The sequence below is a fragment of the Pleurodeles waltl genome, chromosome 4_2 (genome assembly GCF_031143425.1).
Source record: "Pleurodeles waltl isolate 20211129_DDA chromosome 4_2, aPleWal1.hap1.20221129, whole genome shotgun sequence".
Taxonomy (NCBI): domain Eukaryota; kingdom Metazoa; phylum Chordata; class Amphibia; order Caudata; family Salamandridae; genus Pleurodeles; species Pleurodeles waltl.
The window spans coordinates 254441151-254585329 of record NC_090443.1 but is presented as its reverse complement, the minus strand read 5'-3'; positions in this window follow the sequence as shown (position 1 = coordinate 254585329).

The following is a 144179-nucleotide window of genomic DNA, read 5'->3' as shown; positions in this document are numbered from 1 at the left end:
TGCGCTTTGGGGTGTTTCCTGTCGCGGGCGCTAGGCCTACCCACGCAAGTGAGGTATCATTTTTATCGGAAGACTTGGGGGAACGCTGGGTGGAAGGAAATTTGTGGCTCCCCTCAGATTCAAGAACTTTCTGCCACAGAAATGTGAGGAACATGTGTTTTTTTAGCCAAATTTTGAGGTTTGCAAAGGATTCTGGGTAACAGAACCTGGTCCGAGCCCCGCAAGTCACCTCATCTTGGATTCCCCTAGGTCTCTAGTTTTCAGAAATGCACAGGTTTGGTAGGTTTCCCTAGGTGCCGGCTGAGCTAGAGGCCAAAATCTACAGGTAGGCACTTCGCAAAAAACACCTCTGTTTTCTTTCAAAAAAATGGGATGTGTCCACGTTGCGTTTTGGGGCGTTTCCTGTCGCGGGCGCTAGGCCTACCCACACAAGTGAGGTATCATTTTTATCGGGAGACTTGGGGGAACATAGATTAGCAAAACAAGTGCTATTGCCCCTTGTCTTTCTCTACATTTTTTCCTTCCAAATATAGGAGAGTGTGTAAAAAAGACATCTATTTGAGAAATTCCCTATAATTCACATGCTAGTATGGTCACCCCGGAATTCAGAGATGTGCAAATAACCACTGCTCCTCAGCACCTTATCTTGTGCCCTTTTTGGAAATGCAAAGGTTTTCTTGATAGCAATTTTTATACTCTTTATATTTCAGCAAATGAATTGCTTTATACCCGGTATAGAATGAAAACGCACTGCAGGGTGCAGCTCATTTATTTGCTCTGGGTTCCTCGGGTTCTTGATGAACCTACAAGCCCTATATATCCCCGCAACCAGAGGAGTCCTGCAGAGGAAACGGTATATTGCTTTCCATAATCTGACATTGCAGGGAAAAATTACAGAGTAAAACGTAGAGAAAAATTTATGTTTTTTTCACCTCAATTTCAATATTTTTCTTTTTCAGCTGTTATTTTCTGTAGGAAACCCTTGTAGGATCTACACAAATGACCCCTTGCTGAATTCAGAATTTTGTCTACTTTTCAGAAATGGTTAGGTTTCTGGGATCCAGCATTGGTTTCATGCCCATTCCTGTCACTGACTGGAAGGAGGCTGAAAGCACAAAAAATGCAAAAATGGGGTATGCCCCAGTAAAATGCCAAAATTGTGTTGAAAAATTGGGTTTTCTGATTCAAGTCTGCCTGTTCCTGAAAGCTAGGAAGCTGCTGAGTTTAGCACTGCAAACTCTTTGTTGATGCCATTTTCAGGGGGAAATCCACAAGCCTTCTTCTGCAGCCACTTTTTCCAATTTTTTTGAAAAAAACGAAATTTTCACTGTATTTTGGCCAATTTCTTGGCCTCCTTCAAGGGAACCCACAAAGTCTGGGTACCTCTAGAATCCCTAGGATGTTGGAAAAAAAGGACGCACATTTGGCTTGGTTAGCTTATGTGGACAAAAAGTTATGAGGGCCTAAGCGCGAACTGCACCAAATAGGCAAAAAAAGGCCTGGCACAGGAGTGGGAAAAGGCCTGGCAGCGAAGGGGTTAAGCACCATGTGATTATCCGGTGGCATTATATTGATGATATACTGGTCATCTGGGAGGGGAGTGAGGAGAAAGCAGAACAATTTCTTAGCTGGTAGAACACCTGCAAACGCTTCTTGAAATACAATTTCTCGATATTAAAATATCTTGAACAGTTGGCAAATTAAAGACAAATATGCATAGGAAACCTACAGATAGAAACAATCTGCTGAATTTTAAGGGATTCCATCCACCATCTCTCAGAGAGAACCTGCCTATAGGACAGTTCCTTAGGGTCCATAGAAACTGCTCTGATATCACAGAGTATAAACAGAAGCAGCTATCTTATCACGCAAAAACATTTCTACATACTAGAGAGCCACTTCTTGAAAAAAAAAAAAAATCTGTTCACCTTACTTGTGTGAGCACATACAATAACAACTCCAATGCAGTAAAAACGATTATCATGAAACACTGGCAGATTCTGAACAGTTGGAAAATTACAGTATGACAAACTACTGTTCTCTTTCAAAATAAATTCCAGCCTGACAGACATATGCTAATTCATATGCAACCTAAACATGAACACAAAGCACTGTGCACTTTATCGAACCTTCCCAAAGACACAGGACATTTTCCATGTTGTAATTGCTCGTTCTGTGAGTTAACATTATTAAGAAAGACAATTGACCTTGGAATGAACACACCTTGGAAAGAACGGTGTCACACTAACTGCAGCTCTAACTACGTAATATACATGATGTCTCTGCTATATCAGACATATAGGAATGACCTTGAGAAAGGTTAGGATTTGCATTGGGGAACACCGTAGTAACACCCAGTGCAAATGCAATACAACCTGTCTAACAGCGCACTTCATAGAAAATAAGCATTCGGAAAATGACTTGTACCTGACAGTATTACACTGTGCCCCACGGCAGTAACGGGCGCTGGGCTGGAGACTTCAGTCTCCAGCCTGGTGGCCAGCACTAGCCTGCCTGCGGGATTATGACCACACCTACCGCCATGGTTTTTGTGGCCTCCGTACTGCCACGAAAACCATGGCACTATCAGTGACAGGAAATTCCTTCCCTGTCACTGATAGGGGTCTTCCCTGCCCTCCTCCCCCTCCGCTGGTTGCCCCACACATACGGTCCCTCTCCAGACCCCCCATTCATTAATGCACCTCCATTCACACACGCACACATGCATTCCAACACCCATTCTCACATTCAGGCATGCATGCAGACATCCATTCATACACACATCCACACACACTTACATGCAGGCACACACATGTACACACAACACAACAAACATGCACTCACACATCCATACATGCACACACACACAACACGCAACACACACCTGCATTCATGCATGCACAGACAAAGCCCCCCTCACACACATACACCCCCCACCCACGTTTCCTGTCGGAGACCCCCACTTACCTGTTGTGAGGGGGTCCCCTGGCAGGAGACAGGATGGGGTGCTCCTGCCACCAGCAGCTTCCGCCAGCAGAACACTGCAAGGCCGTATCATGTGTCATGATACAGTCTGTGAGGGTCTACCGTCGTGGCAATGCTGCTAGCAGCAGCACCACCTTACCGCCATCTGCCGGCGTGGCCACCGCCAGATTTCTGCCATCCTTCTGGTGGAAATCCAGCTGTGGTCATAATACGGCGGATGGCTGGTAACCGTGGCGATAGTCTTTTGGCGGCCGTTGCCATAGAGGTAGGCGGTATATACTGCCAATATTATAATGAGGGCCTTAGCGTTTATATGAGCATGATTTTGGAAAAGCTAAATATCACACTCACATAGCATGCATGTGTAGTGCCTGGTTTCTACTACCGCATGAAACATATATTTGTTGAGTGGACAGAGGGGTGAAGAATAATCACATAAATGGTGTATGTGAAGCAAATCCCCCAAAAAGATTTGAACAACTATTTGTGCTGTTTTTTTTTTTTTTTTTTTCAGGCAGCCTAAAGGGGAAACCCTGAACAAAAAAGGCAATTGTTGTATCTCTTGTTTGTGACTGAGATCGAGGCAAAAATAGGAATAGACTTTTCCCAGAGCATAAAAATGTTTCTTTATAGTTCTGATGAAAACCCTGGACCCATTGGCCTAGCAGAACATGATGACCAGCATAAAGAGGGGTATGATATTACTTCCACAGACTCCCTAATAAATTATTTTAATCATACCAGACACACCACCAATAAAAGGGATATCTCTGTAGGTTATTTTAGCTAGGACCTGGGCAGGAAAAATTATCGTAAGTGCTCCCTGGAATATGGATGAGCCCATCCTGGTTTTTAGTGACCAGGATGCGACCCGAAGAAGAAACATGACACCAATAGGGTGTGTGAGGATCTTATAAACAACACTAAGGGGGTCATTACGAATTCCCGCGGTCAGGTTGCCGCCAGTGCGGTTGCCTTCCTGCTGGCCCCATTATGAGTTCCCCGCTGGGTCAGCAGGCAAAAACTGTGTTTCCGCCCACTGGTCGACTAGGCAACAGCCCAGAACATTGATGCCGGCTCATAATTGAGCCGGCGGCAATGTTGTGGTGCATAGGGTGCAGCAGCACGAATTGCGCTTTTCACTGTATGCAACACAGACAGTGAAAAGTGTGACAGCCGCCCGCACCCTTGTCTCAGCCAGCTTTTACATGGCTGTGCAAGCGGCATGTAAAAGCTGGCAGACGGGGGGCTGGTGGATTAGGACCACCAGCACTACCACTCGTGTCAGTGGAGGGAAACTGGCAGTGCTGTCGGTCTGACCGTGGCTGAACCACCACAGTCATAATGTGGCGGTCGGGCCACCGCAGTGGCGACAGTCAGACTGCCAGGGTCGTAATGACAGCCTAAGTGATGTCCTGATTGAGGTCAAAGTTCCACTCTTCAGCAATATACGACCCTCCATTTGGAAGGGTCAATATTTGAAGGACACTTTGGGTGAGATTTATAGTGAAGGGAGGTCATGTCCTATACCTCTTCTCCTCTCTTCCACTTCAGATTTCTGAACTTTGTTCTAGAATTTCCCAGACACATGTGCTGGTAGTAAGAGGTTTATTTTGGCAGGTCAAAATGATAGTTTGCACACATTTTGTCTTCAACTTTCATATTTTATGAACCTGTATTTGTCGATTTAAAGGACTCTTTGCATGGGCGGTGGGCCTGAGACATGCTTTGAAAGTCAACTTAAGTGGTTGGCACAAAACGTGCTGCTAGCCCACAACGAGCATTTAATTTATAGGCCCTGGTTACATGCAGTACTAATTTTAATAGTGACCTACAAATAAACTAAATGTGCCAGTTGGGTGTGAGAAGATTTTATAGGGGACACCATAAGCAGCGGTTAAGTGCAAAGAGTCCTTTAAATCAACAAATATATGTTCAGAAAATATGAAGGTTGAAGGCAAAATGTTGGGGTGGATGACCCTGAAGGGAGGGTAAGGTCCAATACCCGGGCCCTGATAATATCTAACTGCACCACATCTCTTTCACAAACCAAGGGCCTAGGACAATTACATCTAGCATACTCTGCAGGAAAAGCCAATGAAAATGGTAAAATATGCTTTCCGTGCCAATTGATAGATGTAGTGCTGGTTACTTGGCACGTGTAGCTTTGTAGATTAGATGGACTTTTTGCTTCATATTGTTCACTGCAGCTTCTCTCTGGGATTAATGTAGTCAGGTCTCTATCTATCAGGCCCTGCATGTACATGTTTAGGTGTCTGCTGAGTATGCCTATGAGGCAGTTGGCTCAACATTTAAAAGTAATATGGGCCTGAAGCAGGAGCAGGGGTGAGTCCTTTCATGGCTTGAGGATCACTGTTATCATGCCTTGCAAAAGGTATGAGTGAGCACCCCAGAGTCTCTGAAAGAACTGAATAGGCATGTGAGGAGTGGGGCTGGAAGGGGACACTGGGTTTGGAAAAGGCTGGTTTAAAGCTGTCTGGGCCTGCGGCTTTTCCTGTTTGGAGCTTGGCAGTACTTGCTATCATTTCATCAATTGAGATATTTGATTTAAGTCAGTTGACTTACTGGGGAGGGAGCTTGGTGAGTGGTATAGGCTGTTGAGAGGTATAGATGTACTGCCTCTATGTCTGCCTTTTCTGCTGTATAAAGGTACCAGTAGGCAACCAGCTTTATTTTTCCTTGCATAATATCATTGTGCTGTGCAGAGGTGGTAGTACTCTGTTTTGTCATAGTCTAAAACTTTCAGTTGCTTCCTGGCGAGTGTCAACTGCTTCCATTTATTATATGCCCTTCTGCGCTAGTGAGCAAGTGAGCCATTTCAAAGTCTCTTACTTGACCCTATAACTCAAGTCTTTTATCTCGTCTATCTTTGTTGAATCTAGCAGAAATAGCGCAAGAGCACCTCTGATTGCTGCATTAAAGGGATTTCACAGGAGGGAGACAGGTATACCTGGGACATTGCTGGTTTGTAGGAAGTGTTGAATCACCTCCAGTATCTCCATCCTGAGTGGGCTATTTCATAGGAGGTTGTTGTCAAGTATCCAGTTGCATCTGTTGGCGGGGGACTGAGGAATTTAAGAGAAATGATGATAAGAGAATGGTCTGACAGGGCCGATACCCAAATCTCTACTTGAACGGCAGTACCTTGAATTCGGGTAAAAATGAGCAGGTAGTCCAGGTATGAGTACGTCTGTTGGGAGCTAGAGTGGAATGAATAGTCCCTTTTTGAAGTATTTAGAAATCACCAGACACCCGAAAGGCCGAGTTTGGATAACTATTCAGGTCCATCAGGAAAAAGGGCCCCAGGCTGGTCAGATCTTTAGGCTGACCCATCAGGTGTAGGGTCAATGAATAGCTTAAAACCTCCACCCACCAATATATCTTTGTCCAGGGAAGTCACAGAAAGCGTGAAGGCTTGCCCTATCATCTGTCGCTGCTGCTCATTGGGAGGTTATGATAGTACAAACCATACTCAGGTGAATGGTCAAGTGAAAGTTCAGAATTTAGCAAGCAAAGGTCTCTCTCGCTAAAGATATAAGTGATACTATGTGAAATCCATAAATATAAAAAGAGGTACTTAAAAAGGCTGTACCACTGATAGAGAAACAGTATTGTGACCCATGCCACACATATACTGCCCATTGACATAGCCTACACTTATGAATACTCCCTAAAAATAAAAACATAAAGGCTGATGCTCAGGAACTCAGGAAGAAGAGCATGCCGTAAAATAAGTTCTATTTGGCAGCCATGAATGATCCTTAGACATCTAGTAAAACTGTCCAAGGACGTGAGGAAGTGCAAATCTCAACTATCCCAGTAAGATGAGATGCATTTCCATGAAATAATGACACTCACTAATAAACAACCTCATGCCTCTTCTACTGCCAGTGAAAGAAATGCTTAATTAATGGTTAGAAAGATCAGCAAATAATTACAGCTTTGAGGCCCATACGTTGGGGAGCCTTTATATAATATTCTACCCGAGAAGCTCACCATATGCAGGGAGTCAGGAGGGTTGAAGAAGTACCCCTTCTTTGCATGGGTCAAAGACTGGATAACAATTTATTCTAGAAGTGCAGGATGTTAAAACTGCTCAGACAGCAACGACTAGCCTGATCAATCAAAAGATGGAGAACAGCAATGCTAAATTTGCCTTCTTTTCTGTCCATTTGATTAAACCAGATCTCAGAAGCTCAAGACTCCCAGATTGGAAAAATCGTTCTTAAAGCCCACTCTTTTTTAACGGAAGTTCGGGGACCTCAGTATTCTAGAAACCAGGTTGCCAAGGTGGATAGCTATTAATACGTGTGACATGGCAAACTACTTGACAGTGTTTTGTAAGGGGTGCCGCTGGGTGAAATACTGGGATGAAACAATGAGGCACCAGTCTCGTGGATGATAGGATACAGGAGACATCAAAGGTGGAAGTGTACCTCCTGCCAAGGTGGAAGGATGAAAGGGTGGGTGGTAAATGGAAAAGGTGTGACACTAGGTGGAAGGGAAGATGCATTTAGGGGCTGAAAAAGTAAAGAGATGCACTTATATCATATTAATTGTTAGCAATAATAAGGATATGCTTTTGAGTTTAGTTTAGTGTCAGGGAGACTTAAGGGAGAAGCTCGTACGGTTAAAGTATTCAAGAGCATTAGCCTAAAAGTGAATGGTTTGTATGGCAGATTGAAACGTAAATCAGTATTATCCTGAATTTAACAGTTCAGATCATAACACGTTCAAGAAACCCATTTTCTACAGAGTTTAGAAAGTAAATGAAAACGTTCTTGGCTAGCTGACTATTTATTTTTCTTCAGCTTCCACACGTTATTGAACTCTGGTGGTTCAATTATGTAAATAATGAGCAACTACAACTGGGCCTGTTGTAGATGACGTGAAGGGGTTCTGGCCTAAATTGATATGAATTAATTATTTTTGCTCAATTAATGATGATTCCTATCTACTATGCAATCCCAGCTGACAATTAAATGAATGTACTCTTCATTATTGTAGGCGATTTCTACTTACATTCAGTTGAATGGGATTCGTCTAGTCCTATTTGACTCCAGAATAAATATATAACTTTAAGGGCCTGTCAGAATTTCTGTAACAAGCTACGTCTTCCTCCTCCATATTGCCAGTATAATCGTAAGTGCTTCGATTATATGTGGTTCGTTTATCAGTTTATTACATGTACCCATTAAGGTGCTCGCTCCAGACAGCTCTAAAGTATGTGCATACGTGTGCCCCTCTGACTACATCTCCTCAGGCATGTGTTTGTAGTAATGTTATTAGATCTGTGAAGTTGTACTCTGATGATATATGTTACATGCAGAATTTTCAACTAGGTCAGTCAGAAGACGAATTGTATTGATGCCTCTCTATGGAACATGAAAGTCTTTACACAGTCGCCATCCTCCATGTAACCTCTGTCAGCTGCCAAGTTGGATTTTGGGTTCATGAACTCACGTTAGTTGTTGCTTGTCAACGTTCTGTAAATTGAAGACATCAATTTTTTGGACAATCCAGTCTCCAGCAGACTATTTTCCAGTGAGGTTCTGTTGACAATGAATGTCCTCAATTAGTTTAGGCTTCGAAGACATACAGGGGCTCTAGATACTTAAAACTCAGTGAACCATCTAGTGATTATTCAGCCGTCAGCCTGTTGTATGATTTAATCTCAGTTTTGTTCAGTTTAAATATTCCAGTGTTGCCCATTCTTGAAAACTCTTTAGTTTTATTAAGTTTAAGTAGTCCGTATTAGCTTCTTAGGCAAAAACTCTTCCTCCACCCTACTTCTCATGTAATATTGTGTCATGTTTTGATTACCAGTCCAGTTATTGGTGTAAGATTGCCCTTTGTTTTTCCACAGTATAGCATGCATGTAACCTCTCTTCCCCATACATGTCAGTCTACTTATACCACAAGTTCGCTAACTCACTCATTTACTATTAGGAGTCGGGATGCGGAGCAATACATTCTGATGTTTGGCAGTGCAACCCCCCTCATATGGACTCTAATGTAGGGTTTATATCGATTTCCTAGGTGTTCTGTTATTCGAAAGTAGTAATCTACTGTAAATAGTTCAACCAGTGTCTGAAAAAATGGTCTAGGCTGCCATATGGAGAATTATATAGGATACATATGCTTCTCAGGAAGGCAATCTTTTTTTTATAAAAGGCCGCTCTTCCCATCAGCGATAAGGGGAGCTTCCTCCAATTTGAGATTTCTGTACTCAACCTTCAGAAATGGGCTCTATGCTGTCTTCATAGAAATTTGTGCACTCTGTTGAGTTCTGAACACCGAGATACTTGTCACTTTCTATTCTTAGCGGTATGGGCAGCTTCCTATTGGGGGGACATCCAGCCACTGAAACAGAAGAGATTTTGCTTGGAGAAAGCTGAACACCGTCCATATGTCTCATGTTTTTCTGCCTAGTCAATGAAGTTGAAGGTTCTGCAAGTTTTAACAGACTGTTATCTGCATGGAGCAATATTCAATCATACCTTGTGTTGAACCATTTCCAAACCTGAAGTAGGCTATCCTTGTGAATCCATCCTTCCAAGGCTACAGTGTGAGTGCAAACAAGAGAGGAGAAAAGAGGCATTCCTGTCCATTCCACTACGTAGTTTGAAAGTCCTGGATTGGGTTCCATTTACTGTCACTTCAGCCAAAGGAGAGTTATATATAAGTTTGATACATGATACTATATGTAGCCAATCTTTCTAATACTAGAAACATGAGGGCCATTTGAATCAGTCGAAAGTTTTTTTGGCAACCAGTGATACTATTTCTATTGACATCTTAACATTCTCTGCAATAGGTGAGGTTGTTGTGTTGTCTACATAGGTTCAGCCTAGTTGATCTGTTAGGCATACAACAGGACTAGTTCGAATGGAGCAGTTTAGTGATGATTGACAGTATCCTGTTTGTGAAACATGTATCTATTTTTATTTTTTTGCTTTTTGTTATTGCTGCAGTTATGTATAACAACAAATTGGTCTCAGGGGATTCAGATCTAGTTCCCAAGTTACAAAGTCATCAGTTTTGGCTATTAGGCCACCTCTCATCCCCAGTAAGAGGTATGTTATTTACACAGCTCAACAAAGATAAGGTGTGATATTATGTCAGTCTTCCCTGTTCTTACATTCTTTTATTATCAGCTCTATGATCGCCATCATCAGATTTTCTGGGAGTATATTTCCACGCTTGGCTCCAAGGAAATTGTTTACCATGGGGCCTCAGTTTATGATCTTCAATCTGTAATACAATTCCGTTGGAAGACCTCTGGGTCCTAGGGGCATCCCTGTTAAAAATTGCAAGATGGTGTCCTTTACTCTTCCTATCAGTTCTTAATTCTGTAGTTAGTAGTGTCACAGTGCAGTTCGATTTGAATGTGACAAGGGTGTCTGTCAAGTTTAAGCCATAGAATGCCTTGAAATGGTCTGCAAAGAATCTTGCACCTCTTGATCTCCTTTCACTTGCCTGCCGCCTGCTGTGTTCATTGCACATATGTCTCACCTATTTTTCTTTCCTATTTACTCCTAAAGCAGTTTCCTTGTTTTATTAACTGCCTTGTAATGTTTCTCCTGCATATTGGGTGGTTCATTCACAACTCATTTAGGATTATCTCTCACCTTGAAAGCAAAAGTCTACTGTATTTATCGGGCAGGTTCAACAGTAGTTCTTCCTGGGAGGAAAATACATTTTGATATGTTTGCAGTCAGTTTATCTCTGTCTCAAGTGATCTCAATAGTATGTGCCCCCTTATAGCAGGCTTGTAAGCCCCTAGTTGTTTTGTCAGGCTTATCAGTACTCTCAGTAAAGAATATGCAGGCCATTACTTCTAAGTCCTCCACAGCTTCTTGTGCTGTCAAGAATGTTTGATGAAATACCAAGTACAAACATACCATGATGAAAATATATGATTGCAAAAATATAAAAAGTCCCAATATCACTTTCTAAATAGCCAATCCAAAATATGAAAATATTTAATGCAATAATATCTGCAATAAAAACATAGTAAAACAGAATACTGAATTTCAAAAGTACAGAAAACAAATATATCTACCATACAGTACAACAAATGGAGTGCAACCTTAATAATGATATCTCAATTATCAATCATTAAAATATTGCAGACTAAACCATCAAATATAAACAAGTAGCAATCTAGAACAAAGCCAAAATAAAATGTATACAAAAATATACAGATACCTGAACACAGTAAAATAACCAGTATCTTCGATGTAAGGTCAAAACCAAAAAAGTAAATCATAACAAAACCTTATTTCATTCAAATTTAAAAGAAAACTAGAAACAAATACCTAATTAAAAAGAATAGAAATAGAGAACAAGAACATGAACAAAATTGCTAACCTTACTCAGCCCAAGTAAAAGACCTCTAATTCCACAAAAGAAGGTACATTTAAAATAAGTTGAAAAGTAAACTTACAATGACATCAAATACTATTTTATAAAAAGCTAAACATCTAAACTATTTTTCATTTTAAAATGTACATCCATAATACAAGAAAAAGACTGAACAATTGAAGACCTAAAGTTAAGAAAAAGCCTCAAAATCAGTGCAGAAGAAAGCCAACAGAAAAGGCACAAAGAAAATGTAAGTATGAAAATTAAACATTTATATTGCACAAAATACTAAGAGACTGACTACGAGTTTGGCAGTCTTACCGCCATATTGCTGCGGCAGTGGTCCCAAGAAGACCACTTAGGTGGCGGTCTTCCACCCGCCGTATTATGATTTTTGTGATGTGCTGGTGGTCTTGCAGCGGCAGCCTTCCAACAGAGGTGAACTTTTGTGCTAGGAACCTCACTTTTTGTAGTTACTGTTTCACAGTGCAAATACATGTGTTTGAATGTACACAAAGCAAGTCTGAAAATACACGCATATGTATTTGACCTATGAAAAACATACCTTGTCCAACAGCATGAGTTCACAGCCATTGTAACAGTGATGAAAAGTATGAGTGGCTTACTTTAGAGATGACCCCAACAGTGTGGATTTTCTTTGTGGATAAGTGTCTGGAACAAAGGGAGGACCTTGACAAGGGGCTCCTTGATGGGAAGAGGAGTAGAAACTGGACATAAGATGAGTACTTACCTTATTTCGCTTGTTTACGCCAAGTTGAGGATGGAGGTCTTCCTCCTACAGTCGGCCAGGCAGTGAGCCACTTTGTAATACCACCAGCAGAAACATGGGTTGGACTCCTGCCGCTGTAGCCCATGACTTTTGTTGATGTGGGCGGTGAGAGACTGGCAGTGGGACCATGGCAGTCTTTCTTCTATGTAACAGCACGCGTCGTTATATGGCTGTCAGACCACCACTGCTGTGGGGGTGATTCCGCTGCCACAGTGGTACCAAGACCGCCAAACTCTCAATTAGACCATAATTATTAAAACATAAGAAACAAGAAAAACATAAAGTCAAAAACTAAATATAAAACAAAGCCAAAAATAGTTTTTGTTCTATATCCAAAAGTGAAATGTAAAGACCAACTTAAAAAGTACTGAAAAAAAGAAATAATTCTGAAATACTGCAATAAAATGGACCAAATCGAATGACAAAGGAAAGAATGTAAGTATAAAATGTAAAATGAAAACAATCAATGGAATAATATGTCTAACTATAAATATATATTATTAAATAATATAACATATTTTCCATAGTATTGCAATAAACAAATACCAATTTGCCTGAAATAGTAGCATATATAGCATCTGCAAAAGGATAACTAAGTTTAAGCTACATGTATTACAGAACAGTAAGGAAAGTAGCACAAATGAAAGAACCCATTGAAAATCACTCAAAAATAACTCCAGAAGCTTCTATGGGAGACAAACTAGTAAATGTTGAAGAACATAACAACCCTCACAACATAGCACATATGCAAGTCAGGAACGTAGTGCTTTTCTTATGGGAAGCACAGTTGATTTCATTTTCCACAAATGAAACACTATTGAAGAACACAATCCCCAATGTTCGTGAAAAAGCAATGGAGTAATTACCAACAATTTCTGTCCTCCAAAGACTTATAGGAAGAACACAAAGAGCAGTAAGGCAAGCTACAAGTGCCCCAAGTCCCTTTCATATGATATAAATTAGTAAGCCCCTAAAACCTACCCATACTAATGAGTACTTTTATATAAAAAATCGAATAATTTCAGAGACACCCGACAACAAATTAACCTTCACTTAATGCACTACTTTGTTGATGGATGTTATCTTCAAATCATACCCTCCACCATTCACAACAATTCATACAAATCATTGCTAATCGCACAATACACATTTTCCCATAATTTATATGCTGATATCTACCAAACAAAACACAACTTATCTGGAACTACTGAACTACCAAAACCGAGAACTATTCCTAACCTTTCAATGAACCCATGGAAGGAGCTACCCAACATTTCACTGATTTATAAAAATTAAAAAAAGAAGAACAGTTTTCAAGAACTATGACTAACTGAGGTAGTAACACAACAAAAACCTAAAGTAGCTAAACAAACCAGACAAATGCACCCCATGGTAGCTGGTAAATAGCTAGCTGGCAAATGACTCCTATTTCTAAACAATCAATAACTATATTCTTGCCAATCCATTGCACGTACATAACTTTAAAAAAATGCAAACCATATAAATGAATCTATTACAACTGTTGCCTAGCAACAACACATAGGGGGTCATTCTGACCCCGGAGGTCATGGACCGCCGGGGCCAGGGTTGGAGGGAGCACCGCCAACAGGCTGGCGGTGCTCCACAGGGTATTCTGACCGCGGCGGTTCAGCCGCGGCCAGAAAGGGAAAACCGGCGGTCTCCCGCCGGTTTTCCGCTGCCCTGTAGAATCCTCCATGGCGGCGCAGCTCGCTGCGCCGCCATGGGGATTCTGACACCCCATACCGCCATCCTGTTCCTGGCGGTTTGCCCGCCAGGAACAGGATGGCGGTATGGGGTGTCGTGGGGCCCCTGGGGGCCCCTGCAGTACCCATGCCAATGGCATGGGCACTGCAGGGGCCCCCGTAAGAGGGCCCCACTTTGTAGACACTGAAATACGCGACGGGTGCCACTGCACCCGTCGCACCTTCCCACTCCGCCGGCTCAATTCTGAGCCGGCGTCCTCGTGGGAAGGCCGTTTTGCACTGGGCTGGCGGGCGGCCTTTTGGCGGTCGCCCGCCAGCCCAGTGCAAAACCCAAAATACCCTCAGCGGTCTTTCGACCACGGAGCGGTATTTTGGAGGGGGGAACTCTGGCGGGCGGCCTCCGCCGCCCGCCAGGGGGAGAATCACCCCCATAATACCTAAACTCTAGTTAAGTGGGTTTATGAAATATTAAAATGGTAGTTTATTTATAATCATTGTGAAAAATAACCCTTAAACATAAAAGGACAACAAATTAAATTAATGTTTCTTAAAAATGTAATATTTACAGCACAGTACAATTATTACTAAAATAAAACCAAAAGCTGTTAAGTGTATAACACACAAACAGCAACATTAACTACTAAACATACAATAACATTATGACACATTTTTCAAAATACACAACAATTATAAACTGATAACTCAATTTAAATAAAATAAATCCATACCTTAGCCTTTGACAAACTTAAAAAGAAACCAAAATGTGCAAGAACAATAATTACTGTAGGTAAACTTTAACAAAGAATGTATTTATAACATTTTAGAAATATAAATTGTTTTGTGACTTAAAACAATTACAACAGTAACACCAAGTGATATGGACATGAAGGTATATATACTGTAATAAATGAAAAAATACATACCCACCCCCAAACACAAAATGCCCATGGCAGAAAATAATATGTAGTGGTAAAACAGTCATAAAACATGAACATATGTATATCATATCTAAAGTTAAAACAAACATAAGCAAAAAAAACTACACATTAGGGCCAACTATGCTCACATAATTCACTCCATTTTCTAATCCCAGCTACCAAAAAAGCGAGTGCACTAACCCACACATGCACCTAAACATACCACCCAGCCAACTGGAATAGGTTAAAAATTAGAAAAATACTGTCATTACCTGAACTGATGAATAACACCCAGGTACCACTGTCCACAACGACCATTGCTGAACACTAAGAGAAAAGAATACACTATACAGTCAATCAGTCAAAGAAACCTTATTGACAGTAATAAACGTCATAAAATACTTCTCAGTATTTCATTGTTAAAACACCATATAAAACTATGTTAAAAAGAAACATACATGAGGGCTGTCTAATGATTGTAAAAACAATGGGCAGGATTCACTTGCCTAAAACCTAAAGGGAACAGAAGGCCCAAAATATATTTATAACCAAGGAAAATGAATCCAGGATTAAAAAAAAAACATGATGTGCAAAGTATCAGGTGTCGAAACATTATTGCAGGTACATGCAGGTAACTCAGAGGCTTTGAGCCACCCATCGGCGACAGACAATACTTGGGGAATCATATTTAGTCTGAAAAGAATCAGCAGTCTTTTATGGTAGCCAGACATCTCAAGAGTGAAATAAAATTACAGGCCTCTCGTTGATTTAACCAGATTATAATTTGTCATCATGCTCTTAGTCTGCGCAAAGGCCTCCCTCTCGGAGCCTGCCTTACTGGCAAAGGCCCACTTAACCCACCCAATGTCTGGTTTAGTGATGTGATTTTGGTCAGAAAACAAATCAGGGCTACCAAGATCTCATAGTACTGTTGATACATGACAATCATGGAATATGAAGTCTTTGATCCAGGCAGGGGCAGTCCTTTAGGATTAACTAATTAAATCTGAGCTTTTCCTTCAGGCAGACAGAGAGCCACAGGATCAAGGGACGGAGACATATGAAATCTGGAATATAACCCAACCTTACTTCTTTATGCACTCAGAAGAGGTACATTGCAGGACCTTTATAGGTTTTTCAGAAATGTATTTTCCACTATCTGAATAGAGTGTAAGGAGGAGTAACACCCAGATCTCATGCCCGTAGCTCACTGTGGGTACACATTTAGGTTTGTAAATATCAATGATCGTCTTAAAATGAGTACGCCCCAAACTCCAGGAGAAATCTCCTATTCTCTGGGTGACTCTGTTAAAGGCCAATATATTATTTTGAGTCAAAGGCTGCCAATTCAGCTGAAAGTTTAATACAATACCTAAATAATGGAAATTGTCAACCCTGCTGATGTTGTGACTTTTAGTCATGTGGTTCCTGGATTTTCTGTTGTTAGGACCAAAGACCACAGTATATGACTTTGTGAAATTGGTGTTAAGGTCTAAGCTATCCATAAATTAATTTGAGAGGTCTAAGAGATGCTGCAGGTCAATGGTGGTTCATGCAATTAGGACTGTATCGTCCGCGTATAGCAGGACGGGCACAGAACAATTCCCCACTGTAGAGACATCCCGGCAGTGCTTAAGTAAAAAAGAATCCAGACTATTGATTTAAAGAATAAAAAGAAAAGGTGCCAGGATGCAACGCTGTCATACCCCTCTCGACAATTTTAAAGTGCAAAGTGCATTTTCTGTTTAGACCATATCTCACGCAGACTGTAAGCCTCTCAAGCTAATTTCTCAAGAATTTAATGAGTGCAGGTTCAACCCCCAAGGACTCCAGCACAACCACTAGCTTGGCTCTGTCAACTGTATCAAATGCTGTTTTGGGGTCCATGAAGACTAAATGGATGGCTCCTTTCTTGAGAAGGTATAGGTTCAAACTCTGTTCAATGGTAAATTAAATCACCGGCTAACAAAATCAATGTAAATTTGGACACTTCCAGGAAATAATCATCCCAAAACAATTTAAGTTCCAAAGAAACTTTACTTGCGCTCTCAACAGAGAATTAAATATTCACAATTAAGAGCCTATTGTTTGGCATGGTTAAAAGAACACAATATATTAGAAAAATTGTGAGCTACCCTTTCCACTTTACAATTTAAGTGCAAGTTTACACGTGTCTTGAGATCCTTATTTGTCTCCCATTAGTGTAGGGAGTTGCACTGAGAAAATAAGAAGCAAAACCATCCAAATAAAACAAGCCCTGGACATTCAAGGTCTCCTGCAGGCAAATGATGTTAAAATATCATAACAACTTGGTACATTCCTCATCCAGAACCTTGTCTCCTACTCCCACTATATTCCTACTGGCCACCCTGAGGGCCCTATAGGGTGGTAGAATTGGATCCCTAGCCAGGTTAACAGTCTCACATTAGGGGGGCAGTCAGCCCTGATCATCCAGCTGGGCCAGAGGCTCTATCCTATTGCGGACGTGGATGCTGAGATGCAACCCACAGGGAGGTGAGAAAAGATGACCAGATGAATTTCTGAGAGGCAACCTCACCCGGTACAGATCCCATCACACTGGGGGGGGGGGTAAAATGAGCCAAGGAGAGAGCTAAAATGCTACTTCACAGGCCCCAATCATGCCCAAGCTTAGATAAGATCTGCCCCACCCAGTTTATATTTCTGAATTTTATAATTGCCAGGGCCATAGTTGTGTTTCCTTTTCAACCAACTCTACCCTCCATTATGATCTCCTCATATACGGAAGGCATTGTAGTATCCAGTTTTGAGAGCCAGTGTGTCACCTTGTTTTTAAGCTGTTCAAAGTTTTCCATTTCACTTTCTTTTAAAGGCGGAACATTTGTCAACACAAGGACATAAGGTGTTGAGGCAACTGAATAACCTCTTGAAAGGACTTAACCCTTTTGATTCCATTAAAAGTGGAGTCTGACATGCGCCTCCCTCTGAAGGGCCAGTAATGTGCTCTCTTGATTGGTTACAGGGAGAAGTCTCCAAAGTCTCTTTGGGGAAAACTGGAAATGTGTCTGCTTGAAGTTAATACAATGACTGGGGAGTTGGGAATACCACCTGTGGCCTCTTTGAGGATGCAGAAAGATCTTCTATAGAGAGATCCACTGTCAAACCTTAAGATGGGGAAATCACAACACTATCGGAAGTGCTGTGCTTAGTGCCAATGCCGTACAACCTGGGACCCGGTTTCTCTATGGTTCAGGAAATACATCCCAAAGACCCCAGGAACTTTCCCACCATCTCCTCCAAAATAAGTAAACGAGCATTAAGCGCATCAAAGACTGGAAAAAAGTTTGAGTCCAAGTTCTGGAATTTCTCTTGACAGGTACATTTACAAGGCTTCAGAGGCGTGGCAGTCACCTCAGCCAGAGTCGCCTTCTTGCCTCTTTTTCCTAATTTGCTTTCCTGATTAGGCTGGTTAGGTGCATTGGAATCTATTTTTCTTGCCCCAACTGATGCATTAGGAAGTCCATCTGAAGTTTCACTCAGGTCTTCAATAATGTTCAGTTGTGACATCCCCATGCCTTTCCCAGTCATCAGTAAGGTGTTATCATTTTCAGTTAATAAGGCCTGTGTAGGCGTAATACCAGACAGGTCCTCGATTTGACTGACTAAAGAGTTTCCCACGGGGCAATTAAGGGCCAGTTGGTCTTCCACATACCAATCTCTTCGACTATTACTCTCAGTACGTTAATTAGAAATGTCAGAATCAAGGTATGAGTCATTGGACATGTGTCAGCCACATTGATTGGCTCTACTTTCCTTTTCCCCAAATCAAGAATTAACTCCATAGACCACACAGGGGAGGGAAACCGTTGTTTCCAGGAGCCAAACACAGAGTCTCCCAATAAGAAGTAGAATTTGGGTCCAGGCAAGGACAACAAATGAAAAATTTAAGATCCATTTACCATAAATCCAGGGGGCCAGAGCAGAGTGAAGTGGGGGTGGCCCAGCCCAGCCATGTCTGGGCACGGACAGGCACAGATGGACTCACTCTTGCCCTGTCTTCACCTGGGCCGATGCCTGGGCACATCCTGAGCGGTGAAAATCTATTCAGCGCTTATGAACGATGTGTCCTGGGAAGCTCTGCCTCTCCCCGGGCAGCCTCATAAGTAGATATGTGACTCGTAATCACCACAGTGTCTTTCACTTCCTGCGTAGTGGAAGTCCATGCAGCGCTTTTGAACGCATCGTCCTTGGCAGTCCCAACTTTCCCTGGGTGGCCTTCCGAGCAGGTAAGGAACTCATAGCTTCTCTCACTTCCCGTGCTGCAGGAGTCCGTGCAGCACTTATGAGCACGATGTGCTGGGCCGCCCCGCCTCTCCCTGGGCAGCCTCACAAGCAGGTTTGGAACTTATCGTTCTCAAAGCATGTCACTTCCTACAACTATACAGTCACCTGTAGAAGAAAATGTCGGAATAAATTTCATAAAAAGATTAAGAGCCTCATTATGAGTTTGGTGGTCTATTTTAACGCCACATTAGTGGTGGTGGACCGAACACCGCAACTTTAGTGGCCGGACCGCCAGATTATGAGTTCGGCAGTCAAGCTGCCGGCAGACTGCCATCACCACCAGAGTCAGTGCAGCTCAGACCACCAAGTTTTCAGTGGCGATCCCGCCACCATAGACAGCTTGGTAGTCAGGCAGGTAGGGAGCCCAAAAAAGAGGGCCCCAGGGGGTATGGCCCTATTGAGGGTAAGGTGGGGGTCACTGTGGGCACCCCAAAAAATGTAGGGTTCAGTCGGACACTGTTTCCTGTGCATGACAGGGCTTATTAGGGACACCTTAGACCGTGGAGGGCATGTAGAAGTATTAAAAGTTTGCTCCAGCATGACCGGATAAGGAAGGAGGGCCATCCCATTTCATCATAAAAAGTAGTCTTTATGCCCAGAATTTAAGGATGAGCATGGCAGTTGATAAAATCCAGAAATGAGTCTGTGTTTTTCACTTGTAGAGTTGCAGTGAATTATGTTGTGGGATACCATATAAGAGAGGAACATAATTTCCCTTGCAGACTGTTTTTATAGGATACTGGGTACGTATTGTGTGCTCTGAAGAAGATGGGTGATCAGTGAGCCACGAGGCACTGAAAAGCGTGTCTGCACTGACCAGAGGGAGAGCATACTCTTCTTTCACTGGACCTCGGGCACCTATCGAGGTTTGACATTATAATATCCTTTGTGTGAACCCCTGGTATCATGATTTGGGATGCTTTACTTTAGGACTGATAAATTAAGATGATTGTTAATACAAGGATGCACAAAGCACAGTGAAATTAATTATTTGGAGCACAACTATACTGAAAGTTTGGGACTTTGAAACACATTGGATTTTTTTAAATATAAAGATGCAGTAAGCATATTGAAATTAACACTCTGGAGCCCAATTATATTGCAAGTTTGGGACTAGGGAATATACTGTACTTTTTTAAATAAGATTTTGCATTATTTTTGTCTATTTTTGGGTTACTGTCCGACGTGGGGTCCTTTACAGTAGAACTGTCCTTCTGACATAAATTTATGGGTTTTATATTGTGAGTTGGAAGTGAGAGTGGTGCGAATAATATGGTTTATGAGTGGATCCGCCAGGGAACAGAGACTTTAGGTCCTATAGGTTAATACAGTTGTGAGGAGTAATATTATGAATCATGAATGTAAGCAAATAAAATGTCCATTTTTGGTATAAGGATGATTATTTGACTAATGCTTGACTTGCTTTTATCTAGAACGTGGAGGGATTCCACTTTGGTGGAACCATTCTTGGAGGTGGGTTGTTCTGTCTTTATTATTATGTAGTCCCTGTCCCGTTCCTATATCAAAACATTTTTTTTTCAGGCAACCCTCTTGATATTTTTGGGCACAGTCCACTTGCATGGCCAGCAGTAGCTCCGTTATTCTGCTAATCTATAAAGAATTAATTAGATAAAGTAAAACAATCATATTACATATTATACTTTGATTTCAAACAGTATTAGTAATGCAAAATTATAAATTAAAAATGTAATTAATTAATTAGATATTAATAAAATATTTAATTAATTAACATAAAAAATACAATTTAAAAACCATCAAATTACAGAACATACATATTTTAAAACACTACAAACAAATCCCCTACAAAATAAACAACTACTCAGAAGAAAGTTAAAGGTGTGCATGCATAAATTAAAATAATTAATAATTAAAGAATGAAAATACTGCAAAAGGTTAAATATGTACAAATTGAAATTAATATGTACAATCATAGGAAAAAATAATCAACTAGTTGATATAAATAATAAATGAACCAATTAAGATTTCAAATGAATAACAAATTAAAAACATATATTTGAAAACCTCTCCCACCTGTGGTAAAGCACGTTAAGGCCCTCACAGGGTCTCCATTTTAGTTTGCACATTTTAGCTTGGTATCGTGTTATGATTGTGACTTTTACATGTTTCTATACTTATGCGATAATGTACTGAGAAGACGCCTACCATGCAGTCTGTACACTCTGTCCAAGGCTAGGCACACAGAAGGCAAACGCCCTTTTATCATGATTGTCCTTTGGAGACAGACATATCATCACATGAGCTCTGCACCCTCTGACACAGTGCAATATGAATAGTGTTTTCGTTGTATAAACTGCCTCTGTGTTACATTTGGCAGAAGAGCACTTCTGCTGTTATTATCATGGAACACGATGCACTGTGACCGAAATGCAGCCCTGCTAACTCTGACCTTCATCCAGCAAGGGATGATACCATGCACTTATTCAGACTGGATTTCTGGCTTAAATTGTCTATCTTGCTAAGGTATGGGGGTTAGGCTATCACAAATTATCTGGCACAGGGTACTCCCACTATACTCTCAATAGTGTAGGTAATAGCATATAGTAATGTCACAATGTGCTAACATCATGGTTAAATTGTGTCTCTTTTTTACAATTCTTATAATGCTAATTACCATGATTTGTTTCATCTTCCTAATAATTGCAGACCCTACTTCCATGCAAGAATATGATTGTTTCAATAAATGTTTGAAAAGCCATGTTTGTATTTTTCTTTTGTCTTACCTAGGACATGCAAAGTGACAATGAAAGGGTGGACATATTTCCACAACTTCCTTGCAAGTTAGAGTGGTCATTTTCAAGATTCCCATACCATCTAGTATGATGGTAAGTTTAAGGGGACAGATGGGGCAATGTGAGCTAGCTCGGAATAGTGTCGACATTTCCTGATGGTATAGATGGACTGAGCCCCTATAGGCTGAATATTATGTTGATCTGAGAAATAGTCCTACTTAACTTGTAGGAACATTATAATACCCTTCGAACAAAATAAAAAAATAAAACAAAGAAGACAATTAAGACAATTTAAAATGATACATTAATTTTTAAAAGGTATACATAAATGTACTGACAAATATATAATTTAAAAATATAAAAATCGGATTGTTTAACTAATATGCACACATTAATCAATTACCATTTTAAGAAAAAAGTACTCAATAAAACAATATTACCTACTAGCATTATAATAACATTCAAAAAATCACAGTATCCCTTTAAAATACATAAAGATAAAAAAGGTAAAATCAAAAAATTATTTATATAAATAGTAATTTAACCTATTAATTAAACACAAAAAATAAAGCACAACGACTATATATCCAAAACATTTCACACCATACTCCTCAAACATTTGCCAAAAAATAATATTATTAAATCATTCTATAATTGAACACCATAATGATAATGTTACATGACAAAAACAATCCAGCAAAAAGTGTAAACACAAATTAAACAAATAATAACACTGAAACAACATTGTAAACACTAATAAAAGGAAAATAGGTGATATGTATGACATTTGCAAAAATCAATATTACTTGGCTAAATATTTATAGCAAACTAAAGAAAATTGTTTTCCCTACATTCAAAAGTAAGTTCAGTGATTTTCCTGACATCACAATATTTCTCCAATTATTTTACTGACAAACCATATTGCTGAGTTGATATTAACGAGGCACACCTATGTCAAACTTCCAGTACCTAATATGATTCCCCTATTTGATTTCAGTGTTACCATCAATGGAGAGTGGTCCAAAATTCCCCTTGCAAGGGAGGATGCATTAGTGAATCTATGTGCATCAATGGTGGTTGTGAATATGTAATCGGTAGTTAAAAATTGTGGATTCCGGGGAGGAAGGAAGCCCTGTTATGACCTCTCCTAATGTGAAGACGTAAAGCCTGGACGAACCCATGCCAGATGGATTATTGTTTGCATTTAATTACTAATAACGTATTTAACTCATTTGGGGATTTCAGGTAAAGATGGTTCGTGTAGACAATGGGACTTATAAATATTGCATGAACATGATAATTTGGGAAACAGCTGATTGCATTTTATAATTGTTTTTTGAGGAACTGCTTCTATGCAGTTACACATTTAAGTAATTCAAATGAAGTGTAAGAAGGTAATGTGTAAAGGTCACATTTCCATTTGTACATGCTTGCAAGATAAAATTAAGGCTATTTACTTATTGTTCGTTTTATTTTTGGGCCTTCTGTTTAATGTGTTAATCAGAAATAAAATAAATGAACATTTTATTAATTGTAGACTTATTCTCCAGAGACGTTAGCTGCAATACAGTGAACTTGGATCTCCACAATTTCACACTGTCTAGACAAAATGAATGTTGGGCCATATTTATACTTTTTGACGCACAACTGTGCCAACGCAGTTGTGCGTCAAAAATTTTAACGCCGGCTAACGCCATTCCAAAGCGCCATGCGGGCGCCTTATTTATGGAATGACGTTAGCCGGCGCAGCTGACTGGTGTGCGTCAAAAAAAATGACCCACACCAGGCAGCGCCGGCGTAGGGGAAAATGGAGCTTGGGTGTCAAAAAATGGGGCAAGTCAGGCTGAGGCAAAATATTGGCCTCAACCCGATTTGCACCATTTTTTTTTACTCCCAACCCCCATTGAAATGACTCCTGCCTTAGCACAGACAGGAGTCATGCCCCCTTGCCCAATGGCCATGCCCAGGGGACTTATGTCCCCTGGGCATGGTCATTGGGCATAGTGGCATGTAGGGGGGCACAAATCAGGCCCCCCTATGCCACAAAAAGATAAATAAAAAAATACTTACCCGAACTTACCTTAAGTTCCCTGGGATGGATCCCTCCATCCTTGGGCGTCCTCCTGGGGTGGGCAAGGGTGGCAGGGGGTGTCCCTGGGGGCATGGGAGGGCACCTCTGGGCTCCTTCCGAGCCCACAGGTCCCTTAACGCCTGCCCTGACCAGGCGTTAAAAAATGACGCAAAAGCGGCTGGACATCATTTTTTTTGACCCGCCCACTCCTGTGTGTCATTTTGCTTCTTTCTGTGTATGTGTGGGTGTGTGTGTGTATGTAAATATTGCTGGTGAAATCCCACAGACATCTCACCATACCTGGCTGAAAGCACTTGTACCCAACTGTTTATTAGAAAGTACATGTATTGCGGGGTGTAACACCCCAAACACCCCTACCCCCTGAAGCTTCACTCCTGAACACAATGTTTTATACCGGTTGAAGAAGGCAAATCCACCTAGGTTCAGAAAAGCACTGAAATCCCAGCTACAGCCCTACAATATTTCACCCTTAATAGTATCTTTTTCTAGTTATGTTCAAGCCTTCTGTTAAGTCATGGCAAGAGCCTGCACTTCCCAAGCAAACCAAAACAAAAGGAATTCTACTCTGGAGTATGGAGAATTAGGGTCCGCTGCTAGAACAATCAAAATTCAGGATGTGAATAAAACATTTTGAGGCTACTTTGAGCAAAACAGTGCACAGATTCTAATCATAATTGACTGTTTCAAGGCAGTCTTATGCAGGATATTTATGTAGTGTCATGAGTATGATAAAGGATGGATGACACTAAATGGGGTTTTGAAATGATCTTTACTAGCCTTAGTTACAGGAGCAAAGGCCACCACAAGTTCTTCACAACTCATTGGGCGAGCCGTCTAACTTAAAGATGGCCACTGAGGGGAGCTGGAAACTCGTGGGAACTCACCTGTGACAGACAGTCAGTGCAAGAGATTGCAACAAGTGAGCAGCAGCCAAATGCTCTGCTTACCTCCGGTACTGACATTTAAGCGTTTCTCAGTCAGTCTGTATCACAAAAGTATGGCGCCAGACTGGGGTGGGCTCCGGATGGCGCTTCGCACCAGCCTGCGGTGTGTAGTGCGGGCTGGGCTACTAAAGTCATGTTGCTATTGTCTCCAGCAGTGTGAGGGGGCTTAGAGTTGGTGCACTCGGCTGGGGTGAGTAACTGAGGACACGTTGCACTGGTTGTCAGTAATGTGAGCAGGGTGGGCTCCCTATATCATGTTGCACAGATGTACTTCGGCATGAGCAGGGTGGACTCCTGATGTTGCGCTACTGTCTGGGAAGTTCCTGGCATGAATCTTGAAGGTTGCAACAGGGTGTGATGTTCACCTTCATTGCCAGTTGTGGTGTCAGAGTAGAACAAAAAATGAACAACACTAAATGGGGGTTTGAAATTATCTTCACTGGCTTTAGTTACAGGAGCTCAAGCAGATCCAACCTGCATTACACTCTCCCTATTTCCTTCTGCCCCTGATCCCTCCCTTTCCGTTTCCTCACTACTTTCTTTCCCTTTCAATAGTTCCTTTCACCACCTGTGTCCTAGCGCCCTGGTGTCATGATGCATTTACAACATTATAATGTATATTTGCGTAATTGGGATAACATGTTCACATCCATACTATGCAGGATATATTGAAATAAAATGACAGTTTTGACTCAATACAAATACGTGTTTACTGAATTTACATGGAGCTACCTTGAGATTAAAAGGGTCAGGCAAACGTGTAGGGTCAGCCGACAAAAAGCTAGCCCATGCTTTATTATGGGTAGGGGTAGGCATCACTGAATATAGGAAAAATAAGGAAACTGCTGCCTACAAGTTAATCCAAAATGGGTAAGTGATGTGAACAGTAGTCTGTTAAAGAGCACAGTGCAGCCTGATGGGCTGTTTAAATTACGACACCCTAAATAATTTGAGAAAATCAGATATGGATTTTGCATGGTTTTATAACAAAAAAACAAACTTTTGGTGACAGTGCTGAAAGTGTCAGAGTATCAGGAGCCAGTACCACTATGGGATAATCTTGTAATTCCTAGAAAAATAATAGTGAGCAGTAGTAGTTAGGAGTTTAAGAGGACCTCTGTGAAAGGAGATTAAGGCCCTCATAATGAACATGGCGGTAAACATTGCTCCTCCGGCGGTGGCGGTAACTACCACCAATAGTCAGGCGGTCTGGGCCGCCAAATTATGAACCACCTGAAAAACAGGCAGCCTGAAAACCACTCACCGCCAGCAGAGGAGTGCCGACAACGACGGCAGAGGCCGCCCACAGGCCAAAGGAAAGGCCCCACCCACCCATCAAATAATGAAGCACTAGACCACCGTCAGTGCCGGCGTGGGAACCACCGTCAATTCCGGCGTGGGAACCACCGCCACCCAAAGGCAGGTGGAAATGAACCAAATAAAAGGAAACACTCACCTGAGGCTCATACAACACGCCGAAGCAGACATGGAGAGAGAGTTGCAAATCATGCCAGTCCTGCTCCTTGCCATAAACCTCCACGACCAAAACTGCAGACGAAGACGACGACAGTAGGTACCACAACCTACTAAACAAGGGAAGAAAGGGCACAGTTACATACCCACCCACTCCACCGACACCCCGCAAAGTACCCACAACCCCTCCCAACAGCACAAGCCATACACCCCAGAGCAAGAGGTACTTACCCGACAGAAGGCCAAGACAACCTGCCCAAAGTACACACATGTGCACAACACCCCCCCACAAAGAAACAATGAACCACGGATCCAGAGTGTGCCAAAACCAACACTGGCCACACAAACGTTTATTAAGCTCCAGGAGCATCAGAAGTCCAACAGAAGGCCAATGTACAGTCCTTAGTACAAAGTCCAATGGGCCCAAATGGCCCCAACTTGACTCCCACAAGTGCAAATGGTACTCCACCTCAAAGGGGCAACAATGGGGCATCCAGGCACCTCAGGGAACAGGGGCAGAGGGTGGTGGGTGTGGGAACTTATGACTGGGAGGGGGGATTGGCTTTACGCTTGGTAGGTGGAGGGGGCTTGGACTGGGGTGCGGCAGATGTACGAGGGCCAGCACGGGGTCTCTTGCTCACAGGGGAGGTAGCACGGGAATGGGAAGGGCGGACAGGGGTGGGCTGTGATGTGGGAGGAGTGGACAGGGCAAGGAGGTGGGCACGTTTAGGTACAAGACAGGGTGGGCCAGTGGGTTTGAATAGGTCAACACGGGATAGGAAACGTTTTTAGGGGCATTTGGGGTGGACCTGGAGGAAGGCGTGGGAGTGGAGGTAGAGCGAGTGTTCGTGACAGGTATAGGTGTGCATGACGTGGGTACAGGTGACTGTACAGTATGGTGAGGTGTGGTGGATGTGTGTTGGGTGGGTGTTTTGGAACGTTTGAGTGTCTTGGGAGGAGGGGGTGGACACAGTTGGACAAGACAGGCTGCCAGTGTAAATGTATGTTTTCTGGGTGTCTGCAAGTTTGGTGAGTGTGCTCTATGTGTCAACAAAAGTCATTGTGTTATGTGCAGGTGTGGTGTCTAGGGTGCATGAATAGATGTCTGATTTTGTGGTGACTGCCAGAATGGGGTCAGCAACAGCGAATGAGGGTGCAGTGCCTGTGAGTGTGCATGTAGCGGTGACAGACAGGGAGGCGGAAGAGGTGGACACACTGGGGGAAGTAGATGTTGGTGTGTGTGCCTTTGTATGTTGGCTGTGTGTATGCCTGTGGTGGGAAGTGTGGTGCTTGTGTTTTTCAGTGTGCTTCCTGTGTGTTGAGGGTGTGCATGGCTGTCAGAATGTGTGCTTGCGACGGGTGAAGGGAGTGGGGTGCTGAAAGTGGTAGAAGTGGTTGGAGGGGGGACGGAATGACCAGGGACACTGGCTGCCGTCAAAGAGGAGGCCAGAGCCTGAAAAGATCTCTGTAGGCCAGACACTGCACCGTGAATGCTATCCAGGTAGGCATTGGTCTGCTGCACCTCTGATGCTAGCCCCTGGATGGCATTGATGGTGGTTGTCTGCCCTACAGAGATGGTCCTCAGGAGGTCAATAGCCTCCTCTGTGAGAGCAGCAGGGCTTACTAGGGGCGGGGGATGAGGTACCTGGGGCGAAGGAGACGCCCACCCTTCGGGGTGAGCAGGCACAGGCAACTTGGTGGGGAGCAAATGGTAGGGCGGTGATGGTATGAGGGATGGCAGATGACACAGAATGGGGTCCACCACCACCAGGGAGCTCCCATCGGAGGAGGTATCAGAGTCACTACCTCCAGAGGTAGTTGCCTCCCCCGTGGCCCTCCAACCCACTGGTCCCCTTGGCGTTGCTCGACTTTGCCTCTGTGGAACCGTGGGCTGCTGCATCCCCACTCGACGGTGCCTCAGCTCCCTCGCCAGATGATGCTGATGTACACAGACAACACAAGACAACAGGGATGGGTAGACAAACCAGAAGAGACACTTGTAAATAGCTGAAAGGAGGTATATAACTGGTTCACACATGCACCCACACTGTAAATATTCCACCATGCAGCACCTGCCGCTATAAACATGGCTATGCCCCTGAATAGTGACCACAACCCTGCTCTACAGCCATTTCCAACATCACAGAGGACCTGAAGTACTGCAGACCTGAGCGTTACAACCCAACTTCCTACGGGGTGATATTGTGAAAGGACATCAGTCAAAGTCCCTGCCACTAGACAGCATACATACTACAGCATACTCACACATCCATCAAGGAGGTATATGATGGTTTCTGTACTCACCCCCTCATGTCTACTGTGCAGCCTTCAAGCGCCCATCCAGGTCCAGATACACCACCGCCAGAATGCAGCGTATTTGGGGGGGGTCAGCGCCCGATGGGCACCCCTTCCTCGTTCGGAGGACTTCCCCAGCTGGGCCTCACAGTTCTTCCTCGTCCAGCGCCGCAGGTCCTCCCACCGCTTCCTGCAGTGGGTGCTCTGCTGGTTGTAGACCCCAGGGTACGAACCTCCCTGGCGATGGCATGCCAGAGCACCCTCTTCTGATGGGAGCTGACCTAAATGGGACACACAAAAAAAGTAACACAGAGGTCAGACAATGCCCATTACATACAGCTGGCTGTACATCCCCTATGGGACGGACACTCACAACAGCATAACAGGACCTCCCACACGCAGCATGTCATGAATCCTACGAATGTACAGTGTCAAATGTGCACACATGTTTACAGCCATCTACCAGCATTACACACATCCATGCCCCCCAAACCACTTACTCACCTGTACCTTTGGTCGACCATAGAGCTTGGCGTACACGAGTAGGACCCCGTCCACGAGCTTGTCCAGTTCCTCGCTGGTGAAGGCCAGTGCCCTTTCCCCTGCCTCTTGTGCCATTTCCAGGACTAGAGGCAGGACACAGCAGCACACTCAGTGGAGTACCTGCATGCACGTAATGCAGGAGTCAAGTGAAATTTGGGTGACAAGATGGCGTACGCTCTGCGACGGTGTGCACCGTCACCACTGGCGGCGATCATGATATGCTAATATTCCCCATTGACAACCATGTTAACCAATGAATGGTCGCACGACAGTGAACACCGCCTTACACTATTACGACAAACGCTAGTGGTATGAGGTCACCTCCACTACAACATTTCTGTATTACAGGGGGGAGACATTTTGGCCATTACTACGCAGTTATTATTTTTCACATTTGTCCCATGCAGGCCCAATGCATCATTGAGGACATGTCACTCCAGTTTAACATCCTACTATGCATATGTGTCATCGACTTGTATGCCAGCACTGCTGAATATTTAACATGTCGGGCAGATGTATGTGCGTTCCTCACATGTGGCGAGGGAGGGCCCCATCGGTGTACAGACCACTTGTTGATTTGGGGACCATGGTTGAGTGTCACATCATTATCAAATACAGACTCAACCATGGTACTATTCATGAACTGGATCCAGCACTGTGCCCGGCTAATCGGAATCAGCATGCTATTCCTACTGAAGTGCAAGTGCTCTCTGCACTCCATTTCCTGGCCATGGGTTCATTTCAAGTGACAGTGGGCATGAATGCAGGTTTTTCACAGCCAATGTTTAGCATTATACTGTCCAGATTCCTAAATGCATTTGTACGACACCTGCAGTCCTATGTGAGGTTTCCCCAAAGGGCTGACCTCCCTGCCATCAAGTCGGACTTCTATGCCTTTGCCAACATTCCCCATCTGATAGGTGCCATTGATGGAACCCACATAGCTTTCATCCCCCAAGAGTAAGTGAACAGGTGTACAGAAAGAGGAAGAACTTTCACTCCATGAACATTCCAAAGGTGTGTACTGCAGAGCAGTAAATCTCACATGTGAATGCCATGTACCCTGCATGAGTCCATGATTCCTTTGTGCTGAGGAACAGCAGTGTGCCACACATGATGAAACAACTACAAGGGGACATAGGATGGATCATACGTAAGTGTGTCTGACACTCTTTGGCACATAGCAGACAGTCAGGCAACTGAGGGTTGTCAGTGACAGTCCTGTTTTGCCCCCTTTTGCAGGTGATTCTGGCTACCTCAACATGCGTTGGCTCCTGACACCAGTGAGGAATCCTAGGACAGATGCAGAGAGAAATTACAATGAGGCCCCACATGTACTAGGAGGGTGATAGAGCACACAATAGGTCTCCTGAAGGCAAGATTCCGTTGCCTCCATTTGTCTGGGGGATCCCTAGCCTATGAGCCTGAAAAGGTGTGTAGAATAGTGGTGGCCTGCTGCATGCTGCACAACGTGGCTGTGAGGAAATCTATTCCCCTCTTAGAGGAGGAGCGGGCTGTATATCCAGACCAGCTTCCTCAGAGAGGGGATGAGAGTGATGGTGAGGATTGGGAGGGGGAAGATGTACACTCCAGGAACCAACTGATCCAACTGTACTTCCACTAACTAAGTGGTAATATTTGATGCTGTTGCTGTCTGTGCAGCATACTGTCAGTATGCCTTATCCTCTATGGGGGTGTCGGGTCTATGGACATTGTCACTGTGACCAGGTTTGCAGGGGACATGTGACATTCTGGAAAACTTGTTTGGCATTTCTGTTGGCACAACCCCAGGTTATGCGTGGGGTGCCATTCCTGCAATTAAGATATGAATAAATGATTCCAAAGACAATTGCATGCACACTTCCAATTGATTCAACATAATGACAGGGGACATTTACATTGGTGAACAGGTGTTTTATGGGGTGTCAGGAATGCCTTGGTGTTCTTTACAGTGATGGGAGTGGGCTACTGGTGGATGTCCATATTGGCTACATGGTCTCAGCGTTTGTTGGAAGTGGTGATATGTCCATCTGTTATTTACAGTGTTTGGGCTTGTTATTGCACTGTGTGGATGGTGGTTCAGTGGCACACTTGGAGGACAGTTCTTGTCAGAGTCACTTCTTAGAGTGGGCCTTGGTCTTAGCAGGTGTTACAGTGCCATATCTGGGCCTGAGGGACTGTTTGGGTGCTTGGTGTAGGCCTTCACGGTTTGAGGTGCAGGTTTCCTGTGTGTCATCAGATGGTGGCACAAGTCCAGTTGCTGCTGCTGCTGTTGTTGGCCGGTATGTATCTTGGCCTGTAGTAGGGGCTTCCTGGTCTGTGGGGTCTCAGGCTGGGTTGGGACCAGGTGCATCAGCGCACCTGCTATGGTGGCCATGGTGGTATTCTGCAGTTTCCACTGCCCCATGGTCTCTTGGTGTTGGGCTCTCTGCAGTCTTTGACTCTGCCCCAGGGTGGCCACAATCTGGGCCAATATGTCCTAGGTATGGTGGTATGCTCCCAGGACCTCGGAGATCATGTCCTGGGCTGCAGCATCCATCCTGTGGCCTCCCCCTGGGCCACTGATGCCCTCCCACTAGGCCTAGCCCCCTGTTCCTGTGTCCCCTGCACAGGTCTGGTGGTTCTACTTGTCTTCATGCCTGTTGGCAAGTGCTGACTGTGGCCTCTGTCCTTGTGTTCAACCAGTCTGTGGCCTGGATACACAGGTGTGGGGCCGGTTGCCCTGGCCTGATGTTGGTGGGTGTGTGGTAGGGGTGTCAGTGGTATCCTGGGTGGGGCTGCTGGATGGTGACAGTCCAGGACTGTGTGAGGGGCCAGGCTATTCCTCACTATCCAGGGTTCCCTCTCCAGTGTCCTGGGTGGTGCCTCTGTCTTCATGTGGGGCACTGCCACTCCTTGTCCTGTCCGGCAGGGTGGCATGGGTAGAGGTGCCTGTTGGGGGGAATGGACATGTCTGTTACAATTACATAATTGGATGGGGTGCACAGGGCTGGGCTGTTGAGTGCGGGTTTTCCACTCTGGGGCCATGCAGGGTGCCTTTGTGAGGTTGCCATTGCATTTTGCTTAGGATGTGGAGGTGCATTGTGGGTGGTGTAGTGCCTTTGCGATTCCTTGCAGGGGTAGGTGGCTGTGCACAAGGGGAGGTATGTGGGCCTGTTGGTGGAATTGAGGGCATGCAGGGTGACTGGATGTTGTGATTGTGGCCTGGATGGGGTAGTGGTCCTGGTGGATGTTAGGGGTGTGGGGTGGTGCATGCATTACAGGTATGATGGATATGGGGTAATTGTAGACGACTTACCCAAGTCCATTCCTCCAGTAAGTCCATTGAGGCCTTCAGGGTGCAGGATGGCCAGTACCTTTTCCTCCCAGTCAGTGTAGTCGGGTGGTGTTGGTGGAGGTCCTCCCCCAGACTTCTGGGCTGCAATGTTGTGCCCAGATGCCATGGACCTCACCTTACCACGCAGGTCATTTCATCTCTTGCGGATGTCGTCCCTCATGCGTGGATGGTGTCCCACTGCATTGACCTTGTTGACAATGGTCTGCCATACCTCAATCTACCTGGCGATGGGTGTGTGCTGGACCTGTGCCCCGAATAATCGTGGCTCAACCTTCAGTATCTCATCCACCAGGGTCCTTAGCTCCCTTTCTGTAAAGCGTGGGTTCTTGGGGGGTGCCATGGTGTGTGTTGTGAGTGGTGTGTTGTGTGGATCTAGGTGAGGGTGCTGTTGTGTGGTTGGGTGTGTGATGCGTCTGTTGTGGCGTTCAGTGTCTGCTTGTGGAGTTCTCAATCTCAGTTGTTCTATTGGCGATGCAAAGGATTGTGGGGTGTGTCGTTTGACTTCCACTGACTGCCTAAGTGATTTGTGCATCATTATTTGGAGGGTGGGGAGTTTGTGTGCTTGGCGGTGGCAGGGTGGGATGTCCTGCATTTTCACCAACAAGGTCCTGGCGGTGACTGGTGGCTGGGAAATTTTTGACAAATTCAGATTTTTGCATCTTTATATGGCGGGTTTCTGTTGACCGGCAATGGCGGGATTCTCTTCAGCTTCTCCACGGCAGAGAATGGGGTTAACCGCCATGTTCATAAGGACCCCCTAAGTGTGTGGGAGAATGGTCAACGCCTTCATTCAAATACAAGTGCAGTTTCATTCACACTCTCCAGAACCCTTTTTGAAGACAAATTCAGTTTAAGAACTGGTTGCTGGCTAATAAGTAATTTTTTGGGACAGTGTTGATTGGGCGAATTAGCTGACCTTTGTTAATTATAGGGAGTCACCACAGTTTATTGATTTTTTTACACAGCTCCACCGAAATGAATTCATTTATTAAAATTTGGGGTAAATGGAAGAGAGCAGTATTGACAATGACAAATTAAGAGTTAATCCAAAACTGCTAAAAGGTACGTATGTTATTTTTAGGGTTTCAAATATTCGATGCTTGCTATCTTAAACCACCTTTTGATTATAATATTCCCCCAGATAAAGTTCACAAAAAGGAGCAAAAAGGACACATTATCATGGGTACATATTTTATTGATAGGATATTAATTAGAATTCACACATTATGGGCCCCTTTTTAAAACAAACTTTTCAATTGTGTCTGTTGATTTGTCAGACCTATGTTAAATAGACATGATCTCACTGTGAATTGTGAAATAGTGGATTTATTTCTAACTGTGTTCTATGATTCAATACCTATATAATTTCAAAGCGCTTTGAACCACGGCACTTTATTGTCACTGTAGGAAATCATATCAGTCTGTTCAAACTAGTCTTTAAATTATTTTTTAAAGAGATGATTAATCTAAAAGCTTTGGGTATTTTAAGCAGACCTTTTTTATATGTGACTTTTAAAATCAAATCAAAGTTCGATATCCTAAGTGTGTGGACATATACAAATATTACTTTATGACCCAATACAAATGTAGAAAAATGCACCAGTTCTATCAGTGTGAATATTTTACACTTGAAAATGCATCTGCACTATTTTTAAATTAAGAGATAAAGAGGCACGATTGATTTGCTAAATGTTATCATTGTGATGCCTCTGAGAATGTGCAAACTATCTTTTAATTTTCATAAGCAGGGACAGAGGAGGTGCAGGTCAAACGATGAGTATCCTGTGTTCTACTGAGGCCTTCATTAGCAACATTATAATTTTGATAGTATGGAAGGTCTTACATTTAAGGAATTATTCAGAAAGGAAGGGAGATTCAGACACCTATGTGGATTATTTTCAATGGTAGTAGGTGTTGACGCACACACACACACACACACACATACACAAACACTCACACACACATACATAGAGAGCATGATGGCACCTGTATTTGAATTTGCTTCACACACTGCAGGACATAGGTCTGGAGCATAGCAATTTCAAAGCACGCACCTAACAGGTTTGATATGCATAACCAAACAGGAGGATAGGCTGTTGCAGACAGAGTACCTGCATCCATTCCAGTGCCACAACCAATGACGAGTGGGTTAATAATATTCAAATCCTGCATACTAATGAAAGGTGCGTGGAAGGACAACATTTGAATGTGTAAATGCCATGCTGAAAATGTCTCTGCCCTGCACAGAATCCACTTTTCAATCAGTCTACAAATTTGGAATATATAATGATTACCATGTCATTTGACCCGAACATCCACTGACAGATCAATTTGTAAATGGTCAGAAAACAAAGATTGAAATGTCAATTGGACTGAAATTTACTCAACTTGTTTCATGATAGATTGTTAAAAATACATACACAGTAACATATATGCCTGAGAGGCGTGGCTGGATGCCGCACAAGATGGCTGCATCTCCTTAGAGCTCAGTGCCACTTTGGTGCTTCAAGAAGGAGAAGTGTCAGAACATAGCGGTTTCAGAATGTGCCCGCATTTTGCTGTCAGGGGCAATATAGACTTTGTTATCTCGTGAGCAGTCTTTCTACCAAAATGCAATCGCCTTTTTGCAGGCACTCAGTGCTCCTAGGGTAAATTGCTTTCCTTGTGCGAAGTTAATTACGCTCATTACATCACTCTCAGACTTTGCTGTCAGTTTTACATGACATCATTTCTACAGGTGAAGTGCTATTTTACCAAAAAACTACCAGGGCGTACATCTCTTCAATACTATATTATTTACCTGGTTTGTGATTCTTCAGCTAGAGATGTACCTCTCAAAATGACATAGCAACTTTTTTTCTCTCACTAATTTCTATACAGTCATGATTCCTCTTTTGCAATTTTAGTTTGTTCTGTTGGCTATATATGGGGAGATCTCACAAGCTTTACAGTAATAGCCAGTCTCCATTTACTTCTAAATCTGCAAATCCCCTTCGTGCTCGTCACATGCATTCGGCAAAATCTTTCTTGCCACTAACTGTTACAATAGAAAACGTCTCTGAATTTCTAAGAGACAGCTCCTCTTTCTCCCGTGCTACTGGTGCAATTGTGAAAAAATTGTCCACCAGCACCTCGGTCAAACAACCCCCAAAAAAATCATGATTCACCACCAAAATCTCCTACACAGTTGACCCTGGACGACATTATAGAGGATTTGCAAGCTTAAACACCTTTAATGATTGATAGTAACACTTTATTATTACAACATTTTGATGAGAAATGGTCCCTGCATGAATAGCAGATTTCACCTTTGAGGCAAAGAGTCAGTAACCTTGAAGATTCCTCCACAGAAATAGCTTTACTCAAAAGACTTACTGAAAACTTAGAAAATAAAACAGGATGAAAAACCTTTGCCTTTTTAGGGATTCCAGAGGTTCAAAAGGTTCTAACATGTTTACCTTCTTGCAAATGGTTATGCAGTCAATCTTATGTTATTCAAAAGTCTGGACATAACATGTTTTTTACACAAGATTACTCTCCTGCAACAGCAGCTCATCGAAAACTGTTTCTGGATTTTCGTCCACAAATAAAGTCCTTGAATATTAGATATTGTCTACTTCATCCATGCCTACATTCAATGACAAATCTTACTCCTTCAAGGAACCTTCAGAACTACAAATCTTCAATAATCAACTCAAAACTGAAGCTATGGACCTAGGTGCCTCCTCCATCACTTGAAGATATACTGTAATGTGCTTCTAATGTCGCTTTAATAACAATTCTTCTCTTTCTTTTCATTACAGCTTAACATTTATATATTTACACATCATACACTGATTGTTTTTCATTTTTTCTAAGTACATCACCTTCTGTGGAATCCTTGTGTACCTTCCCCTATTATGCTCTTCCCACATCTTCCCAACTGTTTCCCTGCATGTTTTTACTGGTAAGTCAGGTTCATGTGCTCACTGTTGCCCGTAAGTTACCTTATGCATGCATTGTTGTTTACCCCTATGGGACCTTGTTTCTCTTTGTTTTTAAAACTATATTTTACTATCTTTGTGCCAAAGTTGCTCTCACCTGTGTCTCTCAGATGCCCCACTGACACTCTGCCCTGGCTTCGTAGTTCGTGTTGAGACGGACCACTCACCTGAAAAGCAGGATGTCTGCAGGGGCGATGGTATGTCCCGACCTCCTTGAACACCTCTCAGCACTTCCTGGTGGACACTGAAACCCTGGCAGGTGTCCCAAAAGGAAAGGGGGAGTGGAAGAGAAAGAGACAAAACACTGCCATGTCTTGCCGGTCCAGCCAGGCACGCGGTATCTTCTGGGGGGGCAGGTCATTGTTGACAGAGTGATAGTAGAGTTAGTGCACTCAACTTTCTTGAAACTGAATCTCTCTTTCTGATGTGGACACAGGAGCGGTAGAAGAACACTGGGATGCTCCAGCACTTTTCCTGGATAATAATAACTGTTGGCACAATTACTAACACTGCATTACTAAAAACCCAAACTGAGTACCATAACAATATGTACTGCAACACTAGGGCTGGCTTCACAGAGATTCACTGTTGCACACTACAATTAGAACTGTGGTTGCACTTATCATGCACAAGAAAGACAAACAAGGGCATTAATTATATCACATATACCTTACCTGCATGCATAGGGTTAAACTAAAAGGAACAAAAACAATCCAAGTAATACAAATGTCCACTCTGGGTTTAAACAGTTAGGGTGGCACAGTGTGGTTTGGTTTCACTATGTGTGTGAAAAACCCTTCAAAAGCAAATTCCTCAAACCTGAAACACAGGCATGAATTACACAATTTAAATCCAAGAGTTATGCTATTAGAGAAAGAAAAGTCACGTAAATGCTCTTTTAAAATTGTACTGTCACTTTTTGTAGTACTTGAGCTCAAGCAGATTTCCTGAAGCACATTTAGGCAAGTAACTACAATAATAATGTAGAATGTTCAGAAATGCATTTGTCTTCAAGATAAGCACTCTGACAAAATACAAGGTCTGAAATACACCAGCTGTTCTAGGAAAGAACGGCGCTCAAAGAACAAACTCCCTGGAGAATACTAGTCGCTTAGCTGCAGTCTTTTCAGGAGTGCTGGAGGAATGCCTGGTGTCAGCTGGTACAGGAATGAAGAAAAGAATTGCCTCAAAACTCCTGAATACGAGGATGACAGCAGGGGCTTCGACTGCCAAATCAGATGCTGAGATCAGGAAACAAAACAAAGCCAAGCAGGTAGGCATGCTTCACTCTTCTATTTACAGTCAATCAGGAAAGCAGTTGAGTTTCCACATGTGGGTGAGTCACCACACCCAATTAGAAGCACATGTCTACACCATACCCAATTAGAAGCACATGTCTACACCTGCTCACATTATCAAACAAGCACTGGTAAAACAAAAATTGATGAAACCAATTGTGTAACACAGAACATGAAGTTTAACAGACATATGATTTAACCCTAATCCCTGGGGATGCTGACAGATGACGCAGGAGGCACCTTGGGGATTCCTGACAGTTCGGGCTAGACTGCTCCCTTGAGAAACAGGGTCAATACTGATTTGCACATGGCTGGGTCCAAACTGGGGTGGCATGGTGAGCAAAAGAACGATGGATGTAACCCAGATCTGTGACTGGAGTGAGTGTTTGAAAAGTTTTAGCACTCTGTCCCAAAATCTTGTTGTGTTGCTATGTTTGTCCTAAGTGGCCATGGTCTGCCCAGATGTGGGTCCCTTGTTCACTGTGCCACTGGATTCAAGCTAGCCTGGTTGATGAGGGGTGATACCCCAAAACCAGTCCCAGGATGCTTGTTTCCAGTCCAGGGAGGACCTGACCTGGCAGTTTGGGCTGGACTGCTCCCATGGGAAACAAGGCAAGATTGATTGCATATGGCTGGGTCCAAACTAGGGTGGCATGGTGAGCAAAAGAACAATGTATTTAACTCGGATCTTTGACTGGGGTGAGTGTTTGAAAACTTTCAGCACTCTGTCCATCATCTTGCTGTGTTGATATTTTATTTTCTCCATCCTCACAAACAAAAATGAGGTCATTATTCATTGTCATAAATCCCTCAAACTCACCACGCTTTGCAACATCGAGATACAGGAGGTCGTTGGGGGTTTGTCACATTTGTAATTGATTGATTTAACCATTCTAAACCTATTTCACCCAACTACTGAAATCAGATCACGCGCCTGTGATAACTGGTTTAGCTATTATTGCTAATAGACATAAACTATCCTCTTGGAGATTTAAAAATTCTTTACTCTCAGACACCTCTTTCATTGCTTCTTATACTGTTTTCATTGAGGAATATTTCTAAATTAATGACACTGACCAGATACCATTTCACTCAGTATGGGCTGCCTTTAAAGCAGTCTTAAGTGAATTTATCATAGGGTACTCTCACTCTATTCTTTCACATATAAAGGCCCATATTTATACTTTTTGACGCTAAACTGCGCTAACGCAGTTTAGCGTCAAAAATGTTTGCGCCGTCTAACGCCATTCTGAAGCGCCATGCGGGCGCCGTATTTATGGAATGGCGTTAGCCGGCGCAAGCAGACCGGCGCTGCCTGGTTTGCGTGGAAAAAAACCACGTACACCAGACAGCGCCGGCGTAGGGGGAAAATGGCGTATGGGCGTCTTAAAATGGGGCAAGTCAGGTTACGTCGAAAAAATCGTCGTAACTCGACTTGCGCCATTTTTTTTCGACGCCCATCCCCCATCAACATGACTCCTATCATTGTAAAGATAGGAGTCATGCCCCCTTGCCCAATGGCCATGCCCAGGGGACTTATGTCCCCTGGGCATGGTCATTGGGCATAGTGGCATGTAGGGGGGCACAAATAAGGCCCCCCTATGCCACAAAAAAAAATTGAAAAATAACAAAAATTATACTTACCTGAACTTACCTGTACTTCACTGGGATGGGTCCCTCCATCCTTGGGTGTCCTCCTGGGGTGGGCAGGGGTGGCAGGGGGGGTCCCTGGGGGCAGGGGAGGGCACTGTGGGCTCATTTTGAGCCCACTTGTCCCTTAACGCCATCCCTGACCCAGGCGTTAAAAAGCGGCGCAAATGCGCCGTTTTTGGCCACGCCCACTCCCGGGCGTCATTTTTGCCCGGGAGTATAAATACCACGTAAAGGCCTGGGAGTCATTTTTTTAGACGGGAACGCCTCCCTTGCATCTCATTAACGCAAGGAAGGGGTTCACGCTAAAAAATGACGCTCACTCCGGGCACTTTGGCGCCCGAAGCGTCTAACGCCATAGTATAAATATGGCGTTAGTTGGCGTTAGTTTAGCGTCGAATTTGCGTCGAAAAAAACGACGCAAATTCGGCGCAACCAGGCCCATATTTATACTTTTTGACGCTAAACTGCGCTAACGCAGTTTAGCGTCAAAAATTTTTGCGCCGTCTAACGCCATTCTGAAGCGCCATGCGGGCGCCGTATTTATGGAATGGCGTTAGCCGGCGCAAGCAGACCGGCGCTGCCTGGTTTGCGTGGAAAAAAACCACGTACACCAGACTGCGCCGGCGTAGGGGGAAAATGGCGTATGGGCGTCTTAAAATGGGGCAAGTCAGGTTAAGTCGAAAAAATCGTCGTAACTCGACTTGCGCCATTTTTTTTCGACGCCCATCCCCCATCAACATGACTCCTATCATTGTAAAGATAGGAGTCATGCCCCCTTGCCCAATGGCCATGCCCAGGGGACTTATGTCCCCTGGGCATGGTCATTGGGCATAGTGGCATGTAGGGGGGCACAAATAAGGCCCCCCTATGCCACAAAAAAAAATTGAAAAATAACAAAAATTATACTTACCTGAACTTACCTGTACTTCACTGGGATGGGTCCCTCCATCCTTGGGTGTCCTCCTGGGGTGGGCAGGGGTGGCAGGGGGGGTCCCTGGGGGCAGGGGAGGGCACTGTGGGCTCATTTTGAGCCCACTTGTCCCTTAACGCCATCCCTGACCCAGGCGTTAAAAAGCGGCGCAAATGCGCCGTTTTTGGCCACGCCCACTCCCGGGCGTCATTTTTGCCCGGGAGTATAAATACCACGTAAAGGCCTGGGAGTCATTTTTTTAGACGGGAACGCCTCCCTTGCATCTCATTAACGCAAGGAAGGGGTTCACGCTAAAAAATGACGCTCACTCCGGGCACTTTGGCGCCCGAAGCGTCTAACGCCATAGTATAAATATGGCGTTAGTTGGCGTTAGTTTAGCGTCGAATTTGCGTCGAAAAAAACGACGCAAATTCGGCGCAACCAGAGTATAAATACGGCCCCCAGAGTATAAATACGGCCCAAAATGCCTCAAACAGGATTACTATACTCAAAAAAATAGCAACATTGCAGCCTTCGTTACAGCCAAGTTGGAGTTTAACAAATATACAACACACCAAGCCTGTGGCACACTTCTTAAACTTAATGCCAGATAATACGGAGGCAACAATAGAACAGAATCCATTCTGGCTTGATGGAAAGAAGGGAAAAAGCAACTATTAAAACCATTATGAACAATAACAGAGTAAAACACTTTCGAGATGCCGATATTGCAACATCTTTTATTACAAGGATTTATATACTTCAGAATACATACCAGCAGACTCCCTCAATTATTATTTCTCTAACCTGTAACCCAGGGAAATGGCATTGATTTATCTATCATCATTAGATCAGCAGCTTTAAATTGAAGAGATTTTCAAGGCCTTAACCCCTTCGCTGCAAGGCCTTTCCCCCGCCAGGTGCCAGACCTTTTTGGGGTAGTTTGCGTTTAGGCCCTCATAACTTTTTGTCAACATAAGCTACCCACGTCAAAATTGCGACCTTTTTTCCAACATCCTAGGAATTCTAGGGGTACCCAGAGTTTGTGGGTTTCCCTGGAGGGGACCAAGAAATAAGCCAAGGTACAGCGAAACTTTTGTTTTTAAAAAAAATGAGAAAAAAGGGCTCCAGAAGAAGGCTTGTTTTCTTTCCCCTGAAAATGGTGTCAACAAAGGGTTTGCAGTGCTAAAATCACCAGCTTTCAGGAGCAGGCAGACTTGAATCAGAAAACCACATTTTTCAACACAATTTCGGCATTTTACTGGGACATACCTCATTTTTACTATTTTTGTGCTGTTAGCCTCCTTCCAGTTAGTGACAGAAATGGGTGTGAAACCAATGCTGGATCCTGGAAAACTACACTTCTGAATTTAGATAAAATTCTGAATTCACCAAGGGCTCATTTGTGTAGATCCTAGGTTTTCCTACAGAGAATAACAGCTGAAAAAATATATATTGAAATTGAGGTGAAAAAACAGCCATTATTCTCCATATTTTACTCTGTAACTTTTTCCTGCGATGTCAGATTTTTGAAAGCAATAGACTGTTACGTCTGCTGGACTCTTCTGGTTGTGGGGATATATAGGGCTTGTAGTTCATCAATAACCCTATGCCAATAAATGAGCTGCAACTTGCAATGGGCTTTCATTCTGTACCGGGTATACAGCAATTTGCTGAAGTATAAAGAGTGAAAAATAGTTATCAAGGAAAATTTTGTATTTCCAAAATGTGAACAAGATAAGGTGTTGAGAAGCAGTGGTTATTTGCACATCTCTGAATTCCGGGGTCCCCATATTAGCATGTGAATTACAGTGCATTTCTCAATTAGACATCTTTTTACACACTGACTTACATTTGGAAGGAAAACATGTTAAGAAAGACAAGGGTCAATAACCCTTGTTCTTCTATTCTGTGTTCCCCCAAGGCTCCTGATAAAAATGGTACCTCACTTGTGTGAGTTGGCCTAGTGCCTGAGACAGGAAACGCAACATGTACACATCACATTTTTACACTGAAATCGGACGTGTTTTTTGGAAAGTACCTAGCTGTGGATTTTGGCCTCTAGCTCAGCCAGTACATAGGGAAACCCTTCCAAACCTGTGAATTTTTTTAAACAAGACATCTATGGGAATCATGGATGGGGTGACGTCTGGGGCTCTCACCAGGTTCTGTTACCCAGGATTCTTTGCAAACCTCAAAATTTGGCCACTTTTTCCTCACATTTTGGTGACAGAAATTTCTGGAATCTGAGAGGAGACACACATTTCCTTCCATCCAGCCTTCCCTCAAGTCTCCCAATAAAAATGGTACCTCACTTGTGTGGGTAGGCCTAGTCCCACAAAAGTAAATGCCTCAAAACACTGTGTGGACACATCAAAATTATCAGATACAAATCTATGGCCAGCTTTATGACATTGGCGGTAAATCCCACTTACCTCCATGCTGACTGCCGCCAACATACCGGCAGACATTCAACCATGGTAAACCATTGGCAGTACATACCGCTGCGTTCAAAATACACACACTCAAACAAAACAACACCACATTGGACAATTCAGACTACACACACCTGACACACATACTCACACCACACCCACACCACTATAAAACACACACCCACAACAACATCCCAGATTCTCTGAGGAGGAGCTAAGGGTCATGGTGGACAAAATCATCTGGGTAGAGCCACAGCTATTTGGAGCACAGGTGCAGCAGATATCCATTGCTAGGAAGATGGAGGTATGGTGGAGGATCGTGGACAGGGTCAACGCCGTGGGACAGTACCCAAGAACCAGTGATGACCACAGGAAGAGGTGGAACAACCTACGCGGAAAGGTGCGTTCCATTGCAGCAAAACACCAACCAGCTGTACAGAGGACTGGCGGTGGACCCTCACCTCCTCCCCCACAACTAAAAACATGGTAGGAGAACGTGTTAGCAATCATGCATCCTGAGGGCCTGGCAGGAGTAGGAGGAGGAGGAATGGACTCTGGTAAGTCAACTCTCAACTATTATCACCCCCTACCTTCATGCCATCACATACCCGCACCCTACCCTCACTCCCATCACTCCACCACCTCCCACACACCCCAACATCACATCCCACCCATCCAAATGCCAAGCCCTGCATGCACCACCAATGCATGGACACCACTCACAGACCTGCATGGACACCTATCACTAAAGCATGCACATTAGAGGGTAACACCCATCCACAATATGTCACACACAGAAAAAATAACACTGCAATTATATCCCCACTGGTATCCCAGCCAATGTCACATGAGAAGAGGTGCCAGCAACATCCAGTCCCCCCACAGAAGAGGCCCACAGTAATGACAGCAGCTCCACTCGACTGGATCTGGATGTCCAACCTGGCCCATCAGGCACCTCCAGACAGTCGGTTACCCAGGCACAGTCAAACACCACCACAGAGCCTTCCCCTTCAGAAAACACCAACACAGCACCCACCCAGCGGGCCCATACCTCTGTCCCTAGGACACGTCAATCAGCAGTGTGTCCACCTCTACAGGGATCCCAGGGCACCCCACAATCCCAGGACAATCAGTGACCTGGGATCAGTGGCAATGAGCACACATTCAGGGGACAGAGGCACAGGACAACAGGGAAACTGGGAGGATGCTGTGTGCCAGGGGGAGGACAGGCCCAGAAAACCGACTCTCCAGGAGGTACTCACCGCTATCCTGGGAGCATACCAACTTCCCCAGGATACGCTGGGCCAGATCCTGGACAAGTTGTGGGAGAACATGTGGCTGCAGGATGGACAGTACCTGTGGATCAGGGAGGACTTGAAGTTCATTAACACCACCCTGGTCTCCATTGCAGGGGTGCTGGCAGACAAGGCCATCATTAGGAGAAAGGCAGTGTCACAGCAGCGGGCCCCTGGCACTAGCCAGACTACTGAACAGCCCTCTACATCCGCTGCCGCTAGTTGACAGGAGGCCCGTCACAGGACCAACAATCCACCAGCACCCTTCCCCCTGCAGAAGGAGAACCACCCCACAAATGTTCCCTGCGATCCAGGCAGAAGCCAGAGACTATTGCTAAGAACACCCCCAGGAAATAAGACTCTCCTGATTGTCACCCTTGTGTCCCACTCTGTCACCCTGTCCACCTTGAACTGCCATAGCCCCCCTTCCTATGCCCCCTTGGACAATGCACCTGTGCTACAAATAGACTGGAACAATACCCTGGACTTTCCTCCATTATCAACCCAGCCCATTGCTCTTCTCACTTTTCGTCAGAGCACTGCAATAAACACAGTTTGAAAAAATACAAGTATGCAGTATGTCAAATGATTTAAGTATGTATTCGTTTGACAAGTTTTAAACATTGCAATTCAACTGTACAGTAATGTATACATAGGAAAGACCTGTAGTTGGCTGCAGTGAACACACCAGGAGCAATAGTGGGGCACCAATATCTGCAAATAGAGGTGCCAAAGGATACAGTGAGCGGCCGTAGAAGTAGGAAGTCACAAGCTGCCAGTGACAATGTCAAACATTAAACTGTCAATGAAACGTGAAATTACACTGTCTTACCTGTGTGACATTGGAAGTATTGATGAATCACTGCAATTCTGTTGTCCTCATCCTCATCCTCTGCCTCCTCATCTTCACTGTCCACAAGGTCCACTGCTGCCACAGGGCCATCTCCAGCCTCCTCCTCCTGTAGAAAAGGCACATGGCGTCTCAAGGCAAGGTTGTGCAACATACAGCATGCCATGATGATCTGACAGACCTTCTTGGGTGAGTAGCACCTGTTGGATGGAGGCACTGAAACCTTGCCTTCAGGAGGCCAAATGTACGTTCAATTATCCTTCTTGTTCACCCATGTGCCTCATTGTAATGTTCCTCTGCCCTTTTCCTGGAATTCCTCACAGGGGTCAGTAGCCAGGAGAAGTTGGGTTAACCATAGTCACCTGCAAATATCGAGGGACAACTGTTAGCCACACACTAACCCTTCTGGCCCACACCATACCCATACACCAACATCCACTGGGTGGGAACCAGGGCTCACCTATTAGCCACACACTGTGCCTCTGGAGTTGGGCCATCACATTTGGGATGCTGCTATTCCTCAGGATAAAGCATCATACACCGATCCAGGATACTTAACATTGACATGGGAGATGTACGGGTCCGCCAAACACACCATCTGCACATTTATCGAGTGAAAACCTTTTCGATATCTGGTGACCTGTACATTTCGTTGGGGGGGGGGAATGCAATATGTGTTCCATCAATAGCCCCAATAATTTTGGGGATATGTCCCACTGCATAGAAGTCAGCCTTCACTATGGCCAATATTCTCTACCGGGGGGAAAACTATGTAGCCGCACATGAGTTTAATCAGGACAGACAACACTCTTGTCAGCCATATTGAAAATATTGGCTGTGACATTCCTGCTGCCAAGCCCACTGTCAGTTGGAAAGAACCAGTTGCCAAGAAATGAAGTACAAATAGCACTGGGGTGACGGATAGCAGATATCAGGTCAGGCTCCAATTAGGCACACAGCTCTGTAATTGTGGCCCTGTCAGTTCTATAGGTGAGGATGATGTGCCTGTCCTCCATTGTTGCCAAGTCCACCATGGGTCTGTACACGGGGGATGTCTCCCTCTCCTATTCATCCACAGCGGTTGCAATCTATGGGGCAAAAGAGTGAGGAGCCGGTCATTATCTGCACATTGTAACCACTACAGTTCAATGTATGATGTGATTTTTATAAATCATTAGTGGCATATGTCCTGAATGTACATATGTGAACTGTGACGCAGTTAGGATCCATGGCCTGCCCCCCCTGAAATGGCGTCCCCCTGCCCTGTATGGTGGGACAGGTGGAAGTGAGGTAATTCCACTGGTGTTGTTCGCCGTTGCGGGAGGCGGTTGGGAGCAGCTGTGCAACTCCTCATTGGTTATCATTGGGTCCTATGTAGTAAAGAGGCTAATAGTGATGTACACCGGCGGTGATGGTAGGCACCGCTGCGGATGTCACTCCCATTTTCTATCTGGACACTCACTTGCTACCTGACCTTCAACAGGAGAGGACCTACACTGCATATGCTACTGTGACCTGTGTCTGAAACCTACCATGGCCTGTGTGACTGAGGAAAGGGCCCCTGCCTTCACCTTGGCGGAGTTGGAGAGACTGGTGGATGGGGTCCTACCTCAGTACCCACTGCTGTATGGACCTCCAGACCAACAGTTGAGTACACTGTGAGCACAATGCATGGGGCATGAAAGCATGGAGTGCTGTGTGCGAAGGCCTCGTGTTGGGGGGGTGGTGGATGGCCCTGGGCAGCGTGCAACATGTATGCTGGGCCATGTCTGTTCGTAAGGGGAATGTAAGGGATATGGTGGGCCATGAGTGTAACAGGCAGGACGGTCTAACAAAAGGTTTTCCCTGTGTATACTTCCTCTGCAGGTCAGCCCCCATCAAAGAAGGGTATATGGCGTGCCATTGCCAAGGACATGCGGACCTTGGAGGTCTACGGCAGGCGGAGGGTGACTGTCGAATCCTGACCCCCCTCATGGCCTGCATACTGGCGTTGACCTATCCGGAGATGGATGGGCGCTTGAGGGCCTCCAGCAGCCACAAGGGGGTGAATACAGTGCCCATCATCACTACTTACGCCTGGTAGGCGGGAATCCTGGTGGGGGATGTGTGCCTGTGGGGGCTCCTAGGCCAAGTCTGACATTGCAGAGTAGGTTCCATGTTGGGCAAGGTTCTGATGTGAATTTCCTCCAACCTAGCTAGTAGGCATCCACCACAGGGCAGGTCTATGTGGGTCCCAGGTATGCTGCAGTTGGCAGTATGTGTCCCTCCCCTGGTGACTAGCATTGCTACTGGTAGTGCTTTACCTAGTGTGTAGGGCTGTTCACTGTGCATGAGTGTGTTGTGTACACCAAAGGTGGTGTTGGTGCAGCAATTGACAACGTGTATCCTTTGGTTCCCCACTTCTTTTTGTTTAGTCACCCTGTCCTTATGTGCATTAGCATCATCTGGTGGAGCAACAGTGACACCTGCAATGGAGGGAGCTGCGTCCCACAGGACCCAGTTTCCACTCTCCCCACTACAATTTCCTCCAAGTCCCATTCCCTTCAACCCCAACCTATCCCAAGCACACAGGCAGACGAGCATGCCCATAGGACAACACACAAGAGTAGCACAGGCAAACACAAGCACCACACATCATCCCACAGGCACTCACACAAACACCATCCAGATGCAGACATAAAAACATCCACTGCCTCCACTATGCCCCCTCCTCCTTGTCCTCTACCTCTCTCCCCGTTGCATCTATACTCACACCTGCATGCACTACATCCTCATCCACTACTACCATCACCACCACACCTAGCAGAACACACACCTCACCTGCAGACACCACTCCAACAGCTGTACACACGTCCCCTGTGTCTTCTCCCACTCTGTCTGTCCCCCCTCCCAAGGTGCACAAACACAAGCACTCAGACACCCATCCACCTCACAACAGCATCTAGCCGATGCACCTGCACCCAAACACAGCAGACAGACACCTCCCACAAACACTCCCTCTTTCCCCACTCCCAAACCTTCTCCCTCTTCCCGCCCCAATGTCCCCAAGAAGCTTTTCCTCTCCAACGTTGACATCTTCCCTCCCCCTCCTCCGCCTGTCCTTCACATCTGGCCAGGGTGTGTAAAACCCAGGCAAGCACCTCAGCCACCCAGTCCACGGTCCCAGTAGCGTCCACAGCAACTCCTGGTGGGAAAGGATCCTGGGCACCAGGCAGCCACACGGAAAGGGTGCCTGCCCCAAGTGCTACCAGGAAGGGCAAGAAGCCACCCCAAGCTGCTGAAAGGAAGGGAAAGGTGCCACCCCCAGCTGCTGTAAGGAAGGGAAAGGTGCCACCCCCATTTGCTGAAAGGAAGGGAAAGGTACCACCCCCAGCTGCTGTAAGGAAGGGCAAGGAGCAATCCCCAGATGCTGCCAGAAAGGGGAAGTAGGAATCCCCAGGAAGGGCAAGGGGCCTACATCAGCAGGCAGAAAGGACAAGGGGCCTGGGACTCAGTCAGAGCCCACACCACCAACCAAGGTGATGCACCCGTCCGAGGCTGCAGGGGATGGGCTGGAGCCTCCTCCCCCCACCACCACCACCAGCTCCACCAGCAGCACCGCCACCAGCACCACCACCAGCAGAACCAGTGGGCAGCTGTCCGAGGCTACAGGGGATGGGCTGGAGCCTCCGAGCTCCACCTGCAGCACCACCACCAGCACCACCAGCAGCACCAGTAGGCAGCCGTCTGAGGCTGCAGGGGATGGGCAGGAGCTTCCTCCCACAACCACCAGCAGAAGCACCACCACTGCCACCACTGAGCAGCTCTCACCACCAGGGGACAGTGTGTATTCCTGTATCCATGGGCTATTGTGCGGGCTGCCCCTGCAAATCCTGTGGGTATGACACCCATCTGAGAGACTATGACCTTGCACTCCCAAAGATCAGCATCACAGGGCACAATCCCCCCTCCAGAACCAGTGGAGAAGCCATCCACTCACCCCATCCTCTCCAGGATGAAGATCAGAGGGAACAATGCCCCTGAAGCCATCCACTCACCCCATCCTCCCCAGGATGAAGATCACAGGGCACGATGCCCCCTCCAGAACAAGTGGAGAAGCCATCCACTCACCCCATCCTCCCCAGGATGAAGATCACAGGGCACGATGCCCCCTCCAGATCCAGTGGGCAAGTCACCCACTTGAGAGACTGTGGCCTTGCACTCCCTAGGATCAAGCACAGGGCCCATTGTCCCCTCCAGGACCACTGGATTTGTTCCATTTTCCGGCTCAGGTGCCCCCACCTTTTGCCATACCCCTGAGGTGCCTGCCTATTTTTGAACTGATGCCCCTGCAGTGTTCTCTCCTTGTTGTTGCAGGAGACAAGTGGGGCCTTGGACTTTGTAATGTGGCCCTGTGGCCCACGAACATTGAGGACTGGGCAGTGTCCCTTCATTTGTAAATATGTATATAGTTTTGGATTTGGATGCACGTATTTCTACTATGTTTATCTTATTACACTCACTTTGATCTATTGCCGTTGTCCTTGCATTATTCCTGAGGGGTACGGGGTCAATATGTTATGTTACTGTATCTGCTTGTGTGTATGGTGTTAGGGTGGGAGTGTTGCATGTTGCGTGTGTATGTCACTCTCTTTTTCCTCCCTTCCTCCCCTGTGTGCTAGGCGGCAGTACTCACCATGGTTGACTTCGCCGGCGTCGATGTTCATGGTGGAGCACGACGTAGAAGAGCATTGGGAATATATGCAGTTCGGGCTCCATGTCAGCATGGTTCTTCCCTGAGTCTCCACAGGTGAGTTGTTTCCCTTCTGTGCAGTGTTTCCGCCAAGCTTTTGATGTTGTTGGTACCGCCACGGAAAAGGTGGCGGTTTCCTGTCTCATAATACGGTGAGCGGAACATTGACTTCCACCTTGCTGTGGGCAGTTACCGCCCTGGTGGCTGTTGTTTCCGCCCTGGAGGTCGGTGTGTTAAAGTGACTGTCTGTGTGAGCTGTTTCTACCATGGTCACAATTTGGCCGTAGTTACCACCAGCCTGTTGGCGGTATTACCGCCGCTTTATCACCAACTGCCAGGGTGTTTTTGCGGGGCGGGCACCTACGTTTTTGGTCCTGGGCTCGGCAGCCATTTAGGGAAACCTACCAAACCCAAACATTTCTGAAAACTAGATATCCGAGGGAGTCCACAGAGGTGTAACTTGCATGGATCCCCTAGTGTTTTCTTACCCAGAATCCTCAGCAAATCTCAAATTTACCAAAAAAACCACATTTCTTCCACTTTTCTGTGTGGGATCACAGCACCGGGACAAATTTCCTACCACCCAACGTTTCCCTCAGTCTCCCAGTAGAAATGAAACCTCTCTTGTGTAAGTGGGTCAAGTGCCTGTGACGGGGAAGAGCCAAAAACATGTCGAAATTGAGGGGGAACCAAAGCGGGACCAAAGGGCAATTTGAAAAAAAAAAAACACTTTTAGGCTGACAAGTGGGGCAGAATCTTTATCTGTATAGATGCGACAATGCTGGGTGTTAGGAATTTTGTGGATTTCTGCAGATTCCGGAAGCTTCCATCACAAAAAATGTGGGAATAATGTGTGATTTCCAGCAAAATTGGAGGTTTGCAGGGCATTGTGGGTAAGAAAATGGTGCGGGGTGATTGTGAAGCACACCACCCTGGACTCACCCAGATGTTTAGTTTTCAGATGTGTCTAGGTCTTGTGGATTTTTCTACATGGCAGCGTCCCAAAGTCCAAAAAGTGCAGCCCTCACCATTCCAAGTGGGATGATTTTGAGAGTTAGACAAGCTCTCACGGCCAAAATGTAAAACCAAAACCCAAAATAATCAAATGTCCTCTTGCTTTCTGTGGGATAAGATGTTTTAGTGTGCAGGGGAGAGCTGAAAGACTGTTACCCCCTTCAGTTGGGGTGGGGACATAACCATGCCCATACTGGTTGGTAGCCATCACCCCAACATTTTTTTATTTATTCCCAGGCATCCAGTAGACTTTCTGCCTCCCCACCACCCAGGGAGTGGGTTGGGGGTAATTGCCCCATCTGCCCACTGGTGCCTGCTTTTGCATTTCTCTTCTGATCTGGGCTGGAGGCTGGGCTTCCAGCGTGATGGGGGCAACCTCTGATGAGGCCAGCGCGCTGACATCATCAGATGTCACTGAGGGGGTTGGGGGTGGGGTGCAAGGGGAAGTGATTCCCTTTCCATCCTTGCCCTAGGGGTGTGGGGGCGAGGCTCATGGGGAGCGCTAGCAGGTCCAATGATGTAACGGTTACATCCTTGGTGCCTCAGGGCCACAACCAAAGACATAACCGTTATGTCCTTGGCGGCTAAGGGGTTAAAATCACTCCCCAAAGATAAAACTTCAGGCCTCGACAATTTTACTGTTGAATTTTATCTACATTTTGGTAAACCCCTCCTTCCCACATTTAAATTACTGAAACTTTTTTGCAGCTTCAAATTCTCCTTCTGGCTCCTTTGTAAAAGCAATGATATGTCTAATCCCCAGAAAGGATCAGGACCTGACTCAAAGTAAGATTTGCAGACCCATTTCTTTAATTAATAATCTAGACTATAAAATATTTGCCAAAATCCTAGTCCTACAAGCTCTTCTTTCACCTTTTCTCAGAATCATATTACCTTTATGTCCAACCTCTCAAAATTGTTCTTGTGTAACACTATTTCCCATGTTTGCACTCTATTGAAACCATATTTTACCTGTCATCTCAGTCCTATCAATCAATTCTTTATCAGTCAAATCTGGCATAACAATCAACTAAAGAAACAGGGTAGGACTTTGTGCTGGAAAGCGTAGATGAACAAAGGTATTCTTTAGGCTCTTTCATTTCCTTTTCTGTTCTTTCATTGACATACAACCTCCCACCTAGATATGCTACTCCAATATCATATAGTCTCTACTATTATTCAAGACTCTTTTACTCAACATTTTTCTTCGGTTGACTCACATTCTAGTTCCTCTCCCCTTCCAATTGCAACCTCTACTCACCTTCAAGCGGCATGTATAAATCAACTCCAAAGGAAGTCTTGTCCAAACACGGTCAAAACCCTTATCAAGACATTGTGGGAATACGACATTGGTGTTGTGTAGCTAACTACGTTAGGGGATAGATTTTGGAGTAAAACCCATTCTACAGCTTGCACAGCAAGTCTCGTTCAAACCTTAAACTTCTTATACAACAGAATTTTTTACACTCCCATTCGCAATTTAATCTTAAACTTGTACCACATGACACTTGTTGGCATTGCCATGTCCAACAAGGCACAGATGTTCATATTTTCCTCTCCTGTCCAGCTTTTCCCTCTTGTTGGGTTTCGATATGGGCTTGCATTTGTGCTATTACCCAGATTTCCTTACCTCTTTCATATGATGTTCTCTTTTTGGATGCCTTGGATGAGACCAAGAGTTCACATCGGCAGCTTGGAAAACTTATAGGTCTATTGGTCTCTATAATGATTGTTGTTATCACTTCCAGCTGGAAATCTTCTGTCACTCTTATAAGGTGGTGAAATCTTGTCTGTTATCATAGAATAGAAGTTACAAACTTGACTCGTTTAAACTTTTCATCAAGCTTCATTGGTTACGGATGCCACTCAGTAATTATCTGTCATGTGTTGCAAAAGAAATGGACTTCTCTCCTCCTTCATAAATATATATAATGTTAAATGATAATAATGTTACCTGTTTTATCTTATATTTGTATATGTTTTATTATAATTGTATACATGATATATAATTGTGCTTGTTATCCTTTATATTTATAAGGCTGGCATTTACTTTCACTCTGCAGCTTTCCATTTCTTTCTCTTTTTCTCTTATCTTTCTCCTTTCTGTCTTCTCCTCCATCATTTTCCATATTTGAAATTTTTGGATTAAACTTACATTGCCAACTCTCATCAGGCCCATAACTGCGAATGGGGCTGGTATCGCAATTTGCGCTTCGGTAATAGCATTTGCGATTTTTAAGAAATCGCTATTACCGAATCGCAAATGTGATACATGGCACTTTGCGAGTCGGAAATAGCGATTTATTAAAAATCGCTATTTCCGACTCGCAAAGGGCCATGATGATACATCTGGCCCTTAGTGCTTTGCTCAATAAAATGCTTTTTTAAATTACATATATGCCATACATAACAGCAAATACAGTTTTAAAATCACAATCAACAAATAGTCAGAGTTCTATGTAAAATGGCGAGTGAAATTAAGTAAATAGGTTTTGTTTATACTTCATGTCAAGAACACCCTCATTGACCTTGTTCACTAAAACAATTAACATTGCTATTTTCTAAACAAGCAGCAGTACTGACCAGGTTCATTTGATGGCGAATATGTTACATGGGGGTTTAACTGTTCTCAAGCTACCTCCTTATTCTTCCACTCGATGCCCTAGATTCTTCTCGTTCTGTGTGAAAGGGCAAATTAAGATGAAGTGCAAAAGTTTTTAACCACAATTCATTGTCAAGGTTACGCTTGTTTCAGCTCCCAAAATCCAGAAGGATTGCTGGGCATGCCAGCACTATGATTTGTCAGAATTCATAGAGGGTTGCCTGCGGGTACCTACTGGTGGTCACTAGTAGGTAGTTATAGTTAGGACCTAGTTTCCATAGGTAAAGCATTAATTGTTTTGCTAATAACCTTGGCCCATTTTAATGAATCTTCACACATTTTTCAAAACTAGTGTGCCAGTCACTTCAGCTGTTTTCTGTAAAGATTTGGGGTGATCTTTGAAGGGGGCCTGAGAAAATGGTTGGGGGGCAAAACGCATTTTATCCATGGAATTTCCAGTTGGGATTTTAAACACAGCTACAGCCCTAACCGCTTAACAGAATCAAACCAAACTTGGTTGAAAGCTAGATCTTGGTCCACAAAGAATGCTTTCTGTAATTTGGTGTAAATCTGTTCACTAGTTTTGGAGTTATTAAAGTAAAACGATTTATGTATATCTAGAGATGTGAATCCACCACAGATCTTCTGTGAATGAAGGCAGATTAGCAGATCCACCCACCAACAGCAATGCCATGATTGGCTGGACGTAACCTGAGAGGAAAGCTATAGCTACCATTTTGTTCTCAGCTGAGAAACTAAAATTTAAAAGTGATAGAAGAGTCACATTAGAGGTACCCCGACACGATGAGAATGAGGGAGGGTTCTGTGAGGGACCCCGATGGGCAAGACATTGTCCATTTTTTTTTAATGAGTGCATGAGGATCTGTGGATCTACTCAGATCCTCATGACTTTCAGTGGTTCAGATGGATCTGCAGAGTTAGACCCCAATTAAAAAAAAAACAAATATACCCACTCACTGACCCCCACACCTACTCACTTCATTCACTCACAAACACCCACACAACTACTCACACACCCAATCATACACTCACACCCACTTACACACCCACTACAACCACTCACGCACACTCATACAGCCACTCACACACCCACTCACAGACCCACAAAACCATGCACATAGCCACTCACACTCCCACGCACAGACCCACGTTACAGGGACGGTATAGTTAGGAAATAGCATTAAAAACCATAGACATTTGCTGATGAAACAAAAGATTATAGGGACAGTATAGTTAGAAAAGACAATTTAAAAAACCTTGGAAATTCACTGACAAAAACCAAGGTTACAGGGAGGGTATAGGTAAGTTCAGGTTTTAGACACACAAAGCTATAGAAATTCAGGAGCTATAGTTATACTTATGTCGAGGAACTATCCCTTTGTGCCCTAAAGTGATTATAACTCGCACCCTCATCATAAACTGCTAATTATCCCGCATATCACATCAGTCATGACATCTTCTATGACATCATTGATAATACCACTGCAAAATTTGCAATAAAATTATTGAGAAACTTAGTATAGTTACCTAAGTAACGAGGTACTCCACCTCCCACACTGTTTCCAAGCACCTCTTCTGTTTTCTTCGTCAGGTGAGGGGGCTAGCAGTAAAAACACACTCTACTCTTTAGTTTGCTGGCAGCCACCATGCACCTTGTCAAAGGGTGTGTTGAATAACTGTGGAGTCAGCACTCTCTGCCAACATTCATTCACAGCTCCTCCCGGACCATTAATCAAGGATGCCGACACTCCAGGGTACTCATAGTGTAGCTTTATTAATTAATCCATCTTGATGGTTTGTACTAGTGTAAAGTCTGGTTACATCAGCATTCATCATTGTATATTCATTTTCTCAAGGGATATCAAAAACTTTCTTTAGAAAATCCCCAGTATCCTTTACATATGAGGGCAAATTGATTGCAAAATGTCTCAGGAACTGATCTATATATTCCAATGTGGTCTCGAAAGCACTTCCAATTGCAGAAATTATAGGAAGCCCCAAGGAGTAACATTATCCTTATGTATTTTTAGTATTAAGTAAAATAATTCTTGAATACTCATTACATAAGAATTGGCATTCAGCATAATTCAGAAGCCCTTGATCTCACCATTCAGATAGCTTAATTTCCTTTAATGTATAATTTCACACTCTCATATAATATAACACATTGTTTAACTTCTTATATGCTTATAATAGATAACGTTTACTTGTTCTGACAACAAACCTTAAGAATAAAGTGTGATGTATTTAAGCTAGATTTGAAATAGCTTTTCGAAAGTATGCCTATGTGGACTTAATTGATTATGATGCACTTTGCACTTTTGTTAAAGATGATTGGGAATAATAACGACAGATTTGATGATGAATATAATTTTATTAAATGCAGATAGGTAATACGTTGTATATCAAGAATTTGCAGTATGTTTTTGATGTGATGATGGACTTTCAAATGTGATCAAAGATAGGGGCTCTGTTTTGGAAGCTAATGACTTTACCGCCATTTGATGAATCTCCAAAATACGTTCCAAAAATGTGCTACTTTTTGACTAGCTTTCACATTGGATGTTTCAGGATGATCCGTCAAGCAGGGCCTGAGGAAAAAAGAGGGACCCCAAAACACATTTTCCTATTCAGTTTTCCATAGGAACTATAGGCACAGCTGCAGCCCATACAGCTGAATGGATTTACTCCAAATTTGGCAGAAAGCTAGCTTTTGAACCAAAAGGAGTGCTTTTTGTATTCAGTATAAATTGGTTGAGTAGTTGTTGAGCAACATTTGCTCAGAAACCTTGTATATCTAGGCACGAGGATCCATCTGGTCCAGCAGATCTCCTGGTGAGATATGATAGGCTGCTACTACATCAACTAGGAAGTGGTGGCAGCCATCATAGGACTCAGGAGGATACGTGAATCCACTGCAAAACTAAAAACAAATAAATGTGGGCTCTACAGTAGTTTAAATGAAACCTCTCCGGTTGAGCCAGAGCCTTGGCATACAATGCTTGATTTTATCCTAGGGAGGGGTTGCGTGATTCACTCCTTAAGCCTCTGAGACACCCTGGTGACTTCTGTTTTTTGGGCTGAGGTAAAAAAGGTAGAGAAGGGATCACTGCCCCCTCACTGAGTCTAAATAGGCCCCAGGGACCCCAGAAACCTGGTACCCAAATGCATTCAAAAGGGGTAGGGGGCCATGCAGCCCTACTTCCCTGAGCCTAAAAAGGCCACAGGGACACTATCACCAGGGACCAAGTAATTAAATTAAAAGAAGGAGGCTGGAGGCCTTCTGGTGCCTAATTAGATCCCAGGGGCCCTATCCTCTTGAGCCAAAATGTAACTAAAAAGGGAGTGGACCATGCAGCCCCCTCGAGCCTTTAAAGGCCCCATGGACCCTATCCACCAGGGGCGGGTTAGTGACTGTGTCTGGGGATCCAACCGCCAGGACACAGTAGTTTCTCTGCCCAAAGTAAAGCAGGTAGGGAAACATATGTTTGTTCCTGTCTTGCAGGAGCAGTTTTACATTTTCTTCCAAATATGCTGGCGGCAGATTTAAAAATGCTCCTTTCAGCTGGGAGCAGACTCTTGCTCTGTTTTCATGCCTGCCTTCCTGTGGCAAGGGAAACAGAACACACATTGCTTCCAGCTGGAGAGAGCAAGCAAAAAACAACTGCTCCCACTGGGCAGGAGCAATGCCGGCTCTAACACTATGCAGGGAGACCACTGAGGCCTTGGGGGCCCTAAGACTCCCCTGGAGCCTCCAACATGCCGCTTAATGGGTGCCCCGAGAGGGCAGCAGGGGGCCCACTTATATTTAGGGCAGACCCTGGGGGATGGGGTCACCAGGGCCATAATAGACTGGAGGAGGGGGCCCCACCCTTTTTAATAAGATATGGCCCTGGGGGATGGGGTCACCAGGGTAAATGGAGGCTCGGAGATGGAGGTCATACAGAACCTCTCACCTGTTTTATTGGATTTTGCCCCAGGGTATAAGGTCCCTGGGCATGATAAGGCTTAGGGAAGGGGACTACACAGACCCCCTCCCCTTTTTCTGCAATTTGGCTTATTGGATGGGATCCCTGAGGCCAGATAAGGCTTAGGGATGGGGGACACATGCCTCCCTCCCCTTAAAATTCAACCTTGGGGGTTTGGGTCCCTGGAGCCTATCAAGGCTCAGGGAAGGGGGCACATGCCCCCCTCCCTTTTTTTGTTCAATTCAGAGCCAGGCAATGGGATCCTAGAACTATTAAGGCTTAACAATGGGAGTTGCACATTCTTCTTCCCCAAAATATATATGTTTTCGATTGGGGACGGGGTCCCCCGGGGCCTGAAGGCCAAATCCTACAACACATCACCAAAAGGTGCGTATGGCAGGAGATTGGAAGCCTGTGGTGGGTTGTCTGTCTTTGGGTGGGTTGGCCACAGGGTGTGGTTGGAGGCTTGTGGGTGGGTTGACCACAGAGCTTGGCCACAGGCTAGACCCTGTGGCCAACCCTGTGAGGTTGGCTGCCTGCAGGGGAGTTGGCCAGATGACAGCCAACCTTGAGGCATGCAGTTTTATGTACGGTAACAAAATATTACTTTATGTTAAAAAAGTCCTAGAAATTCACAGGCAAAAACTAAAGGTTAAAGTAACATTGTAGTTATGTGAAATGTTCAGTAACAACATAGGCCCTCATTACGACCCTGGTGGTCGGTGATTAAGTGGCAGTAATACTGCCAACAGGATGGCAGTAACTACAGCCAAATTATGACCTTGGCAGAAAGATCTCCGAAAGACAGCCAATGTACCACACCGTCCGCCAGGGCGGAAACAACAGCCACCACAGCGGTAACCACCTACAGCAGCCGGAAGTCAAAGTTCCACCTACCATATTACAACTACACAATCTGCCACCTTTTCTGGGGTGGTACCAACGAAATCAAAAGCCTGGCGGAAACAAACCATAGAAGTGAAAGGAGTCACCATTGGAGACACAGGGAAGAACCACGCTGCCATGGAACTCAAACTGGATGTTTTTTTGATTATATTCTGCGTTCTGCTCCACCACAAACACCAATGCCGGTGAAGAAGAAGATGATGAGTACAGCCACCTAGCACAGAAGGGAGTGGGGGAAAAGAGAATGACACACACGCACAACACACGCCCCACACACACACACCATACACACAACCAGCTGCCCAAGAAAACAAGTTAATCCCCCTAAATCAGAACAAAAATGCAAGGACAACATGATTTCACCAAAGTGTTTGTAATAAGATCAACACAGTAGAAATAATAATTTAGGCAATATAAATATATATACAAATTTACAGAACAATGGACACAGTTCAGTCCTCATTTTGCGTGGGCCACATGGCCACAGGCCAAAGTCCAAGGCCTCACTTGTCACCTACTTCAACACGGAGAGAACACTGCAGGGGCATCAGTTGGTAAATAGGCAGGCACCTCAGGGCAAGGGGGGGTGCCTCAGCCGGGAGCTGAAACAAGACCACTGGTTCTGGAGGGGGCAAAATGCCCTGTGCTACGCCCTGGGGAGTGCAAGGGCACAGTCTCTTGAGTAGGTGTCTTGCCCATTGGTTCTGGAGGGGGCAACATGCCCTTTCTTGGTCCTGGGGAGTGCAAGGCCAAAGTTTCACGAGTGGGATTCTTGTCCACTGGTTCTGGAGGGGGCAACATGCCCTGTACTTGGTCCTGGGGAGTGCAAGGCCACAGTCTCACAAGTGGGTGTCCTGCCCACTGGTTCTGGAGGGGGCAACATGCCCTGTGCTTGGTCCTAGGGAGTGCAAGGCCACAGTCTCACGAGTGGGTGTCTTGCCCACTGGTTTTGGAGGGGGTAACATGCCCGTGCTTGGTCCTGGAGAGTGCAAGGCCACAGGCTCTCAAGTGGGTGTCTTGTCCACTGGTTCTGGAGGGGGCAACATGCCCTGTGCTTGATCCTGGGGAGTGAGGGGCGACAGTCTCTCGAGTGGGTGACTTGACCACTGGTTCTGGAGGGGGCTGCCCGCACAGCAGCCGATGGAGGCAGGATCACATTGCATCCACCGGTGGTGATGGATGCACTGTGGTGGTGCTGCTGGTGGTGGGAGGCTCCTGCACATCCCCTGCACCCTCGGACGCATGCACTGTGGTAGTGTTGCTGGTGGTGGGAGGCTCCTGCACATCCCCTGCACCCTCAGACGAATGCACTGTGGTGGTGCTGCTGGTGGTGGGAGGCTCCTGCACATTCCCTGCACCCTCGGACCGATGTACTGTGGTGGTGCTGCTGGTGGTGGGAGGCTCCTGCAGATCCCCTGCACCCTCGGATGGATGCACAACTATGGTTGGTGGTGGGGGCTCCGTCACAGCTGCTGGTCCAGGCTCTTTGCCCTTCCTGCCTGCTGGTGCAGGCTCCATGGCCTTCCTGCCTGCCTTTGCAGGCTCCTTGGCCTTCCTGCCTGCTGGTGCACGCTCCTTGGCCTTTTGGGTGGCAGGTGCAGGCTCCTTGTCCTTCTTGCCTGCTGGGGCAGGGTCCTTTCCCTTTAGCCTGGCTGGTGCAGGCTCCTTTCCCTTCAGTAAATGTAACCGGGATCCCTTTCCACCATGAATGGGAGCAGATGGAACTGGGCCCATGTACTGTGTGGCTGAGGTGCTTGGCTGGGTTTGTGATACCCTGGCCATACATGCAGGACGAGGGGGGAGGGGGAGGGAAGAGGTCAATAGTGGCTAGGAACAGTTTTTTAGTTACATTTGGGTGGGAAGAGGGAGAGGGAATGGGAGTGGAGGATGAGGGAGTGCTTGTTGGAGATTCTGTCTGCTGGATTTGGGTGCATGGCTGTTGTGGAGGTGTCTGCAGGTGAGGTGTGTGTTCTGCTAGGTGTGGTGGTGATGCTGGTAGTGGGTGATGATGTAGTGCATGCAGGTGTGAGTGTGGACGTAGCTAGGTGGGAGGAGGAGGAGGAGGAAGAGGGGGAGACAGTGGAAATAGTGGATGTTGTTGTGTCTGCAACTGGATGGTGTTTGTGTGAGTGCCTGTGGGATGAAGTGTGGTGCTTGTGTTTGCCTGTGACACTCTTGGTTGTTGTCTTATTGAAGAGAATGGGACTGGGCAGTGTAAGTTGGAGGGGGGATGGTAGAAACAGGGATAATAGCTGCCATCAGAGAGGAGGCCAGAGCCTGAATCGATCCCCGTTGGGCCGCCAATCCAGTGAGAATGCCATCCAGGAATGTATTAGATTGTTGCATCTGGGCTGCCAGCCCCTGGATGGTGAATCACAATGGTTGACTGCCCTACAGAGATGGTTCTCAGGGGGTCAATAGGCTCCTTACTCAGGGCAGCAGGGCTCACTGGGACAGGACCTGAGGTGCCTGGGGCGAAAGAAATGTTCACCCTCCTGGGTGAGTCAGCACAGGCAACTCGCTGAGGGGCTGCTGAGAGGGCAGGTTCTGGTACGGGGTGGCTGCTGTACCTGTAGGTTGGGTGGTCACAGAAGACTCCACCACAACAAGGGAACTTCCATCGGAGGAAGGATATGTGTCTGAAGTGTCCCCTCCAGTCTCTGCCGTGGTGCTCCCCTCACCCTCCATCCCACTGGTGCCCTCACCGTCGGTGGACTCTGCCTCCTGGGTCCTGTGGGATGCAGCTCCCTCCATCGCCGGTGCCTCTGCTCCTCTGCCAGATTATGCTAATGCACGTGAGGACAGGATGACAAAACAAGAAGGGGGGGAAGAGACAAGGGATATACTGGGTCAATGGCTGCACCAACACCACCATTAGCGTACACAGCACACTCACACATTGGGAACAGGCATACGCACTATGCAGTGCACTGTCAGTGATATTGCTAGCCACCAAGGCATGGGGAGGGGCACACACCGTCTTTTGTCCCCTAGATTCCTACCACTGCGGATGAATAGGAGATGGAGACATTCCCCCGTGTACAGACCCCTGGTGGACTTGGCAACACTGGAGGACAGGAACTTTGTCCTCACCTATAGACTTGACAGGGCAACAATCACAGAGCTGTGTGCCCAATTGGAGCCTGACCTGATATCTGCTATCCGTCGTCCCACTAGGATCCCCCCTTTTGTGCAAGCGCTATCAGTACTCCATTTCCTGGCAACTGGTTCTTTCCAAGTGACAGTGGGCTTGAAAGCAGGAATGTCATAGCCAGTGTTCTCAGTAGTGCTGACAAGAGTGTCATCTGCCCTTATAAAGCACATGTGCAGTTAAATTGTTTTCCCCCAGGTTGAGGATTTGGCCACAGGGAAGGCCGAGTTTTATGTAATGGGACATATCCCCAACATAATTGGGGTGATTGATAGAACACATATTGCATTTGTGTCCCCCCCGGCCAGAATGAACAGGTGTTCAGGAATCGGGAGAGCTTCCACTCCATGAATGTTCAGATGGTGTGCTTGGTGGAGCAGTGCATCTTCCACGTCAATGCTAAGTACCCTGGGTCGGTCCATGATGCCTTTGTCCTGAGGAATAGCAGCATCCCAAATGTGATGGATCAACTACAGAGGCACAGGGAGTGGGTAATAGATGAGCCCTGGTTCCCACCCAGTATTTGTTGGTATATGCCTATGGTGTTGTCCATATGGGATAGTGTGTGGCTAAATGTTGTCCCTCAATATTTGCAGGTGATTCTGGTTACCCAAACCTATCATGGCTGCTGACCCCTGTGATGAATGCCAGGACAAGGGCAGAAGAATGTTATAATGAAGCACATGAGTGAACCAGAAGGATCATTGAAAGAACCTTTGGCCTCTTGAAGGCTAGGTTCTGGTGCCTCCATCTAAGAGGTGGATCCCTGTGCTACTCACCCAAGAAAGTCTGCCAGATAGTAGTGGCTTGCTGCATGTTGCATAACCTGGCCCATCAGACGCCATGTCCCATTTCTGCAGGAAGAGGAGGCTGGAGATGCCCATGTGCCAGCAGTAGACTCTGTGGACAGTGAGGGCGAGGAGGCAGAGGATGAGGATGAGGACAACATAGCATATGTGATCCGTCAATACTTTCAATGACACACAGGTAGGACAGTGTAACTTTACATTTCAATTACTTTGGTTGTGATCTGTGTGGCAATGGCATGCTGATATTTACCGCTCCTATGCCCACTTACTGTTCCCTCTGGCAATTAATTTTGCAGATGCTGGTGACCTGACATATACTCCTGGTGTGATCACTGCAGCCAGCCTCACGTCATTAATCTATGCTCATTCTCTGTACACTTAATTTGCAATGTTTATACCTGTTTCAATGAATACATATTTGATATACATGACATATTCCAAATGTTTTTTTTCAAAGGGTGTTTATTGAAGCTCTAACATATATGGTGAAGGTGCAATGGGATAGGGTGATGATGGAAGAAAGTCCAGGGTATTGTTCCAGTTTGTTTGTAGCACAGGTGCATTGTCCAACGGGCCATAGGAAGGGGAGCAAGGGCAGTTCATGATGGATAGGGTGACTGAGTGGGACACAAGGGCGAGAATTAGGAGAGTCTCATTTCCTGGCGGGGGTCTTGGCAAGTGTCTCTGGCTTCTGTCTGGATCGCAGGGAACATTTGTAGGGTGGTTCACCTTCTGCAGGGGGAGGGGTGCTGGTGGCCTGTGAGTCCTGTGGCGGGGCCTCCTGGCCACTAGCGGCAGCGGAGGTGGACGGCTGTTCAGATGTCAGGCTAGTGTCAGGGGCTCTCTGGTGTGAGACTGCCTCCCTCTCAATGTTGGCCATGTCTGCCAGCACCCCTGCTATGGATATCAGGGTGTGGTTGATGGCCTGCAAGTCCTCCCTGATCCCCTGGTAAAGTCCCTCCTGCAGCTGCCTGTTCTCCTGCACCTTGTCCAGGATCTGGGCCATTGTGTCATGAGAATGTTGATAGGCTCCCAGGATCTCAGCAAGTGCCTCCTGGAGAGTCAGTTCCCTGTGCTTGTCCTCCCCCTGGCGCACAGCAGTTCTTCCAGTGTCCCTAGTGGCCTGTGCCCACTGCCACTGACCCTAGGTCCCTGAATGCCTTGGGGGCAAGGTGTGCCCTGGGGTCCCTGTAGAGGTGGACACACTGCTGATTGATGTGTCCTGGGGACAGAGGTATGGGTACACTGGGTGGGTGGTGTGGTGGTGTTTCCTGATGGGGGAAACTCTGTGGTGGTGTGTGACTGGGTCTGGGTAAACGGCTGTCCAGTGGACCTTGATGGGCCAGGTAGGTCACCCAGCTGCTGAAGACCAGAGTTGCTGTCATTACTGTGTGCCTCTTCAGTTGGGGGACTGGATAGGGCTGGCCCCTCCTTTCTGCTGACATTGGCTGGGGTACTTGTTGGGATGTAAATGATGTGTTATGGTTTATATGTCTGACATATTGTACAGCCATGGCTTCCCCTATGTGGTTGGATTTGCCCTGCCAGCTTTCACTTGTGTATGTTAGTGTATGGTGGGATAATTAATTCTCTATGGGGTGCATGCTTTAGTGATGAGTGCCCATGCAGGCCTATGTGGGGTGTCCATGCATTGGTACAGCATGCAGGGCTTGGCATTAGGATGAGTTAGTTGTGATGGTGGGGTGTGTGGGATGTTGTGGAGTGATGGGAGTGAGGGTATGTGATGGCATGCAGGTAGGGGGTGATAATAGTTGAGAGTTGACTTACCAGAGTCCAGTCCTCCTCTGACTCCATCCAGGCCCTCAGGATGCAGTAGTCCTAAAACTTGCTCCTCCCATGCTGTGAGTTGTGGGGAGGAGGTGGGAGTCCACCACCAGTCCTCTGGATAGCGAGCTGGTGTCTTGCTGCTATGGAACGTAGCTTCCTCCATAGGTCGTTCCAGCTCTTTCTGATGTCATCCATTGTTCTGGGGTGCTGTCCAATGGCATTGACCCTGTCCACGATTCTCCGCCATTGATCCCTCTTCCTGGCTATTGATACCTGCTGCATCTGTGCCCCAAATAGCTGTGGCTCTACTCTGATGATTTCCTTCACCATGACCCACAGCTCCTCCTCTGTGAAACGGGGGTGTCTTTGTGATGCCATGGGTGTTGTGTGATGTATGTTGGTGAGGGTATGTTGGGTAATAAGTTGGGGTGTGTGATGTGGAGTGTGTGAGTGGTGTATAGGTGTGAGTAGCGTGTGGCTCTAGTTGTCAGTTGTCTTGGCGTCTCTCTGGTGGCAATGGTTTGTATTCCTAAAGGGTTGTGGGTACTGTTGGTGTGTGTTTCATAGTGGTGTGGGTCCGTGGGTGTGGTGTGTATGGGTGTCAGGTATTTGTTGTTTGAATTGTCCAATGTGGTGTTGTTTTGTTTATGCGTGTCCATTTTGAGCGCTGCGGTATGTACCGCCAATGGTTTAGCGCCATTGAATGTCCACCTTGGTGATTCGTGGGTCATAATGTAGTAGGTGTTGTTCTGTTGGCGTAACGGTGTGGGTTTTGATACCGCCACTTTATCACTGAACTTTGGTCTGTCGGATTGGTATGTGTGTGATATAGTATGGTGAACGGATATCCGCTGCTGTGGCGGTAAGTTGGAGGCCGTCAGAGTGGCAGTAAACGGAATTAACTGCCAATGTCATAATGAGTGCCATAATGTTTTAAACTAAAAAAACACACAGAAATTCACCAGTTACAATTATCTCAAGCACCTATAACTTGAGCCTTGCCATGCACACCTAATTACCCCACCTATAACATCACTTATGACATTTTCTGTGACATAATTGATAATGTCACTGCAACATTTGCAATGAAATTGTTGATGAGAAAACTGTGCATGGTAGGAGAGCGAGCTTTAGTTACCTTAAGGCGTGAGTTATAGTAATTTGAGCTCCACTCAGGTACCAACCACAATCCTTGTCAGGGTGAACCACAAAAGTCACTAAATCAATCTTTGCTTAACCCTCTGGCAACTTGGCAAAGAGCAGTCAGACTTTATTTAGATGCAAAGTGTAAAATATTTATGCAGGACATCAATAGTAATAAAGTGAAAATGGAACATAAGAAATATCTAAATTTCAAAAGGAGAGCACATTTTAACAAATAAGGTGATACCAGAATGACAAAAGTTCAGTCAGTAGAACCAGAGATAGGCATTTTTAAAGGTTTTAGGAAAAATAGTGCATAAAATCGCAAATCACCACTCGGGGTCACCTGGTTCTACTAGAATGGGAGGAAGTCACAAATCCTGGGCAACCATAATAGAGTACGGGCTGAATACAAGGGCCAGGTTATTCCAGCTGACCAGCTTCTCAAAGTCCAGAGTGAACAGGGTGGTCACATTTGTAGTGCGAACAGCAGGCTGGGTGTTTCAGGTTATCGTCACTGTAGGGCAAAGAGCGTGTCAGCAGTAACAGACTGTTGTTGCTGGAACTTTGCATTGGTGGTCACCGTGGCCTGTCACTGGTGTAGACTGGAGTGCAGATCTCACTTTGAGATTGTCGCTGGCATTGGAAGTAGCGCAAAGAGCGAGTCTCCCCAGCGCTTCGTGTTGGTGATCATTGCGATGGCAGAGTCTTGGTGCAAAGGGACTCATTCACAGTTGCAAAGAACCCATGCTTCAGGATTTCACCTGTTCTTCTATGGAGGAGCTCAGACTGAAGCTAGACAAGAGTTCAGGACTGAGAAGTGTGTACCTCTTGGGGATCAGTAACTCAATCCAGCAGAGGTCAGCAGGGCTCATGCATGTCCAGTTACAGGTCCAGGCAGGTCAAGGGCAGCAGATCAGCTTGGCAGCTGCAGGAAAGCCTCTGGAGCTTGTTATGTCTATGTAGCTCACACAGGAGGTCAGCCAACTGACACTCGGAGTCACTCAGGTTTGCCTTGGATGAAGGTAAGCTTGTCTCATCTTCCTACTCAGTCAGCAAGGTAGATCTCATCAGGAGGGCATTCCTTCTTCTGCAATGTCCACAGGTCTGGGAGTGTTCTGTCAATGGGAGAGATAGGCCTTACCGCAGTGAAAAACAACTTTGGAAGTTTCTCTCTGCTAGGACATAGAAATCTCAAGCACAAGTTTTACTTTTTCAAACTATTGAATTCTGCTATACGTTTTTTAGGACCTATCTTGAGGGTGACTTAAAAAGGAAGGTTTAGGCTTAGCAAAATGGCATTTTGCCAGATTGAAATGTCAGTTTAAAACTGCACTACAGACTGCAGTGGCAGGCCTAGGACATGTTTTAAAAGGCTACTTCAGAGGGTGGCACAATGAATGCTACAGGCCCACTAGTAGTACTTAATTTACAGGCCTTGGGTGCATGCTGTACCATGTACTAGGGGCTTACGAGTAAATTAAATGTGCCAATAAAGTGTAAGCCACTTTTACCATGTTTTAAGGAGAGAGAGCAAGCACTTTCGCAGTGATCAAGTGACCAGAGACTTACTGCTAACAAAAACATATGCAGCAAAACAGGAGAAGGGAACGCAAAAGGTTTGGGGGAATACCACGCCAATGATGTCATCATTGACTCTGAAACCTAAGTTGTTGAAGCCTGGAAAAAACTGATAGTTATGACGTCAGTAGAACCAAAACAGATGGAGACATTTTTAGATCTGCACCTACTAAGCAGGGGCGTAGCACAGACCCCTGAAAATCAACCTTTAGTAAATGGATTATGAATCACCCCCAATTAATTTCAATTTGAGCAGATGCATTTCCACGCACTGCCCTCCTCCCACTCAAAACCGTTCTTGGGATTTTGAAGAGCTTAAACTGCTCCTGCCAACAGAACCTTATTTAGTAAAACCAAAATATTTCTCCATCCCAGATATTGCATAAGTGAAGTGGTTAAATGTATATAACAGTCATATTGACAACAATGATACAAATCTGAACCTTGACCACTTTAAGACCTATACAATAGTTATTTGTTTTTTATTAAAAATGTACGCAAATACATTTTGCTCAAGTTTCCATACATACTAGCATTTTTTCGTTCAATCATCACTGCAAAAGAACAAATAAATATATTAGTACCCATTGATATCAGTTTTATTTTTAAGGGATAACCAGGTATTACGTCCAATAATTCAAATAATAGCTTGTTTTGGTACCCTAATTTACCACAGAATAAAATAATTTAAATTTTAAAGAAGAACATGTTTATTACTGTGGTGATTGTCTCAAAATACAGTGAAAGTTCAGTTCTGAGCTAAATGTCCCAACAAATAGTGAAATCCAATCGAGTGTTTAGGATAGCTTCAGTTAATATGCAGAGAAAAACAATTTGCATATAGTGTAAGAGACTGGACATCATTTCATTTTGAAAACTAGACTGCAATTTACTGTTTGGTAGCTTCATGAATGTAATGGAAAGATGTCCAGTTTTAGAGAAGGAACTTTCCGGAGTTTTAAGAAAAGCGTTTTTGAGAGCTTGTATTTTTACACTAACTAGAGTATGCAGGTTTGTAAATGAGAAATGTTCACTCCCACTTGAGTATCTTCGAGGCCATTTTAGGAGTTCCTTCTAGCTTGTAGTCTAGCTCTAAGTGCATTTTTCACAGTTTAGGAAAGCTAGGGGCCAGATTTATACTTTTTGACGCTAAACTGCACTAACGCAGTTTAGCATCAAAAAGGTTAGCGCTGACTAGCGCAATTTTTTAATGCCGCTCGGGCGGCAAATGTATACTTTGACGCTGGGTGGGCTAAACAATGTTTAGGGTAATTTTTTTCGACTTTAACCATTGCGCCTTGTCGTAAGGCAAAATTATGTTAATGGAGGCAAAATGACTCTAATCCGGTTTAGGACATGTAAACATGTTGCAAAACGGAAATGCACCATTTTTGCCCGCAATAGCGTAAAAAACAGGCACTAATGGAGAAAACAGATCAAAGGATGGATGTAGGATGCCAAGAGAGATGCCAGGGAGACCCCATTCATCCAGGAACCATCCAGGAAGACACAGACAAGACCCAGGGGAAAGAGAAGAAAAAGAGGAAGTGTTGTTTCAGCGCAGAGGAGCATGAAATACTGGTGAGAGATGTGACAGAGTATCTAAATCAACTCTTCGTCACCTCTAAATTGCCAATTGGAAGGGGAGAGGCGGTCAGGCCGCAGATTGTGAATAAAATCAACAGTGTGGCAGAGGTCAGGAAAACTTTGACTGAGTGCAAGAAAAGCTGGCATGACTGCAAGAGAAGGACCAAGGAAAAAATGGCATGGAACAGTAAGGCAGCACTACAAACTGGAGGTGGCAGTCCAGCACCGCAAGAGGACTTGGAAGAGATGGAGGAGATGGCTGCATCGGTCATCCGGGAGGAAGTCGTCACAGGGATACAAGGACAGGACATCGCAGAATACCAGGAAACACCACAAATTCAGGGTTAGTTGCATGGGGGAAATATGTGCTTAAATGTCAAGTGCAAGAAGGGGGAGGCACATAGGACTCTCACAGTGCATGTCACAGGAACGCAGATGGATACAATGCACATTAAGCAAGTTGCACCATGCCAACGTAAGCTACACATGTACCTACGCCTTGGAAGTGCCATGCACCATTGACACATACACAACCTGGACATATTTAGAACACCATGCCTAAATTCCTACAAGTGCAGCACATGGAATGGATGGCATGTATAATCACTGTGCCACTGGTTGTGACATCACACTATCACTTGCATGTAGTCACATCAACACCACTAACATGCCCATGACCTCAGAGACCAGGTAGTGTTAACACAATTCCTGGGGTTACTTCATAGTCGTGTCCCTTGCAGTAACACTTTGCAACTGCCTTGCCTCATTGCCCAAACGCATGTGTGCTGCATCTCACAGCACACAGGTCATTGCAACTGTCCCAACAGTACCTAGGCATGTGCCGGTAGCACCACCACACCACACATAGACAACACATGCACGTGAGGCAGCCATCCCTACATCACACAGTGAGGGTGTCCCCTGGGTGCATGGAACAATTAACAGGTGCTGGGGGAATTGCAGGCTGGACCGGTATCATTGGTAACATGCCACTACCCAGACCAACTAAACTGAAGTTGTGTTCAACCACACATGTTGATTCTGAACTGAAATGTGCCAATACAGAAAATATGTACCACAGATAGCAAACAGTAGGTCACAACAGTCACAGGCTGAGCAAACAACTATTTGGACACAACCATGTCAGGCACATGGGAATGGGGAACTAAACACACACACAACACATGGCGTATGGCTGTCACATAATGGCAGTTAATTCCACATCAACGGTCGGGGATGGTGCATGGGCAAGCCCAGTGCTGTTAAGACTGCCAGTGCAATGTACCCTTTTTTGGTGGCTGGATATATGTTTGCATATGGTGGCTCTGTGGGGCACTTACTGAACATTATTAATGGATCAAATAGAGTCAGTGCCAGTTTTGGCCTGCATTGGGTGGAACAGGATATGCCGCACTCAACCCTGGAAATCAGGCGGTGGAAAGGGCAAAGGGCCAAGGTATGGGACTCCCTGCACTGCCCATGCCAAGAGCATGGGTTGTGCAGGGGCACCCAGGGGCACTCCACACCACATCACCAACAACCGTTTCATGGGGGTTAAACCGCCATACAAAGGCTGGAGGAAATGTTGAAACATACCTGGAGGGAATGTGTTGAATGAATCACTGGTCTGGTGTCACAGGATAGATGCCATAGCCAGTCTGTAAGCATATGGTAACTGCATGTCCAGGCCATTGGCCTTTGGGGTATTCCACATTGACAACAGTGGCCACTACCACCTGTGCTGTTGGGGGTGGTCAATTACACAGTGGCAGTCAGGTGCCCCTTGGACTGATGAACATGAAATATGAACTTGCCTCAGGCCCTGACCTAAGTACAACATCAGGCACTGTCACATACAGAATGATTTATGCAACAGAAATTTCATACCCATACTGCCTATCCCTGGGTTCAACCTTGTGCTTTTGCCAGATGAGCTGTACTGTCACCATGCCACACTCATGTATCATAGTGCAAAGAGGGCTGCATTGAGGGGGAGAACATAGGTGTTTAGTAAGGCAAACAACGTACACAGACAGGAGTTGGAATCATACTCTGCCAGGTCCATGAGTGCTATGCAATGTAGCACACAAACATAAACAACAACATGAGGAGGCATCAATGGCAACAAGAACACATTGTCCTAACAATACCATCCCTAGGGTAGTACAAGGTTTCTGAACAGCATGGGTGTATGTGAAACATGAAAGACTGTGACAGGTGAAAATAGCCATGTGTGGTGCTGTGGTATGAGCACAGCAACATAAATTGCAAGGCCTCACTATCCAAATGGATGAAAAGGGAGGGTAAAACAAGACAAGAGGGCATCAAGCCACAATAAGGCTAGACAACACACTTAGAAGATATGACACAGCCAATAGTGGCAACTGGGCTTCCATTCATGTAACATGCAGGTGGGGTATAGGGCTGTAGACTGCAGCTATGATGTACTGGAGCAATCCTTTGGAACTAAGGGGTGCATCATAGTCCCCTAGTGTCACAAAAGTGTTGCTCCTGTAGAGCTAAGCACTGTGCTGTATTGACAAGGTAGCGTTAAGCCACTTTTTGTGGCATTATGTCACCTTGTAAATACGTACCCTCCTGATCATGACTGTGCATGGAAAGTGTTGCAATGGGTATGCCCACAGCAACACCCATTACATTTTGATGATGCCTCAGATAAATGGAATATTGTAAACTTGAGTTAGGGCCAAACCTATAATGCAGGCTCCAGGGGTGGCATTAGCAGGGTGCAACAAGGAGGAATACATTTATACCTCCTCCTTTAGTGCTTTTCCACCTGTGCTGCATTCTGCATAGGAAGAGCAAAATGCCAGAAATGATTGTTTTTGAGTGTGAAGGTGTTCCTTCATGCACATACACAATCATATGTAAATGACGATTTAGCTCTTCATTGTGTGCTGCATACTACAGCTCACACAAAAGTGCCAAAGTGCCATCAGTGATTGGTAATGTGCAGGAAGGGACACCTTCGCGCACATAAACAGTCACACCACTCAATGCATACATCCTTGCAGGATGGTGCAGGGATACCTGCGTTGACGCTGGCACCTGAATCTTGCACCAATGTGGGGAACTACACAGGGGTGCCCCTTATTCACTTACATATGGTGCATCCTTGTGTTACCAAATTGACGCAGTGTGGTGCTGATTTTTCTGTACAGCAACGTGCTGCACCACATTTACATCAACATGGGCCTAATATGACAATGAGCCTCAAATATGAACTCAGTGATATTACTTGTCAACTGCTACAACATAGATAGACTGATTTTACATCATCTCAATGCAGCGGATGATGGCTCCCCTGCGGATCTGACTGTTCTGGAGTACCCTGATGACCTAGATGACCAGCTAGCAACTATCAGCCAAGAGACCTTCCAAGATGTCCTTGTAAACCTGCAGACACCATCTCCACTCGCAAGGAGGAGTATTGAAGTAGCGGACATCCCACAAGCCCCACTTAGCACGCCAATAGTATGACCTGCCAGCACCAACATAGCAGAGGATTCCGAGGACCCAGGTACCAGCTTTGAGAGGACAGTTTCACATTTGCCTGCTTACTCTTATATCTGAATACCTACACATCCAGCGGGAAGCGCGGCAACAGAGCGGGAGGCAGCGGCAGCATACCGCGAGGGGCAGGAGCCCTTTAACTTTGAACTAAAGGGCAGGAGCCCTTTAAATTTGATTCACCGCGTTCCCGCCCTGCGGGAAGCGCGGCAACAGAGCGGGAGGCAGCGGCAGCATACCGTAAAGGGCAGGAGCCCTTTTACTTTGAACTAAAGGGCAGGAGCCCTTTAAATTTGATTCAACGCGTTCCCACCCGCGGGACGCGCCCGAGCGAAGCCCGGGCCAAGGGCGGGCCCGTCCTGCACCCGTCAGCGCCTGACAGAGGCTGGGCTGGGCCACCTCTCTGACATCTTTTTACCGGCCCCTTTGAATACTGGTCTCTTTAAGACTATCAAGAGCTGTTTGAACTCAGGCTTGCAGCCGTTTTTTTGGCACTGTGGTTAGAGTAGAAGCCCAAATAACTCTCTTGCACCGCTGCTCTGTGCTCACCAGAGTAGGAGAAGGTTGGACTGGGCACTTTTAACTGTCTTTTTATCGTCATTTGCTTTTAGATATAATATATACCCTGTTTGCAACTAGCTAAAAGTGCTTACCATAGTTAACCATTCATATATAATGGGGAAAAGAAAGCAAAACCAAATAGGGAATGGTATGAATACCACAACCCAGAGAAGTACCAATACAATTACTAATTACCTTACAGACGCCATGGGAAAAATAAATGAAGAAATCATTAATGCTGAAGCACGCCTAGTGGCAACAAAAATTTTTCTACATGAGACCGTTGCCGAAGTGAGCTCTGAGGCTGCAGGTCTAATTTCTGAACTAAAAACCTCAGAAGGAAAAACTATTGGATAGATTTTAGATCCCCTTTAGGATCTTTACTCCCTACAGATATAATAGAGGAAATTGACTCACCAAATAGTACAGATGACCAAATCCTTTCACCACCCAAGAAAAAAAGAGGTAACCAGAGAATGAAACCTAAATCCATGGTAGTACACTCACAGCTTCCTAAGATTAACAAAAAAATTACACAAATGCATGGGGGTCACATAGTAGCACTACCATCAGATAACGACGGTTCCCTACAAAAACGCGTGGAAACACTTTTAAAAAAACTGCATGGCAAGTTAGATCATATAGAGACTAAAATGTTGTCAGAATTTAAGGAGATAAAAGAACGCATAACCAAGATAGAAGTAAGTGTTAATTCAATGACCAAACCAGAAACTACATCTCCTAGCAGTGACCTTATATCAGACGAGAATCAAGAGACTGTAGCCTTAAGAAATAGAGCAATGAGAGGGTTTGCAGATCCCAATAAAAGGAGTTTGAAACGCCGGCATCCCACACAGGAAGAAATCCTCCAGTATAAGGCACCTATGACTTTTCAAACGGAGCCCATGGATAGAAACCAGAGACGCGAGTCCCTGACTAGGAGTAGACCGGTGAAAGAGGTGTTACAATTACCACCAGATGCTACCCCATATACAATCATTCTGAAAAATGTTCCCAAACTTGGCCCAAATATTGTCGAGAGCTGGCCAGATATACGGAATAAGGTAATACACTGGATGTCATGGAATATATGCACACCGTAACCCTCGCTTTGTGGGTCAACTACTAGTAGACTTGGACATAAGACATCGAAACTATAGATACCTGAGGAGGGAAATTATGGCTGTTCCCCTAGGATACTTTTACAGAATGACGAACATCACAGGCATAATAGACATAGGGGTAACAGAGAACACATCCAGTATTTTGGATAGGCATAATAAACAGGAGTATCCCAACCGTTTTGCCCCCCTGAGTAACATGGAGGATCTAGATTGACTGCAGGAGAACTTGAGTAGGAAAATGACCCCGATACATAATAAAACACAACTTACCACTATAGTGCCCATATCAAAATCCCCAAGCGGTATTGGCGACTTTGAGCCTGATGGGGGACCTCTAGTAGGAGACCTAATTACACTCATGTCATGGAACATAGCTGGAGTAAAAACGAAAATAGCTGAGAAGGAATGGCAGACTATAATAAGTACATCACAAATAATTTGCCTACAAGAGACATGGCATACGGGATCCTTCTCTATAGAAGGTTATGCCACATTCTCTTCGCCAGCCATGGCCTCAGCCAGGGGAAGGGCAAAGGGAGGCTTAGCAATCCTTATTTCAACATTGGTACCCTACTTATTGGTGAAATTCTCCCTCGATTCCCCCTACTACCAGTTTTTATATTTACGGATAGATGGGATTTTAGGAATTGTATTAATAAACTACTACAACAACAATTTTGATGGTACTAATAGAGTAGTGGCATCGACTCTGCACAATGACTTACAGGTTTTTGTAAATGACATAACTTCAAGTTACCTAATAATATGCGCTGGACATTTTAATATTTGGACATGCAAGAACACTATAGGGGTGACATGCGGATTCATTGATGAGGGGGGACATACTCAATTGCATTTTTTACACAATAACTATGGAACTGTATTGAATGAAATACTATTTAGATATGACCTAGTGTTGATGGAGCAAGATGGGCATAAAGGAGAGAAGCTTCCATCGTTTGTAGGAAGAGAACAGTTCTCGACTATCGACCACATATTAATGTCAAAGAGCCATTTGGATATGGTCGTTTCACTGAAAATTGAGCCCACTATATATAGTGATCACTACCCCCTGATACTGACTACAAGACTAGCTAAAACCTTTAATATAGGTGAACGACTAGCAATGGATATAGGAATAAGAAGTGGAAACGGATTTCCGATTAAATGGACTGGGATAAATGAAACAGATGTGATGAATAAAGTTGTGACACAACATCGCCAAGAAATTATTATATGTACAGAATATAATCAAAATTCACATATGATCCTAGGGTCCTTTAACCAACTTAGAATCGCCATTGCAGGAAGTTTATGGAGAGTATCGGGGAAAAAAAGAGTGGTAAAGTGGGGTGGTTTGATCACAATTGCTCAACAGCCAGCCAGGAACTGAAACAAGCCCTGCAGGCCCGACCAAGAAACAGAGAAAAAGTAATTATTAAGCGCTCTAATTACAAACATGCATTAGAAACCAGGAAGGCACAATTGAGAGCTAGGGCATGGGCGAATCTCGAACAAGCAACGACAATAAGAGACAGTACTTTATTTTGGAAAACAATCAACCAACCTTTCCTAAAAGATAGCGATACACCCGAAATAACAGTACATGTTCCTTCATTGGAATGGCTTTCTCATTTCGGTTCAATTTTTAACCCAGAGAATCTGACTACTCACCCGCAAAATAATGGGATAATTGAGATCAACCCACCCTTCTTGAAACCAGTCAGTCTAGAGGAAGTGAAATTTGCCATGGGAAGATCCTCGAAAGGGAAAGCGCCAGGCCCTGACGGGGTGCCAGTTGATGCCTATTTGACACATGTTGATTTATGGTGCCCTATCTTGACCCAAGTCTTTTTGAGTGTGACAAAGGGATATATTTTAACATCATGGAGCGAAAGTATAATTGTCCCTATTTTTAAAAAGGGGCATAGAGGCGACCCCAAATGTTATCGGCCAATCTCACTTCTAGGTACCTCGGTTAAATTGTTGGGAAGAGTACTTATAGAAAGACTAGAAACATGGGCAACAAATAATCACATACTTAGAGAGGCTCAATTGGGATTTAGGCCTGAGGTTGGCACCTTGGAACAATGTATAAATCTTAATTTAATAATAAGTAAGTATACCATAGCAAAGAAGGGCCATGTATTCCTCTGCTTTGCAGATCTTAGTAGTGCCTTTGACTTGGTGAATCATGCCAAGTTGTGGAAAGTCTTAACAGATATGGGTGCGCCCTCGGATATAATAAGCTTTTTGGCACAGCTATTCAATAATTTAACAGTGCGGGTGAGATATGGAAGAAATGGAGAATGTACACCAGGTTTTAGGATAGGAAGAGGGATACGCCAAGGTTGTGTCTTGGCGCCGCTCCTATTCTCTCTTTATATAAATGGTGTAGATGCCCACTTAAAAAACTTAAAAATTGATTGCCCTAAAATAGGAGAATGCCCTATCCCAATCCTTTTATATGCAGATGATGCAGTTTTGCTGTCACGAACTGCAAATGGGTTGCAGCAACTAATGGAGGATTTCATGGAATTTATGGAGGAAAGAGATATGATGTTGAACATGAGTAAAACAGTAGTAATTACTTTTGGACAGGGAAAGGCCAGGAAGAAATCCTATTTTATTAAGGGCCACAAATGTGAAGAGGTGAATGGATTTACATACCTGGGTATACAATTTTCTAATATGGGACATTGGAGACAACACCTAGAAATTACCAAAATGAAGTATATTGGGACAACTGAGGCAATTTTTTGATTCTCCAATAAAATTGGTAATAAACCCCTAAGGAAAATGCTGCAAATTTATAAAAGCAAATCAACCAGCAGCATTACTTATGGTTCTGCCCTTTGGGGTTCGATGCCTGAGATCCATTCATTACAAGTGTTAGAGAATACATTTTTTAACAGGCTACTTGCAGTTCCAAATACCACTTCCACATATATGGTACACAAGGAATTGGGATTTCCCTACGTGGTGGATTTAATATATACAAATGCGTTGTCGGCTTGGCATGGTATTTGGTCAAAAGAAGGGACGCATCTCACCCGAAAGATCATTAAAGATTGCCTTACATTAGAACATCGGGATAGAATCCCATGGTTCATGCACTTAAAAGACCTGTTGAGAGGTATAAATCTAACACCAAACTTAGATAATCCAGGCATAGTCCTCCAATTTAGCAAGAAAGAACTGAAACATCATTTAATGGCTTGGAGGGCTAGCGAAAGAGGAAATAGAGAATGCATGAAACCAATGGTAGCTCTTTACATGATCAAAAACAATGAGGTAATACCAAATTATCTATTGACAATTGTAAATACTCAGCATAGATTTTATTTGACACGATTACGTTTTAGAATGTTGCATTTTTCCCAAAAATGAGAATTTGGAGTAAAAGCCTACCGAAGTGCCCCTGCGTGGGACGTTTTGCACAATCCACAATGCACTTTATTATATCTTGTAAATTTGATCATGACATTAGGAAACAATTCTTAAAACCACTATTTATTATTAATAAGTTATTTTACTGCAGAGAAGCTTTTAACTATTTATTTAAATTGGATACGAATGAGAAATGTGAAGCAGTGATAAAATTTACCTTACATGCAATTGAACAGAGGAAAAAGTTGTCCTATTTAGAAAAGCTCCGATATGAGAAGGAATAACCGCATAATTTGTCGTAACAAAGATTTTTATCTTTTTATTTGTAATGTATCTGAAAAAAAAATTTATTTGTATAATTTTTCCTTTTTATTTTAAAGAGACTGTTTTTCTTTTATGGAGTAAAATCCGAATAAAGACTGTTTTGAATTGAATTGAGAGGACAGTGGTAGGAGTCCAGCAGGAGTTGGCAAAGGAGGAGTGGGTAGGGATGCAAACTATAGCTGCCAGCCTTAAGGGGATGCGGAGGTGCATGGTCACGGCCACAGAACATACTGCAGCCAACTGACGCGTATACTCCCCAATGTGTGGAATCCAGGAGTGTCTGAGGGACATAGCTGCTGCCATGAGGGAGAGCCGACAACAATTGCCCTTCCAAACTGGCATCAGAGTGCTTGAGGATAAAATGGACTCCATGCACTGGGAAATGGTATCCCTCAGGGTAGACATTACTGCCTACCACAGGGATGTTGCAGCTATACTTAAAAACCAGCAGCTCCTCCTTGCTGCAGTGATGCCATATGTAGTGCCACAGATGGCAGCTGCTGGGAATTGGGTGGACAAATCTGTAACCACTGATTTCTGGCTTTGCTTTTACCGGTTCATGTTCTTCTGTATACTTTTCAATTTTGTAAGGACTTATGGCATATCCTTTGTTGACTTTCCTTGTTCTGAGTGAGTCGGCTAGGTACACAACTGGCAATTAGTTTTGAAGGAGCATGTTACTCCACAGCCAATATGAGATTTTTTCTGGTCATTAGCCTTTTTACATTTTGCATTCTGCTTTGCCTATACTTCTGTAAATATTTAACAGTTTATTTAAATTTTTAGGTGTTTTGCTGTATATTTAACAGTTGTTTTAAGTATTCATGGCAGATTTCTTTCTTTTTTCTCCATATAGTTTTTAGGTCATGATGATGACTTTTTGTTGCTTTGTTTTCCATATTTTGATTTAGAATTGTGAGTCCCATGGTCCGCTAGATCCCAAGGTACTCGTTCTCAAGGAATGGAGGGTAAGGAGTTTATTTAGGTACCTAATGGTGAATCACTCTTTGTTCACAATTATCACATGATTTTCTCACAACATCACTGGTTGGTTTTGCAAGCTGTTGATCAGATTGTTCAAATGACATTCAGAGATAATGCTCTGTCCTTTCTGTTACACAGGTTCTTCGTTTTTAGTTAATTTCCGTGTAATGTTCATGTAAGTAAAATCGATGCCTCGATAATTTTTAGAGGGATGTAGTGCAGCAGAAGATTAATAGCTATTTTTGGTCCTGATGAAGCGCCACCCGATCCGTAGGGGTAGGATAGGCACGAAACATGTTGACCTGAGTTACTAGCTGTTGGGAAGATTATTCTCTACAACCCTTTCACTGTGTGAGTGGAGGAACCTTACTCAGTATCCACTCTCCATTTGCCTATTTTTTTAATCTTGACCAAGGTCTTCCACCTCAATTAAAATTAGCCTTTGGAGGACCTTGAGCCAATTTGATCCTGTTTTTTTTATTTTCTTCTTCTTTTGTAGGGTAGGTTTAGATACATTCCTAACCCCTTTTCAGACACAGACTGTTGGTAAATACCTTTGGCAGAGTACCCTCTCTGGGGGCCCGTCAGACATTGCAGTGCCAGTCTGACGTGAAGCAGGCCCTATGATGAAGCATGACATCACATGGATGTGTGAGGGCCTGCTTCTTCCAGTACTGGAACTGCCAGTATAGAACCTGTCTCCATTGTTGCTTTCTAGGAACAGTGTACTCTTTTTTGATACGTTCATTAATTTGGGAGGTCGTACACTGGACCTTGATTATTCTCCCTGTCCCCCTCCTTTTTGTTTGACGATGTGGAACAGATCTTCTTTAGCCGTAGGAGTTCCTGGTAGCACCAGCCCATGCCACATGGGCATTGTTTTCCTTAGTCCTGTGGCTGACATCTTGCCAGTGTTAGCACTACGACAGATATGCAATCTTCCTTAACACACTGTTGACCTTTCTTCTATGGACTACTATTGTCCCTAATTTTTTAATTAGCAATTTATGTTCACCTGCACTGAAAGACACTTTACCCAAACATGTCCCTTGACATTTCCCTCAACCCTGGACTTGTGTTGGGTCACAATTGGATGGATTCCATGAAAGTGGTCACAGACCTGTACATTGTATATGTTTAGCACTATCAGACTTGTTAATAAACACCACCTACACAACTAGCATGTTTATGTGTGTTGTGACACATCTACTATGCCTAGGATTTGTGATGAGTGTAACATGTCTCAAGTCACAGAGTGTCAGTACGAGAGTGCATGAATATGTGGGCACATATCTATGCAAATGCTACCTACATGTTGTACGTTGATGTTGGCCTCACCCTGTACAAGCAATTCACTGAGTATGTGAAACATGTTGAACACATATATGCTACACCCACTACATACTGCAGGAATGAGTGTGAAACTGTAATAGGGCAATACTGTCAGCTGGGAGTATCAGTAGAACACATTGGTGTGAAACAGAAGGACTCAAGCTCATTTCTTATTGCCACTGGTCAGTTTAGCAGGATAGGAATGAGATGGAGGCAGTTGTCAAATGTCCTGCAGTGTCCAACATTCCAAAACAAAACCCATGTAATGTCAGCTGAATTCCCACACCTACCTATCAACATAGTCACCTTGAGTGTTGGGTACACTGTATGGCAAGTGCACAGGTAAGTAGATGTGTTGTAGCTGCCAATGTGACAGCTCAGTCATAAGGAGGTGTTGAACATGTCAAGAGAGGGATTTTGATGCAGGACGGAGTCCCCAGGACAACACACAATTTTCACTGTACACCCATGGGAAGATCATGAGACCCAAGCATAAGACACATGAAGTAAGGGAGTATCTAATATTATTTATTATGATAATGAAATAAGTAAAAAACAATATATAAACTCAAATCCTAATCTAACCTATCCTAACTCTACATCACCCACAACAAACCCTAACTACTCTATGTTATACTTACCTAACACATTTAATGACACATTCAAAACGTTTTCCTCCCAAACCTCCCCCCCCTTACATCACAGGACACATGCAGGAAAACATACACTAAACTACACATTTACTAACTATGACTAAACAAATATATATTGTTATTGTATTTTAGTTTTAAATTGTTTTGTATTTTTGTATTATTAATAAACACATAAAAGCCCCAACATCACCAACATAGTAAAACAAAAGAAGTAGAAAACCCACCCCCAAAACTATTTATCCTAACTAACCCACTAACCCATTCTAACCTACAACTAACCCCCTAATACTTATGAAAAACCCTGAAAAAAAGAGGAGGGAGGGGAGTGAAATTGGGAGTAGTGACATCATGCTATGCAGAGGTTGCCCCTTTTCAGTCGTCTCTTAATGTTCTTGAGGGCCTTAGTATTTTTTGCCACCTCCTTTTAAATGGAGTCCAACTTTTTGCGGACCTATTGTACATCCCTCTGTAAATTTGTGGTGACACTCATGTCCATGGCAGCAGGTGTGGGTTGCTGTGGGATCGTAGTAGAGGGTGCAGCAGCTGGAGCAAGTATGTTGACAGCTGTTGGCCCCTGCACAGCTGTGGTGCTTGGTCCAGCCTGTGTGGGCAGTGTGGATCCCCCTTGGCTGAATGCCCGCCACTCACCAGTGGATTTCTCCGAGCCATAGTGGCGTGCCATCCTCCTGAACCCAGATTCTATTGCTAATATGTGCCTATAGTGCACTGCCCTCTTCTGGAAGGCACGTAGTTGATCGTTATTCATGTTGGCACCTGTTAAAATCAGACAGGCAACCATCAGTGTCAGCACTGTGTGGATTGTGGAGTATGTACAGTAAATTAGCTTACTATCTACATCGATTAGCACATACACGCCTTATTACATTCCGGATGATACAATAGCCCTGATGGATGAAACGACAACGCGGCCTTAGCACCATTACCTTGACATCATAGCCACCCACAACAAGATAATGAATCAAACCAAGTTAGATCTGCTTAGAGTTTGTGCCATGTGTGACAATGCTAGGGCAGTGTATAATTAACATTGATCAGGGCCACTATTCCTTGTCATCTGTGTCCAATTTTCTAAACGACATCACCAGAAACCTGCATCTGTTATTGGGAATACGGGATGCTGTTGGTAACCATAAGGGTTCAATGTTGATAGGTACACATGCAAGCCTTATCAAATTGACTGTCAGCTACACTGTGAACATCACATCTACCTACAAATGTGTTGTTCCCCCCCCCATGTGCCTCAGGGGGTGTGGCCATGCAGTTCAACATCTCAACTGTCCAGGTCATCCAACAATGCATGCCCACTCATACATTGAGTCAGGGAGTGTACCATATTTTAATTGATGACAAAAACGAAGTTGGTATCCATAGGTGTATCACATGTACATTCATGTGTCCAGGTGTAGACACCCATCAATACCTGATCAGCCAATACCATTCCTCACACACCCATTACCATGCCAGCAAACAATTGGACTTGACCTCCATGCACACCTATTACATTTCATATAAGTGTGACGTAAGTGGAGAAAAAAATGTGTTGCACCATGCTGGGGGACAATTAGCCACCCAGTCCTATATGTACATTACAATACAGGAATGCACCAATTTGTCTACAAAATGGTGCATCACTGTGTTGTGGAAATGACGTTGTGTTCCAGTGCCATTATTTACACAACGGTGCACATCCATGACACATATGGAGCAACATGTGGCTTGGCATCACCTTGTTTACACAATGCTGGCCATTGAGTGCCACACGCCTCACAAGATACGACTCTCTGCACATGCACGGGGACCCACCTGAATGTGACACAGTGGCACCATCCAGCCTACTTTGATTTCTGATTATTTTACAGCTCATCAGTTCTAGCAATGTATGCAACACTCATGACTCACTCACTCAAAACACTTCGACACTACACAGGACAGACAAAAATCACACTTACTGGATGTACCTGGGTCCTCAAATCTTGCCACCTCACCTATGGTGTAGGGGGCAGGTTCACCTGAAAGATATGGATGGAAAACCATGGTTAGTATCACATCACTGTCACTACTATTGGACAACATATGGCAGTATGTACTATTTCAGAGGTAATTATCCAGGTTGTGGACAGTGCAACAGACACACCACTGCAAACTCTCAATGAGACTGACAATGAGAGCCATTCTTCTGCTCTCTTACACTGTGATTGAGACTCATGTAGTGCTACAACCTGCAACAACCATTTGTGGGCAATCTGTAGAAGATGGAACTCCATGGAATGAGCGGGAGTTTGGTAACAGATAAATGACACTACCCTTGTGCTCTGCAAGACAACCGACTCAGGTATTCTGGCTTGTTCCGCAAGGAACACAGAGGCACTTTGTGGAGGACAAGCGACTACATTTTTAGTCTACCATTTTTTTGCATTGAGTAATCCATGACTGATGTGTCACAGTTGGGTGACGGCATCAAATGCCCCATTGCCTGTGCCCCCTAAGGCAGGTATGCCCACTTTGTAAACATAATGACAGGTATGATATATGTGGAAATCTGACAATGTTGCGCCATACATGGATTGTCATACTTTGTTATCACAATTTACTTACATATGGTATGCTGGTGGAGTCTTGGCTTATCATGCATGACACAATGCTGGGGCACAGATGTTGCTTTGACTCCTGAAATGTGTGACTTAGTGATGGATGTGCATGACTCACCTAACATTTGACTTGCATTGGTAAAATGGTAAGATGTGTGAAGCCCAGGTTTATACAGACACATTGACACTTCATTCAAGTTGCATGCAACCAGTCCACAAGCATTGCATGCAGCATGCCAACACTTCTTCTACTGTCATTCAAGTGTGGTGAACAGTAATAAGTTTGCCAATGGGGGACTCACCAACAGGGCCACCAATCACCACATCAAGATGGTCCAGAAGATCCTGCTCCGTGGCCAGCAGACCAGCCCAGCGATGCTTGTGCTGGTGGTCATTGCGACTGCTGTGGTACACCCTCTTCAGATGGTAGAGAACCTTGCTCTTCTGCAGCTGCCTTGCCTCCGTACAGTAGCCCTGGATCACACGGCCACAAACCTCCAGCATCAATTGGAGTTAGTGGGCTACCTGCCACACAAAGCCTCCCAGCTCCTCTTCCCCCACTCTGGCCTGTCGCCCCCTGCCTGACATTGCATTGGGGTACAGCTTGAAAAGTAAAATGTTGTAGTAATAAACATAAATAAGGAAAGGAAACTTAACACCCAAAAAATAACTTACCCATCTAACCCACCTATACAAATAACCCAGACAGACACCCCACAGCACAGGTACAAGGTAAAATACAGTTGACACACAAATTCACAGACACTGGGACAAGTAACTATCAAATACAACAGAAAACACAACAGGAGGGACACCACAAGATACAAAAAAGAGCAAGAAGACACCACCAACTCCAAGACAGAACTACACAGTCAAAAGAGCCACAGACTGTCAAGAGCAAGTGAAAGTAGACCCACTGTACCATGCCTGTAAACAGGATATCCTATGACATCACTTCCTGTGCCCTTGCATCACGTTTTCTGTTATGCATATTATTTTTTGCTGCATCTCATATTGTGTGAATTTTTTCTGACGCATTAGTTACGTGTTGCTTTTTATAATGACACATTACCTGTATGCATAGATTTGACATTAAATCAGCATTGAAATGCGTGTGAAGGTGTTACTTACCTTGATTCCAGAGGGGAGATCTGTGTTTTTGAATATTGATGAGAAATATTGGTGAGAAACCAGAGAAGGGCCATCGGACGAGGTTCCAGAGAAGCTGTTGACTTTTGGCAGGAAAGCTCCAAATGGAAAAAAACTCACAATGTGTGCCAGAGAAAGGTCTCTCACTAACCGGATACTTTTGGCACCTTTGCTCGGTGAAGATTCCTACATTCGGATATAGTCAGTTTTTTTTAGCATAGATTCCCCCTGCGGAACCAGGCTGCAAGCTGTAATCAAACAGGACTTCGTCCCAGCAGCAACGCACCTTAATCGGATTGACTTGACAGATTTGTTTCAGTCCTCTGGAGTTCTTGAAAGTCAAAAAGTGGGTTTAGTTATCAGGTTTTTCAGGATGTTGGTTGGCGTACACTTTTACATAGATAGAGGCCGCACTACCTCAGGATCAGGGTCAAGACTCACTCCTGCAAAAGCCATCAGTAGGGTCCAGAACAGTTGTAGTTGGAACTAGTCAGGTGGCCTCTTCATGAAAATGTACTTCTTGGAGCTTTTTGTAGCCCTGTAGGTTGACAGGTCATCAGCCAACTGATCCTTGGAGTCCACTCCTTTTTTCTGGGTACAAGTGGGAATACTGCAGCCCTTCAGATCTCCACACAGTCCTTAGATGCAGTTGCAGTCCTTCTTCTGACTTTCACAGGCCCAGGAGTGTTTTGAGGAGGATGCCAAGGGGTGCCAGAATTATGTTTGGTAGAGCCTGTGGGGGGAGGCTACTCCTTGCTCCTCCCTATCACTAGGTAGTTAGGGCCATATTTATACTTTTTGACGCACAACCGCGCCAACGCAGTTGTGCGTCAAAAAAGTTAACGCCGGCTAACGCCATTCCAAAGCGCCATGCGGGCACCTTATTTATGGAATGACGTTAGCCGGCGCAGCTGACTGGTGTGCGTAAAAAAAAATGACCCACACCAGGCAGTGCCGGCGTAGGGGAAAATGGAGCTTGGGCGTAAAAAAATGGGGCAAGTCAGGGCTGAAGCAAAATATTGGCCTCAACCCGATTTGCGCCATTTTTTTTTACTCCCAACCCCCATTGAAATGACTCCTGTCTTAGCACAGACAGGAGTCATGCCCCCTTGCCCAATGACCATGCCCAGGGGACTTATGTCCCTTGGGCATGGTCATTGGGCATAATGGCATGTAGGGGGGCACAAATCAGGCCCCCCATGCCCCCCCAAAAAAATACTTACCTGAACTTACCTTAAGTTCCCTGGGATGGGTCCCTCCATCCTTGGGCGTCCTCCTGGGGTGGGAAAGGGTGGCAGGGGGTGTCCCTGGGGGCATGGGAGGGCACCTCTGGGCTCCTTCCGAGCCCACAGGTCCCTTAACGCCTGCCCTGACCAGGCGTTAAAAAATTACGCAAAAGCGGCTGGACGTCAATTTTTTTTACCCGCCCACTCCTGTGCGTTATTTTTGCACAGGAGTTTAAATAAGGCGCACATGCCTTGGAGTCATTTTTTAGACGGGAACGCCTACCTTGCATATCATTAATGCAAGGTAGGCGTCCACGCTAAAAAATGACGCAAACTCCAAGATCTTTTGCGCTAGACGGGTCTAACGCCAAAGTATAAATATGGAGTTAGCTTTGCGTCGGATTTGCGTAAAAAAAAAAAAAACGCAATTCCGGCACAAAGAGAGTATAAATATGCCCCTTAGTTCTCAGGGGTAACCATGCCCACATTTGCAGCAGTTCCTGTGTCCTACTGCAAGCAATCCCAAACTGCCCCTCTCTGTCCGAATTCAAGAAGGTGAAAACCTTCTTCCATTGTACAGAGCCTATGAGCCCGCCACACAAGTGAGGCCAGAAAAATAAGCAACACCTCCTCTGTGGTCACTTCACACCAGTTCTCTCTGTGAGATACGCACTGGGTTTAAGGAAAAGATTACAGCTAAATAAAGGAAGAATTTCTGCCCTAAGCTATGTTTTTTTAAATAGTAAAAATGTTTTAACGAGCAACCCCAGCTATTCATTTAGAAGAAATAAAACACAGCAAATCAGATAACCTTTTTCAAATTGAAGGCCTGATTTAGATCTTGGTGGTAGTAATGCCAATCCACTGCAGCAGCAGATCCGAAAACACCATCACATCAATGGTGTTCCACCCATCATATTTAGATGCATTGCAGCTCAGCCGCATACCCCCACGACAGAGTGCTCTTCCTAGCCGTCAGGCTGGCGTGTTCCCTGTAACCCAATTCAAATGTTACATTCCTGCAGGCCGTGTACTGGTGGAGGATGGCTGATAGAGGGAGCCAGTCACTGGATCATACAATGGTAGTGGAAATGGAATAGAGGTAAGTCACACAGACACACTGTACCTTAGCCATATCTGTCCACCTGCACAACACACTATGCAACACACCACAGGCACACTATAATCCATTGCCATTCCAAAACCACACAACATGTACATGCAGAAAACACACATTACCATTCATCCATGACACAACACACATACATTACTGACCGACACCCACACACGACACAACCACAATTACACACTCATCTACACAAATACACTCACACACAAGCAGAACTACACACATCACTACAACCAAACCATACTTGCCTGAAGGTTGCACACAGCTACAGAACGAAACATACACAATAACAAAAAACCCACATGCAAGTGACACACATACAGACACGACAACATCACCCACCCAAGCTCCCTCTACCTCAACAAACTAATCAAATGACACACAAACATAGACATAATGACTCACATTCCCAACTGGAAGTACAACATCACAGGTACAGGTCCTCTTGCAATATATCCGAATGGACATAGTTGTCGGGTGTGAATCTAATGTCACTGAGGAGTCAGCATTTATTTGGCAGTAAATAATTACATCAAAATGACAGTTGTGTATGGGTGTAACATGTCATGTACCAGTGTGTCCCCATCCATGTTCCACACAAATGTATTCCCAAAGAATGCATGTCACAGTAATTCCAAACAGTTACTGTGACATGTTACTGTGACAGGTATATGACTGCAGTGGTCCCAAGGTCATATGCGATGACCACACAATGTACACAGCAAATGCAGGTTTCCTACCTTTAAGTCAGGTGAAGGGGGATTGTGTTTTCTCTGTGGTCCAGTGACAGCAGTGACAGAGGGTCTTGTGCAGTCGTGTTCAGTCAAAAACAGAAGTGGAATGGGAGGAAAAGGTATGTCTGTACCCCATTTCCCCTCCAATCTGCAAACTCAGGTGTGGAGGTCTGGGGGCACAAAGGAGAAACCAATATTACCAGTCTTGACGAGTACTTGGTAGGTCATTTGAACACTAAGGGGCCAAAGACATTTGTGAAGGAAAGGATACCTCAACAGAAGCAGAGCATCTACTCTGTTACTACTGCCTCTCCAGACTGAGCATTAGTCAGGGTTTTGCAATGTATTTCTGACGGTTAATGGTGGAGAAAATAAAGGATGACCTGTCTTTACAAGAACCAATGGAAACCTGTACAAGGCTAAATTGATGGGAAGATCTACATGGGAACCTCTTCAAGAACACTAGTTAATCAGAAGTCACAACATCCCTATCTATATTGTGGAGCTGCAACATACATGTCGGCACCAATGTCTTGCTCAACACTCCAAGAATGGCTAGGAGGCACTAGTTCTTCACTTGCCTGGTGAAGGATTAATTTCTGTTGGCTGGAAAAAGAAGTTCTAATTCCAAATCCATTTGAAGATTATTTTATCATCTATATTCCATCACTAGTTAGTTTTGAATTTGAAGTTGGTAACTAACTATAAACTCTAGTTTCCAACGAAAGCTTATAAAGTCAAATACCTTAGTGAGTCTCCATGTCTGATTGGTGTCCAGTCACTGGAAAATCTTGATAGATCTTGAGATATGGGCAGCCAAATTCTTAAGTACCCTTGGGTCCATTGAGAGTTATTGTCCAATTCAAATACTAAATTGATTGCTCAAATCCATTACCTTCGCAGTGTGTCCTCATCAGACACTTCCAACAGGATCATTTGTTACAATTATCATTAAGACTGAGGGCTTGATTCCCAAAGGTAAATGTGTACTTTTCAAACTTTTATGTGTGGAGACTACACAGTCGTAAAAATACTACTAGTAAAATACCTTTGTGAATAGGAAAAAATTGAAAACTTACGCAAATGTGTAGAATCACCTTTGTGAATTAGGTCCTAAATTTTTAAGGCAGCACCATTGGCTTCATTTGTGTGGGTCATTGCTGTTTTAGCTTTGAGAATTTCTGAATGTAGAGAATTTTGATGGGACTCATTTTTATTGTTCTTGGGTATTGAAAATTCAGGCACCGAGTCTTCAGCCTACTGAATTGTCCTATGTGTACCCAACTTCAAAGTCATACTATTTTCAGTTTTGTGTCCAGAGTGTCTGGGAAGAAGCCCTTACACAAACCAGATTACCTTTTTGGGAAAAATCCTTGCAAGAAACAAGAGACAATGAAAGTCTGAAGATACCATTGTTGATGGCCACATACTTAATCTTATAGAAGATCCACTGTTTAGTGAGCAGGGACTATAAATCTTTTGTGACAATATCTCAGCTCCAGAAGATATTAGCATATTATCTTTTTTCTAGTTCATAATTTGGTACTTAACTACCTGTTCATATTGTCTTCTTAAAGATAAAGAACACAGGCTCACTAGTAAAATGTTGCAGTTTATTTTTCTGTTATTATTATAGTGGCTCCCACCTCTTTCATTCACTTAAGAAGACCTTGGATGCTCACCATCCCACCTAAAGGAATTCATCTAGCTAGACAACTGGATAATAACAAAACTGTGGCCCTGGGACCACAGTGGTAAACAGTACTAGCCACACAGGATTCTGCCCATTCATGTTCCAGAAAAATCAATAAAACGTCTCACCAACTGTAATGTTCTCCCAAAGTACAACTATGCAGGAAAATGGAATGTTAGGGGATGGGCAGAGATTACACAGTCTTTATGTGAGCTATAGCCCAGTTCCCATAAGTCGACCAGAGTCTCATTAATCCTAGTTCCAGAGCGTTTAGTTTGTAGTAGTCCCCCGTTCTTAGCAGTTTGGCAAAAGCTGCAACACCTTCTTGAGAAAATAAATTGTGAGACATATACAACATTGACCAAGCAACATCACAGTTATGAAATAATTAAATGAAACCAATGATGATTACATAAAAAAGTAATTATTGAAATGACACCAAAATAGAAAATGGATGTAAGAATGAAGAGTTATCACAAAAGTACAAAAGCATTCTGTTGCAAACAGGAGAAAATCACCTTTCATTATTGGCAAATGACTCAGTTGACGTTTCCCCAGGTAACAGGTATGGAGACACCCTTTGAGGACAACCACAGTTCACCGAGTTCAGGAAAGGGTCAAGGATTCACAGAGTATCAAGGTCTGATCTTCGGATTTAGTGAGCGGTTGTAGCTCTACTTAGTAGGTCTCCAAAAGTCAAGATATCTATTTTCGGTGGCTCCTCAGTATCCTCAAACTTAGCATTTGTTAACGAAAATGGCTTAATTAGAAAATTATTAATGAATGTTTATGTGTTCTAATAAAGAATTTGTTAGAAAATGATTAACGTAGAAAAATCATGTGCACGTTTGAAATTGTGACTGTGGAGAATGACCACCAGAATTCACGAAATGTACAAAAAGAGTGATTACCGTACATGAAATATGGAAAAAGTATTACATTTATGTAATAATATGTCATATTGAGAGTTATAAACTATGTCTTTTTTTTACATTTTTTACTTTAATTTTTTTTAAAGATGCACAGCAGAAAAAAATCTATGAATAAGATACATGTAAATACATATAAATTATCTCATTCATTTACAACAAGCAATGGTCACTAATAGATTCTTCAAAACCATCTTCAATAGAAATAAAGTGAAGGAATAGTGCAGTAAATTAATTGTACCAAATATATATCACATACAAAAAACAATTAACTGCTCCCTAACCACTGTGCCAACGGGGCCCAGATTAATTTACCAATCTGCCTGCGGGATCGGCCCTTAAGCGCATAAGAGCCCATTTCAAAATAAAACATTGAGGAAAGGCGGGGTATCCATTGGTTAAAGGTCGGTGACATAGGTTTCAACCAATCAGATGCAATACAGCAGCGGGCCACTGACATAGCTAAAAACAAAAACCTATGTGATTGCCCTGTATACCCTGCTCCATCAGTTCCTAATAATAAAAGTTGAGGAGTAATCCCAACATCCTGGTGGATAATCCTTGACAGAAACTTGGCAATGTCAGTAAATAGCTCATGCAGCCTACTGCAGCTAAACAAATATGTGTACTAAATCGTCCGCTACACTTTTACAACTGGGGTATACCACCCCCCGTCGAGCTGCCCCATTCGGATAACTTGGCAGGGGTATAATATAGATGAAATACTGTTTTATAATGTTGAGCTTGGGGCCCAGCAGCAAGCAAGAATCACTGGGCCATCTCTAAAGAAGCCAGGAATGAAGATTCAGAAGCCCCAATACTTCATCCCCACCTCTCCACATGATCGTCAAATCGTCAGAAAATAAGTCAAGGAACAGTGGGTATAGCGTCCGAGCCCGCCATTTGGTTGACTTACATAAAACCTCCAAAATTGGGTTTCTGTCCCCCAATGGCCCATATTCAGAGGAGGATGGAGACAACAAGAAGTCCCTGATTTGAAAAAAAAATTACAAAATCTTTGCTATCAAGCATAAAGTCATTTTTTAATTCTTCAAATGATTTAAAATGACTGTCCTTATATAAATCCCCAATACGCCGAACACCACACTGTGCCCACTGAGCACAACACTTGTCCTTAAAGATGTCAGGGAGTATGGGCATATTCGAAATAGGCGTGTAGAAATTAAGCAAACCAATTCCAATTCTGCTTTTAATGCTAGACCAGACCTTAAATGCAGCCCGAACAGTCTTAAACTTAACTTTTTTGAAATAGCTGGGTCCGACTATTCTCATAAAAGCCACATTGGCATGCCTCCCCCATATCATATTGTAGATGGTTGGACAAATTTCACCAGCGCCTCTATAATCAACATCTTGGGTAATTAGTGGCTGGATATATTGTAAGGCTGTTTCCCAATAATAGAGAAGAAAATTTGGAGCTGCCCAACCCCCTTTCATTCTTGGGAGCACTAAGTACTTGTATGCACACCTGGGCTTTGCTAAAGGACCATATAAAACCATTTGCTAAGTTCTCCATATGTTTAAGCCAGTCGTTACTAATTTCCAATGGGATGGTTAAAAAAAAAATACAGAACCCTGGGAAGGAAGAGCATCTTAATAAGGTTGCACCACCCGATAATCGTAAGGTGTAAATTATTCATGCGGTGTAGTTCTTTTCTAATTTTGGCTAAAATAGGAGCAAGATGGCTCTCAACAGTCTGCTCCAGATTAGTCATTAATCTAACACCTAAGTAGGTGATGTGTTCCACCCTCCTATTATCTGCAATAGAGACCCATTAATTGCCCGTTATTTGACAGTTAGCCTTGTTTAGTAAGTAGCCTGAGACTTCACCAAACTCCACAGTTAACTTCTCTATTTCTTCAACCGCCATCCCAGGGTCAGGTGTAGTAACGGCTATGTCATCAGCAGAAGCCAGTATTTTAAATGTGCCTTCAATCATTACCATAGGCAGGATCAAATTGCTTTCAATGAGCCTTCTAATTAAAGGATGAATGTGGAGTGCAAAGAGCAATGGTGAACAGGGACATCACTGTCTAGTGCCCCTTGTAATAAAAATGGGCTCAGAGGCTGCCCCAGCCAATTGAATTTGTGCCGTAGGTTTCTGGTATAAGCCCTGGATAGCCCTAATAAAACCAGAATCTATATTATATTTAAGAAGCACTTCCCAGAGGTACTCCCAGCTCACCCGATCAAAGGCCTTTCCGGCATTTAACAAAATTAATGATATAGGGGCTGCTGTAGCCTGGGATGCATCTAACATGGCAATGACCCGTCTCAAATGGTCGGCGGTCCCACACCCAGGGATAAATCCATGCTCCCATGGAGAATCAAGTCCACTAATTACTCAGCTCATTCTAGTCGCAAGAATTTTAGCATATAACTTAGCGTCTCCATTTATTAATGAAATATGTGATAAGAACCTGGTGGTAAGAGATCCTTCTCCTTTTTTAAGAATACAATAATATTAGCAGCTAGCCATGAGCCCGGCACCTGTAATCCATCCTGTACTGACTTAAATAATGCCAAAATGTCATCTTTTAATTCACCAAAAAAGATCTTAAAAAATTCCATTGGGATCATGTCTGGCCCAGTAGCTTTCCCACTGGGCATAGAGCCTAGTGCTGCAGAAATCTAGTCTAGTGTGATAGGGGTAGCTAATTGACGGCTCTCATCTGCCGGCAATCTTGGTCCTGGAGTTTTACTCAAATACTGACTGATCCTTTCTCCTAAATCACATGGGGGTTGGGTTTCCTGCTGATACAATGCAGAGTAGTAATCCTTAAAAACCTTTAGTACAATCTGCCCTTGCTTATCCTTAATTGAGGTAATAACACCCTGAGTCACCTTCTTTCTAGTATTATACGCTAAAAGCTTACCCACCTTCTCGCTAAATTCGTAACATTCCTCTCTGCAAATATGAGTGACTCTAGCTTTCGTGGCAGCAAGTTGATTCAGAGTATCTTGTATAGGGAGGTTATTCCTATTCAGCCCCACAATTTGACACTCCAAAAGAGCCAGCTTGGTCTGTGTTGCGCATATAGCTGAAGTGCATTGCTTTTCCCGATTTAGGGCATAGCTTAAGGTTTCCCCACGAACAGCTGCTTTTAAAGCATCCCAGAGCACCCCAGGAGGAGCAGTCCCCCCGTTGAAGCTCAAAAACCCTGGTATCCATCTTTTCATCCATGCCACATAGGCCGAATCCAGCAGTAATCCCCGATCAAAAGACCATCATTTATGATGTTGCTCTTTGCGTAAAACAGTAAATTGTGATACCAAAGGGTTGTGGTCAGACATGAATCTAGGGAACTTTTCGACAGAAAGCCCTTCACACAATGGGATTGATAAGAAAAAATAATCTAGTCGGCCAGACTTCCCATGCGGATGGGAGAAAAAGGTATACTCAGTATCAGTGGCCTTACAGTGCTGCCAGGCATCCATGAGACCATGACACTGCACCAGAGTTTGTAAGGCTCGAAAAACCTTCAGCTTTCTTCCCAAATACAAATCCCTACTCTGCAAGGGGATATTACCCTCGATATGTATATTCAGATCTCCACACATGATAAGCGGTAAGGGCCAAGCTGCAAGCTCCATATTCAAGGCATTGATGATATCCGGCTCATCAAGATTAGAGCCATAAATTGAGCACAGAGTAAATCTGGATTGCCCTATAATACACTCCAAGATCACCCAAGGGCCCAGATTATCAAACTGTTTCTTAGCCACCATTAGCAAACTACATCATGCGAGTACTGCAACACCTTTCGTTGTGGTTCCTTGAGTATTATAAGCCAATAATTGAAAGCCAGGAAGGTCCAACAGATATTTTCTAGAGGGAATAACATGCATCTCTTGCATGCAGATAAAATCTGCCCTCAATGTTTTTAAACCCTGGATAACAGAATACCTTTTCATAGGATCATTTAACCCGCATGTATTTAACGTAGCTATACGAAGATTGTTACAGTGACCCATTTAAAACCCAATCATTAACTACCAGAATCAAAGCGGACCTAATTGTAAATACGAAAAAAACCATCAATACCTTACTGTTCATCTTTCTCCCTTTAAAGCTACCCAACCCTACCCAACCCCAGCACCCCACACCACCCAGCCCACCCAGACCCAAAACAACCCCACCCCCTCCCCCAAACCCTACCAAATGAGACAGCCAGACTAAAAGTCTGTAAGATGGACAAGGCTCCTCCCCTCGGGGGCTCCAAGCAGCATCTCTTTGGTCTAGGGGCCAAAGTAAAACTTGGCAACAGCAGGCCTGCCCCCCCCCAAAAAAAAAGTGGCCCAATAGAAAAAGAAAAAAAAACAGAAAAATGACCATAAAAGTAGCCAACCATAAAAAAAAAAAAAAACACACACTTGTTAGTCCACTAGGCCAGTACACTCTAAAGCATTTTTGAACCCTACCAAGTCAATCAAATCAAGGATTGCAAATACTCCTTGGCCTTCAACTCTGAGGAGAAGATACAATTTGTGCCTTTATATATTGTCTTGAGGCGGGCAGGAGACAGTAGGTAAGCATCTGCCCCCTTCTCCGTAAAGGGGCTAATCAATTGTCTCAAGCACCAGCGTCTCTCCACTATAGCATGACAAAAATCTGGGTGAGTAAAAAAAGTGCAGCCCTCACAGCTGATCAGGACGAGCTTTCTCAAAAATTGTTTGGAGTAACAAGTAGTTGCCAAAATAAACAATACTAGCCCTAGGCTGCTGTTGATTTGCCATGGTTTCTCCTGCCAATTGTTGCTTCTTCAAGTACAATGGGAACTGATGGGCTCTTTGCATCTCTTTCTCCCAAACCCATCCATCCTGCTTCGGAAATGCTGCATTAAATAATCTAACTATGAAGACCTTGAGTCCTGCCCTTCTGCTCCTTCTTGTATCCCGAGAATACACAAATTGTTATGGCGTTGCCGGTTTACAAAGTCCTCTACTTGCCACTGAATATCTGTAAGTTGAGTATCATGCATGGCAGTTTGTTGCGCCACTGCCCCCAATTCCATTCTATCACATTAGCCTGAGACTCAATCTGATCAAGTCTTTGTAATCATACTTACTGCTACATGTATTTGTTTTGTGGCTACCCTAGCCTTCTTACTATCGCCTTGAATCTGTTTATGTTGTGCCATGATAGTTTGATAAATGAGGTGCAGAGAAGGAGGAGGAACCTCTTCACTCACAACATCAGTACCAGAGCCCACCGGACCCACAGAAATATCTTCCAGGCTATGCTGTAATTTTTGAGTGCCTGTATAGTCCCACGACATTGCTCTCACCCTGTATGCAGCTTTCTTTTTTTTGTTTTCTCGTTGGACTTCGTAAGCTTGTCCAGGCTAGCCACCTCAATCCGCCCTTCATGACGTTTAATCACGGTGCACCTCAGCGTAGAGGTAGAAGTTAAGGGAACTATTGTAAATCTTTGAGTCTGTTAAGGAACTAGTGTTAGAGTTATCGGAATCCCTGGATTGATCCGATAGGGAATAACATTTTTCTCCGACCTCTCCTTGACCAAAGCAGTCCTCTTTTCCTGCCCGGATGTTACAGGAGGCCCAAAGGGTGTAATCGGGGCTCTGCGAGTCTTCACCTATCAAAGAATGCGCTGCCGCTGCCCTATCACAATGCTGCCATTTCTCAGAGTCTTGGGCATGCATATCATTGCCAGGAGGGACAGGGTCCTGCAAAATCTGGCAGCATCCTTCCCCAGACATAGCTAATAGGCCCTCGCCGCTAGAACTAGGAGCTGAAACATGTAGGGCTGCCAAGGAAACATCCCCGGCAGGATCACTCACATCCGAGTGCCCGATACCATCAGCGCCGACCTTGAGCAGTGTTCTATTGCTCGCAGAGGGTGCAAGAGGCGCTGGTTCACCACTGCAGTCACCCGCCTCAACCTCCACTGCCACCGGTTCCGGGGGCACTTAAATTTAGTAGTCTTTGTCAGCCCGCCACCTGGGGGGCTGGGTGAGTTATAAATTGAGGATTCTTAATTATTAAGGGTATGGTCAACCCACCCCATGCTCTCCAACAGTATTAACATCCAACTTTAACTTACAGTTCCGTTCCAGTACCAGTACTGATACTGGGGCTGGCTGTTTGTCCTCCAAAGTCCCCTGAGCTTTTAAGGTTGTTTTCTTCCCGGCGCTTCCACTTCTAGGGGCAACACCCCGGGGCAGGCGCAGGAGCTGAGAATGTCACCGATCCAGGGGTCCGGGCTTCGGCCGGCTGCTATGTGCAGTTTTTGGGGCCATAGGCTCCCCCAGCTCCCGCTGGCTTGGCCGAGTTTGGGGAATATAAAAAAGTCTCCAAAGGCTGCCGTTGCAGCTCGCACGGCTGACAGGACACATATTGTGAGAAGGTAGCCTCTTTCTAGCCTTGTTACCCCCACTTTTGGCCTGTTTGTGAGTGTATGTCAGGGTGTTTGTCACTGTTTTCACTGTCTCACTGGGATCCTGATAGCCAGGCCTCAGTGCTCATAGTGAAAACACCATGTTTTCAGTATGGTTGTTATGTGTCACTGGGATCCTGCTGGTCAGGACCCCAGTGCTCATAGGTTTGTGGCCTATATGTATGTGTCACTGGGACCCTGTCACACAGGGCCCCAGTGCTCATAGGTGTGCATGTATATGTTCCCTGTGTGGTGCCTAACTGTCTCACTGAGGCTCTGCTAACCAGAACCTCAGTGGTTATGCTCTCTCATTACTTTCAAATTGTCACTAACAGGCTAGTGACCATTTTGACCAATTTACATTGGCTTACTGGAACACCCTTATAATTCCCTAGTATATGGTACTGAGGTACCCAGGGTATTGGGGTTCCAGGAGATCCCTATGGACTGCAGCATTCCTTTTGCCACCCATAGGGAGCTCTGACAATTCTTACACAGGCCTGCCACTGCAGCCTGAGTGAAATAACGTCCACGTTATTTCACAGCCATTTTACACTGCACTTAAGTAACTTATAAGTCACCTATATGTCTAACCTTTACCTGGTAAAGGTTAGGTGCAAAGTTACTTAGTGTGAGGGCACCCTGGCACTAGCCAAGGTGCCCCCACATTGTTCAGAGCCAATTCACTGAACTTTGTGAGTGCGGGGACACCATTACACGCATGCACTACATATAGGTCACTACCTATATGTAGCTTCACCATGGTAACTCCGAATATGGCCATGTAACATGTCTATGATCATGGAATTGCCCCCTCTATGCCATCCTGGCATTGTTGGTACAATTCCATGATCCCAGTGGTCTGTAGCACAGACCCTGGTACTGCCAGACTGCCCTTCCTGGGGTTTCTCTGCAGCTGCTGCTGCTGCCAACCCCTCAGACAGGCAGCTGCCCTCCTGGGGTCCAGCCAGGCCTGGCCCAGGATGGCAGAACAAAGAACTTCCTCTGAGAGAGGGTGTGACACCCTCTCCCTTTGGAAAAGGGTGTGAAGGCAGGGGAGGAGTAGCCTCCCCCAGCCTCTGGAAATGCTTTGTTGGGCACAGATGTGCCCAATTCTGCATAAGCCAGTCTACACCGGTTCAGGGACCCCTTAGCCCCTGCTCTGGCGCGAAACTGGACAAAGGAAAGGGGAGTGACCACTCCCCTGACCTGCACCTCCCCTGGGAGGTGTCCAGAGCTCCTCCAGTGTGCTCCAGACCTCTGCCATCTTGGAAACAGAGGTGCTGCTGGCACACTGGACTGCTCTGAGTGGCCAGTGCCACCAGGTGACGTCAGAGACTCCTGCTGATAGGCTCCTTCAGGTGTTAGTAGCCTTTCCTCTCTCCTAGGTAGCCAAACCCTCTTTTCTGGCTATTTAGGGTCTCTGTCTCTGGGGAAACTTTAGATAACGAATGCATGAGCTCAGCCGAGTTCCTCTGTATCTCCCTCTTCACCTTCTGATAAGGAATCGACCGCTGACCGCGCTGGAAGCCTGCAAACCTGCAACATAGTAGCAAAGACGACTACTGCAACCCTGTAACGCTGATCCTGCCGCCTTCTCGACTGTTTTCCTGTTTGTGCATGCTGTGGGGGTAGTCTGCCTCCTCTCTGCACCAGAAGCTCCGAAGAAATCTCCCGTGGGTCGACGGAATCTTCCCCCTGCAACCGCAGGCACCAAAAAGCTGCATTACCGGTCCCTTGGGTCTCCTCTCAGCACGACGAGCGAGGTCCCTTGAATCCAGCGACACCGTCCAAGTGACCCCCACAGTCCAGTGACTCTTCAGCCCAAGTTTGGTGGAGGTAAGTCCTTGCCTCACCTCGCTGGGCTGCATTGCTGGGAACCGCGACTTTGCAAGCTACTCCGGCCCCTGTGCACTTCCGGCGGAAATCCTTCGTGCACAGCCAAGCCTGGGTCCACGGCACTCTAACCTGCATTGCACGACTTTCTAAGTTGGTCTCCGGCGACGTGGGACTCCTTTGTGCAACTTCGGCGAGCACCGTTTCACGCATCCTCGTAGTGCCTGTTTCTGGCACTTCTCCGGGTGCTACCTGCTTCAGTGAGGGCTCTTTGTCTTGCTCGACGTCCCCTCTCTCTGCAGGTCCAATTTACGACCTCCTGGTCCCTCCTGGGCCCCAGCAGCGTCCAAAAACGCCAAACGCACGATTTGCGTGTAGCAAGGCTTGTTGGCGTCCATCTGGCGGGAAACACTTCTGCACGACTCTCCAAGGCGTGGGAGATCCATCCTTCAAAGGGGAAGTCTCTAGCCCTTGTCGTTCCTGCAGTATTTACAGTTCTTCAGCCTAGTAAGAGCTTCTTTGCACCAACCGCTGGCATTTCTTGGGCATCTGCCCATCTCCGAGTTGCTTGTGACTTTTGGACTTGGTCCCCTTGTTCCACAGGTACCCTCAGTCAGGAATCCATCGTTGTTGCATTGCTGATTTGTGTTTTCCTTGCATTTTCCCTCTAACACGACTATTTTGTCCTTAGGGGAACTTTAGTGCACTTTGCACTCACTTTTCAGGGTCTTGGGGAGGGTTATTTTTCTAACTCTCACTATTTTCTAATAGTCCCAGCGACCCTCTACAAGGTCACATAGGTTTGGGGTCCATTCGTGGTTCGCATTCCACTTTTGGAGTATATGGTTTGTGTTGCCCCTATCCCTATGTTTCCCCATTGCATCCTATTGTAACTATACATTGTTTGCACTGTTTTCTAAGACTATACTGCATATTTTTGCTATTGTGTATATATATCTTGTGTATATTTCCTATCCTCTCAGTGAGGGTACACTCTAAGATACTTTGGCATATTGTCATAAAAATAAAGTACCTTTATTTTTAGTATAACTGTGTATTGTGTTTTCTTATGATATTGTGCATATGACACTAAGTGGTACTGTAGTAGCTTCACCCGTCTCCTAGTTCAGCCTAAGCTGCTCTGCTAAGCTACCATTATCTATCAGCCTAAGCTGCTAGACACCCTATACACTAATAAGGGATAACTGGGCCTGGTGCAAGGTGCAAGTACCCCTTGGTACTCACTACAAGCCAGTCCAGCCTCCTACATTGGTTGTGCAGCGGTGGGATAAGTGCTTTGAGACTACTTACCACTCTTGTCATTGTACTTTTCATAAGAGAAAAATATACAAAACAAGGTCAGTGTATATACACATAGCCAAAAAGTTTTGCATTTCCTCTTTTCACTCTTTTCTAAGTGCTGAAAAGTACTTCTAAACTTTCAAAAAGTTCTTAAAAGTTTAAAAAGTTTTTTTTCTGTCTTTCCAAAAAGTTCTGAAAACTTTTTTCTCTTTTGCTATCACTTTAACTCTCTCTAAAAATGTCTGGCACAGGCCAAAAAGTTGAACTGTCCAAACTTGCATATGATCACCTTAGCTGGAAAGGAGCAAGGAGTCTCTGCATAGAGAGAGGTTTGAGTGTAGGGAAGAATCCTTCCTTAGAACTGTTAATTAATATGCTTAGAGTACAGGATAAGGCCACAAGTGCCCAATCTGTAGAAAAAGTAGCTAATGGTTCTCAATCTGATCCAGGGACTCCCCCAGGAAAAGGTTCAGGAAAGAAACTTCTCAGCCTGCCCATTACTAGACAGTCTAGCATAGTTGGTACAGAGGTTGAATCACATCATACTGATGATGTGCTCTCACATTATGCTGGTAGCCAAGCTGTTAGGGTGCCCCTTGTAAGGGACATGTCTCCTTCTGTTCATTCCCATCATACCTCTGTATCTAGAAATGTCCCTCCCACCCACCCTGATGACAGATTGTTAGAAAGGGAGCTCAATAGATTGAGAGTGGAACAAACCAGACTGAAGCTCAAGAAGCAACAGCTGGATTTGGATAGACAGTCTTTAGAAATAGAGAGGGAAAGACAGAAAATGGGTTTAGATACCCATGGTGGCAGCAGCAGTATTCCCCATAGTCATCCTGCAAAAGAGCATTATTCCAGGAATCTGCACAAGATAGTTCCCCCTTATAAGGAGGGGGAGGACATTAACAAGTGGTTTGCTGCACTTGAGAGGGCCTGTGCTGTACAGGATGTCCCTCAAAAGCAGTGGGCTGCTATCCTATGGCTATCATTTAGTGGAAAAGGTAGGGATAGGCTCCTTACAGTGAAAGAAAATGATGCCAATAATTTTACAGTTCTTAAGAATGCACTCCTGGATGGTTATGGCTTAACCACTGAACAGTACAGGATAAAGTTCAGAGAGACCAAAAAGGAGTCTTCACAAGACTGGGTTGATTTCATTGACCATTCAGTGAAGGCCTTGGAGGGGTGGTTACATGGCAGTAAAGTTACTGATTATGAAAGCCTGTATAACACAATCCTGAGAGAGCATATACTTAATAATTGTGTGTCTGATTTGTTGCACCAGTACCTGGTAGACTCTGATCTGACCTCTCCCCAAGAATTGGGAAAGAAGGCAGACAAATGGGTCAGAACAAGGGTGAACAGAAAAGTTCATACAGGGGGTGACAAAGATGGCAATAAGAAGAAAGATGGTGAAAAATCTCAAGATAAGCATGGGGATAAGGGTAAAACCAAAGATCCCACTTCAAATCTTAAACACTCTTCAGAGGGTGGGGATAAAACAAATTCTTCCTCTTCTTCCCAACCTGCACACATTAAAAAGCCTTGGTGCTTTGTGTGTAAAAACAGAGGCCATAGGCCAGGGGATAAGTCCTGTCCAGGTAAACCCCCTGAGCCTACCACCACTAATACATCAAGCTCTAGTGCCCCTAGCAGTAGTGGTACTAGTGGTGGGACTGCTGGCAACAGTCAAGCAAAGGGTGTAGTTGGGTTCACTTATGGGTCCATAGTGGAAACTGATGTAATCAGTCCCAAGACAGTTTCTGTCACACCTAGTGGCATTGGCCTTGCCACACTGGCTGCTTGTCCCCTTACAATGGATAAGTACAGGCAGACAGTTTCAATAAATGGTGTTGAGGCCTTGGCCTACAGGGACACAGGTGCCAGTTTCACTTTGGTGACTGAAAACCTAGTGCCTCCTGAACAACACATCATTGGACAACAGTATAAGATTATTGATGTCCATAACTCCACTAAGTTTCTTCCCTTAGCTATAATTCAGTTTAGTTGGGGTGGAGTTACTGGCCCTAAGCAGGTGGTGGTATCACCTAGCTTACCTGTAGACTGTCTCTTAGGTAATGACCTAGAGGCCTCAGGTTGGGCTGATGTAGAGTTTTATGCCCATGCAGCCATGCTGGGCATCCCTGAGGAATTGTTCCCTCTCATTTCAAGTGAAATGAAAAAGCAAAGGAGAGAAGGCCTGAAAACTCAGGATCCCTCTCCATCAACAGGTAAAAAGGGTATCACAGTATCCCCTAACCACCCTACCATTCAGGATACTATTCCTGTGGTGGGAGAAACCTCTCCTGGGGTGGCACCTGTTCCAAGGGAATCATCAGCTGGCAAAGCTGGACTCCCTGAGGTGGAAGTACCTCTCTGTGGGATAACTAACATTGGTGAGAAAAACAGCACCATTTTAGTTAACATGGAGCATCCCTCCAACCCTCCCAGAGAAACTTTAGTGCAGAAACCCTGCACTACCTCACAACACTTAGGACAGCATCCCTGCCCTAGTGTGGAGCTCATAGGACAGCATCCCTGCCCTGCTCCAACTCAAGAGAAACAGCATCCCTGTTCTCTCTTCCAGCCAGATGGACAAAGTTTTTGCCCAGCTATGGCTTTTCTGAGACAGCATCCCTGTCTGGCATTTCCATCACTACAAATAGGTTCAGTGGACAATTCCCACTGCTCTAAACTAAAACTTACTGATAGAAACTCTGAAAATACATCTTCACATTGTTGCTTAGCTAAAAAACTTCAAACAGGGTGGTTTACATCCCCACAGGGAAGTAACCATATAGTGGATGATAAAGGGAGTAACCAGTCTATTGCAGAGCTACTCTCTACTTATCACCACTTAGACAATAAAGTCTCAACTGGCCAAGGTTAGCCTTATTGTCCTTCGTTTGGGGGGGGGGTTGTGTGAGAAGGTAGCCTCTTTCTAGCCTTGTTACCCCCACTTTTGGCCTGTTTGTGAGTGTATGTCAGGGTGTTTGTCACTGTTTTCACTGTCTCACTGGGATCCTGATAGCCAGGCCTCAGTGCTCATAGTGAAAACACCATGTTTTCAGTATGGTTGTTATGTGTCACTGGGATCCTGCTGGTCAGGACCCCAGTGCTCATAGGTTTGTGGCCTATATGTATGTGTCACTGGGACCCTGTCACACAGGGCCCCAGTGCTCATAGGTGTGCATGTATATGTTCCCTGTGTGGTGCCTAACTGTCTCACTGAGGCTCTGCTAACCAGAACCTCAGTGGTTATGCTCTCTCGTTACTTTCAAATTGTCACTAACAGGCTAGTGACCATTTTGACCAATTTACATTGGCTTACTGGAACACCCTTATAATTCCCTAGTATATGGTACTGAGGTACCCAGGGTATTGGGGTTCCAGGAGATCCCTATGGACTGCAGCATTCCTTTTGCCACCCATAGGGAGCTCTGACAATTCTTACACAGGCCTGCCACTGCAGCCTGAGTGAAATAACGTCCACGTTATTTCACAGCCATTTTACACTGCACTTAAGTAACTTATAAGTCACCTATATGTCTAACCTTTACCTGGTAAAGGTTAGGTGCAAAGTTACTTAGTGTGAGGGCACCCTGGCACTAGCCAAGGTGCCCCCACATTGTTCAGAGCCAATTCACTGAACTTTGTGAGTGCGGGGACACCATTACACGCATGCACTACATATAGGTCACTACCTATATGTAGCTTCACCATGGTAACTCCGAATATGGCCATGTAACATGTCTATGATCATGGAATTGCCCCCTCTATGCCATCCTGGCATTGTTGGTACAATTCCATGATCCCAGTGGTCTGTAGCACAGACCCTGGTACTGCCAGACTGCCCTTCCTGGGGTTTCTCTGCAGCTGCTGCTGCTGCCAACCCCTCAGACAGGCAGCTGCCCTCCTGGGGTCCAGCCAGGCCTGGCCCAGGATGGCAGAACAAAGAACTTCCTCTGAGAGAGGGTGTGACACCCTCTCCCTTTGGAAAAGGGTGTGAAGGCAGGGGAGGAGTAGCCTCCCCCAGCCTCTGGAAATGCTTTGTTGGGCACAGATGTGCCCAATTCTGCATAAGCCAGTCTACACCGGTTCAGGGACCCCTTAGCCCCTGCTCTGGCGCGAAACTGGACAAAGGAAAGGGGAGTGACCACTCCCCTGACCTGCACCTCCCCTGGGAGGTGTCCAGAGCTCCTCCAGTGTGCTCCAGACCTCTGCCATCTTGGAAACAGAGGTGCTGCTGGCACACTGGACTGCTCTGAGTGGCCAGTGCCACCAGGTGACGTCAGAGACTCCTGCTGATAGGCTCCTTCAGGTGTTAGTAGCCTTTCCTCTCTCCTAGGTAGCCAAACCCTCTTTTCTGGCTATTTAGGGTCTCTGTCTCTGGGGAAACTTTAGATAACGAATGCATGAGCTCAGCCGAGTTCCTCTGTATCTCCCTCTTCACCTTCTGATAAGGAATCGACCGCTGACCGCGCTGGAAGCCTGCAAACCTGCAACATAGTAGCAAAGACGACTACTGCAACCCTGTAACGCTGATCCTGCCGCCTTCTCGACTGTTTTCCTGTTTGTGCATGCTGTGGGGGTAGTCTGCCTCCTCTCTGCACCAGAAGCTCCGAAGAAATCTCCCGTGGGTCGACGGAATCTTCCCCCTGCAACCGCAGGCACCAAAAAGCTGCATTACCGGTCCCTTGGGTCTCCTCTCAGCATGACGAGCGAGGTCCCTCGAATCCAGCGACACCGTCCAAGTGACCCCCACAGTCCAGTGACTCTTCAGCCCAAGTTTGGTGGAGGTAAGTCCTTGCCTCACCTCGCTGGGCTGCATTGCTGGGAACCGCGACTTTGCAAGCTACTCCGGCCCCTGTGCACTTCCGGCGGAAATCCTTCGTGCACAGGCAAGCCTGGGTCCATGGCACTCTAACCTGCATTGCACGACTTTCTAAGTTGGTCTCCGGCGACGTGGGACTCCTTTGTGCAACTTCGGCGAGCACCGTTTCACGCATCCTTGTAGTGCCTGTTTCTGGCACTTCTCTGGGGGCTATCTGCTTCAGTGAGGGCTCTTTGTCTTGCTCGACGTCCCCTCTCTCTGCAGGTCCAATTTGCGACCTCCTGGTCCCTCCTGGGCCCCAGCAGCGTCCAAAAACGCCAAACGCACGATTTGCGTGTAGCAAGGCTTGTTGGCGTCCATCCGGCGAGAAACACTTCTGCACGACTCTCCAAGGCGTGTGGGATCCATCCTCCAAAGGGGAAGTCTCTAGCCCTTGTCGTTCCTGCAGTATTCACAGTTCTTCAGCCTAGTAAGAGCTTCTTTGCACCAACCGCTGGCATTTCTTGGGCATCTGCCCATCTCCGAGTTGCTTGTGACTTTTGGACTTGGTCCCCTTGTTCCACAGGTACCCTCAGTCAGGAATCCATCGTTGTTGCATTGCTGATTTGTGTTTTCCTTGCATTTTCCCTCTAACACGACTATTTTGTCCTTAGGGGAACTTTAGTGCACTTTGCACTCACTTTTCAGGGTCTTGGGGAGGGTTATTTTTCTAACTCTCACTATTTTCTAATAGTCCCAGCGACCCTCTACAAGGTCACATAGGTTTGGGGTCCATTCGTGGTTCGCATTCCACTTTTGGAGTATATGGTTTGTGTTGCCCCTATCCCTATGTTTCCCCATTGCATCCTATTGTAACTATACATTGTTTGCACTGTTTTCTAAGACTATACTGCATATTTTTGCTATTGTGTATATATATCTTGTGTATATTTCCTATCCTCTCAGTGAGGGTACACTCTAAGATACTTTGGCATATTGTCATAAAAATAAAGTACCTTTATTTTTAGTATAACTGTGTATTGTGTTTTCTTATGATATTGTGCATATGACACTAAGTGGTACTGTAGTAGCTTCACCCGTCTCCTAGTTCAGCCTAAGCTGCTCTGCTAAGCTACCATTATCTATCAGCCTAAGCTGCTAGACACCCTATACACTAATAAGGGATAACTGGGCCTGGTGCAAGGTGCAAGTACCCCTTGGTACTCACTACAAGCCAGTCCAGCCTCCTACACATATGGACAGTGCGGTCACGAGAAATCACGGCAAAAATACCCACTGCTAGCACCACACTTGCCTCCTGCATAGTCCGCGTGTCATGCGGGGGGCAGAGGCTCATACACCGAGCTGGAGCCGCGAGGGGAGAGAGCACCTACGGCCGTTAGAGAGACATGGCCACCATCTTGTCTCTCGTTAGCTGCAATAACCTATGTCTTGCAATAAATATAGGCCTTAACTTAGCGAGTGTCTTGGCCTAGTCTTGCCAGGCCTTATGCAGAAAGCTCAATTTCTTAGCGTCTAATAGAAATATGCTGACAAAATGAACTGACCTTGAACTGCTCATTGTTTTAATAAAATGCTTAACTAGACCTTTTTGTGAGAACCAACGGACAGGAGATGATGTTCTAATAATTGTAACCAATAATGTATAATGTGCATGAGATGTACTTACCCAGGACTCGAACAATGAAGACACTGACTGGAGAAGAAGATGCAACATTTTTGATACCTGACGAGCCGGATGATGAGGATATCGTAAAGCTGACCAATCAACGACATGTGAACTGTGAAATATTAGCATACATAGGGGGTTATTCTAACTTTGGAGGAGTGTTAATCCGTCCCAAAAGTGACGGTAAAGTGACGGATATACCACCAGCCTTATTACGAGTTCCTTAGGATATAATGGACTCGTAATATGACTGGTGGTAAATCCGTCACTTTTCCGTCACTTTTGAGACGGATTAACACCTCCTCCAAAGTTAGAATAATCCCCATAGATTTGGAATAGTACAATTATTGGATAGAGTCATAACTTGTGATTAATTGACCATTTGGAAATTGGGGGATAGTTTAGGTAACTTCGATATAAGAACGTGACAGAGAGAAGAGAAGGGAGATGCTAGATGGAGATTCTAAGAGAGCGAGACTATGAGATCGCAGAGGCGATTCGAGATTCTGTCATTGGGCTCAGACTCTTGAGAGCCTGATGTGATGCTGATCAACTGATGACCTGAAAACGAAGAGTGACTCTGTTGCTGATCCATGCCGAGGATAGGTAGATATGACAATGTGACTGAATTATATGTTTGTGCCTTTCCATTCTGGGTACCAACTGTGCTATCTAAATAGCCTTCTTAGCTAGATGTTTTTCCAAAATTCTTGTTCTAAATTTTTTTTGCATGAAGTCCCACCTGCTGATGGTAATCTGGGTTATATGAGGCTTTCCTTATATGACGATTGACAGATTCAGACACAAATGGTTTACGGACTGTTTTGCTGAACTCTATGTTTAGAAAAGATCTATTGCCTTTGTTTCTTCTGTCGACCTTTGCTAATGCTTTAGAATATACTTCAAGTTTTGATTAGATAATGTTTTTGGCATTTTCTAATAAATTAATACAGATTTTGATTGAATTGAATTGCGTTGAATTAATCTCATGACTTGGTATTGTAACTAATAGGGAAATAAAATCACTAAAATGTATAACGATTTGTGGTTATTCATGACTGAAAGGTCATGGTGTGACAGTTCATTGATTCATTATTAATGATGACTAATTTTCATTGAGTTTTGTGTATTGACCATTTTGAACACCGACCATACCCTAGCTAGGACACTCCATGCGACTCAAAAGGTTCATCGACCTATGCGCGTCCCCTTGTAAGTTTACTCATTAAGGACCAGGTACGCTAACAGTTTTTGGTAGCAGCTTGATGGTTAGTTTCCTTGGAGAACTACTTAGGTGGCTATGGTGGTAGATTAAGATTGGTTAATTATTAATTATTGAGATTTTGATTTTATTTTCTGAAATGACAATTGTAGCAACAATGATGTACCCTTAAGCTCAGAAATGACTTTCCCAAATCCTGGTTCCTGCTAGTAGTGTTGGGTATGTTCTTGGTGTTTTAGTGATAGTGTGAGAGTGATAGGTTGCGCTTGCACTGCTTATGCAAATCGCAAGTCAATTGTGACGTATGTGAGGGGAATTAGGGAGTCTGTGTACTCCAGATGAAGTTTTAGTAGGAGTGTGCACACACAGAGTAGGAAAGTCGTCGAACTTCATATGTGTGTGGCGCTTCATGTTCAAAAATTGTCCACGCGGTTGTTGATGTACGGACCCTGCGGGGTCTAAGACTCCGGAGAATACTGACAAGTGTAGGAGACACTTGGTTATATGTTGTAATATGTCTGGTTTAGTAGGTTGATCGGGCGTGGTCAACAAGTCAGTGTGAGAGTTAAAGTGACGAGATAAATCTTCGACTGAGATTTGCGAGTCCTATGTGCACCAGGACAGACACATTGATCAGTTGAGTGTAAAATTTGCAGGACAAATTTTGATTGCGAATATGTGAGACTGAGAAAGAGGAGTAGCTGCATGAGCCAAAGGGCCATCAGTAGAAATCCGTATGGTCTCTGAAGTGATCGTGTTACCTTCCTGTAGTAAACCAGCAGATTTGTTTTTGGTTAGTGCTCGGAATAATTTGCATTAGTTTTATGTGAATTGAAGGTTAGGCGCATGAGCCGCAAGACTTTATCAGCCGCAGTATGTGTGAGTGTGACATCAGTGGTGCCGCGCTGGTATAGGTTGGTTAGTGAGAAGGGTCGTGCATGGATTGGCAGCCGCCCGTGAGTGACAATTGGTTGAGAATGTAGGTGAAGGGAATCTTGGGAGTAAAAGTAATTTCCTGATTTCATTAGAATATCCAAAAGTAGAACAAATCAAGCTTTTCAAAGCGTTCAAGAGCACCCTGAAGGGAGATACATACATTAAGGTGACTGGTAGGGAACCTACCCCACCGGAAGATTCTCCAGCTTATATTGTGATGGAAGAGCAAGGTGGCGCGCTGTGTCTTTGGTTAAAGCAATGGTGCAAATTGAAACAAGGAGCTTTAGCATTTCCTGAGCATGGAATGTTTAATTCGAGAATTTTAGATCAGTTGCGGATGGCATTGTATGAAACAAGGCCCCTTCGAGACCGGCACAGTTTGAGGCATTAGCAGTTTGGGAGCTGATAGCAAGACAGCAGCAGGAAATAAAGTTTCAGAGGAGAATAAGAAAGGTAACGAAGGCTCTAGTGGAAGCACCATGGTATTGGGAACAGAAGAAGTGGAGAACAGTGACATTGCTGGATGTTAAGTTGTTTCCTGCTATCACAGAGCAAGATGAGATGGAAGGGAAAAATGAGGCTAGCAAAAGTGATAAGAGTTCATCTGGGAGTAAAAAGACGAAAAGGGCTTCCATAAAAGAGGAAGACTCAGATGTCGAGGATCTTATTACTAAGATGCTGAGGGACCGACCTCCACCATATGCGGTGGGTGAGCGGGGTCCGAGTACTAGCTCTGCTCCAACTGCCCCGGCACAGGCAATGGGGACAGCGAGTCCAGTACAGGTTGATTATGGACAGGTACAAGGTGTGGTGCAGAGTACTCCTAACATGTTGACTGCTTCGGTAGTCCAGGCACAGATGCATCTGCCACCAATTCAGAGAATGTATCCTGAAGTGCTGGTTCTTGAGACAACTTCAAACTTGGTGGTGCCTACGGAACAAGACCATTGTTGGTCCAGACTGAGCCGAATCCGATATTGATGCCACAGGCACAGCCCCAGGGTATGCGAGGTTTACACCATTAACAGGGACACAGTCAGATTTGACTCCGGTAATGAATCCGAGTATGGGAGTACCTCTTAAACAGAATGCAGGAGCGAGAGCAGCTCTAGGTGCAATATTGCTGCCAATTACTGTTGCTCCAGCAGTACCATTGTTTGCGCAGAAGAAATCAAACACTGGAGAACTGTGTGAGATGTCACAGAGCCTCACGAGGAGGGGGGTGAGAGAATATGTGCATGTCGTTTCTTCCATGGGTCAGACCTTTGATGGATCCAGGCCACTGATGGACCTCAGTCCACTAGTCACACTTCCTGATACTGCAAATGGCCCAAGTGTAAGTCAGAGCTTGAAGCTCTTTACATCGCAACCTCCTGGTGCAGTAGTACAGAAGATGCCATCACCAAATGCAAGTAACATTATGTTACAAGGTTTGACAGCACAGCAGTTGAATGAGTGGTTAGATAGTCCGAACACCCCATGAAGTATGTCCAAGAGTGAAGAATTTTGAGTACGAAAATCATTGAGTTGGTCAAAGGATCAATGGGGGTTAATAGGTTAGAATCCTATACAGAAGAAGAGCTGAGATACAGAGATTGGCAGATTTAGCATAAAAACATGATATTGAAATTGGGAAAACAAAACATTTGAAAAGGAGCTGCAGGTTAGATTTTGAGGCAAAGGATTTCAAACACATGAGGTCAGCCGGAATGAAAGCACATCTTAAAGAGTTGTTGCAGAGTGCTCAGATATGGGGAGCATTAGAAAAGTGGGAAGGCAGATGGGGGAAAGAGAAGGATAAAAGGAAACAAGATTCACGAGAAGGGTCCGAATGTATACAGAAAGATGAGGATCCTGTAAAAGTTTCACCAATGAGGGAGATTCCAGGAGGGCAGTTTGTTCATGTTCCTTGGCACAGGAGTGATATTCTGTCATTCACAAATGATTATCCAAAATTGAGGGAGAAGCCGGTCGAATGGTACCAGCAGACATATAGGTTTGTGAAGCTTTCGAAATGTCTGTGGGAAGACCTGAATACTTTACCGGAAATAGTGGTTCGAGCTGATTTGTGTGTTGAATGCAAAAGAGCTGCAGATTGGCTGACAAGTGAACCAGAAAGGGATAGGACTACAGGTGCACCATCTCCTGAAGTAATGAATCATTATTATAAGGTGATTGAGTTCCTGAAGATGAGAATTTCACCTAAAAATATTGATTGACAGAGGATTGACAGGACAGTGCAAGAGGTAAAGGAGTCAATAAATGCATACTATGAGAGATTGTTAAAGGTGTTCAAGGAGTACAGTGGCAAGGAAACGATCGAGCAAAAAGACATGTTGCATTTTGTGTTCAGGTTTGTGGAAGGATTGAGACCTGAAATAGGTCAGATGATTAAGAGTCATTTGATTTGTTGGCAAATGAAGCCGATTGATGAGGTGTTGCAGTATGCAAAATACTGTACTGATGAAATTCAGTTGAAGCAGAAACAGCTGAAGGAGAAAGCGATGGTGATGCATATTAAGGCAGCTCAAACAGGAGTGAAAGGCACTTTTGTTTAGCAGATACCACAGCAGCAGGGAACTGTCATGTTCCAAACTTAGATGAGAGGTAGGGGTCATGGATTCAAATAAATCGTGGTCCAAACCGAGTACTGTAGTGGTTCAGAATGATGTGCAGGGGATGAAGAAGATGTTACCATGTCACATTTGCGGAGCCGTGGGACATTGGAAGTGAGAATGTCAGACGATTGTACAGGAAGGTGTTGTTCAGCAAGGTGATGATGTCAATACATTTCAAAATGAACGAATACCGAGAATGAGAGGTCACAATCCAGATGTTCAGAATAATGTGAATCAGATGCAGAATTGTCAACCCATGCAGCAGGTGCGAATGCCTTGTGCACAAATGACACAGTAACAACCAGTGCAGCAGCAGGTTCCTATTGTACCTAGACAGCAAATGCAGATACCTCAAGCCCCAATGGAGCAGCAACAGATGATGCTTACTCAACAGGTCACAGGTCAGAGACAAGACAGTAGTATCACCGTACACCAATTCCCATTACGCAGTGAAAATAAAATAAATGGTGAATGCATGAGTGATAGTTCGGATGAGGAACTATGCATGCATGCAGCCTCCTTAGAGGTAGATCAGAGGGGACCCTTTGTGAAAGAAAGAATGGTGGGTCTTAAGGTCTCATTTCTGGTGGACACGGGAGCTCCACACTCCACAGTGAGGAGTGCAGATGTTCGAGTTTAACTCTTTTAGGAAGAACAGTTCAGGTTGTGGGGGTAGCAAATAAGCATTTGACAAATCTGATCACAGATCCAGTACAAGTCGACAATGGCAATGTCCAGGGACTGCATAGGTTTGTAGTCTGTGATTCAAGTCCAGTATCCCTACTGGGAAGGGAGTTATTGTGGAAGACCAAATGTTCAATTTCTTGCTCAACTGCTAGGATAGAGATTCAGACAAATAGTGATGATGAAGAAGAACTAACTCCAGAAACTGAAAGTGGAACCACCAATGAAGAGTACCCATTGATTGAGCTTTTCCTGATGAATACAGTAAAAGAGCTTCATTTGATTTGCAGGGAACAGTACAAGAAAACATGTGGGATCTAACAGGTAAAGAAGTGGATCTGATTAAGGGAATGGAGCTGATTAAGATTACTTTGAAGCTGAATGTAGTATTCCCGCAGCTTCCACAGTACAAAATGCCACAAGATGTCTTGATGAAAGTAGCACAGATAATTGGAGACTTTGTGAAGGAGGGATTCTTGAAAGAAGTGCTGAGCAGCCCATATAATTCACCGTTAATGGGTTTTAAAAAGCTGTGTGGGAAGGTGCGAATTGTGCAGAATGTGAGAAAGGTAAATTACATGGTGGTCAAATGTTGTCCTGTGGTGCCAAATCCAGCAGTAATAATGTTCCCATTCCATGTGATGCAGAATGGTTCACAGTGGTTGACTTGTCACAAGCCTTCTTTTCTGTGCCTCTTCCTGAGGATAGTCAGTTTCTCTTTAGTTTCAAATTCTTAAAAATAGTCTATAGTTGGTGCAGACTTCCTCAAGGGTACACGGAGTCACAGTCTTTGTTTAACCAGATCCTGAAAAAGAACCTGGAGTCATTGGAATTGCTGTTTCAATCAACTCTGGTACAATACATTGATGATTTGCTGACTGCATCCAAAACAAGTGACAACTGTAAATACGACTCAATTGCCCTATTGAATCATTTGGGAAAATTTGGTCATAAAGTGTCACCATTAAAATTGCAGTAGTATCACAAGATGGTGAAATATTTGGGTCACCAAATGGAGAAAGGGTCAAGGAGAATTTCCAGAGAAAGAATTACAATGATACTACAGAGAAGTCCCCCAACTTCACAGAGGGATGTAAGGATGTTCCTGGGAATGGTGGGTTATTGTCGTCAGTGAATTCCAAATGTTGCTGAGATTTCAAAGCCATTGCAGAAACTGACATATAAGGATGTCACTGATCCCATAACATTAGGTCAGGAACAGATGAAAGCGTTCAGTGAGTTGAGAGAGAGTTTATGCAGAGCTCCAGCGTTGGGTATGCCTGATTACATGAAACCATTCACAATGTTTTGTCATGAAAATGAAGCATGCTCTTTGTCTGTTTTGACACAGGTCCATGGAGGTGTTTATTGCCCAGTAGTTTACTTTGCAGCTGCCTTGGGCCCAGTTGCAGCAGCCTTACCAGGTTGTTTGCATGCAGTTGCTGCAGTTGGACAAAGTCTCTCACAATGTGAGGGAGTGGTGATGGGATATCCCCTGATGGTAATAGTCCCTCACTCAGTTGAGATTTTACTGACAAGGACGAAAACACAGTATTTGACTGGTGCCAGACTGACAAGGTATGAGACGAGGATTTTAGGTGCTCTAAATGTGACATTGAAAAGATGTACAGTGTTTAACCCGGCAACTTTACTTCCAAGTGATACTGTTGAAATTGAAAAAGAAGAAGACATTGAGCATGATTGGCTCAAGGTAACTGAGTTGTGCACAAAACCGAGACCTGACATCATAGATACTCGATTGGAAGAAAATGACCAAATTTTCTTTGTTATGGTTCATGTCTCAGAGATGGTATAGGAACATTGAGAGCAGGCTATGCCATGTGCACAATTACAGGTACTTTAGAAGCTTCCTGGCTTCGAGGAATATATTCTGCACAAGTTGCAGAATTGGTTGCTCTTACTAGAGCGTGCCATGTGTCTGCTAGACTGAGAGTCACTATCTATACAGATAGCCAATACGGATTTGGAATTGTTCATGATTTTGGTCAATTGTGGTCGCAAAGAGGTTTCCTGATCTCTACTAGTTCACCAGTGAGAAATGGTGAAAGAATAAAAGAGTTGCTGAATTCAATACAATTGCCAGAAGAAATTGCTGTGGTGAAATGTGATGCACATCTAAAGTCATAGGACTTCATTTCACTGGGAAATGGATATGCGGATCAAGTCGTAAGGTTTTGTGCATTGAACTGTATATCGTTCAAAGACAAGTGGGAATTGATGTCTGAAGAAGACACTACGGCCCTCATTCTGACCTTGGCGGGCGGCGGAGGCCGCCCGCCAAAGTCCCGCCGTCAGATTACCGTTCCGCGGTCGAAAGACCGCGGCGGTAATTCTGACTTTCCCGCTGGGCTGGCGGGCGGTCGCCTTCAGACCGCCCGCCAGCCCAGCGGGAAAGAGGCTTCCACGATGAAGCCGGCTCGGAATCGAGCCGGCGGAGTGGAAGCTGTGCGACGGGTGCAGTTGCACCCGTCGCGTATTTCACTGTCTGCGCAGCAGACAGTGAAATACATGTAGGGGCCCTCTTACGGGGGCCCCTGCAATGCCCATGCCAGTGGCATGGGCACTGCAGGGGCCCCCAGGGGCCCCGCGACCCCCCCTACCGCCATCCGGATCCCGGCGGTCCGACCGCCGGGATCTGGATGGCGGTAGGGGGGGTCGGAATCCCCGCGGCGGTGCAGCAAGCTGCGCCGCCGCGGAGGATTCAATGGGGCGGCGGTACACTGGCGGGACCCCGCCAGTGGTGCCGGTCCGACCGCGGCTTTACCGCCGCGGTCGGAATACCCATTGGAGCACCGCCGGCCTGTCGGCGGTGCTCCCGCGGTCCTCCGCCCTGGCGGTCAAAGACCGCCAGGGTCAGAATGACCACCTACATGTACAAGTTACGCATTAAAGGTGATTGACACAATGGAAGAATTGAAAAATGTGTAAGGTAATGTTGACAAGGAGGAGAAAAGGTCATGGCTTAAAATGAAGTGTGTCCAGAGACAGGATGAGCTATGGGTGTCAGAAGAGGGTCAAATGGTTTTGCCAAATAGTTTACTGTCACAAATGGCAAGGTACTATCATGGCCAGGCACACATTGGGAGGGATACCATGGTTTGTTTGTTTAAAATTGATTGGTTTAACCCTAAGTTTAGACAAGCAGTATGCCATCGCTGTGTTATTTGTCAGCAATTAAATGAGGAGAAAGGGACCGTGGTCAACTTGAGCCACACTGGAAGAGCAGGAGGTCCATTCAGCAGAATGCAGTTGGATTTCATTGAAATGTCTATGTGTGGAGGTTTGAAATACGTGTTGGTAACTGTGTGCATTTTAGTCACTGGTTTGAAGCGTACCCTACAAGAAGGAATGATAGCCTCACAGTAGCAAAGCTGTTGCTTAGAGAGTTGATACCACGTTTTGGATTTCTGTTCTCTTTAGAATCAGATAGGGGAACACACTTCAACAACGAGGTGATTAAACTTTTGTGTGCAGCAATAAACATAGAGCAGAAGTTGCATTGTAGCTATCGCCCTGAAGCATCAGGACTAGTGGAGCAGATGAATGGTACTTTAAAATCAAGAATTGCAAAGATGTGTGCAGCTATGAATTTGAAATGGCCAGATGCATTGCCTTTGGTGTTGATGTCAATGAGAAACACACCTGACAGGAAGACAGGACTGTCTCCCCATGAGATTCTTATGGGCAGAGCAGTGAGGTTGCCAGCAGTTCCAGAAAACGCACTTGTCAATATTACAGATGATATGGTGTTGGACTACTACAAGGCTCTGGCTGATGTGGTACGCTCTTTCTCTCAACAGGTAGAGGACGCCACACTGCCACCAATTCACAATCCTGGGCACAGCCTGAGAGACGGCGATTGGGTTGTTGTCCGCAAGCACGTGCGCAAGACGTGTTTGGAGCCTTGTTGGCGGGGACCTTCTCAAGTGATCTTGACAACTACGACAGCTGTAAAGTGTGCAGGAATCCAAAACTGGATTCACGTGAGTCGGCAAAGAAATTTGCATGTCCACTAGATCATGAAGAAGTGTTGTTGAGAGCACCAACAACCGTGAAGTAAGTTGCAGCACCTGAACCAGAAAAGAAGCAAGGAAAACCTAAAATCGAACAAGAACTTGTGGAAGATGGTTCTATTACCCCTGTAAGAGACAAAGGAGAAGAATTACAGGAGGGTGCTGGGGAATCAGTCTCAACGGATGCAGAAGGGGAGCCTATCACAGCAGGGGTTCTCCCAGAAGAAGACGATTCTGAGAAACAAACAGAGTAAGTGCCAGACCAAGAAGGGGAGGGAGTAGAGTTGGATCAAAGCCAAAGTGATCTGACTCCTCCTGAGCCTGTTGCAGGTCCATCAAGAGAAAACACCATAGAAAAAAGAGAACGAAAAGAGTCCAATCCTGAGAAAACTATTGACAGAAGGTTTGAGGAAAGGAGATAATTGGCCTCAGTCACAAGTAGAGAAAAGAAAGGAAGTGGCTATTGATCAAAGAAGTGAGGAAGAAATAGATACTACAAGAAAAGAAGAATTAAGTGAAGGAGAGCTGAGTGGTGATCGAAATTTGAAGAGAAAGAGATTAGCAAGTTGAAGACACGCAGGTCCTGAATGAGCATATGCAACTACAAACGAATGGCAACAGGAGTATAGTCTTTTTGTTTTGATAGGGAAGTTCGGAGTCAATATTTTGATGTAACCTGAAGATGAGCAAGGAATTGAAATGTTGAAATTTATCTGAGAATTATTTTGAGAAAAGAGACTGTCAAGAGCAAATTGGAAAAGACATTGATAACCTGACTTGATCTGAAAAGCCAGATGTGACAAGCTGCTAATCGATTTTTTACAAGGAAAGAGGGTTCCTGGATGCAAAACTGAACCATTAAAAGAAGAATTGTATATTTTTGATTTTTGCTGCACTTTTCTAAGTTACTTCTGCTTTCTGATTCTTTACAGATCATGGCTGAGTTCAATGATCAGGTTAGAGATGCTAAGCACTGTAAATATATGAGCATTGGATTGGCAATTATGTGTGGAATTGTGTTTTTAGTAGTGATTGTGGGAATGTCTGTTCTTGATGCGAAAGGAGCCATCCACACTACTGCTTCGGAGACTACTACACTAACGGCTTTGGAGAAGTTTAAATTAGATGAGAAATATTTGCATGATTATACTAATATTCAAGGAGAACTTTCTTCTAACGTCTTCTATAGCTTGTTGATTTAGTATGTTGAGACGATGGATATAAGGGATTGTCTAGTGTGTACGCAAATTTCTTTGTCAGTCGAGGAAGGAGTTACATACCATAGTCTTCCATTAACCTAAGGGATAAGTTGTGGTCTGCTACTAACAAGGTTCTATGACCAGATGTATACTCAATATTTTTATTCCAATTATGATGTAGTGTTTTTGTTTGTTCCTATCATTAGGTATTTGAGTAGAGTAGCTAAGGATCATGACATAGTATTGGTTAGAGAATTATTTGAACCTACACTAATGTTTGGGATGGTTTACGCACATAAAAACAATCTAACATGCTTGCTTACACCTTTGTAGAAAAGCTTCTTAGGTCATACTGATGATAGGAGAAAAGCATTCTAAGAGAAACTAGAGAAAGGCTTAGAAAAAAGGACTTACAAGAATGATTATGCTTACACTTCAATTAAAACACAAGGAAAACTAGATTTAAATGCATTACACGTAGGGAAGCTTTGGATATATAGGCCAAAATTACGCACTGACACTTTATTTGTGGGTACGAGTGAATGTAGGCATGTGTTTTTGTTTCAGAGTAAATGGACTTTTATGCTGAATGGCCAGGACCCTGCGATTCCAGGTATCTACTATATTTGTGGACTTAATGCTTATTACCGTCTTCCAAGAGGATGGTATGAGACATTTTATTTGGGGATAGTGTTCCCAAAGATTTACCAGATAGAGGAATTGAAAAAGTTTCCGAAATTGACTGAATTATATCATGAGAGACAGAGGCGGGAGTCTTCTTCTGCGATAGTGGGAGATATATTTGGTGCAGTGATTCCTTCACTGGAAGTCATCCTGAATTCAATCAAGATACGAAAGTTGTCTACTATTGTGGATAACATGCTGACAAATTTTACAGGGGGAATACTCCTGATAGATACTGAATTGGCTGCGGATAGAGCTATGACTCTTCAAAATCGTCTTGCTTTAGACATCCTTCTAGCGAAGGACGGAGGAGTCTGTAAAATTGTTAACTCTAGGCATTGCTGTTCATACATTCCTAACAACAGTAAGGAGATAAGAGACTTTGGGCCAGATGTATCAAGATTTTACTTTGCGAGTCTCAAATAGCGAATTTTAAGAAATCGCTATTTCCGGCACGCAAAATATGATGTATCAAAATTGCGAATCGGAAATAGTGATTTCTTAAAATTCGCTAATGCAACTTGCGAGGTCCAAAAACCGAATCGCAAACAAAATTGCGATTCGATATTTGAAAATCGCAAATTGCGAAAACGCTTACCCAGCACAGCCTGATGACATCACAAGCAAGAAGTGAGTCAGCCCATGCTGTTTCCAGGTACCACAGCCACAGGAGCACTCAGATAGTCACAGACCAGCCCCAGGGAGCAAGTGTGGGAGCAAGCTAGGACCTAACGCCAACATGGCCAATGCTGGGAATGGGAAGGAGAAGGGAGAGAGGAAGAGGAAGCTGAAAATCAGTTAGCAAGAATTGGAGGTGCTCACTGAGGAGGTGGTCAGGAGCCATGGCTGGCTCTTTGGGAAGAGCTCACTCCAGGTACCAGAGAGTGAGAAGCGGAAACTTTGGGCTGACATCCGGACCAAAATCTGCGAAGTGGGGGTTGCGCAGCGCTCAGTTGGAAGAAATATGCAGGAGGTGTTACGTCCTGCGTTCCCATGCCAAGGAGAGGGTGGCCAGCAGGCTAAAGGAGGCAAGGGGCACAGGAGGTGGACCATCCACCCAGACACCCTCCCCCCCATGGAAGACCTGATGGAGTCCACACTGCTTCCAGAAGCTGTCAGTGGGGTCACTGACATTGACACTTCTGGCACACCCAGCACCAGCAAAGGTAAGTCCGATAATGATGTGTATCCCCATATGTGCATGTACAAATGCCCCTTAGGAAATAGCAATTATTGCAAAGTAATAAGTAGTCCATTCCACATCTTACATGCGGCACAACAATGCCTTATGGGAGTGGTAGTCCACAACCCTGAGCTGAAAATAGCACATAGATAGCAATTAAGTATACAGACACACAGAAGAACAACACACACAATTCACAGTGATACGATGTAAGTATGCATTTATTACCATTGTGCAACATTTGGTGATACATTCATAAATGACATGCTGCACATTGTCATTGCAGATGGCTCAGGGCCAGCAGCAGCTGAATGTGCCAATGTGGGGCATGCAGAAACAAAGCCACTGTCTGACTCAAACACCAGTGAGTTATTGTGTATAGCCCCAATCAGACGCAGGACAAGGGTGTTACCTCTCCACGAGTTGAACCTGGACTCCGATGAAATGCCGGATGAAGGCCACACACCACCCCCAGAAGCTAGATCCACAGGAAGGCAGCAGTCCCTGCCCCAGCATCACTCAACTTCCCGCAGGAGGCCTCACGATGCAGGCACACAGCACTCAGATGAAGGCGAGGGCCCATCAATCTTTGGTGGCCTTGAAGCTTCCATGCTCAAAGTGCAGCGCCTGCAATACAAAAACATGAGGGCAATGCACAGGCAGTTGCAGTCACACAATGCCAACATGGGTGGACTGCACAAGCAGTTGGAGTCTCTGAATGCAAACATCTGCAAGCTGCATGAGGGACAGCAAACATCTGCAGATAACACCAAGGAACTGACAAATGCCATTAAGGAACTCTACTGAGATCAGGCATGAGCGTGTGAGCCACCACAGGCGCGAACGGCAATTCATGGGAATGTTCAATGGCTTTTGCAGATCCGTAAATCGTCTTGCTACATCAACTGCCCTGATATCACGGCGTGCAGTGGCCGCACAGGTGGAGACAGCACATAGCAGTAGGGATGTTGCACAGGCATTGGTGCAAATGACGAACGTTCTGGATGCTATGCTGACAGCACGCAGTGCTACACCCAGCGAACTGGGCGTTGGAGATACTGAGGAGTCATCTAGCCTCAGCAGTCTTGCAGTCCCCATGATGGATCCTAGCGCTCCACCACATGCTGTGTTGCCCTGTGTGCGAAATTGTATCTCCGCTCTGCTAGTGTTGCAGGATTTAGGTAGGGCGTCATCATGTAGGTGCGTACTGCGTAGGCACTGTCTCCTGCAAGGAACAGAGGGTATAATGAGAAGCTGTGCCATCTGACGTCACACAGCCATCAATGCAACATTGTAAAGTTGGAAATTACCTAGTAGATATCCTTCACCAAAGTCCCCAGCTAGCAGTCTTGTGTGAATCCCGTTGTGGTGAAAGATGTACGAATCATGTGGGCTCCCTGGGTACCTGGCCACGAGATCAGTTATGATGTAGGAGACATTGCATATCACCTGAATGTTCATTGAATGTTGGTTTTTACTGTTGAGGTACACATACTCTATGGTCGATGGTAGACAGATTGCAACATGTGTCCCATCTATGGCACCTAGGACATGGGTGAACTGTGCTATCTGGTAGAAATCGATTTTTGTCTGCTGTATTTCCTGTGGGGTGTGGGGGAATCTGATGTACTGGTGTATCCTGCTCAGCATGGCATTTAGAAATGCATTAAAAAATCTTGAGAGGGCACTCTGTGATACCCCTCCAGCTTCTGCTATGACCCCTTGATAGCTCCCTGAGGCAAGTAGGTGCAGGGAGCATAATACCTGCACATGTGTGGGTATGCTATTGGTTCTGTGTGTTGTGCGCTGCAGTATGGGTTGTAGCTTAGCTATCAGGTCAAGTATCATGGCTGAGCTCAACCTGTAAATCCTCCTCAGTCTGGTCAAAAAGGATAATGCTCTCTGAAAATGCGCTCCTGTCTCCTCCTCCATCTCCTCAAACCTGCCAAGATCCTCATTCTCCTTGCCATGACGTAGAGTGCAGCCATTGTGGAAAAGAGGCTGAGGCATTCTGGGCCTCTTTATATAGGTTGCACCTGGTTACCACCTGATTTCAATCCATGGTAAATTGCATGTGCAAAAGGCCATTCTGCGAATATTCGCAATTTGCGATTTCTTGATGCATCGCATTGCGACATGTTTTTGGGTGTCGCAATCTGCATATCGCAATTTGCGACAAGAAATCCCAAATCTGTATTTGCAAGTCGCTATTCGAGCTCACAATTTGCGATATGCAAATAGCGATTCGGTTTTTCACGTCGCAAATTGCGATACGCAGGTTGCGACACGCAAAACCATGTTGCTTCGCTAAAAATCGCAATTTTTGCAATTCCTTGTTTTTGGTCTGCGGATGCCTTTCATGCACCACAAAACACGTTTTTGCATTAGCAAACAGCCGATTTCTGCGATTCGCACCGTTTGCGAATGCAAAAACGTTTGCTGTATCTGGCCCTTACTTACTAACCTGACTAACTCAAGTAGTGATTTGAAGGAATTGAAGGAACCAGGTATGTGGGAAAAAGTAGGAAAAGGATTTGCTTCATTAGGAAATTGGCTTAGTAATATTTGGAATGGGGTACTACTAAAAATCATACAGTGAATATTGATTGTAATTGCTTGCATGTTAGGAATATGGGGGTTATTTAAATTGTGTTAAAAGATTAAATTTTAAAAAATCTAAAAATAATCAGAGGAGGGAAGAACGAAACAGGGAAAGAATCTATAGGGAAGATTTGAGAAGAAGACAAAATGCTGAGGAAATTGGCAAGAGGGAAAAGTAGTGTGATGACATATTTAGTCACCAGAGGAGAGATTGTTAATGCAAATGGCTTAATTAGAAAATGATTAATGAATGTTTATGTGTTCTAATAATGAATTTGTTAGAAAATGATTTACGTAGAAAAATAATGTGCACGTTTGAAATTGTGACCTCGGAGAATGACCACCAATTTCACGAAATGTACCAAATGAGTGATTAACATACATGAATTATGGAAAACGTATTAAATTTATGTATTAATATGTCATATTGAGAGTTATAAAATACGTCTTGCAATAATTGTAGGCCTTAACTTAACGAGTGTCTTGGCCTAGTCGTGCCAGGCCTCATGCAGAAAGCTGAATTTCTTAGCATCTTATAGAAATATGCTGACGAAGATGAACTGACCGTGAACTGCTCATGGTTTTAATAAAATGCTTACTTAACTAGACCTTTTTGTGAGAACCGATGGGCAGGAGATGATGTTCTAGTAAGTGTAACTGTTGGACCTGGCCCTTTTACAGGGTCATTCCCCAGACTTTTTGCTTTTTGCCTCCTTATTTTTCTGACCTTTGTTGGCTCACGTTTTGACTCTGAGCACTTTTTCACTACTAACCAGTGCTAAAGTGCATGCGCTCTCCCTTACAAAATTGGTATGATTGCATTATACCTAATTGGCATATTTAATTTACCTACGAGTCCCTTGTAAAGTGGTATCCCTATGCCCAGGGCCTGTAAATAAAATGCTAATAGTGGGTCTGCAGCGCTGCTTGCGCCACCCACTGAAGTAGCCTGTCAAGCATATTTAAGGCCTGGTAGCGCAGAGCCTGTGTGCGCAGTTTTCTGCCACAGGGACCTGGCATCTAAATTTACTTGCCAGGCCCAGAACTCCACTTTTACTACATATAAGTCACCCCTAAGGTGTGCCCTAGTTCGCCCTATGGGCAGGGTGCCATGTATGTAGAAGGCAGGACATGTGCCATGTTGCGTGGCCTGTCCTGGTAGTGACAAACAGCCTTACTTGGTGTCTCACTGCTGTGAGTGCTGCCTTCTCATAGGATTGCATTGGAAATGCCCTGCCTTATGTGTAAGGGGTATTGTCTGATTTATGAGGGGTAGTGTAGGCATGTTTGGTACGGTTGTGAAAGTGGTGAGAAATGCTACTTACTGGTGTAGGTGTATTTTTTATTACTATCACAGAAATGCCACTTCTCGAGAGTGCACATTTATCTGTGCTTATGACTTTGGTGTTTTGCAGCTTGCCTCTAATCCACGTCTGGGCAGACTGACAGTTGGGGCCTTGTGCATACTTTTCAGCCAGCCTGAACACAGGGAGGGTGGAGGTGTCACAGAGGTGCATCTATATATTGTAAAGCCTTCCTGGGCTGAGAGATGGGAGAGGAGGGGCACATCTGCATTTGTAAAGGCTGTGCCCTGGCCTTACACAATAGGGTTGTTTACCCCCCACTGATATTTGGAGCCTGTGCTGGAGGAGAGAAAGGGCACTCCCAGAACCTCTCCTCCCCAATGTAAAACACACTGAAAACTTAGTATAAGTAGAGGGGAATTTTCCCCACAATTTAGACATCATTTGACATCACTTTGGACTCCAGGGACCATACCTGGAGCTACACAGGACTCACCAGGACCACCTTGGACTGCTCCTGCTGTGCTGACACCCCCTTGTTGTGATGACCTGCTGCTCGGTTATCCAGTCCTGCGCCCCCCTTCTTCATTTGTAGTCTCCAGAGGCAGGGTGCTGTTACCCCTGACCTCTGTAAAACTTCTGCATCTCAAGGATGCTGCTGCGATTGTGTAGCGCTTCTAGAGCGCTTTTCTGCCTGAAGAAACTCACCACCACAACCCGGGCTGCAGATTTGGCTGTAGCGCTTTTGAAAAGCTCCTCCTAAATACCCCCAGGATCACCGCCGCAACCTGGGCGTTGGATTTTCGTTTAGCATGAGGTCCACGCTATTTCTAGTGCCCCCGGGACACAAGGAGAAGCCAAGCGGAGCAAGTGTGCTCCTGTTGGCACCCCTGGGGCACGGTCCGCTCTTGGGAGTGTCCCTGGGACACCAGCCGCCTCCAATCCTCTCCATATCCCAGCGGCCGCCCGGGAACAACTTCTTACACTCACGCACCACTCGGGGAAGGCACGGGGAGCACCCCCTTCCCCGGTCTCTGCACTAGGAGCAGGATGCTCCTTTTTCTCTTTTACGAAACAGGCATTATTTCTAAAACCGGGAAGGGAGACCTCTACAGAGGTCCCTTCCCGCTCACCCCTAACTGTTGTTTGACCTCGCCTAGCCCCCACCCCAAGGACAGGGTGTGAGGAGGCTGAGGCAGGCCCCCATCAAAATCACGGGCCCCCAGAGCGGCCCGTTTTCTCCCAGGAGAGGGTGCTGATCGCCCCTCTTGCCCAGGAGCACCGCGTGGCCTCTGTTGAGTGCCCAGCAGTGTCGGGGGCCCCCTATGCTCCTCCTTCTAGTCACAGGGAGTGTCTCTTCTACAGGAGACCAGGTACTTTTAGAGATATAGTGGCTCAGTGAGCCTAGTATGGACCTTGGGGGGTTTATATGTTCTACCTGCTTTTCCTGCCATGACATATATGTGCTAATGTTCCTTTTATTGGCATGACATGCTGATATATATTTTTATGACTTATGATATGTTCTCTAATGTTCCTGTTACGGGTATTTATGAGATATTCATGAGTGCATAGAATTCTTACTGTAATTCCTGACTACTGCTTATGTTTCAGAATCCTGAGTACTTACGTGTTCTAATGTGACAACTGTGTATTCTTGCAGAGGATTAGTAACTTGTGTAACGTTCTGACAACTGCTAAGGTAGCAGGGTATTACTTACGTGTAATGTTGGTCTAATTATGTTTTGTGCAATGCAGTTTATTTTTACAAAGCTCAGTGTTGTGTTTACTTTGTGGTGTACATTTTGCATCACGTGTGTTGTGTGTGTTGTGCGAACGCTTTACACATTGCCTCTGGGATAGACCTGACTGCTCGTGCCAAGCTACCCAGGGGGTGAGCAGAGGTTATCTTGGACATGTATCTCCCTTGCCCTGACTAGAGTGGTAGGTTCTGCCTGGCTGAGGTGCATACCCTAGCCAACCAGAAACCCCATTTCTAACACTAACCAATAATGTAGAACGTGCATGAGATGCACTTTCCAAGGACTCAAAGAATGAAGGCACTGACTGGAAAAGAAGATGCAACATTTTTGATACCTGACAACCCGGATAATGAGGACATCGTAAAGCAGATCAATCAACGACATGTGAACTGTGAAATATTAGAGTACATAGATTTGGAATAGTACAACTATTGGATAGAGTCATAGCTTGTGATTAATTGACCAATTGGAAATTGGGGGATAGTCTGGGTAACTTCGATATATTGACATGACAGAGAGACGAGAAGGGAGATGCTAGATGGAGATGTTAGATGCAAAGAGAGCAAGACTACAAGATCGCAGAGGTGATTCGAGATTCTGTCCTTGGGCTCATACTCTTGAGAGCCTGATGTGATGCTGATCGACTGATGACCTGAAGACGAAGACTGACTCTGTTGCTGATCCATACCGAGTATAGGTAGATAGGACAATGAATTATATTTTTGTGCCTTTTCTTTTTAGGTACCAACTGCGCTGTCTAAATAGTCTTCTCAGCTAGATGTTTTTCCAAAATTCTTGTTCTAAATTGTTTTTGCATGAAGTCCCACATGCTGATGCTAATCTGGGTTAGATGAGATTTTTCTTATATGACAATTGACAGAATCAGAGACAAATGGTTGACGGACTGTTTTGCTGAAGTCTATGATTAGAGAAGATCTATTGCCTTTGTTTCTTATGTTGACATTTGCTAATGCTTTAGAATATGTTTTGATGCAAGTTTTGACTAGATTATGTTTTTGGCGTCTTCTAATAAATGAATATGGATTTTGATTGAATTGAATTGCGTTGAATTAATATCATGATTTAGGGGGTCTTTACGACCCCGGCGGTCGGTGGTAATAGTGGCGGTAGTACCGCCAACAGCCTGGCGGTACATACCGCCACTATTATGACATTGGTGTTTTGGCCAAAGCCAAACCACCAATTTAACACACCGACCGCCACAGCGGTAACGACCGCCTGGATGGACACTACAGTCTCCAGCCTGGCGGCCGTCACTAGGCCGCCTATGGCATTATGACCCCGCCCACCACCATGGTTACTGTGGCTTCTGTACCGCCACGAAAACCATAGCGGTAGGCACTATCAGTGCCAAGGAATTTCTTCCCTGGCAATGATAGAGTTCTCCCCCGCCCCCCCCTCCCCAAGGTTCTCCTCCACCCTGTCCCTCCCCCTCCAGACCCCCGACATACACACACCTACACGTACATACATACAGACTCAAACACACATGCATATACACATTCACCCATGCATGAATACATTCATACACACACACAGCAACACTCACAAACATACATACTAGCACACACGCAATCACACGACCCAACATACACGTACACTCACACCCATTTATGCACACACGCATTACACACGCCTCACACCTGCATGCATGCACACAAACACAGTCACACACACCCACACACACACAACACCCTCCACACCCTTCCCTGTTGGAGAACCCGACTTACCTGATTGCAGGGGGTCCTCTGGCAGGAGACGGGATGCAGCATTCTACTGGCATGGGGTGGCGTGGAGTGGTGCTGCCACCATCCGCCGCCATGACCATAGCCAGAATTCTGCCAGCCTTCTGGCAGAATTCTGGCTATGGTCATATTTTGGTGGACGGTTGGTATCCATCGCAACAGTATGTTGGCGACCGCCACCGTGGCGGTAGGAGGCATTTGCTGCCAATGTTATAATGAGGGCCTTAGTACTTAGTATTGTAACTAATAGGGAATTAAAATCACTAAAAGTTATAACCAGTTGTGCTTATTCATGACTGAAAGGTCACGGTGTGACATTTAATTGATTCATTATTAATGATGACTAATGTTTATTGAGTTTTGTATATTGGCCATTTGGAGCGCTGCCAACCCTAGCTAGGATACTCCATGTGAACCAAAAGGTTCATCGACCTATGCGCGTCGCCTTGTAAGTTTACTTATTAAGGACCAGGCGCGCCAACACATTCAACATCTCAGAGCGAGATACATTTGATACATTCAGCCTCTGATGTGGCGTCTTTTTGGTTTAGATCTAAGAGATTACTATTTTTTGAGTTTCAATTTTTGGGGAAAGCTCTGCAACATCTTCCCTGATGCTGCTTGAGCCTCCAACCTTTCGCGGTTTCCCTAGCATTAAGCCACAAGTTCAAGTAATGATAACTCTCCTCATAATTCCCAGCTAGCCTCACAGGTAATTGTGCAGTTGAAACTAGTTTTTTTGTTTTGTCCAGGTTTGACACATCGTTCTCTCTGTTCAAGACATTATGGACTCTGCCACTGGACTGACAGGCAGCTTCCCCTGAACAGGACGAGGATACTTCTGTGCTTCGTGTCAATATGAGGCTACCCTCCTTAGGACTTGCAGCACCATTCCAGCCGCAGAGATTTAAGATTTAGCAGGAGAAATGTTCTCAACAGCCCTTTAGCATGCACATAGGATTTGTCTCTGCAAAAAAAAAAAACTGGTGTTTTTTCCTACTCTTCATTTAAAGTGAATGGTCTTCTTTAAAAAGTGCTGGCAGCAGTTTTCAAACAGTGGAATCTTCTGTGATTAACCACAGCCTCTAAGTAAGCCAAATCATATTTCTCACACGGTCCCCACGTGTATTTTACGTCATGCCAAGCCATGGCCTTTTTCAGAAAAATAATTATACAATATGATTGCTTCCCCACCCATGCCTCCTTTTTGTTTCAAATTTAGCTCCAACAGGAGGTTAGCTGATCGGCCTGAAGTTTGCTTTATAATGGCCATCCTAGAGATATGTTTTTTCAGCAGTGAGAACACGTGCTCGCTCATAGTTGGGGGAATGTTTGTAAATGTGCATTTAAGATTTGTATTTGAGAGGAAATAAGTAGGGGGTTAACAAACACAAGTTCAAACAGCGAGTCATATTCCGTAGGCAGTCTCTAGAGATTCTGATGATAAAGTAAATTAAAGTGGGCTTGAATAGGTGAGTAACTTTTCGTAGCCGAGGGCATCATCTTATTCAATAGGTATCCTATTTGTAATGGAATGTATTTTATTTGCCAGGAGTTTAGCTGCAGTCTAGCTGTCTGGAAAGCCAGGTTCCAGTGAAGTTCTTGTGTTATGTGTGAGCCCCTTCGCATCTCCTATCGGCTGAGGAGAGAAAGCAACAAACGGATGAGACATTGACCTGCGATTGAGCCAGTGTCCAGTAAGGTCTGATAGGAAAAATGTGAGCCAACACCATCCTCACCCATGACTGGTCCAGGGAAGGGTCGTCAATGCATGTTCTTGGATGTCACCTTACACAGTGGAGGCCTGACATAGCACATGAGGTTAGATTTTAGATGGTGTCCTGTTCTGGGTGCGGCAGAGGAGAGGACCTCATTGAAACACTGGGGCTAACCAGCGGCAGTCAGGAGTGAAGCTATAATCTGCACACAGGGGTCCAGAGCTGTCATTGATCCCCAATACCCTAATTATGGCTGTCTTTTACTACCCAATCATGCCCTCATGGCGCAGGTTGCATATAGGGCCCATGGCACCCGAGCCAGCCCTTGCTCGGATAGCTCCCTTGAAGAAAGAAATTTGTTGCTGCTGGTAAACATTAAACATGGAACCATTGCTGCTAGTTAAGAATGCCTTGGTTTTAGGCGATTTTAATCTCCACTTAGAAGATTTTGAGGACCCTAGCATGGTAGATTTTATGAACTTCATGCAGAGCCTGGATTGGCTCTCTGGAGATAGCATACCTTCCCATGGAGCAGGCCATAGGCTAGATGCCATTTTTTCTAGGCCTGGCATGATCTCCAGGAGGGAAATTCAGGAAGTAGATTGGTCTGACCATTTCTTATTGTCATTTACGCTGGCTTGGCCTCTCCCTCCAGCTAGACCCTTATTTAACATGACCTTAAAAAGACCATGGTTTAAGATTAATAAGAACAATTTCCTTCAGGCCTTGAAAATAGGCTGGGATATGGCTGAGCCATTAGTGGGTTCTAAACTGGAGAGTTTTGAATGCGGCCTGGAAAGGGCCATTGATGAGCTTGCTCCTCGGGCTATATCTAATTTTAATGGCCATCGGGCATATTCTGCCCCCTGGTTTTCTGAGGAACTGAAAATTCTTCAAAGAAATTATCGTAAGCAAGAGAGAAAATGGCTCTTGAATAAATCCCATCTTGAAAGAGGATCTCTAAGGGAATCCCTGAGGAAGTATAAAATAGCCATTAAGTTAGCTAAAACAACATATTTTTCCAGAAAAGATAAGAGGGGCCCTGAATGCCCCGAGGGAACTATTTAAGACAGTGCGCGCCTTAACCTCTCCTTCTGTAGCAGCCACCCCTTTGGAGAACTCACTGCAATTTTGTCAATCAGTGGCAGACTTTTTCCACAATAAAATCATCAATCTGTTAAATAATTTTTGTCCCCCACTCCCTGTCTGGACAGAGGATGTGAACATAGGTTCCGTATGTACGGCTAAACCTCTGAACACTTTGGATAATTTTCAGCCGCTCTCCGTAAACACAATTAGAGACTTTCTTTTGGCCCTTAAATCAGGTGCACCTACAGATCTTGGCCCACCTCGGGTACTTAAGCTAGCTCCTCAGATGATGGCCAAGGCATTGGAACCGGTGTATGCAGAGATTCTTCAGGAAGGAATCTTTCCTGATATCTGGAAGCAGGCTACCGTCATTCCACTCATTAAAAAATCAGGGAAAGATTTGGCAGATCTGTCCAATCTCCGCCAAGTTTCGTTACTCCCTGGGCTGTCTAAAATATTAGAAAAACATCTTAATCAGGAGCTGTCTGCTTTCCTACAGGAGAATGGTGGATTAGATCCCTCACAGCATGGCTTTCGGGGTGATCATAGTATGGAAACGGCACTTATTTCCACCTCAGATATGATTCGGAGAAGAGGCGACGGGGGTGAGGGGTCGATTTTGGTTCTACTAGATCTTTCAGCAGCATTTGACACCATCTCTCACTCTACTTTATGTAACCGGCTGGTCCAAGTTGGAGTAAGAGGGAAGGCCTTGCAGCTCCTCAGCTCTTTTTTGTTGGACAGAACCACAACGGTAGCGTGCGGGGATTATAAGGCCTCTCCCTTCCAACTCCCTTGTGGCGTCCCACAGGGTTCCTCTCTTAGTCCGACACTCTTTAATCTTTATATGTCTCCATTGGCTAATCTGGTGCGCTCATTTGGGGCTCAGATCGTCTCTTACGCAGATGATACTCAGCTGATTGTGCCCATTTCACATAATGTGAAGGACACAAAGGAAAATGTTCAATGCTGTATGCTAGCAATTAATAAATGGATGACTTGTAAGTGGTTGAAACTCAATGGGGACAAAACAGTGATCATGTACTTTGGGGGTAAAGATTCCCCTTGGGATAATAACTGGTGGCCGCCCGTATGTGGGGGCTGCCCTTCACCGGTACCAGCTGCCAAAAACGTGGGCATCTTATTTGATGATTTATTGTCTTTTAAATTACAGATTAATCATCTGGTCAAGGTTTGCTTCTGGACACTAAAAATTCTCAAGAAAATTCTTCACCATTTGGAGGAAGACCTTAGACGCCCGGTCCTACTGGCGTTGGTCACCTGTAGACTAGACTACTGTAATTCTTTGCTGCTTAATGCTAATCAATCCTCTCTGGATAAATTGCAGTCTATTCAGAATGTGGCAGCCCCCCTAACTTTAAATATGCCCCACTTTTCTTCTGCTGCTAGGTGTGTGACATCTCTTCATTGGCTCCCAATTAGGAAGAGAATTATGTTTAAGACACTCTGCCTTACGCATAAGGCATTTCAGTCGTTGGGATGTGATTATCTAAAATCCACTTTTTCGTTTTATCAACCCCCGAGACATTTGAGATCTGCTTCTAGATTTAGGATCAAGGTCCCACGCTGCAAAAAAGCGAGATGGGGAGATCGCGCTTTTTCGGTGCAAGCATCCAGACTGTGGAATGGTTTGCCGCTCCCGATGCGACAAATACGGAACCATTTGGTCTTTAGGAAGTGCCTTAAAACCTGGCTCTTCGCAAACTAATTAGTAGTGACATTCTGGAATCGTTTTTCTGCATTTATGGTCTGCATAGCGGTTCGATGCTTCCGCCAGAACGCGCTCTACAAATAATCCAATCCAATACAATACAATACAAACAAAATGAGACAGCAGGGGGTACTCTTCGCAGGTCAGTCTCCAGCTGCTACATCACTATTATGCCTCTGACCGCAACCTCTCCTCCCTCCCCGCTTCTCCAGCATCACCCCCAGCTTGCCTCCATCGTGCTGGTGCTGTGAGGGCCGCGGAGTGCCCAGCAGCAAGCGACCGGTAACAGAAACACTCCACATCAAAATGTTCCGTTGCTCCACACACCTGGGAAAACCTCACAAGGCTATTTCTTTACAAATCAAACAATTAATCAATCAAGTACATCACTGACCCTACCATTGCTTGATATCGCCATAGGGGGAATTAAAGGCATTCCCCCCCATTAATACAAAACATGGAAGAGTCCATGTACAAAACGTAACAGTACCACGTTGTTTGTTGGGGTGGGGAGGGGGTGTTGGTGTGTGGCAGAAGAGGACAACTAAAGGGACTGATAAGGTGTTAACTGTGTCATGGTAAAATTGATTAGCAGTTCTTTAAACGGAATCACTGGTGCCAAGGTAGAGGGACTGCTGTCTTCAGAACCTCAATGCAGAGAGCTACTTGAGCCCCTGTAAAGATTGGCGCCCTGGGCCCAGCTCCTCCATGCCAAAAGCCGATCCTGTGTGGCACTTTGCTATGCTAGAGGAGGACTTGACACTGCTCCTGCAAAGTGAAGAACCTTCAGTAAAGGAGAAACTTTCATATAGGTTTTGGTTAAAAATTGTACCTTTAAAACTTACAAACTTCATCACGTTCAAAACAGTGATTGACAACAGACACAGACAATGAATGTGTAAACTACTATAGGCAAAATATATATTTACTTTTAAAAGTCTGTCGTCAAATTAGTTCAAATAAAGGTTTATTGACAGCAATAAATAGATGCTGCTAACCCAACATAAGGATAGAAAATATTATCCCTGGCTGACTGTATGTTACACGTGGCAAACGTTCATGAAAAGCAGGGAAAGCTTTCTAAAAGACGCAATTTAAGTCTGCCCCTGGGATGTGAATAATAATGTAACCCTGCCAGTCAGAACTATCAAGAAATGACCTACAGCACAAGTTACATCATCGCTGTTTTTTCTCTTTTTAAGAGTATTTATAATCAGGTCTTTTCAACCAGGCAGACATGAGTCACAGCAAGTAATGGCATTGCTTGTCTTGAATAAATAACACAGGCTGGTGACATATGCTTAGCACATTTATTATGGAAGTAACAAGTAAAAAACAACAGAGGAGTGCACATTACGCCATGCTAAGCACAGCTCTGCAGGCATGTGATATGAGACACGGCTGAGATAACTGGCAGCTCCACAGAAGATGGCGATTTGGGGTTAGCAGAAGACGCGCTTTGAATTTCTGTTAGGATTCGATGCTCTCGAGTGCACCCGAGAGACAACGGGATACTGTAAAGAACGAAAATATCTCCGCATTTAAAACATGTACATAAAAGAGACAAAGGGAGATAAAAAGAGATTTGATGAGACCAAAGCGAGACCTTCACTTACGGAGTAATTATGAGTACCCCGCATTTTGCATTTTGCATTTTGATCCAGTACAATGCAGCCCACCACCACCTCTGTTACGAGCCCTAGGGAATTCTTCAAGACTCCTATTTAGCAGTGGTGCTGGAACAGTTCTCAGAGGTGATTTGCTGTCATTAATGTCACATCCCTGAAGTCATAGAGATTGCGAGAAATCCAAACTTCACACACAGAGGTGTAGCAAATTAGCCACGCCCATTGAGGAGAACAGTGGTAATGGTTTTGTACCTACCCATTGGTGCATTTGAAGCACACTGTTCCAAATATAATACTAAAGCATGGTGAGGTAGCACACTGTTGTTTACAGATGGCACATTTACCATTGAAATGGATGTCAAATCTACAGAGACATGCAGCTTTAATGATAAAATTATATAGGGCACCAACAATTAATGAAGTTTATGATTTATTGCGTAAATACTTAAAATCATTGCAATAATACAAGAGACATTAAAAGCACCATAGAACAATTAATACTTTCTTACTTTATTTGAGGTTTTTAGTCCAGGTAAGCCCTGTTTGTGTGTTAATCGTCTTGAGATGTATGCTCTTAGTTACTGGAACACTGAGTTGCTGCCTGTTAAAATTAGACTTTTCACAAAGTGGATCCGGGTGAGTAAACCTCTGGAAGTGTATATATATATATTTTTTTACTGGTAAAATATAAATAATTCAAAGGAGAAGTATGCTGATGCTGCGGCCGCTACTCCTAAGCCTGGAGCTGACAGTGTTTATTTCCTATGCCATCTGAGGGCTTGTATTCTCCTCTTGGTTTTTTTGTGGCAAGTTTTAAGGAATGTTCTGTTTTTAAAATACGTTTTGCAAAAAAGGCCATATGTTGCGGAATCAGTCCTTTTAGATTAAACAGGATAGCCTGCCAGCATGTTCTGATATCATTAGCATTGAAAATGTTTTTCAGATACAGCTTTCTCCAGGGTAGTAGAGAAGGGCAAATACAAAGGATGCATATGAAGCCTTCCCGGTGATGTGAGCAAAGTCAGCATTATCTATTGTTTGTGGGTCTAAGCCATTTTGGTTCGGCCTCCAATGCAGGTTGTAGTCCAAGTCTGGCATGGAGAACTTTTATTTTTAGTGACATTTTTAGTATTTCTGCCATGTATGGTTGTGCTGTTGGAGCCTTATATGTATTAATGGTCATCCAAGAGTGAGACTGATTTCTGAACTTGTCTTTGTCCTTGCTCCAAGAGACCATCTTGATTTGTTTGTTTAGAAGTTGCTTGACATTTTTATGGGGTAAAGACTTTTGCCATAGGTCCTCTGCCTGCAGATGCTTCATGGTGAGATCAATTCTCTTTAGCCATGGATTTGCGACTTCCCCCTGAATTGTGTTGATTTCCTCCCAAATCAGTGCCTTTGGTGGGTTTGGTTGGGCCTGACTTAGCATGGAAGCATACTTGAGCAATGCCCCGTCTTGTACTAATGTTTGATCTTGCAATTCGAATTCCAACCTAATCTGAGCTGGTGAGGAGCTGTGTGGAAGGCGGAAGAGAAGGCGAAAGACCTTGCTTTGTGCATTGTTTATGAAGTCGTTCAGTTTGCGTGGATATATTTCCTAGCCGTATGTTAGGGCTGGCAGGAATTTTGATTTTATCACTGTAAGGCAGAGTTCTTCAATCTGGGGGTCGCGACCCCCAGGGGGGCCGTGGAGTCCTGGAAAGGGGGTCGCGCATTCCCCCAGCCATCCTCAAAATGCCTCAGCTGAACTTTGAGTCTCCTGTGCTGTGAAAGCCGCACAGACAGCTAAGGAGGCCTTCCCAGGTTGTGTGCTTCCTGAATGAAATGCAAATGTGCTCTACGAGCTCATCTGCAAAAATTAAAGGGTGCTTGGGAGCAGCTTTAAATGACACAAATATTTATTCACTTTGAGGGTAGTGCAAAGAGTTAACAACTGCGATGTGAAGTGCGTGCTTTTAATTGTAATTGTATTTCCACAGTGCTTACTTCACCTGGAGGTGTTGAAGGGACAGCTATTAATAACATTTTTAAAAAAAGGTATTGCATATGCTCTTGTATTTCTTAAATCTACATTCTGGAATCACAGTTTTATCTTAAACCTTTTTGTAGTGGCCTATTTTATACTGTGTGTAATGCAAGTATAAAATAATGCCTCACATATTCACAGTGCTTTCTGTCACAGGCTGTGACCTCATGGCCCTAAAAATACACAAGTCACTATTCTCAACTGCACTAACCAAGATTTAGTTCTGTCGCTCTCTGATTACACGCAGACCTCTGCAGTGTATTAACTAATAGAGGTTTCATAATGCACTACAGTGCATTTACCAATGAGTAGCAACTTTCTTTTATTTATTTTTCATTTAAGCTGGCTGTTATTTTATATGTAGTAACCTGACAGTGAAAGACCTAAAAAAAAAACATAGAGAATATTTTGAGTTTATTTATGAGAGACTTGCGCTGCTGGAGCATCACTTTTTTTGATGCTCCAGCGGCACAAGCCTCTCAATCATACTTATGAGGTGACGCAAAGCCCTCCTGAGTGGCTTTGAATGGCGTTGTAGATATGGAGTAAGGCAAAGCAGTGCAAGCTGCTGCATTGCCTTACTTTGCGTCGAGGAGGCGTTCCATGGAAGTAGTGGTGGGTGTTCCCATGCAACATGCATGGATTTTGACACTGCCCCAGATTTACAAAATCACATAAACTGGAGTGGTGTCAAAATCTTACGCCTCCCCAGAGCAGGCATAATGAGGAGAAACGTTTAAATTTCTCCTTGTTTTTACCTCTTTCCATGTGTGTTGCTATCTGCCGCACATATAGAAAGAGGTACAATGCCTCTCTGGATTGTTTTTGTGCCAGAAGGTGCCCCTTCCTGCACAAATACAATCCTGCCTATATTGGCGCTAGGCAACAATTGTGCGCCAGCGCGGGGGGAAAGGACAGAAAAGCACTGTATTTCCTAAATACAGTGCATTCCTGCCCTTTTGTATTGGCGTGGGGCAGTGTAGCAAGAGGACTTGTGGCACTGTCCTATGCCAAATACTCATAAATGAGTACCTTTGTTTTTAGCCACACTCTTGACCACGCCCCCACACTCACTGACCTTTGGTTTGCTAAACACTGTTTAATATTATTTCCTCACAGTAAAAATGATTTGCTGTGGGAAATGGGGATGTTTATTATTGTTGTTGATGATGAGGAGTACCAGGTTCTAGAAATTTTTATCAGAAGGGGGTCCTTACACCTAAATTTTTTTAAGAGGTGGACCTGGCATCAAAAAGTTTGAAGACCTCTGCTGTAAGGAGTGGAAACCAGGTCGGAGTTTATAATTTTGAGGCCAGGGCTAGGACTGATGCAAGTAGAGACGCCAACCTCACTTTCAGGGTGTTTAGGTGCAGGTGATGCGACCAGCGCTCCTGTAGCCAGACGCCAAGGTATTTATAGTGTCTACTTCTTTCCACAGATTGATTCCCACAGAACCATTTATTTTTCTGATCCATTTTCCAAATATGATTACCTTGGTTTACTATGCATTTACCACCAGCTCATTAGTCGTGCAATATTGATTGAAGGCGTTTATCACTTTTTGGAGCCCTGTACCTGAGAGATTCAGTAAGACGTTGTCATCAACATATAGTAATGCTGTTAGGTGATAGTTACTCAGTTTGGGTGGATGGGAGCTCGTGGTGTTTAGTTGTGTGCACAGATCTGCCAGGTAAAGATTGAAAAGCATTGGAGCCAGAACACAGCCCTGTTTAACACCTCTGTCTATCTGAATTCTGGCCGACACTCTTCCATTATTTCCAACTTTCACCCTTGCCCAGTTTTCTGAGTACAGAAGCTGTATTCCTTTTAGCAGCTCTTGCGGGATTTTAAGGTTTGCTAGTTTCTCCTACAGATTGTTCCGGTCTACTGAATCAAAGGCTTTGGACAGGTCCATGAAGCATGTGTAAAGGGCCATTCTTTATTTGTATATTTTTCAGCGAGCATGGCTAGCATTATCAGGTTGTCAGAGGTGCTTGCCGAAGGCACGGAAGCCAGTTAGATTCAGAGGTATTAGATTGAATGTGCTAGTCCATTCTTTGAGATCGTCGAGCAGGAGACCCACAAATATTTTTCCGTCAATGTCAAGCAGTGATATTAGCCGATAGCTCTCTGGGTTTCCGTAGGGGCCCTTCTTGTAGATTGGGTGGAAAATTGCCCTTTTCCAGGAATCCGGAATTTTGTTTTCTGTGCTGCTGGCATTGTAGAGGTTGCAGAGCAGGCCAGTCCAAAGGGCAGGGTGGTGTTTTAGTATTCCCGTTCGGAGACCATTTGGCCCAGGAGCCCCACTCTTTCTGCAACGTTGTAGTTGTTCCTTGGCATTTTGGATTTCGAATGATAATGGCTTTGCCTCCCTGCTTGCGACTGGAGATAGCTTCTCTGTATTGGGGCTACCGTAGAGGTTGGAGATGTGTTCAATCCACTTTCTCTCTGGGACCGCATTACTTTGGATCCCAATTGACTTGCGTTCCAGCTGATTGGCTATAGACCACAGCGATCGAATGTTCTTTTCTTTAGTGGCTTCCACAATTCTGATCCATTCCTGATCTCTGTGGGCTTGCTTTGCTTCCCATATTGCCTTCTTGTATTCCTTTCTTAGTTCATGAAAGGTACTCTGGTAGCTGTTACCTGGTGGTTTAGGAATCTGGTAATTTTATCAAGCTGTTGTATTTGTTGCCTTAATGTCTACGTGAACCAACCTCTTCTGCTTAGTGGTGGTCTGTCCTTGAATGGTTTATTAGGCTCTAGCTGGTTCCTTTCCGTAATGATGTTAATATGGCCTCCCATTTTGAAATTTTGTCCGCCTATTCTGTTTGATCCAACGTTAAGTTGGCTTTCCACACTTCATATTCCTCCATGCACTTGCTGGACCATCTTATGCGATGGAGGTGACTTCCTGGGTCTTGTTCAACTATCCTCTGTAGTGGTGCAGTAAGAGCGTTATTATTTGCTATTTTCATTGTTTGAGGGTGATGGTCACTTTTGCATCTCATCTTTATCCTGAAGTCTTGGAAGTGCAGTCTAGGGTAGAAGCGGACTTCATGGTGGTGTGGCTCAGGTTCATGGGACGTCTTTAGGAAATATACTGATTAGGGCCCTTAGTCCTAGTGCCTCTAGGAGTCTGACCAGGGGGTAATCGCATTTGTCCTTATCCTTAAAAGGCAATTCTTGTGGTTGAATGCCCAGGCACTGGTCCAGGGCACCTTCTCTGGAGCTTCTTTTGCCATGATTGGCCATGTTAAGATTGAAAACACCTGTGATGATCCAGGGGGCGGTTTCGAATGCAGTTTTTAGAGATAGTAACTCTTTTTCGGTTGTGTCTAGCAGATGCTGGTTACGCGTCACGTTAGGGTTGATATAAATATTTATTGTTAAGATGGACATGGCTTTTTGTTCCAACATCCAGTTTTCGATAATGATAGCTAACATGTGAGCTGACTTCAGGTCTATGATCATAGCATTGAAAGATGTGCGTGTGGTTACATAGATTGAAAGGCCACCTTTAGGGTGCCCTTTGGGTTTTGGTCTGGCTGCTGGACTTAGGAATTCATCAAATCCAGCTAACGTGTTTTCAGATATTTTCCAGGATTCCTGTAGGCATATGATGTCAAAGTCGTTCAAGTAGGCTTCCAAATTTGGGTCTTGCATGATTTTGTTGGCCCCTCCAATGTTCCAGGATATAATGGGGGTCATTACGACCCTGGCGGTCGGCGGAGAAGCGGCGGTCTTACCGCCAACAGGCTGGCGGTAAAAAATTTGAAATTATGACCATGGCGGTTACCACCATGGTCATCCGCCACTTCTCCGTTCCGCCCGCCAGGGCGGAGACGACCGCTGGGCTGGAGACTTAGGTCTCCAGCCCGTCAGTCATCACAATACTGCCGGCGGTATTATGACCCGGCTGACCGCCATGGATTTCATGTCGTTTGGAACCGCCATTAAATCCATGGCGATAAGCACTATCAGTGCCAGGGAATTCCTTCCCTGGCACTGATAGGGGCCTTCCCCTACACCCCCCACCACCCCTGCCATCCCCCAAAGGTGGCAGGAGCCCCCACCCCACCCCTACCCCGACATTACCATACATATACACACCCGACACGCACTCAGGCACCACCAACACATATACACGCACACACACCAACATACATGCCAACTGCCACACACACAGTCAAACACGCACACCCTCATTCAGACATACACGCACACATCAATACAGACATACAAACAGACAGATACGCACTCATTGCCAAACACACAACCCCCCCGCATGCATACACGCACTCACACACTCCCTCTACATACATACACGCACACCCCCATGCACGCAGACAACACACAACACGCACCCCCTCCCCTAACGGACGATCAACTTACCTGGTCCGCTGATCCTCCGGGAGGGGACGGGATCCATGGGGGCTGCTCCACCGCCACCACACCGTCAACAGAACACCGCCACGCCAAATCACAGGACGTGATTCGGTGGGTGATGTTCTGTTGACGTGGAGGTGGAGCAACCTTCACTTCCCCGCCGCCCGCCAGTATGGCTGCTGGCGGGTCTCCGTCCCAAAAAGTTCAGAGGGCTGCCAGCAGTCATAATGCGCCGAGCGGAAAACCGCCACCACTGGTGGTCTTCAGCACGGCGGTCCCTCGGCGGTCTTGTAAAAAGACCGCCGAGGTCAAAATGACCCCCTATGTTTGTGACCCACAACTTGCTTATGGACAGCGTTAATCCAGTTGGGATCGTTTTGGCAGAGGGGCTTCCGGTTCTGACATTATGCTGCAAGGTTCCGTCAGGATCGAGAAGTGGATCTGTACCAGCTGCGTCCTTCGTCTTGCAGTCTTCCTTCCTGACAACGCCTTATCTGTGAAATGCCCTGGGCGATGGATATCGTGATCTCTCTTGGGCTCTTGGTGAAGGTAGGAGATGCCCCTTTAGCTTGTTGCAAGAAGGATTGCTGCGTGGCTGTTTGGGAAATAGTTATTTAGAAGTTGTCCCTTTTTTTGGTCTCTTCTTGTGGGATTAGAGAGGTATTTTGCTTTACACTCTTCCTTTAGCTCTATGCCCCATTCTTTGAATGTCTCTGATTTGGACCGTACTAACTGTATTACTTCTGTGCTGTTGAAGCAGACTTCAGTACTTTCGCTCATGTCGCCTTTTTTTGGTGTTACGAAGCCCACGTATTGCAGATCTTTACTACATATTGTTTCTAGTCCTTGGATTGCGCTGCAGATTCTCAGAAGATTGCCTCGATTGAGGATGTCCCAAGGGCCCTCAGATTTGTAGGAAGGGCAAAAAGTGAGGGTATAAGCACCCCCGACTTTTGGAGGTGTGGGCTTGATTGTCGATTTCATGCTGTTTGTGGTGTGCAGGGCTGATGTAACTGCGGCATATATGGTTGCCTTTTCTTCTGGTTCAGTGACCACTTGATTCATTATAAGTATTATGATGCTGGTGATTTCGAGGATTTGAGTAGGACATCCTTGCTTTTGTAGTCTGATATGTAGACTCCCCGTGGGTGGGAGCACCGATCCGCTTGCTGGAGCACTCAGTCCTTTCCAAGAAAGGATACCTGTGTGTGCACCTGGCCTTGGTCTGAGTAGAGCTGGTTCTTGCTGTGTTCTTGTTGACTTGTTCTATTCTGGTGTGTCATTGAGATGGGGATGTGTCTGTGATTTAATCCAGAAATGTCAGTTTTCTCTGTTGATGGAAGCTGTGTGGTTGTTTCTGGGGTTACAAGTTGTGTCTGGGTTTTGGGTCCTAAGTGGTTTGGTTGTAATCTGTTTGAATCTCCTATTGAGATTTTCGGGCCAAGTCCCCCCATGATCTTAAGTCCAGATTGTCCTGTTCTTCCTTCTTCTTGCTGCATTGTAGGATTGTTCCTGGGCAGTGGGGTCAGCCACTGGTCTGATGTAGTCAGCGGCTTTGTGTCACCCGATTGGGCAGCTGTAGATTGCTTTTGTTTTGCCCTTGGGTTTCCTCTTCATGAGCTGTGATGGCTGTGGTTGGAGGGTTGCGAGTATTTACTTTCTGGCTCCATCACTGTTTTATTGTGCATTTTCCTGAGAAGTTTTTTGTTTCTCCTGGAAAGGACTGGAATGAAGGGGCCTTTCGTGGCTGTGTGTTCCTGGTTTGATCATTTAACTGAGGATCCTAAAGACTGTGCTGGGCTTGCTGAACTTGCTGCATCTTGGGCTGGGTGGCTTGCTGTTCTTTTCTGCAGGTTGTTTGCGCTTTGTGGGCACTGTGGGAGCTCGTTCCCGTTTCCCCGCTGGAGCAGTTCCTCTTTTAGATCTGTCACTAGTATGGACACAACTGATGGCAGCTCTTGGAGTTTATCCAAAATTGGCCCACTGTGACACTGGTATGTCTGGTTAACCTTGCCCTTGTCGGCCTCCAAGCAGAACTGTGCTCTTCGAATCAGCGCATTTAATTTGTCCAGCTTACTTTCTATTGCCATTGTGGTGGTTGCCAAACTTTGCAAAATTTCGATATGGATGTCTAATTTGTCTGTGTTAAAGATTGTTGCGTTGGTTATGGCCGTTAGAGTGCTGTTTAGGGCATCCCATCCAGTCAACAGGGTGTCCTTCGGGTTGTCCTTCATGTCCATGGGGCTATGGTTTTGTGCTGATTCCAGTGCCTGTTCTCTGATAGTACGAGGATTTTTGATGCTCTTTTCTATGTGTGAGAGGAGAACGTCCTCTCCCTCTCCTTCTTCCTCCCCTCTCCCTCTCCCTCTACACACTGCTCCTCTTCTTTGTTGAAGACCTATTCTAATTCTTCCTGTGTGAGGGTGACCTCCCAGCAGGGGGAGGTTGAGTATTTTGCTAGGGCTGGTGCTAGTGGCGCTGGACCCGATATTTCCTGGTTTTCCTCTATGCTGTTTTCTTTGGGGTAGTGGTTTCTGGGTGTCCCACCACCACCCCTGCCTTTTATCACTATTATTGGAGATACAGGGGGTTCCCACTTTTGAGGCTGGATGGTGTGCTCAAGTGGATGGTCATGAGGTGTATGGCAGGGCTGCGTGCTTGATGCGCTTGGGATGGACAAGTCCGGCATGGATTCCTGTGCTGTTTTATTTGGGGGAGCAACTTCCCAGGAGGTACTCAGTGTAATGGCACTGTCACTGAGGGATCTCCTATTTGACTGTGGTCTTCAGAGTGTTCCTCCAGGAGAGGGTTTGCGGCAGACGGTTTTCTCCAGTGGTGTGAAGTACTTGTCTATTCCTTGGCCCCTCGTGCTTCGGCATCCCCCATGCACCTGCGTTTGCTCACCAGGGGTGCACACCTTTGGCTCCTCTGCATCATTTGCCTTCTGGGGTCTACCTCTTTTGTGTTTTGATGCCTCCTGGCACGCTTCATCTTTCCCCGCTATGCCTATTGGGTGCTGTTTTCTCTTTTTTCTTTAGGTTTTGGATCCTGTCGTGGGCACTTAGGAGGAGAAAGCTGTGTGTTCTCATAGTCACTTGCTGTTCCCACTCGCTCTGGGTGTCTGTTGGTCATGGTTGATGATATCGTTGGTGATTGGGGAAATGGATTTCAGTGGTGTGGCAGCGCACGTACCTTGATTCCCAGAAGCGCCCCCTTCTGGTCTTGCTGTAAGCCTGCTGAGCTGCTGGGCTGCAGGGCTGCTGATGAGCTGCTGGTGGGGCCTTCCGGGTCTTGCTGAGTCTTACTGGTTGTCTAGTTGTGGTCCTGATTGATCTGGTGGGGGCCAGTTGGCCCCTGCTGGGACCTGCTGGGTCCTGGCCTTGCTGTGTGGCCTGAGGCAGGGGTGAATTGCGTAGCACCCCCAAGAGAGTGTTTTTGGTGAGATGGTTACACCAGCCTGCCCACAAGCTGCACCCAGACCTGGCTGGGCCGCTTACGTGGAGGGCAGGGCTCTCTCTTGGTGGCACCCGCCTACAGCTGCTGTGCTCGCACTGTACTCCTGCTTCTCCTGTACCCCTGCTTTACTTGCCTTCTCTCTCCCTCTCCTCTCCTGCTTCCTGCCAGGCACGGATGCAGCGGGAGTTCCCCCGTTGCTGTCGCTGAGGGAGTGTAGCGGCGTACACCTCAAGTCCCCTCAAGTTCCCCTTCCGGGGCACTGAGGGGTCTCGGAGGAGTTCTTTCCAGGCTGCATGCGTTCAGTACGGAGCTTCCGCAGGAACGGTTCTCAGACCTCGACAGTGAGTTTTGACACTTTCACCCCGTTCTATGGACCGAATGCAGAGCCACCATCCGGAGCACACTGGCTTTCTCCCAAATGGCATCAACAATAGATAACATGTGCATTTCAGATAGTATTTGTCAGTTGCGCATCACCTGATTAAAGTCTCAATTTGTTTCAATCATACTAAAACTTTTATTTCTACCACACTTCAGAAGTACAAAAACATGCTTAATTTATGGTTTATAAGGGAGTGCTATATTTTGAAATATCTATACAGTTCATTTACATGTATTTTATGTAAAAGTAGACAGACTGCGGCCTTTCCTTTCAAATCCCATGTATGCCAGGCAAAATTGTCACATTGTTGTAGGAGGCTGTCCTGGCTTATAGTGGGTACCTTGTGGTACTTACACCTTGTGCCAGGTCCAGTTATCCCTTATAAGTAGATTAGAGGTGTTCAAGCAGCTTAGGCTGATAGAGGTAGCTATAGCAGAGCAGCTTAGGCTGAACTAGGAGACATGCAAAGCTCCTGCAATACCACTTATATTACTTAGCACTATATCATAAGAAACACAATACTCAGAGTTACTAAAATAAAGGTACTTTATTTTAGTGACAATATGCCAAAAGTATCTCAGAGGATATGCTCCCTTAGGAGGTAAGTAATATACACAGAATATACACACACAACCAAAATCAGGTAGGTAAACAGTTAGAAAGGTAGTGCAAACTCTGTAGAACACAATAGAATGCAATAGTGAAAAATAGGACTAGGGGCAACACAAACCATGTACTCCAAAAGTGGAATGCGAACCACAAATGGACCCCAGGCCTCGTTGTAGTGTGTAAAGGGTCGCTGGGAGTGTATGAAAACACTAAGGGTGTCCAAGGACCCCACCCCAAGTCCCTGAAAAGTAGGAGTAAACGTACCCTACTACCCCAGAAAGACAGTAAAGTCGAGATAGGGGATTCTGCAAGGACAACAACTGACTGCGAAGCACTGAAGATGGATTCCTGGACCTGAGGACCTGTAAAGGAAGGGGACCAAGTCCAAGAGTCACGCAAGTGTCCGGGGGGGGGGGCAGGAGCCCACTAAACCCCAGATGAAGGTGCAAAAGAGCCAAAGATTCTGCAACAACGGAAGGTGCCAGGAACTTCTTCTTTGGTCAGAAGATGTCCCACGGCGTGCTGGAGGATGCAGAGTTGTTTTCACAAGGAAAGACCGTGAACACGCCTTGCTAGCAGCAAGAGTCGCCGTTAAAGGTTTTGGGTGCTGCCAGGGCCCAGGAAGGTCACCCCTTGGAGGAGGGGACAGAGGGGGCGCTCAGTAACACAGAGAGCCCACGCAAATTCAGGCAGCACCCGCACAAGCACCTTAACAGGCGTTCAGAAGACCTGAGTACGACGACTCAGCACAACAAAAGGCAGTTCCACGAAGTCAGAGTCCAACTCACCATGTTGGGCAATGGAGGACGGAGTGCTGGGGACCAGGCTAGGCTGTGCATGAAGGAGGTCTTGCAAAAGTGCACAGAAGCCCTAGCAGCTGCAGTTCACGCAGTACACAGGATTGCTGTCTGGCATGGGGAGGTAAGGACTTAACTCCACCAAATATGGACAGAAGGGCCACTGGACTGTCGTGGACATATGGATCTAGCTCCTGTGTTCCAGGGACCACGCTCGCCAAGATTGGAGGGGACCCAGAGGACCGGTGATGCAGAAGTTTGGTGCTTGCGTTAGCAGGGGGAAGATTCCGTCGACCCACAGGAGATTTCTTCTTGGCTTCCAGTGCAGGGTGAAGGCAGACAGCCCTCAGACCATGCACCACCAGGAAACAGTTGAAAAAGCCGGCAGGCTGAGGTGCTACAATGTTGCTGGTAGTCTTCTTGCTACTTTGTCGCGGTTTTGCAGTTGTCCTGGAGAAGTCAGCGGTCGATCCTTGGCAGAAGGTGAAGAGGGAAGTGCAGAGGAACTCTGGTGAGCTCTTGCATTCGTTATCTGGTGAGATACCCACAGGAGAGACCCTAACTAGCCCTCAGAGGATGATTTGCTACAGAAAAAGGTAAGCACCTATCAGAAGGGG